Here is a 144179-nt window from a genome sequence, read left to right as displayed (position 1 = left end):
CTTTTTAATGACAACTGAAGCAAAATAGGTATTAGACACCTCAGCCTTGAATGTCATCTGTTATGAGCTCTCCTTCCCCACTACACAGAGGGCCTGCACTTTCTTTCATCTTTCTTGTGCTCTCACTGTATTCATAGAATCTCTTTGCATTTTGTGTTTTTTGCTAGGGGTAACTTATTTTGTACCTTAGCCTTTCCAATTTTGTCCTTACATGCTAGAGTTATTCTTTTGTACTCATTCTTAGCCATTTGTTCATGTTTCTGCTTTTTAATGACCTGGAAATCAAAAAGAAATCCTACTAAGAGGTCCTGATGAAGCCAAGTTGGCCTTTTGTGATTCTTCCTCTCTTTCCATCACATCAGGATAGTTTTCCGTTGAACCTTTAATATTGTCTCTGAGAAACTGCCACCCTCCTGAATTCAGAAATCAGCAATTGAAAATTATCTGAATTGTTAGAAAAGTAAAAGCCAAGGCTGTATTGATTGAATTTGACTCCTGTATTGATTACTGTTTGCCTGTGTGTGCTATATATGGCATACAAAGTTAATGCTACACAGCTCCCTTCTGTGGAAAGTACTTTGTGGTCCTTGGTAGTTCCTCAGCAAAGCTCACCACACTCCACATACTGATACTTATAACAGGCAGAAAGCATGACTATTGTTTGACCCACTATTTTACTGTGAGTTAACAGGATACTGTACAATAGTAATAGACAATTTTGCTATTACTGTCAGTATGGTAAATGTACTGTAGTTCTAGGCAATATAGGTAGAACTCACTGTGTCCTAATGATATTGCTAATTCAATTCATACAACACTAGCTAATATGAACTCATAGCTTCAAGTACTGGAATTAGAAAGAAAATTGCATAAACATTCTTTTCAAGTAGAGTACTCATCTTTCATGCATAGAACAACAGAGCATGCATGAATACTTGTAACTGTCCAGTTTAAACCTGGCCCAAATACAGGATACAATGTGTGACAAAAGCCACAAATGAAGGACACACAATAATTCATGCAGGAAACTAAAATGTCATAAAATTTTATAGATTGCTGAGTGCAGCAATGCCTATATACCTTTAAAACTACAGCCTTACATCCTACAGGGTCCACAGCTCTACAATGCCAAGGCTATATTGTTAGATTAGGGCTGAACTTTTCAGCCCAAGCCCTTTTAATTGTTACAAAATATAAAACATGACCTTAATCCTAGTGTTGAATAATCCACACAGCTAAAGGGAGCTCAGAAGAATGTTTTGAATAGGGTTACCTGCTATGATTGTGAATTACTCTATAAATGGAAACATTTAGCATGTTATGAAAAAGGTGGTTTTGTGTCTCAAATGTGGATGTGTTTCTTTTAGTTCCAATGGATTGTTTAATAGCAGCTGCTCCAGAGACTCTTTCTAGAACTATAATTGTTTGATTTGAAGATCAAATGAGGCAGCTGACCTGACCTCCATAGTAGCATCTGAGCTCTGATGTCAGCTCATCAGGGAACAAACTTATTGAAGAAAGGAGAGATGCAAAGACAGCAGAGAAAAATCACATTGTACTGAGTTTGAGGCTGGGAATGGTATTTGCAAATTCACATAAGTGAAAGGTTGCTCTTTATTTCATTCACACTAGTTGGGTATGCAATCCATCTTCTGCTTAAAGTTGGGAGAAGTATCTCTTTGAAGGTTAAAGCTAGACTGAATATATACAGTAGGGAAATTTTCTGCATTGTTTACATGAGAAGATAATTACCATGATCCACCTCTAAAGTCTATGATTCTTTGGTCTTAAGCTCCCATTTAGTCAAGCACTTACTCATGTGCTATGGGGTTCTGTTTCACTGTTTCCAATATAATAAACCTTTAGAACAGCAATTTTTCCAGAAAACTTGAAAATTTTTGACTATTGGTACCTATGTAGGAATTTTGATTTGGAACATGTGATGGATTAGAATGGCTGGAATTAAATTGGCTTGTTTATGGGACTCTTCTGATATTTAAAAATGTTGGATTTCAATGTTCAGTCCAGAGTGAGCAGGTGTAGATAAACTGGGAGCTGATGCTAGCCCATCCACTGAGTGACCAATATATTTGATAATAGTACCTAGCAGAAAAGTCGTCTCCAATGTGAGTTATAAAAATTAACTTATTTTTACAAACCCGTGTGGTATTATTTTTGTTTTTATATTGTCCGCCCATGCCCCATTTCCATGGTGGAAGCTGAGGCAGATAGATTAAATAAATTGCCTAAAGTCACAGAGTGTTGATATCAGAACTAGAATTAAAACTCCGGGGAACTAGTAGACTCTCAGATTCATCAGACAATTCTGTTTTCCAGGCTTCTGTCCATCATATTTTCTATACTTAAGTTTGTTCATAATTTAAGCAGTGTTTCACAGTAAACTTTTTAAATTTGTATTTTATTTAAAGTCTGGTACAAAGATTTGAGTGTCAGAAAGAATTTACACAGACGTTGAAGATGTAAGGTGCAATAGAAGGGCCATGGTTAATGATGAAATATTGCTTTTATATTATCTTTATGTAGTATGTGTTCAATATCCCTCTCTCCACGTAAATGGACACAAAGATGCAAATGGGTTGCCACCTCCCAGTACCCCTTGGTGGTCTCACTTAGCTCCTCAAACACCACACAGGCTTTTTTTGAGACTCCAAATACAACTCCAAGTCCCCAAGTGAAGTCCACACAAAGCAAGTTTCTCTTCCTACTCACAGACCATCCTACCTGGGCCCTTTCCTCCTTTGGCAGGCCCTATGGGTTCTGGAATCCTCTCAGTCCCAGCTGGTTGCTTACTCCAATCAGTCTCTGATCTTCATTTCATTTCCCCCCAGGTGCTCTTTGTAGGGAAATCACCTGATCATTACCCAGCTGTGGCTCTTTTGTAATCAGGGTTGGCTACAGTGGAGTTACACCAGAAATGAATCTGGCCTGGGCCCCTAATGTCTAACAAGTACTGTCATCTTTCTGTCTAATGGATTTAAAGAGGTTTCCATTATTTACGGGTCATGATGTTGTAATGTGATTTGGGTCCTTCATTTATCAGCATGAGTTGCCTGATGCAACAGCAGAAAAATTATTTAATTTACCAAAAGTTAACTGGTAGAGACTGATGATGGTAGCTCATTTCAGTAGTATTTGGTTTCCCTGAGATTAATTGAGGGCTACACAGTAAAAATAGCTAATGGATATGCTTGTGTAATGGGCTCTCTTTCCTCCCCTGAAGACTGCAAAAGGAGACATTAGCCCAGAAAACCTCTCAAGGCTAGTGCAGCACCTTCTGCTTAGTTGAGACTTGAGAGGATTTGAACTTCTAAAGTGGGTGAATTCCTTGTTAGTTATTAAATAAATGATTGGTCACAGACTTGGGGTGAACATTTCAGTGTATCTTTTTTTATATATAATTCACCCAGGTGCAGAGTGCCTGCCAAAGCCCCAGTCCAATGGAATTCCTGAAGGGTGTGTGTCTCTGGTGTATGCAAACAGAGTGGCCATGCAGGGAGACCTCATCATTGGCCCTGATTTGATTAGATTGCTGTGAAATGGACTTTAGATGATGACCTATGGGAGACACTGCCAGATCTGCACATAGATAGATCTCAAACTTCCAATTAAGAGGTCTGGGGGCCAGCAGCTGCATGGAACAGCACAGGATTTCATTTAAACTCTTCCTTTTTTTTCCCCTCCAGGTTTCAAGTAACCTTCTCCCATTTGATTGTTCAGAGTCAGGAGGGTTAGAGCATTTAGCCTTCTCTGGCCTAGGAATGAGTTGTTCACTACATGGTATTATAGAGTGAATCATTAAATAGGAATTTCTCTGTTAGACCCTCTCCAATAATTTAACTCAATCTTTATTTATTCAAAGGTCATTTACAGAACAGGGATAAACATTTGTATAAAGAAAAATTCTATGTGATAGAGGACTTGAGAGAGGATGCTGACTGAATATCCTAAAAGACATTTGCTGAGGGGAAAAATCTGTCCCTTTAGCTGAGAGTTCTAGGAGCAAATGCTTTGTTTGGTAAATATATTTGGTTTCTAAAATGAAAAAATGGTGTTAATCACTTTTCTAAAAGCAACATTGGTGAAATGGTGCCAAGTGCCTTTTCATAACCAACCAATTCTGACCCACAGATGGTATGACTGTAACGGACTCCATTGCTAATATCACAAGTGCCTTGCTGTGCCCAGCGGGAGTCCCATGTTTGATTACTAGTTCCTTGCTTCCAGATTGGCAGGAACTCAGACTGTTGTGCAGGCTTCAAACCTGACTTACAACAACACTGCTGTTCCAGCCCCGTGTTTCTCACTTGCAGAAACTGCCAGTTGTGCCAGATTCACACAGTGAATGAAATAACAAGCACCAGGCTACTGCTGGTCTTTAAACAGTAAAATAATTCTAATAATAGCCTGCATGAAAAATATCAGACCGCTCATTGGTAGAAACGTGCCAGCTTAGCTCACAAAAACATTTCAGACATTGCTGTGGTTTGCACTTAAAGATATACTTTTAAATCTTGTGTCCTGTCACGTTGCATAAGGTTCCAGGACAAGATACGAAATCAAGCTATTCAGCTGCAGGTGCAAACTAATTGTGTGGAGTAGCTCGCTGCTGTTGCCAGTTGATGAGCAGCCAGATAGTTCAATACATGTCTAATAAAAAGTCAGGGAACATCTATTCCAAATGTTACAGTACAAACAACTCTGTTAATTGAGTGAAGTTTCAAATACTTCATTGTATTTCAAAAAAAAAAAAAAAAGCTTTCAAGGAACACTGGCTGGTATCCAGTACTCTATCTAGGATAAGCTTCATTATTACATTTTAAATATATTACGGTTATAATTAGCGTGAACCTCTCTTGAAGTGGTACTTAAGAATAAGATTTTTATTCATATACTGTTACCAAAAGCACAGGATATATGCCACTGTTTCAGAAACATATTCATAATTAAATGGCAATTACAACAGTAAAATAATTAAATAGGCTCTGCTGTGTCATCAAATGCAGCTGTCAATTAAAATTATGCAAACTCAGTATTCTGCTTGGAGCATTTCCACCAAATAGACTCACAAAGAAAAGGGAATGCATCTCTTGATAAGAATCAGGTCAAAAAGGCTGAGAGTATCCTAGGAGGAAAAAAAGTGGAAATTTCAGTTAAAGAGAAAAAGTCATGGAAGAGCTGCCTCTGGAAGGTTTATTTCATATAAAACAGCAGTAGAAAACACAGCTTGGTTCAAACGTAACCCCGAGTTCTTTCATCACAACACGTAAAAAAAAAAAAAAAAAGTCACAGACACACAGTATTATTACAAATATAAGTTTATTTATTAAAAAACATGCTTGGTCATACTTAAAAATACAGAACTTACCCCCCTCTCTGAATACTTACCTCAGCTATCTGGAGGAAGACTATTAAGGAGAATTATGTAGATTATAATTGAGTAATTAAGAGAATAACAGCAACAAAAGATACTTTTTTCCTCCAGAAGAAGTGTAACTGTGACTAAATAACTGTTTTCAGATGCCTGGAAGAAAGATAGTCAGGCTGGAAAAATCAGATAGGATACACTGATTATTTATTTATTAATGGACTTCACTTACTCTTATCTTCCCTAGTAGACATTAGTGTAGACTCTTTGGAATCCTCGTATTGATTGCTGTTGGTATTTGTTAGTTTCTACTGGTTTCCTTGGGCTTCTGTTGGAAGGCCCATAGCCTTGGGAGCTACTAGTCCAAAATTTAGTTGTCATGTGGAGCAGTAGGAGTCAATTGAACATTTTCACCTGGAATTTACACTAGGACTGACTGCAGACAGCATCTTTGGGGCAGACCCTGTATTTTCCATACATTTGAATGGACAGCCTAGACCATGACTTCTCTTCTGCCTCTGCCTCCCTTGAAGCCTGAAAAATAGGCTTGTGTTTTGAGTTGGGATAGTTATTCAGTATCTTATTATAATAAATAACTATGATCCCTTCATGCAGAAGTAATAAATGGGCCAAACTCTGTTCTTAGTTATACCATTGTAAAGATGGAGCAACTCCAGTGACAAAGAAATTGCTCCAGAATATACCGGGGTAATTAAGAGCAGAAATTTGGCTCAATAAGCTTAAACTATGGGAACAAAAATATACAAAGTATTTAATCATTTGCATTAAGACTAATCACGAAAGCTAACAATCTAATCAGATTAAAATGATTTCATTATTTTTTTCTGCATTAGTTTAATTAGCCTTCAACAGTACCAGTATTGATAACCTACAGTGTTCAAGCAGGAAAAAGTTAAAAGTGAGTTGCCTTTCTCTCCATCTTGACTCTGAGACAGGTTAACAACTTCCTGCTTCTGTCGTCATGTCAAATGCTTTGCTTTGAAGTTGTTTTTAGCACAAACCCTAAAAGTTTGCCATATGAGAATTAATTAAAACCATGTGCTCATGTCATCACTAGTGTTAAATTATGGGGCAGAATGCTAGAATGATAAATAATCTATTTTTATACAGGAGGCTATGAAAATGAACGTCCCTGATTGGCAGACGAGGGACTATCTCAAACCTGGGTAACCAGGATACAATTTCATTGCCCTTGACTTCAATAGGGCCAGGATTTGGTTTTATAAGTGCCTGAAGAAAGAAAAGATACTCAGTGTGACCCAAAAGCATCCCTGTATTCACATGCTACCCACCATTGTAATAATCTTTGTACACATTATGTGAGGTGTCATTTGAAAGCCAACAATTTGCTGGTCAATAACACATGGTGAAATGTACGTAGCAGCATTATAGGTAAAGTTATGAATAGCCCCTGTATGATGTTATTAGCACATGTTTCAAAGCCAGACAGCCCTGCCTAGGCAAAAGTTGTTAAACAGGCCTATCCTAAACAAAGGAATGTGTGTTTACCTCAATGTACATATAAGTAGTAAACAGGGGCATGAAAACAGCAGGAGGAGGAGATGTCAGGAAACAGAACAATTTGCATTTGAGCAAACACAAGAGGGCAAGGGAGCGGAGAAAGAGCATGGAGACCTTCGCCACAAGATTCCATGTCATCTCCCTCGCTATCTGGATAAGCTTTTCTTTGAGGGGTAATCTTCAGAAGAATCCACTTCAAAGGTTCACTGGATTATAAAAGAAAGGGGCAGAAAACCTCAAGTTCTCTCTTTTACCTAAGAAGTCACAGGCACCAGCAGCTTTAGGCCTCTTGGAGAGATCCTGACCAGGGAAAGGGTCAGTCACCATCTTGCTGGAAGACTTGGGTGAAAGAGGACATCTTAAACAAAGCCTCGAACCAAAACTTGCTGGGTTAAATTTTAGCCTTTTAGATGCAAGTTTTCATTTTAATTTACTTATAACCATTTCTAACTTTGTTTTATACTTGAATTAATCTAAAAACCTATCTTCCTTTGTTAATAAACTTGTTTTGTTTTTAATCTAAACCAATCCAGTGCTGTGTTTTAAACTGAACTGTTTGGTAACTCTAGTTAAAGTAACAAAATGTTGAATATTGACTCCTTACAGGAGCAACGAACCTTAAGATCTGAACTGTTCAGGAGAGGCTGGGCATTTCAGAACACATTTTTGGGAAAATCCAGGCTTGGGAATGTGTTGGGGTCACCCTGCAAGTAGTAACCAAGGCGGGTGGAAGCCAGAGTGGGGCTGTAGTGCTGTAGGGATGCATAGCTCCCGAATCGCCAGCCCATGGGCGCGGCAAACTGCTCCCATGGCTACGAGGCAGGAGTGACCTTCAATCCAGCGTTTGTGTTTGGGAAACTTATTTGGCCGATTTGATTGTACCCTCGCAGCTGGTGTTCACGCGCTCAAGAGATGGTTCGTTATCTTATGTGCATGTATACTGCCTGGCTTTTCTATGCGCAGGAATGTAACCACTAAGAAGAGTTGTAAACAAAGTAAGGAGAGAAATAAAAACCCCAGGAAAAGTTTTCCTGGGAGGCTTTTTGCAGGAGGCTTGTAAAGCTCTCTGGCTACCAACAAACCTGGCGTTCTGTTTCCTGCGTCGTCACCACAGCTGGTGACCCCGACGTGATGCCCCTCTACTCACCGGCTGGATACGCCGAGCGCGCCCGCGGCTGTTTGCCGCCCCTTATTCGTGAGTATGGGGGGGAGACTTTCCAGTGCCCCGAAGGAGCACGCAAGAGAGTTACAAAAGATTATAAGGCAGCGATCATGTGTCGTTGTCTCGGTCGCTCATATTGAGGACCTTCTAAGGGAAATAGATCGCCAGTGCCCCTGGTATCCGAACTGCGGGTCATTACAGCTTTTTGATTGGATACGGATTGGGATCACCTTGTATAGTGAACCCCGTGCCCCAGTTCAGCACCTGCTGCTCTGGCAGCGTTGTAAGGAGGCGCTGGAGGGGTTCGGCCCCGACGGCCTTAAGCCGGTTTCCCCTTTGCCCCCAGGTGATGGGCCACCCCCCTCCTGCCCGCAGCTGACCCCCCCTGCGCCGCTGCCCGTGGCGGCGCCCCCCTGCCTACCGGTCGGGCAGGGGGGCGCTGTCACCGCGGCAGTGCGGCGAGTGCGCAAGGCCGGTCTCTTGACCAACAAGGAATCCAAGTGTGGGTTCGAGGCGTTCCCCGTCTCTAGGCGGGATAATGGAAACGGGGGGCGAGTAGTGGACTGGGAGGCTCTCCCCTACTCGGTTCTGCACGAGCTCCAGGGGATCTTGAAAGGTGTGTCAAACGGTTATCACTTGCTCCCCCAAGATTGGAAAGACATATGTCGCATGGTGCTGTCTCCCGCGCAATACGTTGTGTGGGACAGCGAGTACCAGCGAGAGGCGCTTGCGGCAGCAGCACAAGGTGGGGGGGCTTATCTTGCTGAGCAGTTATATGGCACAGGGCAGTTTTCGAGCATCCCCGAGCAGGCGGTGGGCACACCCCAGGTAGCTTTTCCCATCATTGGCCAGTGTGCCCGTCGCGCGTTTCGCAGGGTCCCCGCTGCGAGCGAGTCCTCTAAGTCCTTCGACCCTGGCGGAGTTGCCGCAGGCGTGTACTGATGTAGGCACTCAAACCCATCAGATGGCCCTGCTGACAGCTGCCCTGTACAAGGGGCAGAAGCCTCAGGGGAACTGCTTTAACTGCCACCATCCATATTGATGATTAGGCGTACGGCCCTCCCCCTTCCGTTGGCTCACTGATGAGCCCGTATGGGTTGCGCAGTGGCCGCTTTTCCCCAGAATATGTGCAGTGTATATTGTAGCAGAGGTAAAGGAAATGCAAACCTACCAATATAGGTTGTGTTGTCTTGTTCAGATCACTGTGTGTTTGAAAGCAGGAGTTAGAAGTAAAAGGCAATCAAAAGACTGGGAAAGTTAATTGTGTCCCTTTTAAGTAAAAATCTTTAAGCTGTAGATAGCTTTGGATTTGGAAGCAAGCCAGAAAGCATTTGTATTAATGCAAGTTTCTAACTAATAAGGTAGAAGCCACTGAAATCTAGGCTGCCTATGAACAAATACAAGGAAACATTTTAAGCAATGACTGACTGCCCAAAGGGGTAGACCTCTGTTCTTTTGTTTTTCAGATCATCAGAGAAAACGGATGCCAGCTGAACAGCATTCAATGTACCATGCATTTACTGGCACAATAGGGATTATTTTTGTGTTTGATGGCAAAAATTGTTGTTAAGAGTTGCATACCAACAGTCTTTGGAAGCAAAGACATGGAAGGTTAACCCACTCCCCATATTGCCCATGGGATCCTTCTGGCTACTTCAGATTTCTAGCCAGAGGGCTGGGGAGGGAGGAAAGCAATTAGACACCTGAGGTTGTACCGAGTGCACTCCTTAAAAGTGGGTGTGCTTGTCCCGGTTTGTTGCTCCAAAGCTCTGTAATAAAGTTATTTTACTGGAAGAGTGAAGGTTTCCTTTGAGGTTAAAAGAAGCTGAGAAAGGGAGAAGAGGAAAAAGCACAGAATGAGTTAACTGAGAGGAAAATACAGCTTGCAGGCTCATCCAAGGCCACAGCCAAAACTTGGCTGACCCCCAAGACAAGGGGGGGGGGGGCTTAAATGTGCCCGAGCAACTATGAGATCTGCAAAACACTGCCAGGCATTAATGAAATGTGTTAGGTTTCTTTTCTCACAGGTAGAAAAGTGCTACCCAAAGATCCTAGCACCCCTGCCATTTATTAAAACCAGGAGACTGAGTCTATGTAAAGTCCATCAATGAAAGACTGCTTTGGCTCCATGCTGGAAAGGCCCTTTCCAAGTCCTGTTAACCACCAACACCGCTGTGAAGTGCCAAGGACTGACTGCCTGGACCCATGCTTTTCACTGTAAAAAGACCCCTCCACCTCGGGAGGACCTTTTGACTAATGATAAGCCTATTTCTTCTTCTAGCCCTGCTGTGCCTTCTGGACAGCAGGAAAAAGGAAAAAAAGACAAGGTGAAGTGCTAGTAACCTCTCCCTTGTCCACTGACAGACCTACTGTTGCTCTGAATTTTTCCAGAAAAAGCAAAACCATTACAGGGTGATGTGCTAGTAACCTCTCCCCTGTATGATGCTAAACCACACTGTTTCAGGAAAAGAGAAGAAGGAACACTTGCTTCCATGAAACCACAAAGTCCAGGAATTCCTGACTACAAGAGACATTAAGAACTGACCCTGATGAAGAAACAAAGAATTATACACTAGCAGGAAGAAATTTGTGGAACCCATTCTTGGGAACGTGGTATTGATTGGATTTTGGGGTTTATTCTACAGGCTGCGCCCTGTGTTTTGGATAAGTCCTTCAGTATGTATTGCCTTCCCTAATTGGATTTTAAATGATAAGTACCAAAGGCACCTTGTTGCCATTGCCCCTGCTATCTTCTTTATTACACTATTACCCCTGTAACACATCCAAATACAGACAATGACCCAGAAGTTGCTGACAGAGATGGTATTGAATATCACTGAGGCTGGGAAGGCATTGCAGTGGGATCTAGCATGTTCAGGCTTGGCCCACTGCCCTTACAGACACATCAGGAGTACCATCTGATCTGTGGCCATGGAGACATACTTAGAGACTTTCTCGGTAAAAGTGCAAACGTTCTTAATGCTCCTTCCAAGCATATGGACCGGTAAAGGGGGTGTGGCCTTCCACATACCAAATCCTGCCGGGTCCATGGGGAGGATGCATGTGGGATTGAGTAATTCACCAAGACATCTGGGAAATTAGACTACCTGGTATGCCCAGTTAATTTTAGTTAGTGCTCCTGGGATTACACCTGACAGGACACTTACTTTTTCAAGTTAATGACAGCTGTGTGTATGTTAATGACACCACATTACAAGACATTTGGGTCCACCTGGCACAAGTATTGAATCAATCTGATTCCTACCTGGCCGTTGCCCCGAAAATGCAAGGTCTGTTAAGTACCTGCCTTGTTCCTGTCTGCAAACCACCCAGCAACATCTGGGGTGTGAGACAGTGAAAGAAATGTGTTGTTTTAAGCTTACTGATAATAGTAACCGCATGCAATAGCAAATTGATATGCTGAAATGTTATGCTTAAGCCATCCGCCAAGACGTTTTTCCTCCTTGGTGGGATTATATCTAGTCATAGCTACTCTTAGAGTGGATAAAGTCCCTCTTATAGTATGGGGTCTTAGTTTTAGTTTTTGATGTTTTACTTTGCTGCTTTGTTTAATGTGTACCCAATCTAGTGACATTGTGCATGCTACCCTGCGAAAGTGCTTTGTCTAAACACCGCATTTATATAATAAAACAGGGGGGGATGTAGGGATGCATAGCTCCCGAATCGCCAGCCCATGGGCGCGGCAAACTGCTCCCATGGCTACGAGGCAGGAGTGACCTTCAATCCAGCGTTTGTGTTTGGGAAACTTATTTGGCTGATTTGATTGTTTCCTCGCAGCTGGTGTTCACGCGCTCAAGAGATGGTTCGTTATCTTATGTGCATGTATACTGCCTGGCGTTTCTATGCGCAGGAATGTAACCACTAAGAAGAGTTGTAAACAAAGCCAGGAGAGAAATAAAAACCCCAGGAAAAGTTTTCCTGGGAGGCTTTTTGCAAGAGGCTTGTAAAGCTCTCTGGCTACCAACAAACCTGGCGTTCTGTTTCCTGCGTCGTCACCACATAGTGCTGCTGGAGTCAGGGCTGTCTAGCACACAGACACTCAGGGCGTTACCTGCATGCTGGCAGGCATGGGCAGTGCATCAACTGCCCTTGAGGGAGGCTAGCCCCACAACCCCTTCTGCCTCTTTTGCTCACCAGAACTCTAAGTCGTTTCTCCCCACCCCCTCACTGCAACCCTGGGCTGCACTGGCCGGCCTGCCCCAGCCACACCAGTTGGCCTGCCCTAGCTATGCCAGCTGGCCTGACCCCCAGTCCGGCGGCTGGCCTGACCCAGGCACACTGGCCAACCTAAACCGACCCCTGGTCCGAGCCGCCTCTGGCTGCCGGCTGAGCCCTAGCTCCAGGCTTCTGGCCAAGCTGAGCTGCTGCTGGCTTTGGGGTGGGGGTGGGTGCTCAGGCAAAATATGGGCAGGGCCATAGCTTGGCTTAGCCTCCCCTGGCCTTTGATACCCACCACCCATGCTCGAAGGCTGTTTGTGAGTGGCCCAGCTTGAGAGCTACAACAGCAAAGCATTGTGAGGCGACCCAACCCCCTCACTGATTCCGATTGCACTCCAGAATGAGACATTCGGTTTTCATGGATTCCAAGGCCACATTGTGATCATCTAGTCCAACCTCCTGTATAATACAGGCCACAGAACTTCCTCAAAATAATCCTCAGACCATATCTTTTTAGATAAAAACCCTATCTTGATTAAAAAAATTTCAGCAATAGAGAATCCACCACAAGCCTTGATAGGTTGTTGAAATGGTTAATTAATCTCACTCGTAAGAATTTATACCTTATTTCCAGTCTGAATTTGTCTAGGTTCAACTTCCAGCCATTGGATCATGTTATACCTTTATCTGCCCATTTTTAAATACTTGTTTCTCATGTAGATACTTACAGACCGTAATCAAGTCACCCCTTAACCTTCTCTTTGTTAAGATAAAGAGATATGGCATGTTTTCTAACCCTTTAGTCATTCTCATGGCTCTTCTCTGACCCCTCTCCAATTTTTCAACATCCTTCTTGAATTATGGCACCAGAAATGGACACAGTATTCTAGCAGCAGTTACACCAGTGCCAAATACAGATATAAAATAACTTCTCTACTCCTACTTGAGATTCCCCTGGTTATGCATCCAAGAATTGCAATAGCTCTTTTGGCTACAGCAGCACACCGGGAGTTCATGTTCCTCTTAGTATTCACCATGACCACCAAATCTTTGTCCGAGTCACTGCTTCCCAGGATAGAGTTACTCCATCCTGTAAGGATGGCCTACATTGTTTGTTCCTAGATGTATACATTTACATTTAGCCGTATTAAAATTAAGATTATTTGCTTGCTCCCAGTTTATCAAGTGATCCAGATCGCTCTGAATCAGTGACCTGTCTACTTCATTATTTGCCACTCTCCCAAGTTTTGTGTTATCTGCCAACTTTATCAGTGATTATTTTATCTTTTCTTTCAGGTCATTGATAAAAGAGTTAAATAGCATAGGGCCAATAATCAATCCCTGAAGAACCCCACTGGAAACACCCCCACTTGATGACGATTCTCCTTTTACAACTACATTTTGAGACCTATCCACCCGTTTTTAATCCGTGTTATGTGTGCCATGTTATCGTTATGTTATTCTAGTTATAGAAGCAAATTGTTCTGCGGTACTAAGTCAAATGCCTTAGAGAAATCTAAATATATTACAGGATCTATTTTCCATAAACCCATGTTGATTGTCATGAATTACATAATCTTCCTTTAGTTCTTTATTAATGGAGTCCCGTATCAGCTGCTCCATTATCTTACCCAGGATAGATGTCAGTTTTAACTATTTGTTTAATGTAAAATATTAATAACTAAATTACTATAATTCATATTTATCATTTCTTTAACTGCTCCTTTGAATATCTAAGTGCAGTTTACAAACATTATGGAAGTTTACAGATAATTTGCATACAGAAAAAGGGACTCCTCTTTATAAAGCTTAAATTATCCAGTCGGGGAACTGAAACAATACCATGTGATTTTGGTGACCAATCATGCATCATAAATAATGAATACCGATATTGACAAGCCTAAACCAGAGGCTAACATTTCTCCACACAATTTTTTTGTCGAACAATTACGAGTGATGAACAAATAGTAGAATCACATCTTATTTGTGGGTAGTTTGTCAACATAAGAATGGGCAATCTGCATAAGGTAAATCTTTCAGAATGAATAATATAATTCAACCAACTCTACTAATGGCCTGATGCTTTCAACATAATATGTAAGTATCTTTGCAGTTGTGAAATATTTGTATCAGTGAATGTATTTCCTATTCAAGACTGTTGTAAGTGATATCATCACCCCTTCTATTATTACACTACAATGGCTGCACTGCACAGCTGGCTGGCTGCCACATACCCCTGCAGAAGAGCTCTGTGTAAGCTTGTCTCTCTCACCAACCGAAGTTGGTCCAATGAAAGATATTACTGTACCTCCCCCACCTTGTTTCTCACACACCTCTCTTCACTGACTACCCTAATTCTTTCTCTGCTGTTTAGCACAACAATAAAGACTCTTTACAAAGGTTTGCAACCACTTTGGGGCTCTGCATGTGATAAAATGACATCAGAAAGGGGAACAAGAGGCGCTCAAAATCCTCTGCTCACCTCTCACTTTTCTTTTCTTTTTTAATCAAAATTATCTAATGTGTGTAAAGGAAATGCAAATAACCCTCTTCTCCCTGGTGTACATATGTTGGGAGAGACATGCCCAACTTTTGTAAATGAGTCTGGCCTTAGTTCATTTTAAAGGAAAATGTTATGTGGCCATTCAGCATTCTCAATAGAAAAAGCAAATCGTTTCTTGAAATGCTAAGAGCATTACTTTTGCTTCTGCTCTTATTATAACAAACATTCCTGTGATGATGTGACACATCTATTGATGTTAACATTGTAAGGTATGCTCATTTGCATGTCAAGTACCCAGTTAATTACAGTAAACATTACATCTATGACAGGTTTCAGAGTAGCAACCATGTTAGTCTGTATCTGCAAAAAGAACAGGAGTATTTGTGGCGCCTTAGAGACTAACAAATTTATTTGAGCATAAGCTTTTGTGGGCTACAGCCCACTTCATCGGATGCATAGAATGGAACACCCAGAAAGAAGATATTTATACATATAGGTGGGCTACTCCCACCTTTTCATGTTTTCTGTATGTATAAATATCTTCTTTCTGGGTGTTCCATTCTATGCATCCGATGAAGTGGGCTGTAGCCCACGAAAGCTTATGCTCAAATAAATTTGTTAGTCTCTAAGGTGCCACAAATACTCCTGTTCTTATTACATCTATGGTAGAACTTGAAAGAATTTACACAAAAAAGTAACAAAAAGTAGGGGATTGCAATGTCATACTGCAGCTGATTCATTCAGTTGGGTTGCTTGTTTCCCTTGGACTATGGCAGTCCATCATTTAGATTTCGTACTGCAGTAAAGTTATAGGAGTACAGACTTTTGTGAAACACTTGTTCATCTCTAGTCTATTTTATAAGATAATTTTGGCTAATGTCAATAATGGGAGGATCTCAAATTCTTCTGGACTATGAAGATTCAAGCTATTTAAAAAAAGCACTAGCACTAGTCTTGAGCTTTCATCAGTTGCTACCATCCTGTTTCTTCCTTTGTCGTGACTTACAAAAAAGTTTTAATTCCATGGTCAACATCCTTGTTGCTACTATGTTCTTCTAATGAGAATAATCTTCTTTCATTGTCCTTTAAATACTGTACTTTTGGCACTAGTAATATGCAAATGCTCAGCTGTGGATTATTACACTTCTCTTTTTGTTGGCAGTTTTCCGAGAAATGGATTCTATATATGGCCTTTGTTGCTACAGCCGTTTCCAATTTTTCTTTTCATGCATAGCAATTTGGGGAAGGCTGCCATACTCCTGTATGTGAAAGTAATCATGCCAGGCTTTTGTTTCAGCAAGAGACCCTGCCTGTGTCTCCTTTTTATTGCTTTGGATGATGAATCCTTGCGTTTGCTTGCCAACTGCTGCTGCAGCATTTTCATCAGTTATATAGATCTGTTGGTGGTGCTGTGCACAAGTAGTAAATTGAGAGGGAGCTAATGCCCCTCAAACATAAGGGGCTCATTCTCCCATCAGTATAAGGGCTTGCCTACACATGGAGGTATCCCTAATTAACTATCCCTGTTTTTCTCCATGCATTGACACTCTTACTCCAAACCCTGGGGTTAAACTAAAGCAGGAACAAAGAGCTGTTATTTCAGAATAAGAGTATCCACACATGGAATTAATCAGGGATAACTCCATGTGTAGTCCGGCCCTTATACTGATGTCCCATTCTTAAGGTTGGTGAGCCCAGCACAATCATCTTGGGTACTGGATGTTTCATAGAATCCTAGAATCATAGGACTGGAAGGGACCTCGAGAGGTCTTCTACTCCAGTCCCCTGCAGCTTCATGCTGCAATCTAGCCCTGTCAATTTTATCCTTACAGAAAGGGCAAAGGGTAATTAAAGACCTTTTAGAATTCTTACCAATGTTGGTAATAGTGATATTTAGCATTGATGTGTTGTTGTTGTTGTTGTTATTATTATTTATATCTTCAGATTTTATGAACATTAACTCATTAATCATCAGAACATTTCTATTACCACTTCTACACTTACCTCCGGGTTCGGCGGCAGGCAATCGATGTTCTGGGATCGATTCCGGAAGTGCTTGCCGTCGACGCCGGTACTCCAGCTCGGCGAGAGGAGTAGGCGGCATCGACGGGGGAGCCTCCCTGCCGTGTCTGGACCCGCGGTAAGTTCGGACTAAGGTACTTCGAATTCAGCTACGTTATTAACGTAGCTGAATTTGCGTACCTTAGTCCGAAGTGGGGGGTTAGTGTGGACCAGGCCTATGAAGCAGGTAATAAATAAGTGGCCACAAAGGGCTTCAGCATTGTTATAATTATGTCACTCAATTATGTATAATTATGTCACAAGCATATATTCCATGTCTGGGTGAGACTTCTATGTCTCTGCTTTAATTTCTGTATCCGATTGTCAAGCAGACAGTATTTTGTTTCTTTCCCTCTATCTTTTAGCTGAGTTTATATAAAATGTCACTGAGGGTTTGGAGATTTTTTTTTTTTTTTTAAGCGAGTGAGATCAAGATCCCATCTCATCTGACTCAAAATTCCTCTGGGAACCTCATGCTTAAAGGTTACTCTTTCTCTATTGTCACATTTTTGGACTGAGTAAAAGGCTCAAGGCCAAGTTCAACTCTCAGTGACAACAATGTAAATCTTGACTAACTTCACCAAAGTGTGGATTTATACTGTTGTAAATGAGATCAGAATTTGGCCTGGAAGCTTTGTGGTTAATGCCTGAAGTGGGAAGCTTCTTAACTTCAGGTTTGTTTAAGTAGCTACCCCAGAATTCTTTTCAGAAGGGCAGAAAAATCCAGTTCAAACATACTTGCTATTTATCTTTTAAATCACCAAATCTCCATTAAATTCTTGGAATGCATAGGGGCAACTTTTTTCCCCAGAAAGTGGAGGCAGTAACCTGGGGGACAGCCATTTTAGACTTGATTCTGACAAACAGAGAGGAATTGGTAATGAATCTGAAGGCAAGAGGCAATTTGGGTGACAGTGATCAAGAAATGATAGATTTTCTGATTCTAAGGAAAGTAAAGAGTGAGAGCAACAGAATAAGGATAATGGACTCCAAAAAAGAAGACTTTAACAAAGTCAGATTATCTTCCCATGGGACTTTACCTACCAGTTCTCTAAGGGAAAAAGGAGTTCAGGAAAGCTGGCAGTTCCTCAGGGAGACAATAATAGAGGCACAACTGCAAAATATTCTGATTCAAAGGAAGAATAGTAAGAGGGCAAAATGGCTCCATCAGGGGCTCTTTAATGACCTGAAAATCAGAAAGAATCCTCCAAAAAGTGGAAACATGGTCAGATTGATAAGGAAGAGTACAAAAGAACAGCACAAATATGTTGGGACAAAATCAGAAAGGTTAAGGCATAAAATAAGTTACACCTGGCTAGAGACATAAAAGGCAATAAGAAGAGGTTCTTTAAATACATTAGGAGCAAGAGAAAGATGAAGGAAAGTGTAGGTCCTCTACTTAGTGGGGAAGGAGAACTAATAACTGATGACATCAAGAAGGCTATTTGGTCTCAGTCTTCTCTAAAAGGGTTATTGATGATCATACGCAACACAATATTGACAATCAAGGGGAAGGAATGCTAGCCAAAATAGGGAAAGAACAGGTTAAAAAATATTTAGATAAGTTAGATGCATTCAAGTCAGCAGGGCCTGATAACATTCATCCAAGGGTACCTAAGGATTTATGTGAAGCAATCTTGGAGCTATTGGCAGTTATCTTTGAGAACTCCTGGAGGATGGGAGAGGTGCCAGAAGACTGGAGAAGGGCAAACATAGTACCTATCTTTAAAAACAGGAACAAGGAAGAATCAAGGAATTATAAGACCATTTCAATACCTGGAAAGAGACTGGAGCAAATTATTAAACAATTAATTTGTAAGCACCTGGAGGATAATAGGGTTATAAGGAATAGTCAGCATGGATTTTTCAAATACAAATCATACCAAACCTAACTTAATTTCCTTCTTTAATAGGATTACTGACCTAGTGGATATGGGGGAAGCAGTAGACATGATATACTTTGACTTGAATAATGGACAGTATGCTGATAAAAATTGCAGATGACACCAAGCTGGGAGGGGTTGCAAGCACTTTGGAGGACAGGTTTAATATTCAAAATGATCTTAAAAAATTGGAGAATTGGTCTGAATTCAACAAGATGAAATTCAATAAAGTGCAAAGTACTTTACTTAAGAAGGACAAATCAAATACACAGCTATAAAATTTATTTGGGGATAAGCTATTGTGGGCTAAAACCCACTTCATCAGATGCATGGAGTGGAACATACAGTAGGGAGGTATAAATATATAGTATATGAAAAGATGGGAGTTGCCTTACCAAGTGGGGGCTCAGTGCTAATGAGCCAATTCAATTAAGGTGGAAGTGGGCTATTCTCAACAGTTGACAAGAAGGGGTGGAAATCACTTTTGTAGTGCTAATGAAGCCAATGTAAACAAGGTGGCCCACTTCAAACAGTTGACAAGAAGGTGTGAGTATCAGCAGGGGGAAATTAGTTTTTCCCATCCACTCCCAGTCTTTATTCAGGCCTAATTTGATGGTGTCCAGTTTGCAAATTAATTCCACGAGCTGCTCAGGCTGTCTTTGTTATTATGTCTCACTTTGTGTAAAAGGAGGTTACCACATTCAATCGATAGTCCTATTGATTTTGGGAGGAAGTGCAAAAAATAATTAGGGTTAATGCTTTCAAAGAAGGCAGAGCCGGGATTTGAAGTTCTTTCTCCTCAAAACTCGCATCTCCCCAGCACACACTTCTCTCACACACTTAGCCCTCGTGCAGTCTCCATCACTTTCCACATATCACACCACATTGCTTTCTTCCTGAACACCTGTCAGGCCACTGGACCCGCATGAACACGTATGGGCCCATCTGCCCACCACCCACAGAGCTTCTGCTTCCTCATACACCCAATTTCTGTTCTCCAGAGAACCTGAGGGAGTTCCTGCACCTATGCCAGCTTCTACTCTATGCACTCCTCACCCGGCTTCTGCTCACTCTCCCTTGCTTAACCACTTAACCTCCCTGCTTCATCTGCTCCTGGGCCTGGTGAATGAGCTGCTCAGGCTGTCTTTGTGCAGGGCAGCAGGAGCTGTCTCCATTCTCCTGGAGAAGGTGACTAGAGGAGGAAGCAGTATCAACTGTTGCAGTTGTAGATCCCGGTGAGTGGGTACCTGCTGCCTCTGCCATGATCAGCTGCACCATTTGCACAGCCCAGGACTTGCTCTGGGTTAGACAGCAGTTAATGTGATCTCAGATTGCCACAACATCCAGGAGTATCAGTGTGTGTTTAGGGTGGAGCAGAAGTTAGTGAAGCCGGTGACAGGAAAGGAGATTCAGTCTTAATATTACACGTTTTATATGTGTAACAATTGCCTCAATGACATTTTCTTTTCATGATGGGTGCTGGCAACAACATTTAAACTGCAGTAAAGACAAAAGCATGCAGAGGAATGCAACAAATGTGCTGACGGATGCTATGTGTGACAGAGTCAGCACAAAGTGCACAGTGTATCGCATGTTTCAGGAGGGTGGAACTTTGTGCCATGGGCAACACAATGGAATGAGCTGAATGTGTAGATATTGTTTTCATTGTCATGGTTTGTAGATAATGAGAATAACTCTCAATCCTGTTTCTTTTGTGAAACCTTACAAACAGGAAGTATCCTGACTGACACTAGTGGCTCCACTCCTATTGCTGAACCTAAGATGGTATTTTGCATTTCCTATTCTCTCAGCATATAGGATTCCAATCCAGAATCTGTTCAGATGTTTTTCACAAACCCCTACACAAAACCCATTAGACCATTTCCTATATTTACAGATATTTTGGATAAATATTGAAACTCACCTGTTTCAGATGGTTTCATTTTCTCCTGTTATGGTTCAATCTCCAGATTCTAAAAAATGAAAATGTATTCACCCTTTTATCATAATATGTGAGCACTTGAGGGCCCTTTGTATTATTATGCAAGCCTGAGTTAACATCTGAGCTTCTTTCAGAACTCTCTTTACTATTGCAGTTGTATTCTGACACTCAGGAGTGCAGTGCAAATGGTTATGAATAGGGCCAGTGTTTTCCGGCAATGAAAACAGAGTAATTTCAGATTTTCAAAGCTGTATATTTCAGAATGTTCAGATATGCATTATTGCAATACAATATTATTGTATTATATACTCAGGTCTAAAGCCAGCTGTGTGTGAGGTGGGGGGACAGATGTTGGGCACTGAGGGCTGGAGCCAGCTGTGCAGGAGAGGTGGGGGACAGGCACTGCTAGGCACTGAGAGCCTACAGCCAGCTGTGTGCTGGGGAGAGGGGGCAGGAGCCAGCTGTGTACATAGGAGGTGAGTGGGGGAGAGGTGCTTGGGATACTGCCAAGAGCAGGTATGAGCACTGTCCGCTCTGTAGCATGGCAAGGGAGCCCAGCGCCCCAATGCCAAGTGCCCTGCCTGCCCAAGGGAAGAGCCGTGGCAGTTTTGCTGAGCCCAGGCCTCTGTGAGGAGGGGAGAAGTTGGCAGCGAGGCTCAACAGCAGCCAGCCCCCAGCCTATGCCGTGGGGATGAGTCAGGCAAGCAATGGCAGGTAAATAGTATAATGGCTAACAGGGGTCAGGCTGGAGACTCTTGCCTACATGCTCGGGGTCTTACTGATCGCCATATTTGGGGTCGGGAAGGAATTTTCCTCCAGGGTAGATTGGCTGAGGCCCTGGAGGTTTTTTGCCTTCCTCCGCAGCATGGGGCAGGGATCGCTAGCAGGAGGGTTCTCTGCCAATTGAAGTCACTAAAACACAGGATTTGGGGACTTCAACAGCAGAGTCAAGGGAAGAGGTAGGGACGGTTTTGTGGCCTGCAGAATGCAGGGGGTCAGACCAGATGATCATAATGGTCCCTTCGGACCTTAAAGTCTATGAGTCTATGAGTCTATGAGGTGGCTCTGAGCAGAAATCTGGGAGGGCGGAACCCTGTTTGCCCCACCCACCCTCTGATCAGCGATTCCGGAAATGAAAAAAATGTGACAATTTCCGAAAAACACTGGCCCTAGTTATGAAGGAGGCTAAGAGAAGCCTGAGAAGAAGTGGGACAATTTCAGAAAATGGACTCTCTTGGAAATGCACAGTCCCAAACCTGCTCACATGCAATGGGACAGACAGAGGTACGGTGTAATTGTCACTTGTGAAAAGTTTAATTGCAGCTAGCAAAGGTGTCATAGCCTCAGTGCATTATCAGCCAATGCGGTTGTGCTTAGCTGGGGACAAATTATTGGAATTAGCACTTTTCTGTTCGTGAAGTTTCAGGTAAATTCTGTTGAGTTAATCTTTTATCTTAAGAAATGTGGGCATCCATGTTTAACATAGAAGGGTCCCAGTCTTCCTTTTCTCCAGATAGTTAATACCTAGGGGTGTATGTTTAGCACAATATATAATAGACCAATTAAGTCCCAGTTCACTGTGTTGAAAATGTTCTCCCTCAATGCCATAGACCAGATCTTCAGGTGGTGTAAGTCAACAGAGCTCCACTGAAGTGGTTGCACCTATGTATTGATTCCTGGATCTTCCCTTAGATCCTATCTAAATTATGGGTGTTACCTTAGGCTGGGGCTACACTACCCACCTGAATCGGCGGGTAGAAATCGACCTCTCGGGGATCGATTTATCGCGTCCCGTTGGGACGCGACAATCGATCCCCGAATCGACACTCTTACTCCACCAGCGGAGGTGGGAGTAAGCGCCGTCGACGGGAAGCCGCAGAGGTCGATTTTGCCACCGTCCTCACAGCGGGGTAAGTCGGCTGCGATACGTCGAATTCAGCTACGCTATTCACGTAGCTGAATTTGCATATCTTAAATCGACCCCCCCCCCCGTAGTGTAGATGTAGCCTTAGATTCGTTCTGATCCACAAGTATCTCTCCTGTTCCCAAAAAATGTTAAAGTTTATCCAAATAAAACATCGCTTTTTCACATGCATCTTACACAGAAATTATTTCTGTCTGGCCTTAAAGTTTTAATCACTTCTGACATGAGCTTTATTTCATAAACCATCTCTTATTTCTCCTCTGAGAAATCTATGTTAGCTTTGGACATCTGTCCCCTGTTCACCATTGGGAACACAGAGAGAAATGTCAATGAATTTTTCAGCAGTCTCTGCATTGCAACTCCTGCCATCTGCGTCCCCCCTCCACCTAATTTATTATGTCAGTAAGCAGTTCTGTACCATATCCCAAATTTAGGGTTAAGTCATACCCTGGCTAGCACACCAGTGACACAGCCTGTGCATTTTCTGCCACAGGGATCTTGCTGCTCAGGATAGCGTTCCACAGGGAGCACCTTGCTGTGCTTAACACTTTGCTGCTCCTCTGAGAAGTCAGAATATGAACATCCTACCTCTGCTCACTAGCACTTGCTGTTGATAGCAACATTTGTGGGAAGGAGGCCAGATCCTAATCCTCAGATGGGGAAATAAGCCAGACCCATCTACTAGTACACATTTGTTTGCAAGGGGTGAGACGTACCCTACATCCCCTTCAGGACATAGCCCATTACTGTTGAATTTATTCTAATTACAGAAGGAATTGTGTGTTCCAGGGCTTGTCCAATTACTTGTAACAGCTCATTGTTACTAGCTCTTCTCATAAACTTTTTTATTTCCTTCATTATCTCTTATTTCTCATGGGAGAAATAAGTGTCCCTTGGGTGACAGCATTTAGATGTAATAGTGATAAATTCTCTATAAAACCTAAGACATACAAGGTGAATGTGATAGAAAAAGCGAGTCCTTAACCATTTGCAGTGATTAAAGATTCCATGGCACTTTTCACAAGAATCAGAATGTTAATTCCAGTTTTCTGGCCAAATGCTAAGCTGGTAAATTGTATTCTGCCAACTGTATTTTCATGTGGCTTCATATGCATGCAGTATTTTTTCCTCCATTTCCAGTCCTCTCGGAAAATGCATTTATAACAGTTGCTTGGCCGCATCCCAGAGATGGTTGAATGGAGGTGGTTTGTGTAAAGTGATCAACCTTCTATAAGTGTAATCTGTGATTGTGTAAAGCACCCTGATGTATGCAAAATTGACTACATGAATCAATTTTAAAAAACCTTAATTTCTATTATATTACCATTAGAGTCAGTATGCTAATAGACTTCTATTGTAAGAGACACAATACACAATGATCCACCAGGGAGATAAGTGTCTCCCACCTCCTGTCTGGAGAAGTTTGTCGCAAGACGCACTACCTTTGAGTAACCAGCCTTTAACTACAAGGTCTAGAGAACAATTTTCAGCATAGCTCCTCATATTTACTCTGCACACATTTCATAGTGATTATGATGACCAGTCTGACACATGCTTTCAGTTTGGTGACCCGAGGGGATCCCTGTGCCCCTAAGTAACCCTGTGCCATATGCCAATTGGCATCAAGAGGTCCTTGGATCACAATAACTCCTGTTGAGTTTAATGAGTATATATCTGAGGCAAGGATTTGGTCCATAGCCTAGACAAAAGTCAAAGAGAATCAGCAAAAATACGCAAGGGATATAAAGTAACAAAAGAAATTTACATGTGTGACGGGTTAGATCACAGAACCCCCCTTGGGTGCTGCCAACTGATGTGCCAAGACTACCTCTGCCCCTGCTTTTTCTGCCAGCTTGGGACCCCAGCACCCTGTCTTGCTGAGCCAGACACACCCCTCTGTTCCAACACAGACCCAGGGTCTGAATTACTTGCCCCAAAGCTGCAGACTTAACTAAAAGCAGCTTACAGAAGTGTTCTTGTCTTTAACACTGAGAAGTTTAACTTCCAATGGGGTCTAAACCCAAATAAATTAGTTTTACCCTGTATAAAGCTTATAAACTCATGAATTGTTCGCCGTCTATAACACTGATAGAGAGAGATGCACAGCTGTTTGCGCCCTCCCCCCCAGGTATTAATACATACTCTGGATTAATTAATAAATAAAAAGTTATTTTATTAAATATAGAAAGTAAGATTTAAGTGGTTCCAAGTAGTAACAGACAAAACAAAGTGAATTACCAAGTAAAATAAAATAAAACATGCACATCTAAGTCTAATACAGTAATACAATTGAGTACAGATAAAATCTCACCCTGAGAGATGTTTTAATAACTTTCTTTCACAGACTGGACGCCTTCCTAGTCTGGGCACAGTCCTTTCCCCTGGTACAGCTCTGGTACAGCTCAGGTGGTAGTTAGGGGATTGCTCATGATGGCTGCTCCCCTTCGTTCTGTTCCACCCATTTATATATTTTTTGCATAAGGCAGGAATTCTTTGTCCCTCTCTGGGTTCCCACCCTTTCCTTCTCAATGGAAAGACACCAGGTTAAAGATGGATTTCAGTTCAGGTGTCATGATCACGTGTCACTGTAAAACTTCATTACCCACTTGCCAGCACACACGTATACAGGGAGACTTACAGGTAAAACAGAGCCATCTGCAGTCAATTGTCCTGGTTAATGGGAGTCATTAAGATTTTAAACCACCATTAATGGCCTACACTTTGCAGAATTACAATAGGCCCTCAGAGTTATATTTCATATTTTTAGTTGTAGATGCAGGAGTGGTACATTTATACAAATAGGATGATCACACTCAGTAGATTATAAGCTTTGTAATGATACCTTACAAGAGAAGCATGAAGCATATTCCAGTTACATTAGCATATTTTCATAAAATCATATAGAGTGGAACGTCACAACATGTATGCAGATTCTTCTAGTAAAATAATATAAATGTTTCTGTATGATGATAATATGAAGAGGTGTGAGGTATATAGAATCATAGAATATCAGGGTTGGAAGGGACCACAGGAGGTCATCTAGTCCAACCCCCTGCTCAAAGCAGGACCAATTCCCAACTAAATCATCCCAGCCAGGGCTTCGTCAAGCCTGACCTTAAAAACCTCTAAGGAAGGAGATTCTACCACCTCCCTAGGTAACCCATTCCATATACATAACAATTTGACAGATTTGGATTTATAGAAAAAATATGTTTCCAGCATTACCTGCATGTTTTTGTTTACTGATACCTTCAAAATTTCTCTTCAGTTACCATTTTTTCATTGCTTTCTGGGGTTTGCCTTTTTCCCTGATGTTTATGTCATAAGAACATTCCTCCTGTTTTCTCTCCAGGCATTATCTGTTTCACTGCTTCAGATTATTTCCTCCCTGTTTACCCAGCTGGTTATTTTAGCTGCTTCTTCTTTCCATTCTGCTGTTTTTTTTTTTTTCTATAGACCTCCTACACGTCTTCCTCTGCCCTTCCTCCACAATTTTGTCTGTTCTCTAACATGAACATTGTTGCTCTGAGCCTAGATCCAATAAGATTTCTGAGAAAACTACCCTGAAGTCTAGTACTGCCTAATTCTTCATACCTTATGACATGAGTTTCAATGTCATCCAAGACCACTGGCAAATGCGTGCCTGGAGCTTGTGCCCTATGAAGGGATGTCTCCCATTCTGGCAGCAAACCATACAAGACTTGTAGACATAACTGTGCAAACATTATTCTCTCCACTTTTATACATAACTCACTGCCTATGATCTGCTGTTTTTTTTTTCTCTATACATTCTTCTCCCTCACTTATAATTACTGAGCATCATCCGTGTAAATCAGGAGCAACTCCAATGAAGTAAATTGAGAAAAATAAGTGTAGGTGAAACAGAATCAGAACCCTATGGATGTTTTTCTGAATATTCGCATTCTCCTAATTTTTATGCCACTTGACAAGTTAGATCTCCCCAAGGAAAAATCCTGCACATTTTAACAGGAAACGATGACTTCTCTATATCTTTGTTGTAAACATGTTATAGAATTTAACAAAGAATTTTATCCCTGCAATATAATTTTGTGGGATCTACAAAAAAGGAGACAATTCTCTTTCAATTCTATAGGTTTTACAATAATTTCTATAGAACCCTATCATTTTCCTTCCTGGAACTATACTATACTAAACTATACAAGATCCTGCCATAGATGTACAGTCAAGAAAGTTGTTTTCCTTTAAAAACAAAAACAAACAAGCAAAAAAATTAATTTTAAGAGACAGGGCCTGAGCAAAAACCCATTGCAGTCAATGGAAAGACTCCCATGAGCACAAGTGCAGAAACAACAGACAATTGCGAGCAAATAAAAATCACCCTTAAAAAAGCCAATGCCTATAAAGTACAACCTGGCTATAAGTATCAGTGTCCTAGCTTTAAAATGTGATACTGTTATTACATCCACAGCTTAGTGTCTAACTTCTTCTGCAACTATTATATACTGTGCTTCTGTATTCACAATAATGCCTAAAATGCAGCTGCATCTCAGTCGGTCCAAAGACATGATATTGGGCTCAAAGGAGCCTCAGACCACCTTGTATGCCAATAGGATTCTTCGCTTCTTTCAAAAAGAAAATTAAACTAAACAAGCTGTGTTCAAATAGCCATAAGGCTCAGCTATAAACACACCAAAGCAAGAAAAGTCTGAGTGGAAATGCCCTCTTTAATCCACTGTGTTTTGACTGGGTATTGTCAGCTAGTCATTTATCTTACAAATCAAGACACAACAGTAGGAATTAAGGAATTGGATGACTTAGGGGCCTGGTAATGGAGCCTGGCCCATGTTGGCAATGACAGTGAGTGAAAGTTGATGCTTGTGTGGTTTCCTATATGTAATGAGTTTTGTGGTCTCACTCCAATTCCCAAAGGACAGGCATTCACATTACAAAACCCACCCACATCATTGTCTCCTTTAGACTCCACAGAGAGGCTGAGGACTGAACGGCTCATAGACAGCAGACTACAAAGTGGTCCTTCCACATCAGGGCTGAGCTATTTTGGTTGAGGATTCAGAAGCTTCACTGCCACAATCCATTATTATAGCTGTTCTTTGGCTGCGTGCATGTAAGACTTCAGTCTCCAGGGCTGTCAATTAGGCACTTTTCCTAAGCCCTACAGTCACACAGAGTAGGTAGTGGCTGTGGTTGTTTTAAAGAATAGTTTAAGGATAGAGTTAGAGACTTTAATCTAATTTTCTGTCCTTCGTTGGTTTATATGAGACCCCACTGCATTATATTAATTTAAATGGTTTGTCTTAATATAGTTCAGTTTTATCATAAAAGAACTGGTATCTTTTCAGATTCAGCACTACAAAAATCCTTCTCAGGTGCTAGCCAGTGCTTTTCAAAAGGTGTGAGCTGCCTCTCCCCGAGGCTTCGATCAGCCCATTCATCTATGCCATCAGGATCAATATTTGCGGGATATGTTTGATATACTTGCCAAACTTCCTCTTTCCAGAAACTTTGATCCAGATATCTTAGAAATGATCCAGTACGAATCTGAAACTTTTAAAAAGCTTGATGCCTTGCCAGATAAATCACAGGCACTACACACTATAAGCAAGAGAAACATAGGAAAATGAGGACAATAAGAAACAAAACAATAAGAAATATTGTATCATCTGCTCCACAGCGGAGCAAGGGCCTAGTGGGATCAGAGAGGGGTAGACTATAATGCCTCAACTCATTCTGTAAGCTTGTGGTGGATACCCAGTGCAGATACTCCATAGGGAATGGACCTGAATCAGATTGGCTGGATTGGTGAAGAATTTAAAGGAGGTGCTCTTTAAAGGAGCAGAGAAAGAGGTTTGAGGCTCTTATGACTTCTACAGTGGAGACCAACCCCCGCTCCCCCGCTATGTGTTAGCTCCTCCCTAATCCTTATACAAGGGATGGGTGGCAGGTTCCCAGCAGTAGGTTGGATGGGATCAGTATGGGTAAGGGGGAGCGCTGACAGCAGCCCTCAAGTATATGGAAAGGATTATGGAATGACCTGCACTGTATAATTTTATCTACCCCCAGATATTTAAGAAAAAAGTTGCAGCCTAATTAAAACCACACCCAGTGCCTCTTGTACTTCTGCTGGCATAGCTGGACAATGGAAACAACAATAAGAATCAAAACAATTAATGAGGAATATCATAATGAACTTTCCTTACAGCTGGCATCTGAGGTCCCTAGTACTGCTTTTTAATAGGTAGCATTCCATTTCTAACAAATGACAGTCAGCCAAAACCACAGCTCTATAAAGGAAATGAAAAAAGAAGAAAGAGGCATTTAACTTTTTATGTTTCTGGGAAAAGTTTGCAAATGACATGAACTCTCTGATTCTGAAAAACTATTGAGTGTACAGTTATAGGCATGTGATTCTTCATAGGTCATGATTAATTCTTTCCACTTCAGGTCTGCAGTTGTTGTACTTTATAATAATTATAAACCTAGGAGTATCCATTTGTAACTTTTGGTTTGTGGAAAAATCAATTAGTAACTGCTCAATATTTTATTTTTAATTTTAATTAATATTCAACAGCTGAATGACCAAAAGTTTGACACACATTTTTTCAGGTATAAACTCTTATTTTTATGCAAAAACGACGAGGAGTCCTAGGGCTGGATGGTTGCCTATATGCAAATAATGATGAAGACAGGACATTTACCCAGAACAATCTGGAACAAGCAGATTGCAGTCAAACAACATATATTCCAACCAAAGGCTGGAAGCTGAAGCCAGATTCTTTTTTTTTTCTTTTACAAAGTATAATTGAAATGGTTATTGAAAAATTTTATTTACAAAAAAACTTGGGTTTGATAAATGAAATTACAGTGAGTGGGCATGGTCTCTCTCCCTGATGGAGGGGGAGAGAGCCATGACCGCCTCCTGGTGGGCAGATCTGGGACACCAGCGACCACCCCACCAGAATCAGAGGGGTGGGACAGGAACCAGAAATATAAAAGGCAGGCCCTCCAGCTCAGTTGGAGGAGAGTCAGGGCTGGCTCCAGTGTTTCTGCCGCTCCAAGAGGCGGAAAAAAAAAAAAAAGCCGCGATCGGCGGCACTTCGGCGGCAGCTCTACTGCGCCGCTTCATTCTTCGGTGGCAATTCAGCGGCAGGTCCTTCCCTCTGAGAGGGACTGAGGGACCCACCGTCACATTGCCACTGAAGAGCTGGACGGGCCGCCCCTTTCCATTGGCCGCCCCAAGCACCTGCTTGCTGCGCTGGTGCCTGGAGCCGGCCCTGAGGAGAGCTGCCAGAAGAGCAGGATGTCCCATCCCACCCCACTCTGCTGGAGCTCAGAACCGACGGAGGCTGTTACAGCACCAGAGACGCGGAGGGACTGCCAGAGCTGCCAGGCACTGGGAACACCGAGGAGCTGTTGGGGCTGCCACTAGCCGTTTACCTCAGTGAGAGGAACAACGACCCTGGAACCCAGGTACCTCCTGACTGGGAGTGTAGGCAGGAGCCCAGGGAAGCCAAATAGGGTTTGGCTGTGTTTATTGACTGCAAGTCTGCCAGGGTGTTGCAGCCAGATTTCCCTGCTGACTCAGTGGCAGACCACTCTACCACTGTTAGGGCCCTGGGCTGGGATACAGTGGAGTCAGGTGGGCCTGCATCCCCCTGCCATACCATCCCTGGGGGTGGCAGCCTCCCCAACTTTAGGCCAAGAGGCCTGCATTGGTCTGTCACCTGCCCGAGCTCAGACACCAGGCGGTTTTGCTGTCTTTCCCGCCAGAGAGCTGATTCCCCCTAGACTGCTGTTTTGCTCTGCCTGACTGCAAGCCAGAGCCATTAACTGTTCACAACCCCACCCTGATTGAGGGCCCTGGACTTATAGATGTGCTGCTGCTCTGCCTGACTACAGGCCAGAGCCATTAACTGTTGGCTAATTTCCCCCTGAACTGAGTCACTCCAGAAGCATTGTAGCAAGGAGGTGTGGTCTCCCTCCCTGATGGATAGGGAGAGATCCACGACCACCTTACAGAAATATTTTGGTAATCTTTTCAGTAATATTTTTGACAATTTAATTGTCAAACACACACTCACTTTTAGCAAAGAATGGAAAATTTTGACAGCATTGATAATCTTTTGTGACAATTTTCATTTTTGAAAAAATAAAGGATTTTTCAATTTAAAAAAATTAGTTATAAAAATTTCAGCTGTCTCTCATCTCTAATGACTCTACATGGGGAGCCTATCAGATATGAAAGGCTCTTTCATCTAACAGACAAAAGCATAACAAAATCTAATGGCTGGAAGTTGAAGGCTGACCAATTTAAAACTGGAAATAAGGTGCAATTTTTTAACTGCGAGGGTAACTAACTACTGGAACAATTTACCTGGGGATGTGGTGAATTTTATATCAGTTGACCTCTTTAAATCAAGGTTAGATATGATGTCGCTTGGCTCCAATTATTGGTGCAGAAATCACTGGGTAAAATGCAGAATTCACTATGTTAATGCAGTAGGTCAGAGTAGATGATCATAATGATCCTTCTAGCCTTAAAATATACATCACATTACTCCAGACGAGCTCCAGGAGGCACTGTACCTTAGGCGCATGTGTATAGACTATAAGAAGAGGAAGAATGTGAACACCTAAAGAAGTTTAGAAGCTAATAGAGGGGAAAAAAGTTGCCCAGGGTCTTGTTCTTAAAATAGATGGTAAAAAAAGTCCTCAGCACACATGAAACCTTACAGTCTACAGCTTCAATACCAGCAGAGAAATGAAATGACATGTCACTTAAATTCTCTGCATCAGTTTCCTCACTATGAAGTGGGAACAATAATTATAATTTCCCAGCTCATAAGGTATTGCATTAATTACTGCAACTGATTTCACATGGGCAGGCCCTTTGCAAGACAGGGTCTTAATGTTTGCAAAGAGTTTAGAAGAGGAGCAGTGCCAACTACTAACAGTTGGATTTCCCACACTAACTGCTTAATACTTTAAGTAGCAATAATTGTTTACCGTATGCCTTCTCCACAAGGAAAATTTAACAGACGCTAAGCTCATAAAGATGTAACAATGATCATAGATAGGGAAGACCTGTGGGTTAATGTGCAATATGTCAGCCAGATTTGCTTCCGGAATACTGTCTTTTTTATATGGCATGGCCTTTTAAGATTACCTACATCTGGTTAGCTGGGTAATTCAATTAGAAGACCCACTTTGACTACAGACCTCATTATATGAGATGGGGCAATAAATCACTGCTTTCTAAGCAACCATACAAGACAAGTGCCCAATCCTCCTTGCTGATTGATCAGTCCTACAGTGGGCTGCTTGTGTATGGTCTCAGTGATGTGTTGTTCCTTGTTTTTGCGGCAGTCTGATGCCAGAAGTGCATAGCACAGCCAAACAGATGAAGAACTGGAAACCACACTGAGCTTAAAAGAAAACTGCCATCATTTTGCTTAACATAGCAATTGGAAAAATACTTGTGGAGAGAAGCATTTCTCGCCACGTGTAGGCTGCAATTGTATTTTAATCACAATTCTTCTATCTCAGACTTACTTCTGGCTGCAGTTTTACTGCTAATATTAGAGCTCAGTTTTAAAAGATTATGGTACAAGCTTCCATCACTATTAATACTAGCTTAACAATTCAGAACTTAGTAATGTAAGTGTATAGATTCATAGGTCTTAAGGCCAGAAAGGACTGTTGTGATCATCTAGTCTGACCTTCTGTATAACACAGGCCAGAGAACTTCCCAGAATAATTCCCAGAGCAGATAATTTAGAAAAACATCCAATCTTGATTTAAAAATTGTCAGCAATGGAGAATCCACCACAACCCTTGGTAAGTTGTTTCAATGGTTAATTACTCTCACCATTAAAATGTACACCTTATTTCCAGTCTGAATTTGTCTAGCTTCCCTTCAACTTCCAGCCATTGGCTTGTGTTATAGTTTTCTCTGGTAGCCTGAATCCTTTGGGTCTAGATTTACACACAAAGCAGCACAGGTAGGTATGGTTTGTAAATCACCTGCACCATTGGGGCAGCTGCACTTGAGGGGGTTCCACAAGAGGAGGGCAGCTTTAATTTATGGTGTAGACCAGGGGTCGGCAACCTTCGGCATGTGGCCCATCCGGGTAATCCGCTGGTGGGCCGTGAGACATTTTGTTTATGTTGACCGTCCGCAGGCACGGCCCCCCGCAGCTCCCAGTGGCCGCGGTTCGCCGTTCCTGGCCAATGGGAGCTGTGGGAAGCAGCTCGGGCCACAGGGATGTGCTGGCTGCCGCTTCCTGCAGCTCTTATTGGATGTCTCACGACCCGCCAGCGGATTACCCTGATGGGCCGCATGCCAAAGGTTGCTGATCCCTGGTGTTGACTATCTGGGGGATAGCGTTACCTGCTTCTGGGTTTCAGGATAGGGCACAACTTGGCCCAATGTATCTTACAAAGCAGAGCTGACACAGACTCATTTATTGCTATGCCTCTGCTCTTCTGGAATTACCTCTTCTTTGGATGTGTACATCAAAGTGACCCTTATATATAGCAAAATGACTCCTAATGGCTCAGATTTAATATGGGCCAAAATCCATTTTTGCATAGCATCCATAGCCTCAAACAAATCATATTGGCATGGCTCTAAGGATCCCTTATGATTGTATTTGCTTAGAAAAACATCTCTAGAAGATGAAGTCCTCATGAATTTTAGATACAAATGTGTCTGCAACACATATTTATGTCTAAATGGCCTGCCTTGACAATTTGTCTAATGCTTAGAAATTGGTATGTCACTTAATCTTGATAAGGGCTGAGTGCAGATAATGGATTAATCAGCCTATCATAACATAATGAAAATGGTACCAGGAGAGCACAGATGTACAAAGAGAGAATGATCCGTGAGTTGGAATAGCCCACCAATAATTGAAAATACCTTGTTCTTTGATATGCACCTATTAATGCAAATGATACAGTGTATGATTTACAGTTTGGTCCCACTTATACTTATTCATATAGGTAAGTTATTATTTGAGGCACAGGGTAATTAAATAACCTTCCCTGGTGTTATGCAGTAGATGATTGGCTTAGTGTGCCTGAATTTAAACCACAGGTATGCTGTTGTAACCAAGTCTCACACCTTCTTCCCCATCCTGCCTAAATTAGACACAGCCTCCTATATGTGAAATAGATATAATTGGCAGCAGTCACCACTTAAAATAAACACACATTTCCCAATACTAAAAAATCAGTGCATTTATTTTCTATTTTAAGTAGCGAAAAGACTTGTGATATTTCAGTATCACTGTGTGGTAGCGTAGTAAATGCTGTTGTTTTCCCCCCACCCTTAAGGGCAATCACTGAGCTTCATGAAATGGTCAGAGACTGAGGAATTGAGTTGAATATACATACAGTGCATGAGGAAAAATAGGAGGAGAAACTGTGGTTTCATTAAACATCACTCAATATAAGCAACTGCATAGGGAAATTGAGTTTTTCCTGTTTTAGCTGTTTATGCATGAAGCAGCGTGAACATTCATGACTTAAAGCCTGGAGAGGGAACACTCCTGCTTTTGCACTGCTTTCTTTCTGTTTAACCGCCTTAGTTATTTTTGTCCACACCCTCTCATAAATCATAACAAGCTGAACAAGGAAGAAAAATAAATTCAGGCACCAGAAATAAAAGAAGAGAGCTCTTTTGTACTCCTTTTGACAGGCAAAATATACGCTGAGCCAAATTCTGAGCCTTGTTCAAGTCTGGAGATGGATGAATAATAATAAAAAAAGAATTATGAATAATTTATTTGCCAAAAAAATTCCCACATTGGTCAGATGAATTATTCACAATGAATAATTCAGCCAGCTCCATTAAAGTCTTTAAATAATTTCCAATTTATTGAATCCCCTGTGCCAGCCCACCCAGCCCACTTCTGAAATCCAGCAATAAAATAAAAGGACCATTTGCACTTGTAGTCATGATGTTTCAATGGTACCTCTAAATCCTTACTCCTGGTTGAGGAGCAGAATAGTGACTTTACTATGGGAGTGGGAGCTGGGAACTCCTGAGTTTTAGTGCTGGCACGGTTCTCTATTGGCTCACCAAGTGACCTTATATATGTTATTTAAGCTCTCTGGGACAAATTCACCCCTGATGTAACTCCATTGGATCCCAAGATGTTATATCAGGGCAAATTTGGCCCTCTGTGTCTCAGTTTGCCCTTTTGTAAAATGAGGCTGATATATTTCACTCACGGTGGTGCCTTCAAACATGCCTGCAGTTACTAGTATGAATCTGGACTAGATAGATAATGTGCAAACTTGATTACCATTTGACAGCTACTTAGTAGATTTGGTGAAATGTGTGGGCAATCTCAAGCCATCTCCTAGCAGACTGTAGTGCCTGGCATATTTGACGCTAATGGTCACCCTTGCTGCCATACTCAGAAGGGAGCCCAAAGATGAACGTGCATGGAAAATGGGACGACCCACTCACCTCCATGTGTGGCACTTCCAAGCCAAAAAAAAGGTGAAGCACATTCTCAAGGAACCATACGGAAGTTTCCAATGTCATTGCTCGTGCTGCCCTGTTCTGTGGCTAGAGTGTCAGGCTGCAGGGTTGTCAATCTCTAGTACCTGTCACCAGAACTCAGGTCACTTTAAAAACTGAATGAAAATATTTTTGATGATCTATTTTTTAACATTATCTAAGATTTATTTTAAAGTACAAGAATCGTTCTCTTGGAACAATCTCCCTCTTCCTGTGTACCTCTCTTTGGCTATTGCATCAAATCTCTTCTTAAAATATTCCGGCCCTGAGTCTTCATTGCCCTGCACCTTGTGAAGGTGTAAAATGTATCATTCTGGTGGGGTAGCATTTTTCACCCTCTTTTCACTAACTTTATACTGGTGTAGGGGAGTGTATATAGTACAGGGCAACAAAGAATTGGGTTTGCTTTCTCCACAAAGCCTTGCAACAATGACCTCTGCAAGATTGCTGCGCTGCCTTCAGCTTATAACACGATTATACCAGTCAAAATTGTGGCTGAGCTGTTTTGTTTGTATTTGACCAATACTGCAACTTCCTTCAAGCAGGTACCACCTCTCCTTATACCTCATGTTAACAGACCACCCATCACCTTCCCAGTGATACTCTGTTTCCTTTTCCTTTCTGGAGTATTGAAGCTGCAGACCATGACTGGCTAATTCTGATCCCGTTTTGCATAGCACTGATGATCTAAACAAATGTCAAGTAGTCCCCTACGTTAAATTTAACAGCAGTAGCTGCTTTGGTGAGATTTTGGTGGTGTGAACAGGGACCTCTTGATGCCAACTGACAGAGGGCACAGAGGTTTTACCCCTGGGTCTGGTACACGCATACTAATTCACCAAAGGGTGGCATCTAAGGTGTGTACCGAGAGCCACTGGCTTACTGGTCATCATAGTCACTGCAAAAGATATGTATGGATAATAGTTAAGCAGTTATGTATCTATACTGGAAATTATGTTCTTCAAACCTTGAAGTTAGAAGCAGGTCACCAGCAGGTGACAGGCCTCGGACAGATTCTGTTCTGGCAGGGGGTAGGAGGTACTTACCTCTCTCTGTCTTGTCAGGTGTGTATTGTGCAGTGTATGTATCAAAATGGAGGCCTATTTGCATTACTGAGCCTGAGGCTAATAGAGAGATTGTGAATTCACCTGAGAGAAGATCTGCAGGAAAAAACTGAAATAGCCAGTGCGGGTTTGGGAGGAGGAGGTGCATCATCCTGTTTATGAGTAATGACAATGGATCCAGGGCAGGGCCGGCGCTTCCACTAGGCGACCCTAGGCAGTCGCCTAGGGCGGCAGGATTTGGGGGGTGGCATTTTGCCACCTTCGGCAGTGGGGGTCCTTCTGCTCCGGGTCTTCGGCGGAAATTCGGCGGCGGGTCCTTCACTTGCTCTGGGACCCGCTGCCAAAGTGCCCTGAAGACACGGAGCGGAAGGACCCCCACCACCGAATGCTCAGAGGAGGAGCGCTGCCACCTAGGGCAGCAAAAACCCTGCCGCTGCTCCTGATCCAGGGGTAATAACTGAAGGTACTAAAATACACCCAGGACCCTTCACTGAGAAGACAAGCTGAGAGTGTGGCTTGTTTCATGAGAAATGGATCACAGCTTGCCTGGCTGAAAACGATGATGAGTAATACTATAAGACATGGCAGTGACTAGTTCAGTAAGACTAGCTTCTACAATGCACGTTATGATTGTATTTTACATGTAACCATTTGTTTTCAGTATATCTACTTGCTCTCATTTAATCTCTATTCTTTGTTAAATAAACTTGTTTTCACTATACCCATATCTAAGTGCTGTATGTTAAATGGAGAGGCAATCCTGAGGTGAAAAGGGTAAGCTAGTGTGTACTGCTTCTTTGGGAGCAGTAGATCGGCGAATTCTCTGAGTGGGCCTGGGGCTGGACACTCCAGGGGACACTCCGAGCGCTTGAGGGTTGGAGTATGCTTATCTCTAGCCTGTAGAGAGACAGCAAGCTAGGTGCAGGCCTTGAGTGCTTGTGTTGCCTCCAGGCAACACAGGTACTGAATTTTGGTTTTGCCGGTGGGTACCCAACACTGGCTCCACCCCTTCCCCTGGGGCCCCATTCCCACGCTATCTCTTCCCATCCCTGCTCCCTCAAAACTCCCTGCTCTGAACGCCTCCTGCCCTCTGCTGGCTCCTTTCTGCCCAATCCTGCCTTAAGGGCAGTGAGAGGGGAGGGGGCAGAGAAGAGTGAGTGGTGGGGCAGTCCCACTCAACAGCTGATCAGTGGTGCAGCCGCTGAAGAGCTGATGGGGACACAGGGCCAGCCGCTGAACAGCTGATTGGTGGCCAGCCCCAGGGATGCCAGAACAGCAACCCTGGCCAGCCTATTTTTTTTCCATGGGTGCTTGAACCCCTGAATCCACAGAGTCCGCGCCTATGCCAGGCAGGCACAGATAATGTTTCCTCATGCCGAGGGCAAGTGGTAGCAAGGTGCATCAAAACCCTGGGAAGCCTCACAGCTGGTGTCATTTTTTTCTCTTTCTGCAAACATTGGAGCAGCTGAACTATTCTGCAGTGATTGACATTCAGAAATCTTGGTGCCCAATTTAGAGACTATATGGTATTACAAAGCAGATATTCCAGCTGTTTAGCTACTTTTCAAAGCAAGTCCAGTCCGCAATAGTTTGCAAAGTCTGTTTAACCCATTCAGAACACACATTTTATTTAAAAAAGCTACAAGTTAGCTTTCCAAGCTGGCACCTTCGTCACATCTCTTGCGTGTAGTTTGAGGTATTACAGAACAATGCAACATACAAAAACAGTGGGGTGTACCTAGCAGATTAAAAATCCCCTTCATTCAGGGTCTGAACATGCTCCATTTCCATTGTTTTAAACCTGAGCAAAACTGGCCATTCCCAAGGGAAGGGCATTTAGGATTGTGTCCTAGAGCCAACTGAAGCCCTTTTAGGAGATGCTGAGGAACCCTGAGTTCAATGGGCATCGAGGGCCCTCAGTACTTTCCACGATGTGCTTGGCAGATGGCAGGCTCAGGCCCTTATTTGTCAGTGTTCCAACTAGCTCTTCTGCAACGCTCCGGGGGGGGGGGGGAGGGGGGAAACAAACATTACAGAATTGTACTTACAGGATAAATCCAAGCAATGACATTAGATTAGTTGAAGAGTTTCTATTTGCTGGCACAGAAATAGTTTAAAGCTTACTCAGCACTTTATATCAGCTGCTGATTGTCTGTGGTCACAATCTCAGCTTCCTGTTTATGTACTCCTAATTTTTTCAGTGAGTCAGCAGCTTGTCTGTAAAAATGTCTAGTTGTACAGGACACACTTTTCTTAGACATTGCACTTTTCATGAATGGCAGGGCATGAGTCATTTTTGCTCATCCTTGTTCTTCAATTCATGGCACTGATCATGTGTTTTTTCTCATGTTTCCTTCAGACTGGTTGCCTTTTCAAGCTTTCCCCCTTACTCAGGAGATCAGCATTGCTTCAGAAATATAGGAAATGAAAACAACACTGATCAGTTGTGAGATGCAAGAGCTTAATTTTTAGGACATTTTGCCTTCAGAAACCTGTAGTTTAACACCTTGTAAGGAAAGCTAGATGGTACTGTGGCATTACATATTTTGGTAAAATGGTGGCTTGTATAACAAATTAAAAGAAGTTATTTGTAAGTGGGAAGCCCAGGAGACAATATATTTTTCTCTACCTTATGTAGCTCAGCTCAACAACTTTGTTGGTGTATATTTCAAACATGAATAAATCTTTCCCCCTTTTTGGCCATAAACAGAGTCCCAGCCTGACTTTGTATAAAGAAATATGGCTCAGGTTTAACACACCATCAAAAAGTGGGTGTATTGTTTATTAGGGCATGTTTATTAGGGCAGTAAAATAGCTTGCAGCCACACTGGTGTTCTAATGATGTAGTGCCTAAGTCCCATTTTCAAAAGCAATTTAGGGACTTGGAGTAAGTCATACCTTCCAGGGCACTTGAGTCACTTTGACTCTAGTCACTTTTGAAAATTGGAGTTAGGCTCCTCAGTCACTTAGGTACTTTTGAAAATATTACCTGTAGGGTTTAATGTTTCATCAGCTGAGTGTGTTGAAGTCAGAATCCTCTTAAAGGTGGAGTTCTTGAGAAAGCTTAGAGAAGAGATCAAATCCAGAGTTTACCATGACAATCTTCATATTCGTAACCTTTATTGTTTCCACACTCTGTACCTTAAAATTGCTTAACCTGCTGGGCTGTGAACCAGTTGATCTGTTGAACAGTGCATGCTGCCTAGAACATATTACCTTGATGCTTTGCTGTCTTCACTGGCTGGCTCCCCACTGAATACTGAGAGTATGTCTACACTGAACCTCTCCCACCCACCTCAGCCCCCCAAAGGCAGTGAGTCTCATAGCCCAGGTCAGCTGACTTGGGCTCACACTATAGCAGTGTAGACATTCCCACAGCACTGGGGCTGGAACCCAGGTTCTGAGGCCCAACCTCCTTGCCTGGTTTCAGAATCAGATTTTAGCCCCATAGCACTAGCCCAAGTCAGTTGATCTATACTCTGAGACTCACTGCTATGGGGTTTTGTTTTGCAGAGTAGATGTCATATTCAAGGTTTCAGTCCTCAATCTGCAAAGTTCTCCATAAAAATGACTCAAGTTACTTGAGGAACCACCTCACTCCCTGTGATCATAACCGCCCAGAGTAACCACATTACACTGGAACAATGGAATTGTTAACTTTCCAGGAAACATCTTTCTTGGCAACTGACCCATGATTATGGAACTCATTTCTGGAAGAGATCGGAGAGACAACGTGCTTTGGGGACCTTGGAAAAAATTTAAAATTCATTTCTGAGATTGCAGGATGGAGAGAGAACAAAGGATAAAATAGTCAACAAAGACCTGCTTCTGCTGCCATTGAAGTCAATGGGAGTTTTGTTACGGATAGAAGCAGGAGCTGCATTTGATTGTATATAGCTGAATTTCATCACTTTTAATAAAAGTTGTTCTTTTCCATTTTGCTGCTCAGCCGTTTAAAAAGGGAGTGGAATTTAGGCATTATTTCTTTAGCAACTGCATCACTCATATAAATTAATAGGGTTAGAAATAGATAAATAGTTTAAAAAAGCATTAAATAAGGATGAGTTGTCTTGTTCCTAATATACTTGGAAAAGGCCTTATTTATCTTAACCTCTTGTGCAATCTTCTGCTCATTTTCTATTCTTTTTCTTTATTTTTTTTATTTGCTACTCCCTTCCCTTCAATCCCTTTTCAAATGTATCTTCATCATACCATACAAAAACAACAGTTAGATGCCAGGGGAATAAAAGAAAGAAATTTTAAAAATGGAGCATCTCCTCTGTAATTTATAGCAAGCTGTAACATAATAGTTTCAAACACACTGGAAGAGGTCAAATTGCACAATTATGCATGTCTGACTGAAAGAGACATCCAGGACTACTGCAATCAGGAAATGTTTACAAAATTGAGTTGCTAATGAAGGACGCGTGAACATTAGTCACTCTGCATATTGCATGTATTACAGGACAGATTCTACGGACTTTACTCACTCCAACGATCTTCACTATGTTTTTTTGGTGTGTGTGTGAACAGAGTCTGTAAAATGAGCTCCTGATATTTTTTTCTAGTGCATAAATTGATACTATGTATGCCATGACTTCAGTGAAAAGGGGCTTTTCAGTTGTTAGTGCAGTGTTAGCTTGTGAATTGGGATTGGGTTTATTGTAAGGAACAATGTATTGTAGCAAATTGCCATGGGCAAGGATTCAAAGACCTAACAGCAGGGCCGGTGCAACCATTTAGGCAAACTAGGCGGCTGCCTAGGGCGCCTAGTGATTGGGGACGCCTAAAAGCCCGCTCAGGCGAGGAGGTGGAGTGGAGGTGAGCTGGGGCGCGGGGGGGGGGGGGCATGGGGAGGGCTGCCCGCAGTAACGGGGGGGCACACAGGGGAACCGCTTCCCGCCCCAGATCATCTCCACTCTGCCTCCTCCGCTGAGCACACAGCCCCCGCTCTAAGTCTCCTCCAATCGGCGCCACAAGCCTGGGAAGGGAGGAGAATTAGAGCGGCGCTGGTGTGCTCAGCGGAGGAGGCGGAGCCGAGGTGAGCTGGGGCAGGCTGCTGCTGCGGCGGGGGTCTCCCCAGGTGGGGTTAGCTGCCGTGGGGGGGGGGGAGTCTCCCCGGGTGGGGTTAGCTGCTGCGGGTGGAGGGGTCCCCCCGGGCGGGGTTAGCTTCCACGGGGGGGGGGGAAGTCTCCCCAGGTGGGGTTAGCTGCTGCGGCGGGGGTCTCCCCAGGCGGGGTTAGCTTCCGCGGGAGGGGGGGAGTCTCCCCGGGTGGAGTTAGCTGCTGCGGGTGGAGGGGTCCCTGGGCAGGGTTAGCTTCCGCATGGCGGGGAGTCTCCCCAGGCAGGGTTAGCTGCTGCAGTGGGGGTCTCGCCGGGTGGGGTTAGCTTTCGCGGGGGGGGTGTCTCCCCGGGAGGGGTTAGCTGCCGCGGAGCGGGGGGTTGCTGCTGCAGGGGGGTAGGGGTGGCAGGCTCCCCGGGTGGGGGGCTGGGTTAGCTGCTGTGTAGGGGGCAGGGTTAGGTGGGTGGGTGAGGGGCGCAAGGTGGAAGTTTCACCTAGGGTGCGAAACTTCCTTGCACCGGCCCTGCCTAACAGGTATTTTCTGTCTCTAATTTCTATAATTATTAGAATTCTAATAGAATGTAAAAAGATCCTGAAGCAAGACTAAGGCGGAGCGGCTGGGAAAGGTTGAGGAAATGGTTCACCACAAGAACTCTGTGTTCCAGGATTTTTTTTTTATTTTTATTTTAAAAAAATACAAACAACAAATTTAACATGTCTTTCCACAAGGTCCATTAACCCAACAGCTCCACTCAGACATTACTTGAAGGAAGAGTAGGGGGGGCACAGCAGATTGGATCAGGGATTGGGATTTGGGTATATGGGAAGGCTCAGAGGCAAGAACAGGCAGAAGATAGGAATGGGGCCGTTAGTTGTACTACTTGGGTAAAACAAAGAGGAGAATGAAAAGCGATAAGAGCAGAGAGGTAGATTTTGTAGAGATTTGGTGATGGGAAGCCATGACTTTGGGGAATAGTCCTATTGATCCCAACTGAGTTATCTACATGCTTAAAGTTAAGCAGGTGCTTATGTGCTTCTCTGGATCAGAGCCAGAGTACTCAGCATGTAGGAGGATCAAGCCCCTGATGAGGGCTGGGTGTGGTCAGACTGGCCCTTAACCTCAGATATGCTGAAGCACAGATGTTTGTAGCCTATGCATCTACTTCCACTACTGTTGCCAGACCTCCCTGAGGGAGCTTTTTTTTTTTTCAGACAGTAGTTTTTTATTTCCATCCATATGTCCCTCTGTTAATGGCAATTTATTTCCTATGGTCTGACTCCTTCCCACCAAAAGACATAATACTATGTAAATTCCACTGCACTTTTCATCCAAAGATCTCAAAAGCCCTTTAAAAACGTGAATAAATAAAGCTTTGTTACAATGGAGGGAAAATATTATCTGTAGATGGGGAAGATGAGTCCAGAAAAGTAAAGTTTTCTAGTAACCACTGTTTTTTGATGACTTAAGTTTTTGTGACCCAACTTTGGCCTGATTTCAAGAAGTGCTGCGCCTCAAAACTCCAATTGAAGGCAAGGGAGTTGTAGGTCCAGCGAACCTGTGAAAAGTGGCCCCACCATATCTCAGTTTGGGCCACCTTTCAAAAATTTAGCCTAAATAATTTACCCCAAGTCACACAGTAAATCAGTTGCAGTTGTGATTAGAACCTAGGACTGCTAACTTCCTGAGCCCTGCTTTAATGTAACAGCCTCTTTCTAGATGCCCCTTGCTTGTATGCTCAGGGTCACACTGCTTAGTAGATTGGGGGTCAAGAAGGAATTTCCATAACCCCATCAGATTGGCAAGGACCTTATGGGGGAGGGAAGAGGGATTGCCTTCCTCAGCAGTGTATATGGATCACCTGTGTATATCTCACGTAATCAATTCTCTACCATTACAGGACCTCCAGTACTGGTGGCTTGGCTGCTCCTGTTCTTAGGGTGACCAGACAGCAAGTGTGAAAAATCGGGACAGGAGGTGGGGGGTAATAGGAGCCTACATAAGAAAAAGACCCAAAAATCAGGACTGTCCCTATAAAATCGGGACATCTGGTCACCCTACCTGTTCTCTGCTTGTGGCATGCTGTCTAGCTGCCTGAGAACTGAAACGCATTGGTCTAACTAAAGTCTTTGGGCTCAGTATAGGCAGGGCCGGCTCCAGGTACCAGGCAACCAAGCACATACTTGGGGTGGCACCTGGTAAGGGGCGGCGGGGGGGGCGGTCTCAGCGGCGCGGCGCTCGGTGGGGGGGGTGGCGCGGGGCATGGCGGCTGGGGGGGGTTCCGGCGGCGCTCGGCGGGGGGCGGCGCGGGGCGCGGCGGCTGGGGGGGGTTCCGGCAGCGCTCGGCGGGGGGGCGGCGCGGGGCACGGCGCTCGGGGGGCGGCACTTTTTTTTGCTGCTTGGGGCAGCAAAAAAGTTAGAGCCGGCCCTGAGTATAGGGGTAACTGGGTGAAATGTAGTGGCTTCTGATATACAGGAGGTCAGGCTAGGTGAGCTAATGGTCGCTTCTGGCCTTAAACTCTATGAAAGGAACTACTTCACAGCATGCATTTATCCCTTATTAGAGTGAGTGTTTGCAGAAAAACTGAAGGTGTTAACTTTTTACACATGAACACTGTTGCTAAAAGAACACGATTTATGGATTTCATTTTGTATTGGCAAGTTACAAAGATATGTATACACTACACCTGTGCCTTTCACCTTCAAAACCTGCACAGAGTTAAGCTGCTCTGAAAGAGTTGATGGCTTGAATCACAAACTCATGCTAGTGAGCCTAGTAATGATGCATGCTTCCTTTCTCTTGTGAAAGAGATAATTAACATTACCATCACAACATCATATTCTGTTGAAGGAAATACTGAACTAGAGCTGATGTTTTCCTGTAAAAGCCACTGACCATCTGCTATGTCAGAATTCTGGGTAGTGACTGGTGTCAGTTTCACAACTGAGAGTCCTCAGTCTTGCAAGAAGTACCACAATACGCCTTTATTTCTTGAGCAATTGTGGGGAAGAACTCATCTATCTTTGACATTTGTAAGTAAAGGTCAGATCAGAAGTGTTTTCCAATTCACTAGTAAACTTAAACATTTTATATCTGCTAGAAAATACAAGTATAGAATGTATACTGGTAAAAATATTACATTAAAATACATAGTGCTTGCATTAGTGATGTATATAAAATGTTTCTTTCAGGAGAAGTACTCAATATGGAATTGATTTTCTCTCTAATTTCTGGGTTTCTGGAGGGACTGGTGCACCAACTAAAGTATCTGAGAGATGTAAAAATAACGTATTGCTGAATCTGCTTTAAATAACACTCAAATAAACAGATGGAAAAACACTATCAATCTATTCTTGCTAAAATTAAGAGCTCACTGTTAATTTGGGGATTTATGATGCTGAAAAGATTTTTAAATAATGACTATTTATTTTACTAATATTTTTGCTAAGTTAGCATATATTTTTATTCTTAGTGAAGGATCAACCTCCTTAGCTATAACTCATAAGCTTCATTTCATTGTAACATATATCTTCATCATCAACATCATTGCTCCAACCTTTTAAGAAATTATCTGATTAAAAGTAGAAAGGTTGAAGGACAATTGGGGATAGTCTGTATATCTAATTTTTTTTTAAATGAGCAATTAAGACATAAATAGTCATTACCTTGACTTCATTTGTATTTTGTCCCCTTTACCTTATGCTTTGCCATTTGGTTGACTTTCCACATTCTCATCTCTTCAGGGCAGGTACTGAGCCTTCATTTATGTTTTTACAGCAATTGGCATTATGGACACACTCAGATATAAAATAAAATAAATAATATAATAAAGTAATAAATATAACAACATGATTTTCGGGACGCTTCTCAAGGTATTTTTTTGCCACTCTGCTCCATAATTAACCAACCCTTAAAGACAATAAATGAGCCTGCCATCCCTGAACTCTGGTGGTTGTGGGAGGATATTTTAGTCTTCGTGACCCATTCAAGATCGGGCTTCTTTGCCAATTATTTTGATAATTTTTCATGATATGGACACATGTCCTCCTGTCAGTCAGACCACCAAACTTACTTCATTTAGGCCTCTACAGTGTAGTCAGATAGTAAATTTTTATTATTAATAGCCTGTGTGGAATTGAACCTGAAACTGAAAGGTAAAAGGATTGTCAATTCCTTGAGCCATCCAGTCTCCCCGCTTTATTTCTTTTCTGGATTTTTTCCAACAGCATAACTGTATCAAGGACCCTTTGTTTTCAGATTTTACCAATTTTTACCTAAAATTTCCCAAGTTTTACAAAAACTATTTTTTAAATAATTTTCACCCAAGTTTTGGACCACTCACATACATGAAAATACTGATCACGTTAAGAAAATGCAATACATTACATTAGGGAGATGTGCTTATGTTAATCATAAATTAGTCAACGTGTAAATGCAAGGGTGTCTGTTAAAGAAAGGCAGTGTAGTGGAAGATACACAGGGTACATCTACATTCCAAACCAAAACCAAAACCAAAAAACCCTGCCGCACCAAGTCTCTGAGCCCGGGTCGACTGACTCAGGCTCCTGGGGCTTGCACTATGGGGCCAAGAATAGCAGCATAAACATTCCAGTTTGGGCTGGAGCCTGGGGTCTGAAACATGGTGAGGGGGGAGAGTTTCAGAGCCTGGTCTCCTGCCCAAGAAGGAATGTCTACATTGCTATTTTTGGCCCTGTAACACAAGCTCGAGTCAGTTGAGCCAGGCTCTGAGACTTGCTGCTGTGGATTGGTTTTTTTTGCAGTGTGAATACATCCTCCCACCCACCCACCCATACTGTTAGTGGTGAAATAAACCACAGAATTAAACTGCTTTTAATTTCGATATGCTTAGTTGTCTCAATTTGTTGCTTTTCATCTGTTCTCCCATCCCCCAACATTAACCCCAAAAAACTGTTACGCTAATTTTTTGCACCAATTTTTATTTTTTGTAAGGAACACTGATCAAATTCCAGGAATTTTAAAACAAAATACAATCCAAAAATGAAGAGCCTTGACTATATTACAGTATGAAAATGTAATAAAAAATGTCTATCATATTTTTCTTTTTAAAGAAGATGTACTCATTTCACCCAATTAAAAAAAACACCAGTATCTGTTCCTTTTTAAAATGAAAACTAATTTCTTCTGTTTAGAAATGGTAAATCCCCCTGAAGGTTCCACGTAGGGGGTTGAGAGAATGTCAGTTCTTTCAAAGCATTGCACTGTGATTGACTAGAATCCACCTGACTTAGGCAGCAAGAGCCAACCAGAAATTTATTTGGCTGTTTTAGATTAAAAATTTCAGCTAACAAAGTCAAAACTAGTGTCAGACAAAGAGAGCACTTCCAGAGTCTGCTCATTTCCCTGGCATAATTCCTTAGTGAACACTTTTTACCTGTATTAATCCCATGTCAGAACCTTACAAAACTCTGAGGGAGAAACTCTGGGCTGTATTGCATAGGAGCAAAGGAGGCTCTTCTAGGGCAAGATTTACAAATCTGGATTGCCTACATTTAGGCTACTATATCCATATTTAAACACGTTAATAGTGGCCTGATTTTCAAAGCTACTGAGCATACAGCAGCTCTATTGACATTTTTGGAGTATAACTTTAGTGCACCTCACTCTTAATAAGGTAGAATCTGCCTCATTTTTTAGGTCATAGATTTTAAGGCCTGAAGGGACTGTTATGAACATCTGGACCAGGGGTTTTCAAACTTTCTTTCTGGGGACCCAGTTGAAGGAAATTGTTGATGCCCGCAACCCAACGGAGCTGGGGATGAGGGGTTTGGGCTGTGAAAGGGGCTCAGGGCTGGGGCAAAGGGTTGAGGTGCGGGGGTGAGGACTGTGGGGTGGGGCTGGGAATGAGGGGTTCAGGGTGTGGAAGGGGGCTCTGGGATGGGGGGTTTGGCATGCAGGAGGGGCTCCAGGTTTGGGGGGAACTCAGTGCTAGGGGAGGGAATTGGGGCACGGGCACGGACTTACCTCCAGCAGCTCAGCAGTCCAGCTGGGGTGCACCCCGGACTGCGCTGCACCCCGGAAGCGGCCAGCAACAGGTCTGGCTCCTAGGCAGAGGCATGCAAGTGGCTCCGCATGACTCTCGCCTGCAGGCACCGCCCCCCCCCCAAGTTCGGAGTGCAGAGCCGGTGCTCGGGGCGGGGGCAGTGTACGGAGCTCCGTGGCCCCCCTGCCTAGAAGCCAGACCCCTGCTGGCTGCTTCTGGAGCGCAGCACGGTGTCGGAACACTAGCCTGCCTTAGCTGGGCAGCACCGCCGACGGTACTTTTAACGGTGCTGACCAGAGCAAGGCAACCCAGCGCCTTACATGCTGCGACCCAACCCACAGAAAAACACTGATCTAGACCAACCTCCTGCATAATAGGCCATAGACCCGGACTGAGTCAAGACCATAACTGCTGCGTATCTTTTAGAAAGACATCTGGTCTTGAGTTAAAGATTTCAAGTGATAGAGAATCTATCATGTTCCAAGGTAAGTTGTTCCAATGGTTAAGTACCTTCACTCCTAAAAATGTGCACCTAGTCTGAATTTGTCTAGCTTCAGCTTCCAACTATTTGATCTTATTATACCTTTGTCTGCTGGATTAAATCTATTCCCCCTGTAGATACTTGTAGACCATGATCAAGTCACCTCTGACCCTTCTCTTCCATAAACTAAATATAACCAGTTTCTTAACTCTCTCAATATAACACATTTTCCTCAAATGTCTCACCATAAGGCAAGTCTCAGTCCCAATGTCTCACTATAAGGCATGTTCTCAATTATTTCCTTGAATGTTTCACCTCTAATCATCCAGAACCCTTTCCAGTTTTCCAGCATCCTTTTATAAGTGTTCTAGTAATGGTCTCCTTTATGCCATATACAGAGGTACTGCCACTTTCTTAGTCCTACTTGATATTCCTCTGCTTATACATCTGTAGACTGTGTACACCTCCTACTACAGCATTACACTGAGAGCTCATGTTCCATTGATTATCTGCTGTTGCTCTGAGTCCTTTTCAGTTTTTTTGCATTCCAGGGTAAATTTCCCCATCTTGTAAGTATGACATTATTTTTTATACCTGGGTGTACCTGTGTCTAGTTGTGACCTTAACTGAAGATTTTCACAGCATTGTCTTTCACCTCCCTTAGTATGAGGCAATGTTTTCTGTCATGAGGCCCTCTTCCAATAGTTAAATCAGCAGTTGTGATAGCATAACCTTACTTTAATACCTCTGCAGCAATTAGTTCTCAGCCATAGGAGTCTTCACTTTTATGGACACTTCCAGACCATAGGCTCAAAATGCCACAAAATGACAGCAAAGGAAAAGAGGACAAAAAAGAGAGATTTCAGAGAAAAGAGAATGATGAGAAAAAGTATGTGTTGGGTAAACAGGAAATGCCTTCAGTCCATCCTCTTAACTATGGCTGGCTCAGATGCATGGTAACGAAGTTTATCTATGGCTTTCACCGAACATAATTTTAAAAATCTCCCTTTCTACTGATGTATCTACAAAACATACTATGCCACTTCAGATAAATGTAGTTGTTATTTGAGTCCTTCTAAGATATGTTCCATTGAAAAGTCCTTTTGAAACAGTTTTAATTTCTCTCTCTCTCTCTTTTAATATTAACATTCTTTTTCAAATATGTTTGTCTACCTTTTCATGAAGCAGTGTCTAACCAGGCTTTCAGAAAACAAGAAAAGAACCAAAGGTGACTATGGGTACATTGTCAGAGATTTTCGGTTTATCAAATCACCAATGGTTTTTAGTGAGATGTTATATAATAAGGAAAAACAGCACTGTGAGGAGATGAAGAAACCAGGAAAGCATCTCATTAAACTCAAACCATTGAAGAGGTGACAGCATCAGATTAATATTCCTCTTTGTACCATCTTATTCCAATACACATTTTCTCCACTACCAGACAATGGTGCTAATGCAACGTATGTGCAATAAAAGATGTGCTGAATGTATGTGAAATGCTTGGCCTGACTATAAAGATTCTTAGCTGTTCCTATTAAATTGCAAACTCATTACATGGTTGTACTTATATGATCTGGGCTGTTATTTACTCTGCACTTAGCCAGACTGAGCCTAATATTCATCTCATTCATATGCATAAAGCACTTGCACGTGCCATCTCAAGATTAATACACTACCTGCTTGTAGAATTCTCTGACTTAAGGATAATAATGTCAAATCTGTAGATGTTTTAAATCAAAATTATCTCAGCCTGATGTTTCTAGTTTTAGGTTCATAAAACCAGCATTTCTGATTATCTTGATAGGAAACTAACTGAAACACTGTTATGTAAAAGCTCAGTTCTGGATTTTTAAGCAGGAGCCCACAATACTTATAAGTAGGTTGGACTGGAAAAAAGTTCAAGGGGGGGAGGTCTTGAATTCAGCCTACCCAATTCCAAAATGCTGAGGAATGAAGACTCTATGCACCAGTAAATTTGATTTTGTATTTTATATTGTACACCGCTGATGAAAGCACAGTACCTTCAACTCCGCAGCCAACTTAACGGTATTAGAAAAACCCTAAGTGGATCAGGAAAACAACTTGTTCAAGATCTGAGCAGACACAGCACAGTGCAACTCATTAATGCTTTAAGTCAAAGCAAGCACTGTCACAGAAGCAATGAGATAACACCACTGTCCAGCACCTATAGGATTAGTGAAATATTTGACAATAATTTGTAGGCAAAATTGCTTTGATCAATGTAAAGATGCGAGATTCCAGTGCTGCTTATTGGCAAGAAGAGCATGTAAATAGCAATGATAAAGAATCCAGGCTATCCTCTAAGTGTAGGATGCTTGAGGAAGGACATTCAGAAGGGTTTGGTTATTGAGAATCTGAGTTCTTACAACACCTCAGACTGGGAGAAATGGCTACAGGAGAAAACATTTCTCTTTACAGCAGTAATGCAACCTCATGCTCTAGATTTTATACTTCATGTTAAATCTTATTGCAAAGATGCATTCTCTCATCACTACACATCTCATGTGTACACAAAGCTCTTTGGTCTAGGTGGTAAAAACTGCCACAGGCAAGTCGAATCCAACCAAAGGATATAGCTGCTCTAAAGAGTCATTTGAAGTTCTTCATTATCCGCCCCCTCCCCGCAAAAGCGAGTGAAATGAAACCAGGCAATTTCCTGTGTTTATAGTTTTTTTAGGGGACCTTCAAAGATAGGTTGTAGACACTGAGTCAGGCGTCCACTTTGGTCTTAATCATATATTCCTGTGGAAGATATTAGTCGCTTGCATCTCTCTCTTTCTGTAATGGGTTAGAGGTTGAGGTCAGTGACGTACTGTAAAGAATCTTTGTGAGATACTTTACTCATCTTTGGCACTTTGAAACATGTGCTTTAACTTTATCTGACAATATGACTCTTACACTGTACCCAAAGCATGTTTCAGTCATAGCCGCCTGGCATTTTTAAGGAAAAGGATTTTTCATGTTAGAAGGCGGCCCTGCAAACAATACAAGCAAAGGGCTTAATTCTTTTTCACACCCATTTCACACAGGAGATAAAAGATAATTAGGAAACTGATTTACGTATCATATAGTCAGAAGACTGTGAAGCAATATCACAGAAAAACAGAAATGTATCTTGCTTATTATCTTTAACACATTAATTTGAACGGATTTTATTGGAAACCAGACTACATGATGCAGGTTTACCTCAGCATAGTCAATACTGGAGATCTTGCCAAAAAAGTAGATATCCTGTCTCTCATGATTTTTATAAGATCATTGGAACAATGATTACAGAATCCTGTTCCAAAAATCTGTGTAGTGGATTGCTAGGTAAATTAAATCTTCCAGTTAACACCATGAAATAGGTACTCATGATTTTGTTAATAATAAAACATGTAATAATCAGATAACAGAACTCTAACACAACTCCAGTGCATTCCAAATAGTTGAAACAATATCAAAGCTTTAATGGAGAAAATTTAACTTTACATGGGTGACAAAATAGGGGAAAATACACTATTGAGGTCATGATGTAACATGTCTTTCATGTACGATGGCATTACGAAAATCAACATTTTATAGATGACGGGCCAGATCCACAACTAGTATAGATCAGTGTGGTCCACTGACTTCAACAGAGGTACACCAGTTTAAACGAGCTAAAGATCTAACCCAAATATGTAGTTTATATATACTGACGTCAAGATTTTGTGATGGGCCATTCCTGTGATAAAAAAAAATTACAAAGAAACAGAAGTTAAAGTGGTAGCTGTGTACGTATCTTCCCAAGGAGCTGGGATCTGGCCACAGCTGTAAATCTGAGAATTTCCCATTTCTCAGATGGTGTGAACCTGGCAGAATCAGCTCCTACACCAGTCCCTCAGTGTGCGGGATATATGACATGCGGAGAAACAGAGTACAGCTCCCTCCACTAATTCACAGCTTCCAACAGTCCCCATCTCCTCTTGGCTCTGAGCAGATCAAAACACAGGAAATACTATGCCCCCCCATTGTCTGAAGCTGTGCAATGCTTCCTAATGCACTGAGGACCTGGCCCTTAATCTATAAAAGGGGCCTATCTGTATTAGGAAAAGACTAGCTCATAACTTCACCCAGACTACAGCAAGTTTAAAATTATGACCTGGTTTACACTTGCAGTTGTACTGTGTATCTAAAGGGAACAAACTGATGAGTTCCCATTAAGTAACAACAATAAATTGTGTGTAATGAACCTTCTGACTAAAGAACCTTATAGAAGATTTGGATATCTCGGGCTTTAGTAATGAGCCAGAAATTTTCTATTGCATTTTTTGCTTTCAGGGCAGTAGGTGGCTGGTTTGAATCCAGGTCAGTAGTGACAAAATTATTACCATCTGGTGGCTTTGGAGTGGTCTGTGTAAGATAAATTGGTGTTTAGTCCAGTTCCCATGGGGACAAAATCCCACCAGCACAATGGGTACCAATTGGCAAATTCAGCAGAGCCTGAGAAAGGAATAGGCATAGACACTAGTCTAAGCCTTACAACTGATTTCCCCCAAGCCAGGAATGAAATGTTGTGGTAGGACAGTATTTGTCACACTGGTGTTTGTATATGAATCAATAGGACTGCCGACTTCAGGGCCATCAATCCAATGCATAGATAAGTATTAAATTGGTGCCATTTGAACAAATGAGATGTTTGTCTTTACAGGTGACTTATGTGTTTCCAGGGAGTTAGGCCAGACCACAAATAAACTATTAAAAATGGTATGATTTTTATCTCTCTCTCCATCAGAGTATATATAATCAAACGGCATCCAGATCTGATCTTGGGATCTAGGTCCCTGAGCCCTGTAAAAGTCCATCTTCTAGAGACTCTGATAGGGGTGATAGCCCTGCTGCAACTTTAAAAATTATAGAGAATTTCATTTTTCATGGATTGTAGTTGTCAACAGGTGTATGATGGGATGGAAGTTCTTCACACAACTACTCTCATGATTTCATGTGTATACCTAAACTTTGTAGCACCACCACCTCTTCACTTACTTTTGTGAAGTGCTGCACAACTCACACAGACTAGCACCCTTTTTATCTTATGTATCAATTTCTAGTTGGACATCTTAATTATCCACATAGACGTACAGATACCAGTTTTTAGATACAGGAATAGAGCATGGCATTTTAGGCCAGAATCTGGTCCCTGCTCTACTTTGGGTTGATCCAAAAGGGTCATAACCTGGTCACCTCTGCACTCTGGCTCTCCTTAGTCTCTGGAACAGCCCTTTGGGGTTGTTGTGAGAAGCAAGGGGTAAATTAAAGCAGTCTTCAGGGATTTGTACTACTCCCCATACTGCGCCACAATGAGCAGATGCAGCTCAGAATTAGGGCCTCTAGAGCCAAATTATAAATGCCTTTTAATGTTTGCAAATAAACATGAATTTTTAAATATGAAAACCTTTCAAATTCTGTTTTGCAGAGGGAGTTAAAACTCCATACAAAATCACATTAAACCTTTCCTTACTATACTACTGGAGACATTTACAAGATTTATTTTTATTTATTTTAAAAGCAATAAACTAACAATTTTTTTTATTCATTAAAGAATGTTGTTGCAACATCTGGATCACACTATACGATACTCAGCTGAGTCAGACTGGACAAGTGTTAATCTGAAAATGAATCAGTAATTCCTACCTATAAGTTAAGATTTCAGTGACTCACACATCAAGGAGTCCCCTGAAATGGGGTTTGTGACAGTGCCAGCTACTCATGTAAATGGAGAAAACATTCAAAATGGATGTCTTATAGCCAAATGAATCTTCCTTTTCAATCTCCTGCAACAGGCATAGAGTTACATAGAGATAAGCACCTTTTAACTACAGCATCTCACCAGCCACTCAATCAAGAAAAACTCCTTCCTTTCACCTTGATTCTTTTCTGCAACTCCATTTTCTGTGGCACATGACCAATTCTCAAGGCCCAGTATATGTGGAATACTACTACCTGCTTCTTGGACATACATAGAAGCACTGCTGCTTCACCTCTGCTATCCAAACTCTACTGGCTCGTCATTGATTTCAGGATCCAGTTCAAAATTGCTCTCCTTGTTCTTAAATCCTTCTAGGCACTGAATCCAGCCAAGTCCAGCCTACCTCATAGAACTTGCCTCTCCCTTGCCCTCCTCATTCCCTCTGCTTGTCTACAATTGGCCTCTCTCTCTTCTACAGGGCTCACTTGTTGATGTAGAATCCTCTTCTGCATTTTTTGTTGGCTGGAAAAATCTCTCTGCCTTCCTGACTCTCCATCTCATTCCAGTTATTAGCTGAAATATCTCATCTCAATTTCTCTCTCCCCCGAATTATTTTTAAATGATCTCTGTTATTGTGTTACTTCACTCAGTGAAGTATTTTCTGGCACCAGACATAAAAGATGCTATGCAAAATAAAGTACATTAAATGCAGTATATGGACTTTATCATCAATCATATGCTATGCATTTAATGAAGATCTAATTTTTCGTTTCCTGTCCAAACAGTTCTGAGATATTCAATACAGCACGATTTCAACACTTAATCTGCTCAGTCTCTACTTTTCCAGCCTGTCTATGAGATCTAATGCCTCTCTCACTATGAGGTTAAGAAAATGTTACTCTGCTAAAACCTCAGCCTGCAAACAAACAACTTAATCAGTGGGTAGTGGTTTCAGCAGGTACATAGCAGTACCAAGAAACACAGAAGCAAGTCTAGAAATGGGGAAAATGAGCATGTTGAAGAAAAGGCTTAATTACAGAGTCTTTCTATGAACAGCTTTCAAGCTAGGGATTTCACAAATCACAAACACTTTCTGCTGGGATTGAATTTCAGATATGCAGCTCTGGCAGGAATTGAACATTTAATTTTACTTTGAATCAAGTTAAGATCAATTAATAGAGTTTCCATTGCATTTGCCAGGACAATTATTTTCAGCATGTTTAAAAATATTCATTGACTATACTTCAAACAATAACAGGATATATTTGAAAAGATGCTGGGTGTGGGGAGGCAGCTTGCATTTTAGGGCACTGCACCAGTCTCACTGTTGGGTTTGGCCGTAGCAAGAGAAGCTATACCATCTTTAACTTGCTGCAGAAATGAGTGACTAGTTTCATGTTGCTTCTATTAATTTTACCAGGATGGAAGAAGCAAAAGCTTTATAAGTACAGGGAGCAAAAAACATGAAGAAACACATTTTTTAGCACAACATCCTTACATTCTTAGATGCTTAATGAAGAACAAGAGTATGTGCATGTGAAAAGGGGAGAACTGAATGCTGTTACTGATATTGATGTCCTGATTTTGGGCCCAATACTGCAAGGTGCTGAGTAGAGCTGGGCAGGAAATGGTTTTCTTTCCCATTCAAATTTTTGAGACTTAATTTTTTTTTCCTGTACTCAATCGGGACAAAAAGTGGAAATCACACATACAGGGAGACCTTGGACTTACGATGCCCGACTTACGTCGGACGCCATTTAAGTCGTTTTTCAATTGACTGCCCGTTTTGCCCCTACAATGCTTGTTTCACCCTTACGACGCTCAATTTGCATAAAGTTTGCTTGAAATCACTTCCTGGTTGCGTTTTACTGGTATGGAGCTGGAAGGGGTTGCTTCTAACTGGCTTTGAGGCAGCAGTGGAGCTTGTTGCCGGGTAGGGTTGCTGCTTGTTTTTGATTGGCTCCCAGCCCCAGCCAATCAGAAAGCTTGAACAGTGATTGGTTGAGGCTCAGCATCTAAGCCGTTCTCCCTGGCTTTCTGAACCTGTGTTGCCAGCATTCTGAGCAGCATATGTGAATTTATGTTTACTTGAATGCTGTTTACAAAATAGTGTACAGTAAATACATTGATGTTGCAACATTAGTCATCTATAATTCCTTTAATACAAAAAACTGGGTTATTGTGGTGAAAATAGTGCATCAAGCCTTGGTTCAGGAACCATTCATCCCTTCATACCATTGATTGCTATGGGAAAAGCGGTTTCAACTTACAACACAATTCTGAGGAACGAATTGTGTCATAAGTCCGAGGACTCCCTGTATTGAAAAGTGGAAATCATGACCTGAAAATCTGAGGGAGAAAAATCAGATTGGGTCAATCGAAACCTTTCACTTCAATAATTCTGGAACCTTTCTTGTCCTTCCACGGGGGCGCTGACACCGGGCACTACCCAGGGACAACACCTGGAGTCTCCGCATAGTACACTCCGGTGTATGCGGGATCCATCGTTTCTGCTTGTCTCTCCACCTCAATGTCCAGGCAATAGTTCCAGTCCTTGTCCTAGCCCTTGTCCTTTGTATCAGGGGCTGACCATATGTGCCTGCATTCTCCACCATATGTAAGCAGGTGAGAATCATCCCTGTGGCACCTCCTGCAGATTGTCTGTGAGAATTAGCTCGTCCCAGCTCTGGAGCGCCCTCTGCAGGCCGGTGATCCGCCTTACCCCACTCTGGCCCCGTGTCCCTCCCAGGACCCGGTGCCCCTTCACTGGGTTTCTGCCCCCCTTGCAGAACCCCTCAGTCCTGGGTCTCCTCCCAGGGGAACCCCCACCCACTATCCCCACTTTGCCTCAGTCTTGGCTACTGCCCAGTCTCCATCTAGCCCCCGTTCACTGGGGCAGACTGCAGTATAAGCCACTCATCATAGGCAAAAGGGTTTGGACCTGCTGCCTCTGCCTACCCGTGGGCTGCCCCTTCGCAACCCCAGTACCCAGTTGGCCTTACCTTAGGCCTGCAGCCTGGGAGGTTTCCAGGCCGGAGCTCCCCAGCTCCTCTTGCCTTCCCCCAGCCCTACTCTACCTTAGGTACCCAGGTACGCTCCCTAGCAGCCAGGCCCTTCTCCCTCTAAAGGCAGAGAGAGAGTGTTTGCTCCTGGCTTCCCTGGCCTTTATAGGGCCAGCTGGGTCTGTTTGGGGCGTGGCCACAGCTGAGGCTGTTTTCCCCCAATCAGCCCAGCTTTTCCCCTGCCATAGCCCTCTCAAACGGCTGTTTTAAGCCCTTGCAGGCAGGAGCGGGTGACCACCCCGCTACAGACCCTGATTCTTGTTTGGTCTCTAGACACTGTCATAATACAAATACAAAAATACAGCCCAACAATGCAGCTTCACAGTTTCAAATGGCTGAATGGTAGCTGGATAGAGGTTTATTGTACTTGCATTTCACACAATAGCCTTTTAACTCTGGTGGTAGATTTACCTCCTATTGCTTAATGTAACACATAGCTTGTCAGCATGCTGTCAAGTAACTAGTGTAAGACATCCCTAGCAAACTAAATGAAGTAACTTTCAGATATGTCTTCCAGGCTACTAAACACAAAATGATTTACACTTTAAAAGATCAGACATGATAGATCAAAGGATGCGAGACATATTTTCTAAATAACAAAATACATCTAGAAAAAAAATGCATTAAGAGTCAAGATCAAAAATTCCAAATATCTTCTTCCCAGTTTATGGAGCAACTGGATGTGGAAAAACTTGTTGAAATCAATCAAATGCAGTACTTTGTGAGCTTGTGCAAACTACTATATATAGCTTTTTGCGGATACAGACTAACACGGCTGCTACTCTGAAACCTATATATAGCTCGATATTACATTGTTCTGAACAGGTAGGTGCACGGTGGAATAAATTCCCATTTGTCTTTGTAGCATCAAGTTCCAACCACTGTTAGAAGCAGAATACCAGATATGATGCACCAGTGATCTGATTTTGTGTGGAAAAGCCTATTTATATTCCAATGAAATATACATCATTAAAAAAAAAAAACCACTAGGAAACTGGGAAACAAGATTTTATTTGTAGCAGGATAAAGTGATGTATTTCTGCTCTATAACTCAACTTTTTATAGCTTTTTAAAAAACAACATGTTGCAATGTATAAAACTGAATTCTTTGTTGTTCTTACAAATCTTTTCATCACAATCTTATGTTGCAATTTTGAAATCTATTTGGTAATGAAAGTGTGACAGGTTCAGTCTCCACCGTGATGGGTTCGGTCACAGAGACCTTTTCCAGTTACATCATATTTACACTCATAAGCATATTTCCATAAAACATATGGAGTGCAACATCACACCCTCCTCCTGAATTTACTGCCATGACACTGTCCATGGTGGAGGCAGTACGTCTAAAATTCCTCTTTTCTGGACAGGGCATCTGCTACCCAGTTCTCTTTCCTTCTCCTCCTGGGCAGCTTTCTGTGCTTCAATCTCTTTGTCTTTTAAGTCCAGTGCTTGCTGATTTGCAGCCCTTTGTCTGGCTGCTTCTGCCTTCATGGCAGCCTTTTCCCAGGCAAATTGCACATCAATTTCCATTTGTCTTTCCTTGAGACTGTCACTCAATGAGCTGGGATACCACTGAGAACAACCCTCCTGCCAGAACAGGTGCCGCTCCACTCCTATCTTGCTGAGTTAGACATTTCAGTCAGCTTCAGCACAGACCCAGAGGTTGGGCCACACCTCTCTGCAGTTCACTGAAACTGAGATCCACTCAGCTCAGGGGCTTCTTAGTTAACACGGACTTTCCCAGCGCCCAGTGTTCAGCCTTTTGGGGCAATCTGCAATCTGTGCAGTTCTAGCTTCTTCTGAGCTTCACTCTTACTTATTTTGCTTACTTTTCTGTCCCTATTTCCCTAACCCGAAATAACAAACAGAAAATAACAAACCAGTAACCACTTTGTCTGTTCTCCAGCCACCACACTTAAAACTCACTTAAAATCACTAGCAGTGTCTCAAAGCAATCAGCTGTGCACATATCCTATTCGACTACGCCACTGTGATGGGTTCAGTCACAGAGACCTTTTGCATAAAGCATATTCCAGTTACTTTGTACTCATAAGCACATTTCCATAAAACATATGGAGTGCAACGTCACAAAAGGATCCTTTTAAAAAATCCCACTTTTACAAAACAAAAATACATTTATAAGATGAAGTAAAAACAATACATCGGACATTGACTGTAAAATGTTAGTTTCTGAAATCACAACAATAGTCCACCAGTGACCAGTGTTTAATTCTGTAATTCTTATTCAGGATCCACTCACATTATCCTTATGGACTCAGTGGAAGTTGTGCTTGTACAAGGACTGCAGGGTTGGGCCCTAAGTCATCAAACATTTTAATTTGGGAATACTTGACCTATGGACCAGATCATTAGCTGGTCTGAACTGACGTAGCTCCACTGACTTCACCAGCTGAGGATTTGGCCCTGAGTGTTTATATACCCTTGTGGGGCTTTCCAGTAGAAATGGACCCTCTGGAATCCCTATACCGTATGACATATCATAAAGCATCTTAATTACAGCTGTCCATGGCTGGGAGAGGTGAGGGATTAGGAAAGCTTCCTGTGCCTTTCCCTTCCCCAGCACTCCTGTGCTTAAGCATCCATAATTTGGCCCTCAGGGCATAGTGGTAACCAAGGTCTTGGCAAGGCCCCCTGCACTGGGATGAAATTCACCTAAATGGAATAAATAAATGGGGGAATACCGTTTATGGTTAAACAGTTCCTTATGCTGCAAAGGAAATGGCAATGAGAACGTTTATACAGCTACAGTCCTGGATGTTAAAGTAAGAATGGTAGTATTTGGATGTCAAATTACAATGATATTTTAGTACGAGCTCTGTAAAGCATTGTGGTGAGTCCACACCAGGTATGTGATCATAAAAGCTAGTTTAGAAGCTGGGAAATGGTCTTTCCAAATAAAATTTTTAAAATAGATCAGGCGATAAATAATGAGACCAGTTAAGATCTCAGCAATCTTCTATTAAGGTCCAGTTCTGCTCTCTGAAGTCAATGGAAGTTTTGCCATTGTCTTCACTGAAGGCAGGATTGGACCTTAAAACTGGATTGTAGATCACTGTTTAGCAAGGACTTTCATACAAATAAAAATATTCCCTTTAAAGAGAAATTATTGCACATTTTATCAATGTAGCTAAATTGGAGTAAGTAATTTATTTCATAGTGTTTAAGGCACAAATGGTTAAAGTTCCTTGATAACAATAAGTTATGAAACTCTTCCATAGTATATTCATTTTCTCAACTTCACGCAGATTTATTTTTCTCAGTCGTTTAACAACAAATTCTATTGTACAGTAGTAGAGGACTAAATTCTGCTGTCTCACAGGTTGGACTCACTGACTTCAAATACAGCAGAACTTGTGTTACTGAGGACAGAATTCAGCCTTTAGACAGCAGTAGGACATTCGATATGTTTCTGTAGACAAAACCCAGAGCTTAAAGATAATGCTGTAGACAGGCTGGCTGATAGTTTTTTGCCATGTGGATTAGAGGTCAGACATGCATTCTGACATTCAGCAGACCTTGGAGGCTAGAGTTTAAAAATAAATGACAAAAAGAACAAACAAAAGCTCCTAGTAATAAGTGTTTTACCAGAATCATGCATCTATTATCACTGTTGTAGTATCCTTGGAGAAGAATCCTAGGCTTCCAGCCCAAGGATCTTGATGAATACTTGTCAAAATAATCACAGCTTTGTTGCTTTAGCACTGGTCTTTGAACAGCATTCAGGTTTAACTGACGTGCCTGAGATTAGCATTTTGGCAATTATTTATTAAAACAGTTGCGTTTTCTTTAAAGTAAGCTGGTTCAGACAAGATACAAATTATTTGTATCAAATTTGAGTCTTTAAAAAGTAATCGTGTATAAAAATATACAGTAAATGACACCATGTTTATGCTGCCTTATCCCTTTCAAGGGTAATAACAAATACTGCACATAATGAGTTAATTTAAAATACACAAGGATAGAGAAGGCACTGAAGTCAGTGGGTATTTTGTCTATATAATAACTAAGAGTCTGATCCAAAGCCCACTGAAGTCAATAGGAGTCAGTGCATTGCCTTCACTGAGGTTTGGATCATGCTCAAAGTAAAGAGAGCAGAATTTGACCCATAATAAATAAGTATAATAAAGAATGATCAAATGTCAACATTATATATATATATTTTTTTTAAACGATATTAATCCACATGATCCAAAATGGCCACACTCTACACCCAATACTGATTGTGTTTCAAAGTTGGGTTTGTTTTTCGACAGTGCTGGAGCATTTCAGGATCAAGGTTTAACCAGCTGTTTTGTAGAGAATTTTTTTCAGCCGAAGCAACTGGTGTGGGAAGGAGCTGTTTACATCTGACTGCCACAAATGGGGTGGCTGTGCTGTTTTCAGTCCCTTTTGGAAGAGGCGTCACTGTGACCATGGGTACGGTCAGGCTCCGTTCTGGACTGAGACCTGGAGTGCTGGGAACTGTCTGTGTTCGATTTTTGATGAGAGATTTTGCCTTTTCTGTCTTATGACACATTCGAAAAAAACACACGGAAATAACAGCGACAATGAGTAAAAGAGCCACTGATGCAAGTGGGATAATGATGGACAAAGGGTTGCTGCTTTCACGTGGCTTCACTCTGGGACTTTTGGCATTTGCTTTAACAGTGGTCTCAGTCCTTGCAGATCTGCTCTCGACTTGTTCCTCATTAAGCAATGACTCTTCCTCATTTTGATTTCCCCAGCGATTTCGGTTTTGCCACCTGATCTGTACAGTCTTTCCCAGTGCTTCCGTATGTTCCTCATCCTTTTGGGAAACTGGTGGCTCATCCTTGGAAGTAGTATGAATTTTTAAAGTATCAGTGTGGGTTAAGAAAGGCATTTGACTTGTAAAACTCTGCACAAGTAAAGGATCATATGGCATTATGACATATTGAAAATAGCCTACAGCAGGCTGCACATCATCAGCCCTGAGTATGAATGTGAACGAGTCATTTAACATATCAATACCTGTCATATTAGCATCTACATCAACCAGCACAACACCTCTGTCAATGTCATTTTGTGTGAACAAATTAATTCCTACAAACATAGCATCATTTATCAACCTTCTTCTTACAATTCTTCCATGAGCTGGGGCCACTATCACTTCAAATTTGGGATTGCTATTTGTCAGATTAGCTAATTCTGTAGCATCCAGGTCCTTGATCCTTAATTGATAAGCCATCCTGTTTGGAATTTTCAGGTCAGATGCAGCTTTCACCAAAGGCTCTGCTATGATATTGAGTACCTGTCCTGTAAGATTACTTTCTGAGGTGAACAACATAAACTCCAATATATCCCGGGATGCACTGAGATTTGTCATAAGATAAGACAGTCTTTCTGAGTATAAGTCTGCCTGCTCAAACTTAGTAACCTGCTCATTTCCAATCAGTAAATGGCCAAATTTGAAGGGCACTGTTATTTCATAACTAATGTCAGTACTTTTTCCATTTGTTGTAGCCGATAGCTGTACATTAGTAATAGTGACAGAGGTCTGACCCTGTGGAAGTATCACATCAGTAAGGTTGACTAGGGTGAGAGAAACTGGTGTGACTTCAAGGTTGAAAAGTTTGTATAATGGGCGATGTTTGCCATCAGTCACACTAAAGTAAAAAACCCCAGAGGATGAACTTCCATCTTGTACAAACCAAACTCTGCCACTATCAACATCAGTTTGCGTGAAATCTTGTATGGATGTACTGAGATTGTTCATCATTGCTAAATAGCCATTGGTAGGATTGCTAATGATGGTGTATTTGATCTCTCCTGGACTGTTATCTAAGTCTTCGACTTTCAGATTTTCTGGTCCTAGCACAGATGTATCTCCTTGCATAACTTTCAAACGCAGTCCTTTAGTCTTCAACTCTGGAACTTGGTCATTCACTGGAACAATGGTGATATGAAATATCTCTTCCAAAACATCAGTATCAGGCTTTCTTGCAGACTTACTCTTCAGGTTTAACCAAACAGCAAAAGTGAAATGATCAGCAAGTGATTCAGAGTTATCATGCATGTAAACGATTCCAAATTTGTTAAGTATGTACTGTGAGAAGTTAGGTTTTTCTTTGGTAATATTTCTTTCTCCAACCACAATTATGCCATGCTGAGGTAAAGATATAACTTGATACCAGACTTCATATATAGAACGTTGCACCTCGGGTAACTTAACTAATAGATTTGAAGCATCTAAATTTGTTTTGTTGATTAGGACTTTACCTCCTTCCTGAACAATAGCACCTTGCAGAAAGAAAAAGAGCAATTTAAAAACTATTACTTGGTCATTGCAACATTTCAGAAATAAGATGCACATGTGCAGTAGCAATACTAATGGAGCTCAGGGAAGACGGATGTGGAGTCAATGTTTCAAATGCTCTCCTGGTATAGTTATATCCCACATTACCGTCTGTCACAGCTAGAAATTTATTACCACATTTTTTTTAAAAGTAGAGATTTAAAAGTCAGGGGATAAATTCCTATATTGATGGATGGGTGTTGGATTAAAGATGTAGCAATACCTTACAGCTACAGAAGACACTGTATTATTTTCCCTAGAAATTACTACCACATCATTACAGCAAAAAAGGAGAATTGTAACCACAACATTAAAGAGGAACAAATAAATATATTGAATTTCTAAAGTGTTTTAATATTTTAAGGTCTCTTTAAAAAAAAAAAAGGTTTAGTGAACTTTAGTTTCCCAGGCTAGTCTTCTGGCCAGGCATCAGAAAGAGGCATATAAAAGAAATAATTCACAAAAACCTTTCTATTAATAATAAACTCAAAAACCTTTCTGTTTTTGCAAAACATACAGTTTGGACTTAAACTACATTTTGACCAGTGTCCCTTTAAATGTTTACTAAAACAACTGGAAATCATTTGCAAAATATTACCTACACTGCAATCTATGCTATAAATATTTTGGTCACTTGTTATTGAGGAAAAGTTTGCCCTGCAGTTTTTCTAACTTGCTCATTGGATCCCACATGTGATCATAAACATTAGGAGTCTCAAAGAGCACAGTAACCTTACCTGTATTTGCAAGCAGGCGACTACTGTGATCATGTCTGTTAATTTCATATGAAATGGCAACGTGAAACACCTGGAGATCCAGAACTGCTGGTGGGGAGGAGACTGTAAATGTAAAGGAATCTTCTGCACTCCAGCCTACAGCCTCATTATGTGTGTGCTCATAGATGATCAAGCCTTCATCCACCTGTTCAAAGTAGAGGGAGTCAGTCACTTGAATATAGAGGTACAACTGGAGAATAATCATAGGCACAACAGTCTGAAGCAGAACAAAAGTGTCCATGACAATGCTTAATGATTGTATACATAATGTATGTGGGGAAATTACCTTGTAGTTCTACTGCCTTGAATATATAATCTGTGCAATCTTCAAGTCATTAGCGCCAGACTGGCAGAACTTCCCAAGCTCTTAAATTCTAAACTTCCTTTAGAAGTAGAAGTGACATAGAAATAAGTGAGCAGGCCCTCAAAAGGGTGAGACAGTAAAAAATACCTAGGAGCTGGGAGCTGGAGGAGCTGGTTCAATGACTGTTAAGTCATGCTCTCTATAGGGCAGCTCCTTCACCAACTATGGTCCATAAAGAGCTGACTGGAGTCCATGCCGGGCAGCTTGTATACTCAGCAGGGAATGGCACACAACAGCCAGTAAGGAATCTACCTCACACTCTATCCTGCTATTGCTGCCTTTGAGGATCAATAAACTTAAGAGTTAATAGAGTTCTGCCAGTCTCATGACAAGGAGTTAAGACTCAGGAGTGAGAGTCCAGTAGGATATCTTCAGAGAAATAAACATATCTACATACAACACTTTGCCTGCCACTTTTCACATCAACACTTTTTTTGTACAACTGATACAAAGTATACATATATACACAAACACATACACACCACTTCTCCCACCACTGAAGTGTATCTGTCCCTGGGAATGCATATCTATTCAACAGCACATAGCAAGACCACTAAGCATCAGTCAGGGCAAGAAATGAAGAATACATTTTCAATTGAATTTCTAGTCTACAAAAAGCAATTACCTGCACTGGAATTTGGTCAGAATCTCAGGGTTAATACCCATAATCTTATGAAAGTGCCGTGGTATCTCTAGTAAGCACAAGAGGTCAGGACTTTGTTTTCAAGTCTCATCCAACAGATTTATCCTCATGCTGAAGCACTGGTTCACTGACTCAGAGAGAAGAGTGTTACATACCGAATCCTTGGAGAACTCTCATTGAACTAGCTGACCTGGCTTAACCTGTGTTAGTTTGTGATTGCCAATGAGATCGCTGTTGAGATGGTATTTTTTCTAAATTTATAACCCATAAATACTTCTTTACACAGCTTGAGGTCATCTCATGGACTTCTCTAGCACGGGTTTCCATGACATATTTTTGAATGGACTAATTCTATCTATCTAAAGCATTTCTAGTGTTTCTAAAGCATTTAGCACTATGGAATCTAAGCTCCAACTATGAATGGGACCAACCCTGCTCCCACTGAAATCAATGGAAAAGTTTCCACTGACATTAATGGGAGAACTGAGCCCTGGGGGCCAAACTTCCAAAACAACGTCCAAAATAACATAATGTGTGTTGCCCCAAAAATATAGTTATTGCTAAACTTTGCCCTTTGTGACTGGTGTTTGCAAGAATCCCCCAAAATGATGCAAAAAGGTCATATGTCCATGTAGATACAGGGACAGGATCACTCTCATAAGCGTAGCTCCAAGCTGGACAAAGCTGGACAAAGTAAATTTATGATTTTTACTATTTCTTTAAAATCTATCTAGGGTATTTTTACTGCACGCACATAGGAGTCTCTGGGCTAAGGAGAGGATGCCACTGGCATGGATTTTTTTGGTTCATTTATGCAACTGTTTCAAATAGGATTAAAAATTAGAAGATAATTGAATGAGTTGTATTCAGTTTAATTAAATAAACACATTTGGATTTAGTCTGGGGAGGAAGCAAGTGGCTAGTTGAATGAGCAAAAAGATTGTTGAGATATCATGAAAAGATTGCCAAGAAAACAATCCACTGTATTCAAAATTAATCTAACAGGCCTGGAAAATAAGATGCACAAATTAGTTTTTTATGTTGGCTGCAAAACAGCTGGCCTTGGACAAGTTCAATGGAAAGCGGCTGATAATTATGGCTTTTTTGAGGCAGTGAAACACAGACATAAGGAAGGAGATTAGCTCACTTCTTCTTTAGTTAAGATAAATGAGTTTCACTTGCAGTGAGAAGTATATATTTCTGAACACTGACTATAAGACCAAAGAAATTGAAAAAACTAAATTGAACCAAAATGCTTTCCAGTTCAAACCTGATTCACAAGAATTTTATTAACAAACAGAACCTGAATTTCTTATTCTTCATGGACTTTACTATTTTTTATCTCAAATTCCTACTGAATATTTGCACAATTGTAAGCTCCAAATATACATTATCAACCATATTTGCTACCTTTTTCATTGCTGTTTAGCTTGCTCCTATATGGCTAAAACACACTGAGCTAAGCCAGGTGAGAATTTTTCCCAACATAAAATTTTCCTTCTCTTTTCCCATTTCCCTCATAAGGTTAGAGGACAACAGTTAAAACACCTGAGCCTTATCTACAATACAGTTACCACTAATGAAGCTGCACTTGTTGGAGACTATGAGTCCAAAAACTCCCAAGGACAGAGTTGTACCAGAGTTTGTAAGAGATAAGGTTATAGAAAGGAGCTGCAGGGCATTTTGAAGTATTATTTTATAAATAACATTTAGAGACTGTACCATATCCACAAGAGAACAGAGTAAAAATTACATTACAACCTAAGCTATGGCATTTCCTGACGTGAGTACATAACTGTGTAAACCTTATGTTCATAAATTCAGAGATTTTAAGACCAGAAGGGACCATTATGGCCATCTGAGCGGACTTCCTGCATAACACAAACCATAGAATTTCACCCAGTAATTCCTGCATCAAGCCCAATAACTGTGGTTGAACTACAGCATATGTTTTAGAGAAACATCTACTCTCGATCTAAAGATTTCAAGTGATGGAGAATCTACCACATTCCTTGGTAAGTTGTTGGTAACTGCGGTTAAAAATTTTCCCCTTATTTCCAGTTTTATATTGGTCAAGCTTCAACTTCCAGCCACAGGACCTTGTTATGACCTTGTTTGCAGATTAAGTAGCTGTCTACTATCAGATATCTCTTTTCTATGTAAGTACTTCTAGATCATGACCAAGTCACTTCTTAACTTTCTGTTCTATAAGCTACATAGATTGAGCTCCTTAAGTCTCGCTGTAAGGAATGTTCTCTGAGAGTAATTTGTTTTGTGGAACACACAATTATATCCAGATGCTTTACACAAAGGCTCAGTAATTCTCTTTTAGTAGCAGCCACCCCCATAACGTTCTTCATGGAAGGTAAATGAAGTTCCCTCTTTTTAACCCTTCAAATTCAAGGTCCTGCATCCTGGTTAAGATTCTTCTATCCAAGCATTTCCTTCAGGGGGATGCTCTTTAAGAGCCTAATCTAATGTTCACTGAAGTTAACAGAAAGACTCCTACTGACTTCAGGGGGACTGGGTCCAGCCTAAGTGATCATGACATTTGGTGTTAAACACCCCAAGGGACTTCTTTGATGACTTCTTCACCCAGGACCAATGACTTCCAACCTGTGCACTAGTGAGGAGTGAGAAATCAGGAAGGGAAACTGGATCAACCGACTAGCACTGGACATTGGAAAAGTCCACCTTAGTTAAATAAATACTATTATAACCAAAACAAGAGAGTGAAAATTATTCAGACTTCACCAATTTCCAATAGGGAGAGCAGGGGCTTCTCATCTAGTGGTCACAGCAAATTGCCAGATATTGAATGACACAGCTACATTGGGCAATGATTGCGATGGGACACATGGCTGGCACTAAAACAAATGTAAAAGGCCTGGGCAAAGAATGAATAACTAGGATTCACTTTACAATAACAGTCTGCCACTGGACTTTCTGTAACGTGAATGCTTACCATGGATTGAGTAAAAGTGGAAATATCCTGTGTGGTGTTGTCTGTGTCCATTCTGATCAGTCTTCCAAGTTTTGGGGCTCTGACAATTGTAAAAGCGATAGTTCTGTTTCCTGTGTTGGCCACATCGTTGGTTACAGCTTTCAGATCATGAGCTGAAATAAGTTTCCTAGACCCTAAATAATAATTAAATATAATACAAGTTTACAACAATGTAAATATTTCACCACAGGAAAACTTTCATATGTACCACACAGCCCATAATCTAAGTATACTTTCATTTATATAGCACTTAATAAAATTAGTTGTTTGACTATCTCCCTAATTCTCATATCTCAATACTCAAAGAATAAGGGTGTCCCCCAACAAATGCAGATCTTTGTCATTAGGCAAGTTCACATACAGTAGCTTTTATTTACACTGTAGTGAAGTGGTGTAGCCTCCCTCTGAGCCAGAGGGGGAGGAACCACGCTCTCTGCCCAAGTGGGCGGAGTCAGGCCGGGCTTGGCCCTCCCACCGGAAGTTGAGGGGCGAGGCAAGAAGTACAAAAGATGGAGCCCCTAGCTCAGTTGGAACAAAGCCAGGGAAGGAGACAGACGTGTCCTTCTTGCTGCTGCCTGCTGATCCATCTGCAAAGCCAGGCAGCACCATGGACCTGGAGAGGACCAAGGCCGGGGAAAGTGCTGGTGGGACTGCCGGCGGCTGAGTACCCTGATGAAACAGAGGAGCCTGACACCACGTAGCCTGATCCAGAACTCTGGTAGGAAGTAGCCCAGGGAAACCAGACTTTAGTTTGTTGGTATTGCAGTTTAACAGCTAGTCAGCATGTTGCGGGAGGATCCCCGCTGATCCAGTGGCAGGACACTTTGCCACTGTTAGGGTCCTGGGCTGGGATGCAGTGGAGTTGAGTGGGCATGCATCCCCCTTCCCCTTCAACCCCACCTCTGGGGTGGCAGCCTCCCCACCATAAACCACGAAGCTTGTGTCTGTCTGTCGCCTGCCAGAGCCAGGGTGCTAGACTGTTGGCCAGCGCTCCCCTGCCTAAGGGCTAGCGCTCTAGACTGTTGGCCAGCATTCCCCTGCCTAAGGGCTAGCACTCTAGACTGTTGGCCAGCATTCCCCTGCCTAAGGGCTAGCACTCTAGATTGTTGGCCAGCACTCCCCTGCCTAAGGGTTAGAGCTATTGACCGCTCATGAGCTCCGCCTTGCCTAAGGACTAAAGCTTAGAGACTGCTTATTTGTTCCGCCCGCTAGAACGGTTGGGACACTAACCACTGATTCTCCCAATACTAGGCCATGAGCCCAGTAATGCAGTGAGGTGGTGTGGCCTCCCTCCGACCCAGAGGTTTTGCAGCCCAGAGGACTCAGACAAAGTGGCAGAAGGTATTTTTGTAGTAGCCTGTACTGCACTTCATTCATACCAATGATAGTAGAGCATTGAAGTTAAATCAAATCAAATCAATTGAAAAAGTAAAAAACCCCCAAAAAGCACTACACAATCACCACACTGGTGTGAAATAGAAAATGTATCTTCATAATGATTTATTTCACTAATATTAAAACATATGCATAGATATAGAGGAGGCCAAAAATCCTTTGCATACATAGTACTATAATAACCAATGCCCACTGGATTAGGGGCTACCAAAAGGCACCCTGGAATGTAGCCAAACCAAGACAATGTATTCAATAGTTGTGACAACAGAACAAAGCTAGTGACTCCCTAAAAGAGTGAACGTAACACTAAAAAGTACATCATCTTCAAATGCCATGCATGCAGCATTATCCACTGAACATTACCATGCAATGTTAGACATTTTATTCTACTTTAGAATAAATACTTCTGAAATAACTAATCTATTCATTAAAACTTCCTTATAATGTTTTCTTTTTGACAAAACCTCTTTTCGCAAATTATTTTCAGTAAATTTAAGAATATTAACACTTCAGCTTGCTAGAAAGGAAATGTTTTGTTTTTTTTCTTAAAACCTACAGTGCAATAGTCTACCATAAATTACAATAAAGAATGGTCTCATGAATTTCCCACATCTCCTTCCCCTCCAGGTTTAGCTTGCCCTTGAACAACAAGCATTTATGAGCGTACATAGATCATTTTGGACATTAGTAATATATATCCTTGGAGCCTGAATCATCAACCAGTCTCCAGTAAAACATAATCTTTGCAAATGAGTAATTCAGAATAATATATGAAGAATGGGAATGTTTTAATCAGATGGTACTTTAAGCGTTCTCCTTATTTACAAGGCAATAGCTGTATCTTGGCTTAAACTATATATACTCTGAAACTGAGTTATTGTTATGCTGAAATGAGATCTTCCTGTTCTGTCCTCTTTCGTCCTTCTCCCTCCTATCACCTCTGTGCCTCTTAAGAGCCACACTGCTTAGGAAACATTAGCCAGGCCCCCATAGATAGGGTGCTTTAAATTATGTGTATTTTAAATGTTCCCCCCTTCTTCATTCCCCCACTCCCTAGCCAATTTAAACAGTAGGGATTTGCGGACCAGAAAATGGCTATAGAGTTGTGGATGATCCAATCCACCACTGACTGGCTCAGGTAATTCTCTTTCTGTATAACTAATATTAAACTTGTTTTCATCTCATAGAGTAACTCAGGCTCACTCAATTATTCAGGACATTGCTTCTCCTAAATATTTATTTTTGAGAGGAAACCCTCCTAATTCCAGATATTTCTGTGCAGACACTTTTCTGTGGCTTGAAATTTCTCCCTCTGCAGCAACCCTCTTCCCGGAGCTAGTAGATATGTACCATACATCATAAATAAGGCTAAGATTTTGTCATGGTTATTTTTAGTAAAAGTCATGGACAGGTCACAGGCAATAAACAAAAATTCATGGAAGCCATGACCTGTCTGTGACTTTTGCTGCTGGGGCTCCATGCTTTCCCCCACCACTGTGAATTCCCCCTCCGTCCACGGTGGCTGGGAGCTGCAGGATGACCATATTTCCCAAAGAGAAAATGGGACACCCCAGCCACTTGCCCAAGGCATCTTCCTCTGCCCGCACAAGGCTGTCACCTGTCACTGGAACCCCGAGGAGGGCTCCCTCAGGAGTCTGTCACCTGTCGCTGGAACTTTGCAGGGGGGCCCCTGTCACTTGTTGCTGGAACCCTGCCAGGGCCCCACTGGCTGTCAGCTCCAGAGTCCTGCAACCCCTGGGACTGAAGCAGAGAATGTCACAGAGGTCTCTGGAAGTCATGGATTCCGGGACTTCCATGACCTCCGTGACATAAACATAGCTTTAGTCATAAAACATGGGTAGAGTAGCTTATGCCCAACTTCGAAGACCAGACACATGCTCTACAATGTGTCCAGGCTTCACCTGCCCATAGAGCAAAATTCCTGAGGTTGCTTCAACATTGAGGCTTCCTTCAATCCCATAAAATGTAACCAGACTGTGACTATTATATATTTGTGGGTAGGAGGCTACTGAAAAAGAAGAAAAAACATTGCCGTTACCATAGGCACAACCCCTTCAGGATAGTCAAAGTGCCGCAGTTCAGAAAAGCTGAATCAAACAAGTTTAATGTACATCGCTACACAGACAATCTCAATGTTTAGGAGCAAGCTTTTTCATTTTTATAGAACAAGTGGCAAAAAAAGAGAGAGAGGGAGAATGAGGAAAAAATGAAGAGTTCAGGTTAACCAAAATATGAAAAAACTTAGCACAATTTCTCTCTCTCCATATATATACTTACTAACTCAAAGTAAAATAACAGCTCAGCAAAGACCATATACCAAGCTGAGCAGGTGGTGAAGGAAATATATTTTCCATGCTGGAAGGCTGTCAGAAAGTCTAGAGACTCTTCTTACAAAAATGTGTCAGGAATTTTTTTTTATAATTATCTTTGGCTTACAGTAGAAATTCCTGTAAACCCTGTGCCTGAGGCAACCTTACAAACCAAAAAACACCAGACAGGCGTGGTACAGATTAATAAGGCTTGTAAGTGGATTTATTTTAATCACATTTATACTGACTGAATTACAAGACCATGCTGCAATAACCTATTTTTTTGTTTCTTTAAGTGGCTTGTATTATGAGGCTTTATTTATGAGAATTCTGTTTTAATAGGTAAAGAAACTTAAATATTTCTCTCATGCTAGCTTAACACAACATATATAGATGAAGAGCTGCAGTGCAAACTTCCCCAACACTGAATCCCTCCCTGTGTTGTTGGATAACCTTCTCTGAAAGACAAAGGTAGTTCAGGCAACATACTATCTGTATGAAAGATGTAACACGCAGAAGTGCTGGTAAGAGACAAATCTTTATTTCTTAGGCCCCAGTAACAAGATGTGAGTCAGTTATAAAAGTTAAACCTGGGACCTTTCCAGAAGTCAGTGTCTCGTGTTATGCTACTGGCTCATTCAGGAATCACTTCTGGGCAGAACTGTGCTACAGCAGAGCTTGAAACTTGTCTACTTGCCGGTGATGAGTACAAAACATCTCTGATGCGTGTGGCTCCTAATCCATCAACTCCTTCAGGACTTAGGCTTTCATTTAAAAAGTTAAGATGTTGGCTCTTATGGTTGAAAGCATAAACTTTCAAATGTGAACCAAAGGAATTCTGTCGTCCCAAGTCATCAAAAAGACAATTGAAGGTCTCTGCTGCTTTTCATAACTGTCTCAAGGAGCAACTAAGTGAATCAGCCCACTGGTTAGTATCAATGTTGCTATTCAGAATCCTGAGGGCATTAAACTTTACTCCGTTCCTATAACTTATGAGGAGTTGAGACAGGCTCAATATTCTAAAACGTACTTTACGCCACTAGCTTCTATGAACTTAAAGAAGAATTTTGGAATTAATTCAGTTTAGTAATCTCCTGTGTTTAGAAGTAGCAACAGTACAAGTCATACTAATGTGCATATATATCAATACCCAGATCAATAAATTAAACATTTGACAAATGAATTCAATTGTGGTTTTAAAAATTACAAATTTGGATATGTGAGAAACAAAGTGGGTAAGCTAATATCTTTTACTGAACCAACTTCTGTTGGTGAGAGCAACAAGCTTTCGCTCTACATAGAGCTCTTTTTTGGGTCTCTGGCCTGGTCTACACTGGGGGAGGGGGAGGGGCTCGATCTAAGTTACGTACTTCAGCTACATCAATAACATAGCTGAAGTCGACATACTTAGATCTATTCACCGCGGGGTGTCTTCTCTGCGGTGTGTCAACTGCTGCCGCTGCCCCTGCCCCGTCGATTCTGCCTGCCGGCAGTGGAATACAGGAGTCAACGGGAGAGTGCTCGGGGGTCGATTTATCGCGTCTAGACTCGTCTAGACTAGATGTAATAAATCGACCCTCGCTGGATCGATCGTTGCCCGCCGATCCGGCGGGTAGTATAGACATACCCTCAGTGTAAACTCAAAAGCTTGTCTCTCTCATCAACAGAAGTTGGTCCAATAAAAGATATTACCTTACCCACCATTTCTTTCTAATATCCTAGGACCAACATGACTACAACATGGCATACAACAAATATAGACGTGTATCCATCTACAGCTGTTTTATAGCCTGGCAGATATCTATCATATAATTGTACACATTATTTCCTATGCAATTATTTCAAGTAAACTGAATCAAAATAATTTTATAGCCGAAGCCATACCTGGAAACACTCCCAGTCCTTTGTTAATTTCTAGGCTGATAACTAGAGTGCGAGCTGTGATACTAAAAATTTGTCGAGGTGAAAAGTTCAAACCATCTGTAACCTGAAAGTTGAAGCCTCCAGACATTGCTCCTAAAGAAAACAAAAATAATCACTTTCTTGTAAATTCAAAAAATCCCTTGTTATTTATACAGAATATGGTGGGAATACACATTGGGACAAATTCTGTTCTCACTTACACCACAGTAAAACCAAAGTAATACCACTGAAGTCACTTCCAATTTGTACTTTTGCACCTGAACATCCAAGAGTTAAATTAAAGCATAATGCAGAAGAGATTATAAACAATAAAAACTACTGAGTTCTGTTTGCATTTTTAAGGCCAGATCCTCCATTGGGTTAATCAGCAGAGTCCATATGACTTCAATGGAACTACACCAGTTTACACTAAAGGGATATCTGGTGCTTAACCTCTTTATTCTTCCCTTCTTTTTATCTTAGCAGTGGCACCATCATTGAAGTAGCAATCTGGCCCAGATGCAGTTTTTGCAGCAAAACAACTATAATGGCATTACTCTGGAATATGTTTGTAGAGATAAATCGGCTCTGAGTTTAAGCAATTAAAAATATTCTGCAGCAATTAAAAATATTTCACTTCAAGATAGCTTCACTAAGAGGACCTGCAGCCTCAGACTAAACTATTACACAGCCAGTATGTGCTAGAAAGAAAGAAATTTCTTCTTTAAAATCTCCGAGCCTGGATTTACTCTGGCTTGACTGTCAGCAAAATATGTCCCAATGACTGCACGGGGATTGGAATATTGTAAAATTATACTGCCACACTCTACCATTCCAAGGCTCACAGCACCGCCAGTAAACTCCTGAACAACTGATTAGTAGGGGGCGCTAAGATTATTTTTTAAGAAGAGGGTCAATGAAAAATTAAAAATGTTAATTGCTGTCACTAGCTATTAACATTTATAAGTATCTGCCTGTTATACTTAATTTAATTTCTTTATGTTGTTATATGAATGTATATCCTGTAAGCAGAAGAGATCACTACACACTTTCATGTAATGATCAGCACTTTTTGACAAGTTATAAATTAACATATCAGAAGAATTAATGTTGGTCTGAGACCACAGTTAATGACTTCCCCAAGGAGTACCGTCAAAACCAGCTAAACAGAATATAAGCTCTAGAAGCTTAAGCTGCATCATATTTATTTTTAAAGCTTTAACTTTTCCAATGTTTTCTCTTGATAAAAATGCATAGCTAGTTGCTGATTTAAAGGGTTGACAGGATGTGCCTCAGGTGAGGAGAAAAAGGCTTATTTAGCTTCACTTGCTTTCTGGTTAATGTGGATCAAGTGCCTGATAGAAGTAAACAGAAGTTTACTGTGGGAGCAGAAGTAGGCCATAAAGAGCTGACTGGATAGCCAGCTCCTATTCACTGACTAACATTATTAGGCCTGGTCTACACTGGGGGGGGGGTCGATGTAAGATACGCAACTTCAGCTACGGGAATACCGTAGCTGAAGTTGACGTATCTTATTCCGACATACCTCCGTCCTCACGGCGCAGGATTGATGGCCGCGGCTCCCCCGTCAACTCCGCTACCGCCGCTCGCTCCAGTGGAGTTCCGGAGTCGAAGGGGAGTGCGTTCGGGGATCAATATATCGCGTCTTGATAAATCGTTCGCTACCCGTCTGGACGTACCCTTTTAGTATTGTGTTATTTCTATCATAACTGATTTTAAAGGGGCCATTAAATAGTTTGATCAGAAGGAAGAAAAGGTGAAGTGAAAAGAAAGGAGGCCAGAGAGAAGAAGGTTGTAATTGTTGCAGTAAGAGATGATGAGGCCCTGGGAAAGGGTTGGGCTGGGAGAATGGAAAGGAACAACCTGATTTCAGTGATGCTGGAGAGGAAAAATGTGAGGATTTAGTGGCAGATTCTGTGGAGGGAAAGGAAGAAAGAAATGACACAGATTGCAAGCCTGGGTAGGGCGAATGGTGGAATGCTGCTCCTGACAGAGAAGAGAGGGCTAAGATGGATATGGAAAGAAGGAGAATTTCAGTTTTAACTATGCTGAATTTGAGCTGGTGACAGGACAACCAGGATGAGATGTGGAAGAGACAGATAATGATGCAACATTGAAGGGAGAGGGAAAAGGTGAGGATGAAGAAGTAGCTAACAACTCACAACATAAGAGTTCATAGAATCATAGGGTTGGAAGAGAACTCAGGAGGTCATATAGTCCAACCCCCTGCTCAAAGCAGGACTTAATGCCCAACTAAATCATCCCAGCCAGGACTTTGTCAAGCCTAACCTTAAAAACCTCTAAGGAAAGAGATTCCACCACCTCCCTAGGTAACCCATTCCAGTGCTCGAAGAGTTATTAATCAAAGCTGTGTGATATCAAAGGGAAAAGGGAAAAGCATACAGGGCCAAGGGCATAGCCCTGGAGGACATCAAGAGAGCCAGAGGGAGGATAAGCCACTGAAAGAGTGGTCAGAGAAACTAACCAAGAGCCAGAACAACAAAAGTCACTGGTGCCTAGGGATGCATGAACTTCCAGGAGGATGGAATGATCAACGGTATAAAAAATGACATAATGGATGGAAGAGAATAAGAAGGGTATCCTTGGCCAGGAAAAGGTCATTGGTCACCTTTGGTAAGAGAGGCTCCAGGGAATGGAGGAAGCAGAAGACAGATTGCAGGGGCTGGTTAGTGGAGAGGAAGTCAAAGAAGCAGTGGTAGATGACTGGAAATGAGGAACAGAGAGAAGTTAAGTGACACCTGGCAAGACAAGCATAGCCAAGAAAGGGGCTCTGAAGACTGGGACAAGAATAGAATATCTGAAGGCAAAGGGAAGGGAGGAAGATGAAAGCGGTGAGAGAGATATTGAGGGAAGGTCAAGTGTAAACAGGCTCCAGGGTCAGACTGTGAGGTTAGAGTTTGAAAATAGGAGGAACACCTCCAAGTCATAGGCCACAGTGAAGGAGGGAAAAATGCAGGCGGAAGGGGAACCAAAGTGGGAGAAAGCAGAAAGGGTGAAATATTTGCCAGATAGGACTCTTTTTTCTCTTTGAGGTAACTGGTGTGATTCTGAGCTGAGAGGAAGACTCAAGAGGAGAGTTGTGCAGCATTACGGATCAGACAGAGAGTAGGTTCCACACCACTGATCACTGGAAAGTGAACTGTTACAGACTGAGTTTCACAGCCTAAATGGGTGCAAATATCTTTATCTATGTTAATTTCCTATGGCTGCAGATGTGCATCTCAGACCCAAGTGATGAAGGATTCAGTGCCTCAAACCTAGGACATCACCCTTCTACCTCAATTGCAAGGATTTAACAAAAGGTCAAAATCTTCCCAGTGTCACTATTGTTAAAATTACTAACTCATTTTTGCTGCATCCTGGATAATCTCTAAGACACAGTTCTTTACTCTGTATTCTTCCTAGTACCCCTCCTTTCTGCTACTGAGGTAATATGGGAATGGAGGAGGATGAGAAGAGAGGTGGTAATAGCTTTATTAAAGCCCACCCTACTTTTATGGGTGAAGTTAGCTATGGGATACTTTCATTCTTGTAACTTTCTCACCACAGCCACCTGGGGAGCTGTGACCGACCCCTACTCCTTTTTCATTGCACATGCATTCTCTTTGCAGTAACAGGAATGAGCAAGCAGAGAAAATGACCCCATCTCTGGCTTTATCCAGTATCAGGAACAAGCCGAGTGGTGAAGTGAATGTCCTCCACTGCCTCATGGGAAGCCCGACGTCACCCATGGGAAGCATGGGGTAGAATATCATTGATCTGTTCTTCGCTAAACTGCATTCCTAGAAATCTGCTTTTAAGATGGGGTTTGTGGTTAAGCAGCACACAAATTAGGAACTACATATAGCACCTTCATCAGAGAGGAACCCACACACTTAACATACTGTGGTAACTAAGGCCCCAGAATGATGAGTTTTTTCTATTTAAGAATTGCCCAGGCATGAAGGACTGCTAGTAAAGTTAGAACAGAGTGTTGAGAGAATAAAAACCCAAGGTCTAACGGTTAAATTTCTTCAACAGTTTGAGGAAACTCAGAGCTGTTGCAGCCTTTCACAGAAGTGTTCTGCTGGTGCAGCTAAAGAAACTTCCCCCTTTTCCCTGTCTATGAATGAATTAAAAATCATATTACATTAACATCAAACTGTGATGCAGGCAGACTAGTTGCCAGCTCATGCCAAGGCCTCTGGGTCTCAACTGACAATAAATGCATAGCTGAAAGCAGTCTGGCTCACCTGTGTGTTGGTACTGTTAAAACAGGTATTAGAGTTATAAGAATGTGTTTAGACTTTATGAAATGCTTGTCAGTTGCTGCATGTATTAACTCACTTATAATATCTGTATCCCATGTTATAAGGTAATATTTAAGTGTTTGCTCTGTAACTGTAAATCACCAGACAGGAGAGACGCGTTAATGAGTGTGAAAGAACTAATTTCCAACAGGATGTGTTGTCTCCCGCCCAACAAAGAAGGCCCAGCAACATCAGATGAACTATTGTGGAACATTAGGGGACAAAAGATTTTCTTGATTGCTACCACCACCATCACCCCAACGAAAAGGAGACATTCAAGTGAATTCTTCCCAACAGCTGAATTGGCAATGTGAAGCAGAAGGGAATGGAATAAAAAGCCCTTAAAAAGAAGAACTGTATCTTTTATGCGGCTTGAACTCTGAGGGGCAAGGATTACTAAGCAAAAGCAAAAGATCCCCAGTGCTTGGCCTGAGTTATTATAGAAGCTTCTATTACTTTTTGAAACTTAGGATTGGAACTCATTTGTGTATACATGTTTCCCTGCTTTAACCTTCTAAATACCCCTCTTATTTCCTTCTCCTAGTTAATAAATCTTTAGATAGTTTATTACAGGATTGGCTACAAGTGTTGTTTTTGGTTTGTTAAGATGCATTTGACCTGGGCTAAGTGACTGGTTCTTTGGACTGGAAATACACTAAAAATCACAGCAATATTCAGGTTAAGAGATCATCTATCACAAAAGTAAGCTTAACTGGGTGGCAAGGTAGATCCGAGTACCCAAGGGCACTGTCTATGACTTAATGGCAAGGCTGTTACAGTGTTTGAGGAGTTTACACTTGATAATTGCTGGTGAGTATAGAACTCAACCAACTTGGGGTTTGAGCCCTGGTTCTTAGCAGTCTTCCCTGAAGTTGCTACTCACACTTGAGCTTTGCAGGACAGTTTGACACAAACATGGATATGATACGATGTGCCAGATATAGTAGCAAAATGGGGAACTTCCTGGGTTCAATCCTTGAGGGGGGCCACTTAGGGATCTGGGGCAAAATCAGTACTTGGTCCTGCTAGTGAAGGCAGGGGGCTGGACTTGATGACCTTTCAGGGTCCCTTCCAGTTCTATGAGATAAGTATATCTCCATATATTATTAAATAAAATGTGTACAAAAGGGAAGCCAACTATAAGTAATACAGCTTTGATCAAAATATTATAAACTTTAGTGACAGAGTTCACTTCATGGGTTATTCTGTTAGAAAAGAAAGAGGTTGCATTCATGTTGGTTTATTTTAGTTTAAGTGATAAAGAGAAGAAGTAAGGCTAATGTTTGCAATCAAACATGCTTATGCTGTCAAGTTAGTTAAATACATCTCTGCTGAAAGAGGCAGTAAAAAAAAAGGAACTGAAACCAAATACTGTGTTTATAAAGATACTTGTCCCAGAGTAGAATAATCAGAAATGTAACTGTTTGAGTAATAATGCACAGACTCAGATGAGCCCTACAGACTACCACTGTTGTTAAAAGAAGAACCAAAATGGAAGATTTATAAAGCTATTCTGATTGGCTGGAGAACAACAATTCCTAAATTGACTTTGCCTTGTATAATGGACTATTACATTTAAAGAGCATAAAAGAATATGGAGAGACTTTGTATAAACTACATGAATTTTAAACTGGACATTTCAGCAGCTAGACAAGTGTGGATGGAGAAACTGCAACTTGAGCAAGCATAACTGCAATGCTGGCCAAGGGATGCACCGAAAGGGCCCCATGGAAAGCAACATGCAGAGGTAAGTTGCTGACTGGAGCAAACCAGTCAGTGTTCAAGGTATGGCCCAAGATGACTGCAACAGTTATGGCCTAACTTTTCTTACACAAGCTGGTGCAATAAGGTGTGTTACACAAAGAGACTGCAAAATTCCAGTCCCAGTTACAAGAACTCTAAAGCTAATGTCTTGTCCCTGACTGAGGGGATGATTCTCATTTTGATTGGACAATTCAAATCTTTGGAAGGAGATGGGTCACGATCTGATTGGTCAACGCCACCATTTCCAAGAAGAGAAATCAAGTTGGACCACACAGCAGATATAGAATAAAATGGCCTGTCTTCTTCAATACATTGCTTCCCAAAAGCCAAAGACACCTGGAAAGGAGAAGACTGAGGTCCTGGACCAGCCACCTGGGAGTCTTCCTGGTGAAAAGAACCTATCTTAGATAGGCATCTTTAACTGTCTTTTACTAATTTCCAGCAAGTTGGGTTGCCTGGTAGCATATTAGGAAAAGACTACAGTCATGTGCATCCTTTGCTCCACCAGCATTTGCATGTCAACTCCTGCTGTGAACAATAACTGAGCTGAAAGCTGATGGCTGAGCATCAATCCGGTGATAACTTCCATACAGAATTTCTCTTGGATAATGACTCAAATCAGTCAATTGACCACTTCCTGAAACTGGGCATCTAATTAATAAGTAAGTGTACATGCTTGTGTATGTGTTTTAAAGATTGTCAGAGTTATATTGTGTCTCTTTATTTTGGAACAGGTTCCAACCAAAATTTTTGTAAAGTAGCTTTACTGAGCTTGTAACTGAGCAAGTTACAATTAGTAACTAAGATTGTAGAACTGTACATGTGTCTATCATAGCTAATAGTTTCATACCGTCTTTTAAATTCTAGGTGTATACAGACATAAGATGAGACCAGATGAGTGAGCTTCTTGTACTGCACTCAGTCTATACAATCTGTCATAAATGCAGGAGTTTATTTTAGGTAGATAGGACAGTTAGTCAGCCCCATGAGCCTGGGGCTAATATTCATTTATTGGGAAATAGCTTAAAAGGGTTGACTACTATGATTTATTGGGAAGGAGACCTTGGCGAATTGGCATGTATAATAATTGACCAAACAGTTTTGTGAACTCCTTGCCAGAGGATGTTGTGAAGGCCAAGACCATAACAGGGTTCAAAAAAGAACTAGATAAATTCATGGAGGACAGGTCCATCAATGGCTATTAGCTGGGATGAGCAGGAATGGTGGCCCTAGCCTCTATTTGCCAGAAGCTGGGAATGAGCAACAGGGGGTGGATCACTTGATGATTACCTGTTCTGCTCATTCCCTCTGGGGCACCTGGCACTGGCCACTGTCCGAAGACAGGATACTGGGCTAGATGGACCTTCGGTCTGACCCAGTAGGGCCATTCTTATGTTCTTATGATTCAGTTTTGGATTGTTTTTCCTCTGTTGTCTTAGCAACACTGGAGTTGATAGGCAGTTGGCACAAGTGAGGCCCTATCCTGAAGGAATCAGTCAAAAATCTAAACAAACTCTCCTTCACAATAGAGTAACTGTGTGTAAGTATTATTTTGTGTTGTGGTTGTGTAATTTGATTTTGAAAACCTAAATGTCAACAAATTTTCTGATTTATGTAGCCAAATCACAGTCCAATATCATTTTTGTCTTCTTATGCAGGTAATCAGTTGCTTAACAAAGGTTTGTTTTATACCCTTTCTTATAATACACACTGAAATATGAAAAATACAGAAAAATCATTTCACCCACTACAGAAATGCAGCCACCTCTGGGTGAAATGCAACAACTGACAAACAGCACACAGCAACCATACACAAGAGTTTAGAAGAGGCATTAAGGATCACTATATTATACTAAAGAATGCTATATCCAGTTGAAACTGCAGAGGAAATTAAGGTAGGTAAATACAGAGGCTGACATCTAGCTGAAACCCTAGAGTTAAGAACCCTTCCCTTACAAAAAGTCCCTTGAGATCCTTAACAAGAAGTTGTCAGAAACTCAGTTTTACATCTCATTCAAAAGATGGCCTCTTCAGCATCACAGTGTTCCCTAACACAATACGTGGGCATCAGTTCACTACTGACACAGAAGGAAAAGTACCATGTACTATGATACAGCCTTTCCTATCCCTCCACACAGCTAAAACTCTCATCAGGCTTCCATCTCACATCTCAATTACTGCAACATCCTTTTCTGTGGCCTTGACAAATGAAATCTTGTCCCGCTCATATCCGTTCAGAATACTGCTATGAGATCATTTTCCTAGCCTGTCACTTTGATCATGTTACTCCTCTCCTTGCACACTGGCTCTTCTCTTCTCTATCAAACTTGACTTCACTTTCAGGGCTCTTCACAACCTATCTCCACCTGACATATCTCTTATTCACTATTGAGATGTCAACTTCCACCTCCAATCAGCCCATGATGTCAGCCTGCATTGGTCACTTGTTAAATTTTCAAACAGGCATCTTCATGTTTTCACCCATGCCACCTTTCACATCTGGAAGAAGCTTCCTAAAATCCTCAAAACTAGCTCATTATGCACCTTCAAAACCCTCCCTTGCTGTGAGGCCTACAGAAAGCTTGACAGTGGCTTGGCTGCTGCTGTGCTGAGACCAATGCCTATCGTGCTGACCAATACTGTGTCACTGTTTCCTTGTATCCCCAACAGTCTGCTGGTATCCAGCTGTTGTCTTATACTTAAATTTGTAAGCTGTTTGGAGACAGGACTGGTTTTTGTTCTGTGTTTGTACAGCATGTAGCACAATGAGGTCCTGATCCATGACTGAGGCTGCTAGGTGCTATGGTAATACAAATCAATCAATCAGTACATCTACTGAATTACCAATACTACTTCCTACAACACCTAGGTGTTTGCTGGAAGTTACCTACTCAGGTAACGACCTGAAACCTTCCATTTTGCTTGTGAGATCATACATCACTTAATTAGTGCTTCTAAAATTACATCATGTTACAAGACTATCTCCATGGGATTACATTTCTGAATATCCCCATAGGATTACATAACAGAATATTCCCACATGGTAGTTTTAGAACTACCTACCATTGTGTACAAACACCAGCTGTCCTTCCATTATATGAGCCTGGGTAAAATTAAGGATGCTTTTGTTTGGAGAAGACTTAAGAGCCAAGTGGCCATTGCTAGGTGGAGTAATAGAATATACTAGCTCTGATGCTGAGGAGTCTTTATCTTCTGCACAAAGGTCATCAACTGTTATTTCCGTAACTGAGCCCACCCAAACCTTAAAAAACAAAAACAAAAAACAGACGAAGAAAAAATTACATGGATTGGATTGATTCACTGTATCTCATGTTGCTAAAACAGGTAATCCTGTAATCCAATATGGTTTCTGATCATTGACTGTAGTGTTTAACATTCTGAAATTATTTAAAACTTCAAGGTATCAAGCAACACCAACAAACAACCTAACTAGTTTTAAGATGGAGCTTGATACGTTATATAATCCCGTTTATGAACGGGATTACATAATGTGGTTACCTGCGACAGCAGGGAACTGGACTTGATGACCCAGGAAGATCCCTCCAGACCTGTGTCCATCAACCACCTCCTGCATAAATCAGTATTTCAGAGGAAATTCAAATGTCTGACAGTGTCTGTACTCTGTCTCTGACAAATGCAGCAGTTTATTTCACGGAGTGTTAGTGCCATGTCCTTTACTGTGGGCAAAACATTCAGTGCCCTCAACTTCCACTGCAATAAATGGCACTGGAGATGTCACAGATTTGGGCCATAAGAAAGACAACAGATTAAATACAATACAACTACTAATAAAAAGGCAACACTTTTTTAAACTAAATATTTTCTTTCAACTCCCACCTGCTCACATTATGCACCAAGGGCTCAATCCTGTAAAGGACTGAATAGCTCTTGGAGGTACTGACTGCACGGGAGATGAAGGCACTCAACATTTCCGACAGTTGCTCAGCACTTTGAATCAAGGCTTAAACTGAGACAAAAAACTAGCGTTTGTCAACACAGCATAAAACCCACTACTTTAATTTTAGCAATTCTAGTGCAAACATGACACGTCTCTCTCTCTGGCAATGATAATGCTCTGGGTTTACCCAGGTTTGGGGGCAGACAAAAGCACTATAAATACTCATGTCCCAGGATGGGAGCATTGTGTGGGCTTCATTTAATTTTGGGTGGTTATTTTCTGGTTTGAAAGTAAAGAGCAACTGTTGGCTTTACTTTTGATCTGTTTGCATTTTTAATTATGGGTTAAGGTGCCTAGAGCTCAGGATAGGACATACACCTCTACCCCAATATAACGTGACCCGATATAACGCGAATTCGGATATAACGCGGTAAAGCAGTGCTCCGCGGGGGCGGGGCTGCGCAGTCCGGCGGATCAAAGCAAGTTCGATATAACGTGGTTTCACCTAAAACGCGGTAAGATTTTTTGGCTCCCAAGGACAGCGTGATAATTGGGTAGAGGTGTATCTATTATAAGCTGAAATCAAGTCCATAGATATTCAACACATGCACACCAGCTCATCCCATGAAGAGTTTATTTATAATGTAAAATCTTTGATAATCAACAGTTCTAGTTAAAGTGCAGAACAGATATCATAATGTACCTCTCTGACTTTTAGTGTATTAATAATATCATATTACATTTGATTCCATTGGCTTTTCTTGCCTCTGCCCAATTCCTGCTCTAATATTCATTATCAATAGCTATTTGATGGTAAGGTTATGTTAGTAGTTTAATGGGGGGGAAAATATCCTTGACAAAAGTTATTTCACTTCTCCTAAAAAATGACCACTATGTAAAGGTTTTATTGCCACTTGTTTGATGATCTGTAGCTACCCCAAACTCATGCCAATAATACTTTTATATCGCATCATCCTGTATATAGAAAAATATAATATAATGCATATAAATGGTAAAACACTAGGGAGAATATTTACAAAGGAGTATGCAAATGTGTACCCATGTGTAACTCCAATGCTAAACCCCTGCATGACTTACAAATTTTCCTCATTCAAACTTAAGAAATAATAGGGCTTTTTAGCTATAAAGATATTGTTTATTCCATGCCTCCCCAGCACGCTTACACACAATGCCTTTTTGTGTGCACACTATGTGTTAAGATTCTCTGTGTGCTGTATAATTGATACATGAGGAATGAAAGGAGATCCATGAGCTGAAATGGATGGTAAGGAGGCAAACACTTGAAATACTGCAAATACTTTACAAGTACAAGTGACTTATTTCCCACATCCATTTGCATCACATAAGGTGGAGATCAAGGTTTTCTTAAGAACAGAACGAAAAAAGTATGCAGAACTTCCGAGATGTCAGTTTTGCATTAATATTCTGCATTTGCCTAAAATATTCCACTACTACAGTATGCAGGAACGTTCACGACCTTTCTTGCTGAGAAATGAAAAATACCCCGTTGATAGAGATACCCTGTTAAGCATAATTAATTAACAAGAAGTATAATAATTGTTAGATTTTTTTAAAGAAAAATTCCACACATATATGAAAATATAGCCACCTTGTGGCTACACTGAGGTACAACCAGACCTTACTACTACTAAATCTTACTTAAATGCATAGATAAACGGGACCAGCAGAGTCAGGATTTTTATTTTCTCCAACCTGAATCCCCCTGATTTTTTCAAAAATGCTACTTAAAAAATGCTTAACTTTAAAAGCTTCTGTTTAAGACACAATGAAGTAAATGGGTTTCAAATATGTGCCTAATGTTTATCATGTACTCAAGAGCTGTCATGAATAGGGACAAACTTAAGCCCATATTTGTGAGCTTTTCTGAATCAGAGCTCTCTTCTGTTAGCTATTCTCTGACAAGGTTTCTCATTTTGATTGTTCAACTGGACTAAAAGTCCTAGCAATTCCCTTGTAATTGTTTAGAATACTGGTTTTAAGTTACAGAGTGAAATTAAAGACTAATTTTTCTCATATTAATAAAACTTTTCAAATCTGTGATGTTCATCCAAATATTGCAGAATGATACAGAAGTTCAAAAAAAGGAAAATCCAATAGCCTTCATCCCTTTAAAAACAAAACAGCGCCTACACACAAACACTGAGGGGGGAAAAAACCTGCTCACCACCTTGATACCAATCATAAACACTGTGATTTAAAGAAAGAATGTTGAGGAGGCCTCAGAAATGAGGGAATTGGAGTCAAAGGAATCGCTTTACATTTGAGTGGGTAAGTGTGACAGTTTGTTGTGTTTGGCAAAAAGTCCCATTACAAGACTAAAAATTTAACTTCAGTATCCATCTGGAGACCCCCAAGAGTATAATACTTACTTCCATAGGGGCCCTCTGTTGCTAATAAAGGGATCTGATACTTTTAACATTTTTGTTCTGCTTTGTTACTGACTTAGCTGTTCTTTTAAGAGCTTTGTTACACCCCAATCCTGCAAGCTTGCTCATGTGCTTCGCTTTATGCACTGTGAGGAGTCCTACTGAGGTAAACAGTGTGTACAGTTATAACATGAACAAGTGTTTGCAGGATCAGGACCATATTCTGTAGCAGGCAACATGACCAAATCTATTACTTGAAATGCAAAAGTATCTTCCAAGAAAGGTTATCCTCTAGACAAGGTCTTGCAACAAGGTCAACAAAGTGGTTTTCAGGGAATTTTCATTCAACTTTGTACATTTACTTCTTATCTCTAAAAAGGTATAAATTAAGCCAGGGCTATTGTATTTAAAAATACATGGATTACTACAAGCAGGTTAAAATTCAACAGCTAGCAATAAAAGATTCCTGGATGAGCAAGGACAGCCTGACTGGAACCTGGAATTTAGCAAGTTTCACCCTAGGTAAGCACTGCCTTGGAACTCCCAGCTGATGAGGATAATAGTCAGTACTGAGAAAAAACTTTATAATCCATTTTTACCCATCTATTTTAGGCATTCAGCTTGGTTTAAAGTGATTGTTTGGAATAAATCAGATTCTCCAGCTTTGTATAGTGTGCACATAACTATCAGAAAGTAGTAGTTCTGTATTTCAATACCCTGCTGGTGCACAAGAACAGAGTATGTAAGCACAGTAACGGGTCAAGTGTGACAAGCAAAACCACAGTCATGAATACAAGAACCATGGGTTTGGTGTAGGCAGGCTGCCCAGTTGAGTGGATAGCATTTTATCTATGTTCTGGATGACTGACATAATTCAGGATTAGATTGAAAAGTTGTGTCATTTTTTTATGTTTTACAATAAAGGTAAGTTTTGGGTCTGCCAATCAACTTCATGTGTTCCTGTGAAGCCTGGTCTTAACAATCGTTTTAAAAAAATCAATGTGCTGTGCTGCTGGGTCTCAACTCTGTCAAAGGATAATTCTGCAAAGCAATAATACGCAAGGAAAGAGAAATCAGGAAGTAGTCTTGGTGGACATCTTTCCCCTGTGTGTATTACTAGATTACAGTTAATACCCACTGTGTTGACGCCTGAAGAACCCCACCGGTGGATAATTATCCTCCCCTGCGGGAGTTTATTGTGTAATACTTGACTCCTTCTTTGAGAAAGCTGCCAAATTGTCAGGACTCAGCATGGTGTAAAAGCCTAATATCTATGGTGCACTGCAGTGTGGATGGATGCCTGGAGTGGGTAAATGCCATCACTGTGAAGCACAACACTGCTAAAACTGATTATATCCTTTCTCTTTTTTTCTTCTGTGAAAATGTTTATGGATGATGCTAAAATGTGGTAATCTCTACAGTACTCAATCTGGCTACACAATACTCAAATACCATTCATACTCAGGATTAAATGCAAACATGTTTTAAATGATGTAATTTGTAAATTGCTCTGTGCTATACTAGGGCTGATGCACTATGTAAATATCTAACATTATCTTCCTTCAAATCCCTCCTTTAAAAAACTCTTCTCTGGTGTCATGCCTACAATAAACTTGCAGCTCATTTACTGTTAGACAGCTGATAGGCCGTGACCACCATTTTATTATCTGTTCTCCCACCCCTCACCCTTTATGTTTGTTTTAGTCACCAGTCATCTAGTCTTCAGGGCAGGACTGTCTCCTATGTTTTTACAGTGCCTAGGACAAGAAGGTTCCAGCCTCCAGGCACTGTTGTAATATAGATAATAATCCTCTCACATTTATGTAAATCTGGAATTATACCACTGAAGCTAATGGAGCCACACCAATATGAAATAGGGATGAGAAGAAACCATCCTTTATTCCTTACAAGATAGAATGGTTGGTTAAATGCTATCTATGGTTACCAGGAGAAAAAAATAGACCAAATCTACAATCTTCAATTCCATAAGTTCTTTGGGAACTATACAAAGAAAGCAGGCTTTGGGTGTTTCAGAATATTATCTTTCATTCATATTTAACAACCACAACCCAACAAACCTACAGTAACAGACAGCAGTAGCTCCAGTCTCTCTAGTAATACTGTGAGGAGTGGTTCTATTTTGGACTCTCATTGTATAATACAATATTATTATTTTTTTATTAGGACTTTTTAAAAAATCTGCATACATTTTCTGAGAGAAACTTTCATATCTCTTATTAGAAATATCAGATACTTAGTCAATTCCCTAAACCATAGTATGTGGGTGAAATTCTGTTCTCTTACACCTATGCTATCTCCACTGACTTCAGCGGGGGCTGCAGAGATACGACAAAGAGCAGAATTAATCTCAATGGACCTGATCCTCAGCAATAGTTCAGAGGTGCTAGGCGCAGAATCCGAGGGATGGTGCAAAAATAATCTGAAGCCGCCTTATGGTCCCTCAATCCTGAAGCCTGCCAAAGGCCAATGCCTCAGGACTGCTCAGATTTATGCTGGCTAGTAACTGCATCCAAGTTGCCATTACTCCTGCTAGGGAATGTCAAAAGACAGCAGTGCTCCACCCATACGCCTTTCACCCCCATGTGTCCCATGTCAAGGCCAAGAGGAGGTAGTGGCACAGATCCAGCTATAAGTCCCTAGGCCACTCAGGGATTCCTTTTAGACAAAAAGAATCATCAGCCAGCCTCTTAGGTGAGCTTAAGTTCTGCTTTGCACCACCAGGACAGCACAACACAAACTTAGTAAGAGCCAGGATCTGATTCCATATGTACAAACAATTGTCATCGTATCCAATCTATCTACAGAGCCTATCACCATGGTATCTAAGCACCACAACTGGCTTCTAGTACATAGCATATATTTCCAGGTTTACACATATCTATCTCTATTCTCTGTGTTATTATAGTCCTATAAAATAATGTCAGGTTAAAAATGAAGATTTTAAAATTATAAAGACGAAAGTATGAAGAACTTACCCTAAGTATTTTGTTTGTACTTATAACAGGAGCTTCATCGTTTACCGACGTAACAGTCACAAATATAGTTTGGGGCAAACTTTGTTTCCACAGTTCTGTGTTATTTGCTATGACAGTAAAATTGTCACTCACCCCCTCACTGTCATCATGAATATAGTAGATTAATTCTTGCTCTACCTGAAAAATAAATGGACTGAAAATTAAAGAAATTAAAACAAAAACTGTTTTGAAATTTTAAACAAAAAGCATTCAACCATTCCAGCTCTGCAATAATTCTCTTTCAGCCTTCATGACCCCATTCTTCTCCCTTTGATGCACACTCTTCTATCTCTAGCATATCAGATTGCATATGGGCATTTGGTTATTCTGAAATAACCTCAGATATAGTGAGGTACATACAGACAAACCAATAAATCCCAAAGAACGCATATAAAAATAGCTAAAGCACAGATAACTGATTTTCAAAAGTGAACCCTCTTAAGTGTTTAATTTTTATATAGAAGAGGCAAAATGACTTAAGACATCACTATCTGCAGCTGAAAGTCAAATTTCTGGGTTTGGGCCATAAAAGTTAAAAAATCCATATTCATTAACATTTTTCAAAGGTTAACACATTTCAGTTTATGCACTTTGAAACATGTTAAATATTGAAACTTTCAAATTAGAGAGTTTTCATTCAGATGTAAAATGACCCTCAATTACGTTGGCAATGTAAGATACCTGTCAGGCTTCTACTCATTTTGAATTGTTGGCTTATTACATCCCATGCCATTTAAGACAATTTACTATATTCAGGAGTCTGAAAAGCAGTATAAAATCAGACATATTCATGTTTGGGCAGGAGTTATCCCACTGGAATATGTCATATCAAAATAATGCATAATGTGGATCTTTACTTTCAAGTAAGCATATTAAGAAATATATATGTTTTTATATGCATCTAACACCCATAACTCTGTTGTAGATTTTTGAAAGGGGAAAATACTTTGCAAACCATCAGTACTTTATTTTGCAGTATCAAACCATTATTATTTGAAACTAGTGAATCACAAAACATCTTGCCATAACTCCTGCTCATGCCCCAGGCCAACGGATGGGGTGGATTCTCCATCACTTGAAGTCTTTAAATAAAGATTGGATGTCTTTCTTAAAAACATGCTCTAGCACAACCACAAATATGGGCTTGATGTAGGAATTACTTGGTGAAATAATGTGCCCACTGTTATGCAGGAGACCAGACTAGAACATTATAATGGTCTGTTCTGGCCTTAAAAATAGATGATTTTGAGACCCTCAACTGGCTTTCTCACCTTTTTCATAGCCTTTTAAGGCTACACAAAACTTATTTGCACTTGTATCTTATCATGGAATCTCCACTTTCTCTGCTCCACCAACAATGCCGATATTTGTCCACTTCCCCACTAAGCACATCCAAGGTCTGTTCCTTGCCACTAGTTTGACATTCACTCAGAACTAGACTGAAAAACAATGTCCTCCCCCTCAACCCTGCTACTTCTACCATGACTTCTGCAGGAAAATGCCAACTCCCATTTCATCTTGTCTTAGACAGTAATCTCCTCAGGTAAAGGACTGTCCTTTATTGAGCTTGTATAGTGCCTAGCACAAAGGAACCCTGACTTGCAGGTGTGACTACAATACAAATAATAATCAGCATTTAAAAAAAACACAAACAAAAAAGGGACTGACATTTAGATCAAGCTTACCATAGTCACATTACCTGTTTTTTGGTAAATTTGGTTAACTTTACTCCAGGAAAGCGAAAGTTTCCAACATGCCCATTCTTTGGTGGCTCAACTAAAATAAATTCACAATTGAGTCCAGTGAAATGCTGATTAGAAATTTTTAGATAGTCTTCCACCAGAGCTTTAGAACCACCTTCTATTACTGTAAAGTTCTGCACTTCTAATGGAATCAGCTTAGGGATGATGTCTACAGAGATTTCTATTCCATTGACCACTCGAATGCCATTGGTCACATCCAACGAAAAATGGTCTTGTAGCTGGTCAGAAACTGTCTGCACATACTGAACGTTGCCATCATCAATATCTTGCTGAGTAAAGGTCAAAACTGGCTTTTGTTCTGCACCAAGGTAACCTTCTTCTGTTGCAAACTTCCGAATGTATCCATGCACTGGAAGAGCCCTTAATGTGAACACTATCTCTGATGGAGAACTGTTTTCATGTACAACCTTAAATTTACAACACACAAAAAGTCATTAAAGTAAAAACAAGCCAATTTCTTCTTTAATTCTATTCTGAATTTCTCACTTTTAATCCTGGGACAGTAAATCATGGATTATTTATCCACCCATTTCGCTGGAATTCTCTATTCATAAACATTTATAAACATCTGCAAATGCCTAGCACAATGCATTTCCAGTATTATGTTAAGTAGATGCATGTTAGGTAATACTGCATGAGAAAGTGTTTCAAAACCCAGAACATCTCCCATAAGATCTCTCAACTGAAAAAACAAAAACATAAAACATCAGGAGTTAATTATCTAAGAACTGTGGAATGCTGCTTGGAATGTGATTTCAAAATCAGCATAATAATGTGCAACATGAGCCTCCTTGTGGTAGTTACTTTAATGATGAAAATGATTCCAGTAGGTGCAGAGAAAAATATTAATCAGAATAAGCCAAAGCTAATGCTTCTGAACTGATGCTTTTAAAACTCCAAGCCATATCCTCAGCTTGTGTATACTGGTATAGCTCCAATCAGACCCTTTGTATTTAAGCAAATACTTTGGATACAGTTTAAGTTTTCCCCCAATATTTGTTATTGGTTCACCTACCATGAAATGTGAACTGCAAATACACTGATAAATGTATTTAAAACTGTCTGGTTTTCTTGTAGTGTTGATAAATACAGTGTCTCTGCAGCTTAATTTTTTCAAGTATCAGTACTCAGGGAATCAAAGCCAATGGTCTCTGTCTTATTTTAACAGATAGATTTTTTTTTTCTTTCTAGTGATGGAGGAATGCTGTGTCAGAGTGCGGGGCTACCTGAAGTCTATAGCCCTTTCTGCACTGATGCCAGCAGATTCTCAAGTGCGGATACCATAATTGGAGTGACTCTCCAAAATTAATATCTAACAATAATTCAAGTTAGTTATGTTAAAGATGACAGTTTTGTGGAACTGAGACATTAAAAGGGCTTGCTATGCCTGGGAAACAGGAATAAAGAAGAAAATCCATTACAGATAGAAGATTAAAGCTAAATTTTAACTCACCTGCAATTTCCCCTTACTGATTTTAACTGGTTTTCCTTCTTCAACTAAGAGGTTGTTATTGTGTACAATCTTTGGTGGACGTTGATGGCTTTCCAAGTACATACGAACATGCATTCCAGCATCCTGGTGGATATCCTTAGCATAAACTGTAAAGTTAAATGTGTCAACCAGGTTGTTACTGTCATCATGCCTATAAATCACATGTCCCCTTTTTAGATCAAGTTGGGTAAAGGAATCTGTTGCTAGATTATTTACATAGATTCTTCCATGTTTTGGAGATAAGAATATCTCATAAGTAATCTCATGATCCCTTCTAATGTCTTGATTTGTGATGGCACTAAGGTTAGTTGTTGTAATAGTACTCTCTTTTCCTTTTTGGACCAATAAGCCTGTATTGTTTGCTAGTCTAACATAGGGATCTGAAGCACTCACTTCTAGAAGGGAAGACGTGTAGTGTTTGCCATCAGTTACAAATAACACAAAGCGCCCATAATCTGCACCACTATGTGTAAATAGGACTCGCTTTTGCTCCAGGTCTTTTTGTTTGAATTGATAGAGTCTATGAGTGTTATCATTCACTAGAGTCAAGTCTCCATTAGGAATGCCACGCCTAGTGTACAGCAACTGCCCATCATCAAAATCAGAATCAGGATCATGGTAGCATAGATCTGCCAAGGTCAATAAGCGCTGCCCATTCTTAATTACATGAAATACCTTATCAACCACACGTATTGGTTTCTCGTCATTCTTCAGCTCAACAGAAATATTAAATCTTATCTCTGCTGATAAAGGTTCTGTTCCAACAGCAGAGCTCCCCCATTCTCCTGATTCTGTGGTGGATGCTATGACAAGAAATTCATCATACATGGTCTCAGTGTCATCATGGACATACATAAGGCGTTCACCCATTATATCTTGGTTACTGAAAGCGGTGAGGTTATCATTACTCTCTGGTGAATCTGAAAAATTAATGAGTTTTAATTTCCCATGTTGAGGACTCTTTGTAACTTTATATTGAAAGGCCTTATTATCCGGGGTTTGTGCAAACAATCTGCTTTTTGTTATTAGCGCTCCTTCACCTTCAGTTACGGTCAAGCCATTGTTTGTCAAAATAATGCTTGTGAGATCTGCTTTAATATTGATTTTGAAATCATAGACATTTGACTCCAAATACTTTGTAAAAATTAGGAATCTAAATGAATCCTGAGTGTTCTCAGGGGGTCTGTTGATTAATTCATATTCTACTTCACGGTCTATAATGTTTTTTTGGCTAAAAGTTGAATTTTTTTTCAAGGCGTGGTTGTTAAGGAGCACTTTCCCTTTCTTGGGTAAGGACAACAACTTATAATTAAGCTCATTTTCAGGTATTTCTATATCCACCATCACAGCAAAAAGATTATCTGAATTCAGACATTTCTTTTTTGTTTTTTCAATTTCTAGAGGAACATGGTTCAATAAATTATACCTCAACCATTTCACTGTTATTGGAAACATAAGCTCATCACTGATTTTGTTTCCAATGTGAACCTTAAACTTAAAGTGTTCTGTAACATTTTCCAGCTGCAATGCTTTGAAAATACTATAGTACCTCACACGGCTGCGCTCAATGGAGCGCTGAGAAAAAGTGTTTACTTGCTTCCACTCTCTGCTAGAATGCTGCCTTTGAATTTCACCAAATTGGGGTGATTCTGTGATCTCATATCGTATCTCCATCTCTTGCTGGATGGCATTTGTTTCAACTGCCAAGTGGCTGAGTGTGATCAAAGCTGCATTGCCTTGTAGCAGTTTTATTCCTGTGTTATTGACCACTTTATAATCCAAAGGAACAGCCATGACACGCAACACAACTGTGTTGCTCATTTTCTCTCCATCACTTGCTCGCAGCACAATCCTTGAGTTCTTGACCCCAGTGTGGACAAAGAAAATGTTGCCTTCTTTTAAGTCCTCATTAGAAAAAGTAATAATGGCTCTTCCGGGATTCTTGGAATTTTCTAAAAATCCTGCATCTGTATTCAGATTTCCAAGTACTGAAAGACTGAGATTGGCAGAGTCTGTGTCTTGATCTGAAACCTTTATTAGGTCAGCAGTCAAGCGTTTCTTTGAGTTCTCTAACAAAAGAAATAAGTTTCCCTCAGGGAGCGTAAGTTCAGGAACATCATTTGTCGGGGTGATGGTAATCCTAAAAACATGCTGCTCATATCCTTGCAGATATGGAGGTATGTCCTTTTTACTACTGGCAGAAATGGAAAAAGTAAAATTATCGTAAGTGTCCTCAGAACCATCATGGACATATAGAACTCTTCCTTGCCACAGGTCTAACATTGTAAATGTGCCCTTCTCCTGCTCTGGTTCAACACCTAACCTCAAGTAACCATGAGAGGGCTGCTCCTTTATTTTAAAAAAGATCTGTGACTGACGAACCCCTAATTTCTTAAACTCTAAATTTACTTTAATATGTTTAGATTCAAGTGGAGCTTGTCCACCCTCTGGGACAATCAAGTTATTTAGAACCAAGAAATGGCCACTATCCTCTTTGCCTTGGGGTTTGGAGATGTCAGGAAAATTGACAGAAGTGGAGGCTGCTGTTACAAGAGAAGTCTTTTCTGTTGTCACTACAGAAAAATTTGTCTTAAAAGAATTCTCTGTTTTGCATCCAGCTGAAACATCTTTTGTAACCAGAACATTCTTTAATGATCTCTTTTCTGAATTGGCTTTCAGGTCTCTTAAGCAACCTTTGAAGGATCCTCCTCTGGCATATTTTCCAGAAACTGAGGTTAGCTCTAACTTTATCACTTCTACCCGTGTACTGTCATCTACACCACCTACAAAGAGTGGCCCTTTAAAAAGGGGTATCTTGCTGTGGGAAGGCAGTGATGTTTTCACTGTTTCTCCATCTATCATCAGCTGCAAATATTGTGCAGTAAATTTTAACTCAATGGAGTGCCACTTATTATCACTGACTGACTTAAGAGAAGAAAGCTGCATTCTACTTTTACTCTTTCCAATATGGGCCTTAATTAGTCCATTCTCAATTTCCATTGCAATGAAATCTCCTGCTCGTCCAGAATGATAAAGCAGCAAGCCTCGCTGAGCTGAGGTCTGTATTGCACACTCCAAGCATCCTTCACCCTGGACGTTCCACAGCTGGAAAGAAACATAGGATTTGGAACTAAAGAAACTGATAGGCTCATCTTCACTTGCAAAGAATTCATCACTGCATCCCAGTGACACTTCATTAACATTTCTGAACCCAGGATAAGGTCTCAGGGATGTTAGGATCTCATGCTGGTTGAATAACACGTCATCGATACAGCCTCGGAAATTGGTTAGTGCTCTATCAAGGTAAGGAACATCCAGGGTACCGCTCCCACCAACGTAGAGTCCATGTTCAATGTTTAATTGATATAGAATCCCAGGCATTTTTGTACTAGTCCTATAATGTTTATCAATTACCAGTGTGACATTATCATTTTCATGATGTAATTCAACCAGGTGCCAGGCTAAATCATTTAGCTGGGAGCTTCGTTGAGAACGCAGCACTCGTTCCCCTGCTCCAAAGTTCATTCTCAACTGTAAGAGACAAAATTTTAATGATGAAAATCAGTGAGTGCATGGATGACAATTAAATTAATTGTGTGTGTCTCAAAGAAACAAGTAATACTTAATGCTTTGACAGCTGCTCAACTTAAGTTTCAATTGTTGCATTTTCAAACTATGAGCACAAATGTATTTATTATTGTTATGGATTTGCTAACACCACAACATCAAATCCAAACCCATTATACATTTTGGGAAGGCTTACCTGACAACACAATTTTCGACTTGGTCAGATGGAAAACCAGGAAGCGACTATTTCCAGTTCTGCTATGACCAAAATTTACAAGAGCCCAAGGTGAGCATAAAGTGCAAGGTCATGCATGAATTCCTGCTATAAGTTGGGAGCTCAACAGTTGAAAGTGAAAGAGGAGGAGAGACACACAAGTATATAAATCGATCACAGGATGACTATGAGCTACTAATGTGATACGTCTGTGGAAAAGACAAATGCAGTCTTAGCACATGTTAGGCGAGATATTTCCAGTAGCAATAAGACAAGGCACTGGTAAGATCTCATTTTGAATACTGTGTACAATTGTGTTCACCCAAATTGAAGAAAGATGAATTCAGACTCGAACAGGTGCAGAGAAAGGCTACTAGGATGATCAGAGGAATGACAACATATCTTATAACAGGAGACTAAAAGAGCCTGGCTTGTTTAGCCTACCAAAAAGAAGGCTGAGAAGGGATTTAATTGCTCTCTATAAATTTATTAGGGAGATAAACATCAGGGATAGAGAAGAGCTATTAAAGCTAAAGAACAATGTTGGCCTGGCATAAGAATAAATGGGTAATAACTGGCCATGAATAAATTTAGGCTGGAACTTAGACGAAGGTTGCTAACCATCTGAAGAGTGAGATTCTGGGAGTAGTGGGGGCAAACAACGCAATCAGTTTTAAGATAGTTCTTGATAAAAGTATGTATGGGACTGTATAACCAGGTTGCCTTTGACAGTTCTGGGGGTCCCTTTATGTCTTATGTTCCTAAAATCTTATGCTTCAGCTAGACACCTGCGGGGCAGGAAGGGAATTTTCACCTCAATATATTCTGGGAGGGGGGGAAGGGATTGTCTCCTTCCTCTCAAGCATCAGAGATGGCAGTAGCTGGAGACAGGACACTAGATAGGCAGGATCAGGGCTCTGAGGTGGCACCTAGCATTTTCTCTCATAGATGCTTGTCTTACTGGTTCCCGTTCACATGGTTAGGGTCTAAGTGACTGCCATAGGCACGGTTGGGAAGGAATTTCCCCCCGGTCAGACCTTACAGGATTTTTGCCTTCCTCTGCAGCATGGATGTTGTTCACTTGCCAGGATTATCTGGGTACAGTAGAACCTCAGAGTTACGAACACCTCAGGAATAGAGGCTGTTCGTAACTCTATAATGTTTGTAACTCTGAACAAAATGTTACGGTTCTTTCAAAAGTTTACAGCTGAACATTGACTTAATACAGCTTTGACATTTTACTACGTAGAAGAAAAATGCTGCTTTTAATCATCTTAATTTAAATGAAACAAGCACAGAAACAATTTCCTTACCTTGTCAAATTTTTTTTAAACTTTCCCTCTATTTTTTTAGTAGTTCACATTTAACACAGAACTGTACAGTATTTGTTTTTTGTTTTTGTTTTTTGTCTCTGCTGCCTGATTGCATATTTTCGGTTCCAAATCAGGTGTGTGATTGACTGGTCAGTTCATAACTGTGGTGTTCGTAACTCTGAGGTTTTACTGTATATCAGGCATTGGTACACCTTGGTCCCTCCTCTTCTCTGCTTGCAGCACACAATGGTTTAGTCTCCTGAGAGCTGTAGTGCTTTAGTCTAATTCTGATTGTTGGAAGTGGCTGCGTGGAGTTTAGTGGCCTGTGATGTACAGAAGGTCAGACTAGATGACTTGGTGGTCCCTCTATGACTCCAAAGACAAACACTATGCAAACCAGTACCTGTGCTCTCTATTTTTCATAATTAAAAATCACACCTGTAAATATCCCGAGTGCAGTTCCACCAAACAATGATCCTCGTTTCCAGCTGCAAGAAAAAGCAATCCATGGGGCTTGCTGGTTCGAAATCGTAACTGCAGTGATGTTCGAGTGGATGATTCTGCAATGTTCAACTCCACGTAGCTATCACCATAAAATGATACTAAAAGAAAAAAAAAGAGACTTACAATATATGTACTTTTGCAAAATGCCTCCTCGTCCTTACCATACACATACACACACTGGGTATCTACTATATCCGAAAATGAATAGTAAGAATTAAATTTCCATTTTTGCATGCTAGAATACACCAATACAGACAGCTGGTGCAGTGCACAATAGAACCCTATGTAGTACATACTATATCCGAGAAATAATGCTACTGAGAACCTTGTGGCCAAAAGCTAAACACACTGCTGGCCCTACATCTAATGTTTAGAGAAGCAGTGGAAAGACTTTTATATCATCACTGTACTTAGTTCTACAGCAAAAGCAGACAACACCGAAGAGGGCATAAACCTAGGGTTATGGTTCTCAATCTATGGTTCAAAAATCTCCAGAAAAGAGAGAAGATTCTAGTAGTAAGGAGGGAGTTCAGGAAGTTATGTGGTCCACTAAAGCAGAGGTTCTCAACCTTTTTCTTTCTGAGGCCTCCCCCAACATGCTCTAAAAACGCTACAGCCACCTGTGCCGCAATAACTGGTTTTCTGCATATAAAAGCCAGAGCCAGCAATTAGGGGGTAGCAAGCAGGGCAATTGCCTGGGGGCCAATGCCACAGGGGCCCCCACAAAGCTATGTTGTTCAGACTTCAGCTTCAGCCCCAGGTGGCAGGGCTCAGGAACTTGGGCTTCAGCCCCATGAGGTGGGGCTTCAGCTTTCTGCCCTGGGCCCCAGCGAGTCTAATGCTGGCCCTGCTTGGAGGCCCCCTTGAAACCTGCTCGAGGCCTGCAGGGGGCCCCAGACCACTGGTTGAGAATACTGCACTAAAGGATCTCTCTCTCTAATGAAATAATCTGCAGAATAAAAGAGCTGAAAAACAATTGATCTAGTCAAATAAGTTTTGGAGTTGAATGGACAAGAGTTCCTCTTCCCATGAACATGCTGGTGACAGGAAGCAAGTAAATGGACAATAGACCTCAGATGCCGTAGACTAGAGTCTCTCATACAACATGTGCCTGAAAAATCAATAGCAGTTTTCCTGACCTTTTTGTTGTTGTTGTTCTCTATAGATAAAATATTATTGCTCTAATAACAGAGGAATGTAAGCATCTCCCTTTTTCAAAGGAAATATTGGGTCAAGAGAATTGGATGGATGAAGGAATTGTTCTTAATCACTATAATAGTAGTAGTTGTTGTAGTGTGGTAGTGTGTAGAGGTACCAACCAAGGCCAGGAACACTTTGTGCTATACACTGTACAAACACATTGTAAAACACGGCCCTTCCCCTGAAGAGTCTATTACCTAACTGACAAGAGAGCTGGAGAAAAGAGGTACTATCACCCGCACTATACAGATGGCAATCTGTTGCACAGAGAAATTAAGTGTCTTGCCCAAACTCATGGGAAGTCTATGCCACAGATAGAAAATGAACTTAGATTATTTCAAGTCCCCTCCCATGTCTTAATCACCCCTTCCACTATGGCCACACTAGATTTTAGGAAAAGCAGTATAATATCATGGGCCGCGAGAAGTTCAATTGGAGGAATGCAGAGGCTTTCGATCCCTGTATTAAGAGTCTGAGGAGTTATATTTCTATTGCTACGTTAGATCCTACAACCCCTAGTGAATAGGAGCAATGGTATGGGATCTGACTAGAGTCCTACCAATGAACTCCCTTAGGAAATCTATAGTTGAAGTTTGAACCTTTCACAAATTTTAAGGTCAGAAGGGGACTATTATGATCATCTAGTCTGACCTGATGCATAACACAGGCAATAGAATTTCACCCAGTGGTTCCTGCACCAAGCCTGATACTCTGTGGCAGAACTACAACATATATTTTAGAGAGACATCCAATCTTGATTAAAGATTCCAAGTCTTGGAGAACCCACCACATCCCTTGGGGTAAGTTTTATTGTGCACAGAGCTATACCTTTATCTAGAACTTCCTGGATGAACTAGAGAACAACTAGGATAGAGGTAGCAGAGGCTCAAAGATGCCTCACAGTGAAGCACTGGGGGGGAAATATCTGAGTGGAAATGACAGAAGAATTGACAAAAAAAATCCTTGGGATTATAAATTTTGCCTTTTACAAGCCAACACTTCGACTCCATAGTTGTGGGTGGGGCAGCTAACTCGGCAAACAGATCTATCAACCTTGGCATTTATCCATGGCTAAATCACTACTCGAGCCAGGACCACCTACAGTGTCCTAGCATTGTCTGTGTTTGGGTTCTTCACCTGTGAAAGAAGCATGTTATTATAGTGTAGCAGTCAGGTTCCTCTAGAGGAACCTCTTCGGTATGGTTTTTGGCTAAAACCACATTAGAGGTTATCTTCTGAATGTCTCTGGGACCATATCTTTTGAGGAGAAATTGTTTTTGCTCTGGTTACATCAAGCTGCCAATCATATCATCATGGAATATGAACGGAGTCGAGACAGTAACATTAGAATGTCTCTTGCTGTTAGAACATGTGAATTTAGCACATCATTTAAGGAACTTGTTTTTTATATTCTCTCTGGGACTGGGCAGTACATTCCATAATACTGAACTGAGCCCCAAGAAAGAGGGGAAAGGTCCTGAGACAAAGTCAGAGCATCTTTCTTCAAAATGACTACAACAAACCAGTGTAGTTGTAGCCGTGTCAGTCCCAGGATATTAGAGAAACATGGTGAGTGAAGTAATATATTTTATTGGACCAACTTCTGTTGGTGAGAGAGACAAACTTTTGAGCCACACAGAGCTTTTCTAGAGATCTGAAAAGAGCTCTATGTGTCTCGAAAGCTGTCTCTCACACCAACAGAAGTTGGTCCAATAAAAGATATTACCTCACCCACCTTGTCTCTGTAACAAACAAGAGCAGATATGGAGAAAGAGCTCAGAATATAGAAGAGGGCTTTTTTCAGTCAATCATTTAGATATAGTAGGGGGTGGGTATTTTGTCCCATTAACTCAGACACCGCCTATAACTTCTTCTTCTGTAAAAGCTCAATCCACTTAAGCAATGAGAATTTTCTATTTTCTTAAATATGTCTTGGGAAGTTTGTATATTAGTATGTAAGTATGTGACATTAAAATTCACTTACTCTATGGTTACTGCTACTAGCTGTCTCTATATTTCCATAGATGCAAAAAACTGAATGAGTGAGTTCTCATTTTAAATCTTCTGCATATCATGTAATTAGCTGGTTGCTTTAGTTCTAGGGCAGCCTGGCAACTCTTGCTCTTTTGGGGGACTCTGTATGCAGAACATAATCATACTGGCTTTCACTGTCACCATATAACAAAAATCACATTTAAATTGTTGTCCACTTTCAGCCCTAGTTCACTGCTATTCAAGCATCTCCAGTCCCACTGAAAACTGCTTTTCAAATGATTTTTCCTTGTCCTTTTCTACCTGAAATACAGTAAAATAAATAACTTCTTTCTTCCCTAATTTTAAAAAGCAACACCCAAAACATGTAACTACCAACCACAAGAAGCCTAATTCTGCACCCAAATCCACTTGTGCAGTTACCAGGAGCTGTGCATGCATCTCGGAGAACAAAATTGGGATCAAAGACTTTACTTAAAATTAGCAACACAATTTGTTCTATCAAAATTGTTCACTCTGGGCTAGATTAAGCCCTGCAAAAGGAGTGGCATCTAGCTTCACTGCCGCAGGAGGAACCCTGGGAGGGAATGGTGAACTCACAGTCACAACTCCTTCCTTGCTCCTCCCTTTCTCTTGGGGGGGAAATAACTTAATGCAGGTCTTTACAGGGCGTATCTTACACCATCCATCAAGTCCTCTCAGTTCCAGTGCACTGGGGAGGGAGAAGCCAAGGCTCTGTCCATTCCATACCTTTGTGTGTCTCCAACTCACTCCCAAGGGGGAATAGCAGCCACATGAAGCCTGTTCTCCCTACTATGCCTGGATTTGTAATTCAGGAGAGTCCCTCACATCCATGCAAGGTACAAGAGAATGAGACTTTACTAAATTCCCTCACCCCCCCGAGTTTAATATTGGTAGTCTTTTTATATGAAAATATTGAACTACACCATTCCATCTCTTAAAGCAATAAATGTGCATCCCACTCCTCCACACAATGCAAGACTCAGCTCCCACATGGCAGAACAGCTGCAGAACATTTCTGGTCTTCAAAGTGTTTAACAGATATTGGCATCAGTGCTTCTCTTTAAAGATAAAATAATGTTTTGGCTGTAGGCAGGCAAAAACAACGTAGCTAACACTGAAAGTACTTCCAGAAACGCTGAACCCTTCTGATGTGGAAACGAAAATATGCTAACTAAGCTATTGATTTTCTTTTTTGGCACTAAAAAAGAAATGTCAGAATTAGGTCACAGGACAACTGTTGCTCAGATTAATTGCACTAATGTAGCCTGGTAACATTCCACGCAATTAGAGAACACAACCAGATATAACCTTTGTGTTATTATAGTGTGAAATGTCATGCAATCTACTAAATTATCTAGTTATTAAAGGTCAAAACATAAAAGGCAGAGGATTTGTCAAACAGTTTCTAATCTTTTTTAATTGTTATAGTATCTAAATTTCATGATTGCTACTTCAGGAGGTGACACATTGGCTGTCCCTAGCAGGGATAGGAAGGAGTCACTTCTTGAAAGTTAGGAACATAGGGATTGCCATATTGGATTAGCCAGCAGTTCTCAAACTGTGGGTCAGGACCCTGAAGTGGGTTGTGACTCTGTTTTAATGGGGTCATCGAGGCTGGAGTTATACTTACTGGGGCCCACGGCTGAAACCTGATCCCACCGCTGGGGCTGAAGCCCAAGCCCAAGGGCTTCAGCCCTGGATGGCAGAGCACAGGTTAGAGGCCCCCCACCCGGGGCTGAAGTCCTTGGGCTTTGGCTCCCGCCCACCCCCCGCCCTGTGCGGTGGGGCTCAGGCGGGGCTCGGGCAGGCTCAGGCTCCTGGGGTCCTGTAGTAATTTTTGTTGTCATAACGGGGTCTCAGTTCAGTGAAGTTTGAGAACCCCTGGATCAGACCCATGGTCTATATAGCCAGTATGATGCCTCAGAGAAGGGTGCAAAAACCCCACAGTAGTCAGTTATAGGATAATCTGCCCCCCATAAAGGTCTGGTCCTAATCCCTCAGAGTTAGAGACTGCCTTAAACCCTGAATTATTATCCCATCCAAAATTCTTTGTTTGTATTAATTCTTATAACTCTGGATATTCTTGTTCTCTATACATGTCCAACGCCTCTTGAATGTTACTAAATTCTTGGCCTCAATGATATCCGGTGGCAGTGAGTTCTACAGTCTAATTATGTACTGACTATTTCCCTTTATCAGTTTTGAAGTTGCTACCTCTCAATGCTAATTATTGTTATTACAGTAGCGCCCAGGACCCCATTGTGCTAGGTGCTGTACCAACGCAGAACAAAAATACAGTCCCTGTCCCAAAAAGCTTACAATCTTGCATATACGCTCAAGAAAGGAAGTTCTGTTTCTCCGTTTCCAAGAGATTTCTCAGGATAATAGTGGGTGATTGCATAAGAGCGTTCTTCTGTCCTGATGGCTAAGTGCCCTGAGCACTAGCTGAGTGATTTATACAGTGTCTGGCTAAGACTGGCGCTTTGAGGAAGGCTCACCACCAAAGGCTCATTCCAGAAAAAAAATAGCTAATGGGAACAGATTGGGGAATCAATCACAATAAATAATGGAGATTACTATTGACCCCACAGAATGAGAGTGTGTGCCTACCACTTATTACTCATGTTGGCAGTTTGGAGTTCGTTTTAGACTACAATACCCACCTGCAGAAGTGAAAAAACAGATTGACAGAGCCAGACGAGTACCCAGAAGTCACCTCCTACAAGACAGGCCCAACAAAGAAAATAACAGAACACCACTAGCTGTCACCTTCAGCCCCCAACTAAAACCTCTCCAGCACATCATCAAAGATCTACAACCTATCCTGAAAGATGATCCCTCACTCTCACAGATCTTGGGAGACAGACCTGTCCTCACTTACAGACAACCCCCCAACCTAAAGCAAATACTCACCAGCAACCACACATCACTGAACAAAAACACTGACCCAGGAACCTATTCTTGTAACAAAGCCCGAAGCCAACTCTGTCCACATATCTATTCAAGTAACATCATCATAGGACCTAATCACATCAGCCATACCATCAGGGGCTCGTTCACCTGCACATCTAACAATGTGATATATGCCATCATGTCCCAGCAATGCCCCTCTGCCATGTACATTGGCCAACCCGGACAGTCTCTACGCAAAAGAATTAATGGACACAAATTTGACATCAGGAATCATAATACTCAAAAACCAGTGGGAGAACACTTTAACCTGTCTGGCCATTCAATGACAGACCTGCGGGTGGCTATTTTACAACAGAAAAACTTCAAAAACAGACTCCAATGAGAGACTGCTGAGCTGAAATTGATATGCAAACTAGATACAATCATTTAGGATTGAATAAGGATGGGGAATGTCTGAGCCATTACAAACATTGAATCTATCTACCCTTGTAAGTATTCTCACACTTCTTATCAAACTGTCTGTACTGGGCTAGCTTGATTATCACTTCAAAAGTTTTTTTTTCTTCTCTTACTTAATTGGCCTCTCAGAGTTGGTAAGACAACTCCCACCTGTTCATGCTCTCTGTATGTGTGTATATAAATCTCCTCAATATATGTTCCACTCTATATGCATCCGAAGAAGTGGGCTGTGGCCCACGAAAGCTTATGCTCTAATAAATTTGTTAGTCTCTAAGGTGCCACAAGTACTCCTGTTCTTTTTTTAGATTCTCCACTGCTCATGAATGCTGAGCTAGCAGCGGTGCAGGAGCACCAGGAGCAGTTTTTTCCCCATCTGCACTTGTTGAAAAGGGAGCAACCTCTGCTTCTGAATGCAGATGTCACTGCAATTTATCCCCACCTTCTCCATGTTGGGATTAGATTGCTGCAATATGCTCTGTGTGGGACTACAATTTGAAACCATCCAGAAATTGAAGTGAAAGAATTTGTCCTGCGTGCCAACAAACTTTTTTTTCTTTCAGCTGTGGAACAGTCAAGTGCTTTTTGTTTTGGCACTGCTGGCATTGGCATTTGTCCTATAATGTCTTTTTACAGGTGGATTGGTGGTAGATAAAGATGTTATGGGATCTGTATGGCACAACTGTAGGTGCCCAACTTTTGAAAGTGCTTAGTGAATAATAGAGAAGCCCCATCAGGGCCATATTGTGACTGGACTGTGCAAACACAGTAAAAGACAGCTCCAACCCCAAAGAGCTTACACTCCAACTAAGACAAGATATAACTAGTGGGTGGAAAACCATCAAAAGGAACTGAGGCAGAAGAATAATATAATAATATATGGAGATATACCTATCTCATAGAACTGGAAGGACCCCCAAAGGTCATTGAGTCCAGCCCCCTGCCTTCACTAGCAGGACCAAGTACTGATTTTGCCCCAGATCCCTAAGTGGCTCCCTTAAGGATTGAATGGCCCCCTCAAGGATTGAAGAATGAAGGAAAAGGTACTAAGAACATGTATTTACATAGGCCAGATGTGTGCATGACTAGATGGTTTTAAGATGTTTATTTTTTATCTTGAGGTTCATAAAAAAATTAATCAAGTATGAGAAGTATCAGAAGTTTCTAACAGCAAACTACATAGATCCAAACTACCTGTGTGCTCTCAGTCTTCATAATATAAGACCTTTCAGTAAAAGGTAATGTAAATCTTCCTTAGTCTAGGATTTTAGTAAGGGAAATAAATGTTCATTTTCTAATCATAAAGATGTTTTTCCTTTTCATGCAACTAGTTCTTGAGGGTGTTGATTGTTTGTTTCGATACATTAAAAACTTTTAAAAGCCTGGTTCTTTTACACTCATTTCATGACTGTCCAACATTTGTGGTGTCAGCTCGGGAAGAGGGAAAAAGTAGGAGACAAATGGTTCCACTTCTATTTGTCAAGCTCAAGATGCTCATAACAGCACTACATCAAAAAGTGTAAGAATTCAATTATAAATTCATAAGCATCCCAGACTCTCACTACATGTCCTATAAGCACTTGTTGAAAAGCAGCCCATAAAGCACAATGAAAAACTCCACGTTCCTACAAAACCCCAATAAATAAGTTTATTTCTATAACCTAGAGTAACTCAGTTCACTGCTAATAAACACATTCTCACAGTAAACTCCTAGGACCTCTTTTATATCCTCATCCCTATCAGGGATGGACCCTGGGCCACCAACAGGTGCATCCCATATAATAGGGCAGCAAACAGCCTTTCTTTTCTTAGGGAAATGATCAGATAATTATCTGCAGGTGAAGTGCTTTTCTTTAGAGAAAATGTGTCTTCAGATAGAATGCTCTGTTGGAAAACTCCCAGAACTATTCATCAGAACTCAACCAAAGTGATTCTTTTAGATTAGTTTATAACAAAATGTTATGACCTACAGATTTATTTACAAATGTTGTTGTTTGTTCTCTGAAACAGTAATTCAGACTGTAACAGGAGTGTCTCTAAATCTAACCCTAGCAACTCCAGAGTACATACAGAATGCTTGAGGTAATCTGAAAAGATAAATATTAGCCCTAAATCTACTACACAAGTGTCAGCCTGGTGGTAGTGACTAACTTGTACTAAAACCTCTAAAATAAAGTTCTCCAATTCTGCATAAGAGGCTATGGCAGTATCCTTATTAATATAGAAAACCTATTTGTTAGAAGCTGTCATCTATGGAAATAAACTTGGGTTTTTATGCAATATTCATGTGCAGCTGTTAACTTTTTTTGCTGATGCTTTTGTAAAGGTTTGTGTATGCTGAACAGTGCTAGATATTAAGATTACCAGTCACAGAAACAAGAATTTGAGTAACCCAAATACACTTAAGTATATGTACAATGGCGGGAAAAACAATTCTGGAAAGTAAAGAGATTGCCCTTTAAAAATTCAAAGGGGTCATAGTAAACTGTGAGAACATGGGGGGGAGGGAATCCTTGATTAGGTTGTTTTACAATGCTGATTAATACTAATTTGAGATATGCTTCCACTTTTATATGGAAAGCAACAAATGGGTCAGATCTCTTTTGGAGAATGTGATGCAATCTTTTTAATATGAAATACTGTGGAATTCAGCTTTATTGCTCATTCTACTACTGGTAAACCCCAGATTTTATGAAGGTCTCCAAAACCCTTGTAATATAGTTTTGAACAAACTAATGTTGATGCTGCAAGACTTTAGAAGTGAGGGAATAAATTTCAGGTAACTTGAGTTTTGAATCAGCGTTTGGAAAAATTGGGATTTAGTTGTAATTACTTTCTAAAGGTAACCTTGTATTTGCCTCTTGCTTAAAATGGAGATAATGATACTGACCTCCTTTGTAAAGTGCTTTGAGACCTATTGTGAGGTCTGAGGCCTTTTTCTGCAGCCACATTAGGACAGCAGCAGCCATGAGCTAAAAAGCAGAAAGTCACATCCTCACATTCCATCTAAATTACATTATAACAATGAAATATCAGCCTGCGAAGAAGGCACTCCTGTTCTAATAGTACCCACCATCACCAGATTTAAAAAAACAGATATTAAGATGTTTAAAGAAAACTTTCTTTGACAGCATTCTGTCTGGCAAGGAATCACTTACCAACAGTTGTGATTGTGAAATCTATACTATTTTATTGTTTTGACTTTATGGTCCCTGCTTCTCTATTGTTTATCTGTATAGTCTCTGTCTGGTTCTTTGATTGTTTCTGTCTGTTGCATAACTAATTATGCAAGATTTAAATCAACTGAGGTGGCAGGGTATGACTGGTTAAAGAATTGTTTTGCAATATATTAGGACTGGTCAAAGAATTATTTGTAATACTTTAATAAAATGATTGGTCAAGATGTAGCTAAGTGTAACGCCGACAGACCCCGGTCATTGTCGGACGGGATCGAACCGGTGACCTCTGGAGCTTGGTGCATGAGCCTCTACAGCATGAGCTAAAAACCAACTGGCTCTTAGCTAAGGCTGTAGAGCAGACTCATTTTATTTCCCTCTCTAAGCAGTCTCAGTGCCACTAGGTGGGACAGAACACCACACCCAGAAGGTGTATGAGTTACATTCTTCCCCTAGCTGAGGAAGCACATCCCAAACTTCAGAGACTTCCCAGCTGAAATCCTGGACGAGCCCCCACTTGTAACGCCAACAGACCCCAGTCGTCGGTGGACGGGATCAAACCTGGGACCTCTAGAGCTTACTGTATGAGCCTGTACTGCATGAGCTAAAAGCCAACTGGCAGTTAGCTAAAGCTGTAGAACAGACTCATTTTATATCTCTCACTCTAAATGGTCTCGGTGCCACATAAGCAGGACTCAAGTTTCACTATATAAACTGGGGTCCAAAAAGGAGAAAGAAAGGAAAAGAAAAAAAGAAGAAGAAGAAGGAAAGACCTGGAAGAACTCACCTCCAAGACACAGCCCAAGGTCAGAGCTGCTAAAATCGTATGCACGACCGTGACATACAGCAACTAGAACCCAGAAGAGACTGACCTTGCATGGCCAACAGGGAAAGTCCTCCTGTGTAATCGGGATTGGTGAGCATAGCATTGTATGCTTAGCATGTGTATTCTGCTTGGTGATTGTTAATAAATAGAGGTTGAGGATATTACTGTGTAAGGCTCTTTAACCAGGACAAGGCCCTGCAAATCCATAGAAGATTACGCCCTGAGCCCTAGGAATTGGGTAAGGGTAGGTGCCTTTTGCCCCAACCCCTAGAACCTGGGTAAGATGGGGGTGGCCTAAATTAACTGGGTTATGCCTTGAGCCCACAAAAGAGTAGAGGTTGGATGCCCTAGAGCAGTGGTGAGACGCATGCGGCCCACGAGACAGTTTTACATTGACCGTCCACAGGCACAGCTGCCCGCAGCTCCCAGTGGCTGCAGTTCCCAGTGGCGAACCACAGCCATGCCTGCGGACGGTCTATGTAAACTGTCTTGCGGCCCACGAGCAGATTACCCTGGCGGGATGTAGGTTGCCCACCACTTCCCTAGAGTTATGGTTAGGAAATGCTATACAAGAGTTGGGTAATAGTATTGTATTATACTGATCAGCAACCCCTGTAAGGATCAGATTAGAAATAACTTATTTTTCTAAAGTTTGTGAAGTAGGAAAGATTTTTGGATTGCAATTTGTTTGCAGATTAGTAAAAATTACAGTCTGGAAATTATAACTAGATTGCCATGACGTGGCTTTAAAGTGCTGAGCAGAACTTCACCATCCTTATAAACTTGAGACTTTGCCTCTGTGCATGTGTCAGATTGCTAAAACAAAGCAATTAATTTTCCATTAGAAGATGGGTATACCTAGATATTTGATGACAACAGTTACTGTATGGTTAAACTTAATACCATATCTTTTTTATAGAGGAAAATCCTGACGTTCCTTTGATCCTGATGCAGTAGTGTGAGACATGAAAGTGTTTTACACAATGAAACAGATACTGGAATTAAAGCAAGTCTTTGCTGTGATTTCAATATTGTGGTTATCTACATATACATTAATCAGGTAATTGCTGTTATAAAGTCAACATACTACATTATCACAGTGGTATCTGAAACATAACTGTTTCCTCCAAGTTTAGCGAAATACATGTACACATTGACAAATGTAAAAAGCGACAGAGTCCTGTGGCACCTTACAGACGTATTGGAGCATAAGCTTTCGTGGGTGAATATCCACTTCGTCAGACGCATGTAGTGGAAATTTCCAGAGGCAAGTATAAATGTGCAGGCAAGAATCAGTCTAGAGATAATGAGGTTAGTTCAATCAGGGAAGATGAGGCCCTCTTCTAGCAGTTGAGGTGTGAACACCAAGGGAGGAGAAACTGCTTTTGTAGTTAGCTAGTCATTCACAGTCTTTGTTTAATCCTGAGCTGATGGTGTCAAATTTGCAAATGAACTGAAGTTCAGCAGTTTCTCTTTGAAGTCTGGTCCTGAAGTTTTTTTGCTGCAGGATGGCTACCTTTAAATCTGCTATTGTGTGTCCAGGGAGGTTGAAGTGTTCTCCTACAGGTTTTTGTATATTGCCATTCCTAATATCTGACTTATGTCCATTTATCCTTTTACGTAGGGATTGTCCAGTTTGGCCGATGTACATAGCAGAGGGGCATTGCTGGCGTATATTACATTGGTGGACGTACAGGTGAATGAACCGGCCACAACATCACCGGTTCATTCACCTGCACATCCACCAATGTAATATAGGCCATCATGTGCCAGTCATTAGCCTGTGCTATTCTTTTATATTTATATATACACATGCACACCCAATACCACACATTTATATAACTGAACTGTTTATTTTCTAACCTGACTTCACCTTTTTTACATGGGAAATGTTTTGGTAGCTCTCACGTTTAGTTTCTGTAAGACAAACATAATCAGCAGTGATACCAATTGAAATAAAGGCCCAGATGGCTTCCACTCCCTGCCTCCCATAAGATTCATGGACAGTCCTCCCATGTAAGTCATAGCAGAAATAGGAGTGAGGGAGCTAGTGGGCTAATAACATTGTCCCCCACTTCCTGGAATCCTATGGAAGGCTCCGCAGGGAAGAGGGGTGAAAGCTGGATGGGCCATGAAATCATCATCCCTTCATAGAGATTCCTCAGAAAAAGGAGCACAACCTAGGACGGCATTATCTTGTCCTGAGCCCTCCTCTGTGCAGGGGTATCCCAGATGAAGAGGTGCCTGGGGCAGCTGCACCCAGGGAAGGCTCTGACAGCATGGCTACAATAGAACCATACTGCCAGGGAGCAGCACATGCCCCTGCAGGCTTTGGTGCTCATGAGAATTATTTATGGATAATTGCACGAGGGCTTTTCATAGATTTCTCCTCCTTCGCCCCCTTCTTCAGGTTCTTTTCTAGGGGAGTGCTCTCTAGGCCAAACATTTTAACATACTGCAAGGAAAAGATTCTGTTTTTGCTTGTCATAGTCACTGAATAAGCTACAAGAGCTATATTCCCTGAAAATAACAAATGCCTCAAGGGGAAAAGTCATTAATAATATTTTATGTACCATTACATTAAACAAAATAAGCTTCCATTCAAATCCAGATCTACATCCAGACAAAACAACTTCTTGTTCTTCTTTATTAAAAAAAGAGAAAACAGCAAAAACCCAAGATTTCCCCCCATATTTTAAATGATTTTAATGTGGTATGATCAGGTCTAACACTGAATTCAAAGCTAGATCTATGTACGGTGAGCAGGATTTGGGCCCAAGTGTGCTCCTGTAGAGATCCCCATGCTTCCTTTTATTTAATAAACAAATAAACCAACCAACCAAACAAACAAAAACTTGGTTTCTGGGACTCATTAATAGGATCCAGGGTCTCCATCTACTGCATAGGTAATGGACCTAATTTTGTTCTCACACTGGTGTAAATCAACAGCCAGTGGAGTTGTTCAGAGAAGACTCAGATATGATATGATATTTACAATGAGAAGTAAGACTACTCCAAATTCATGTTAAAAAAATTACAGGGAAAGTAAATTTGGGGGAATTTTTGTGGCCTATGTTATACAGGAGGTCAGACTAGATTATCACAATGGTCCCTTCTGGCCTTGGTATCTATGAAATGATTGACTTACATGATATAAAACTTTAATAGCGGAGTTCACATTAATGCAACAAAAATATAGAGGACACCTACTGAATTTCTTTTGCATAGACACATATCTGGTTGCTATAGTAGACGTACTAAAAGTAATATAGTATGATAATTAACAGTGATATTTCCAGTTTTCATAAACAGTGACCAAGCCTTCCTTTCAGTTGTATACCTTTTTTCTGGGAGGAATTTGGGATTTTTGGTTTAGGCATTAGATGAGGACTCAAAATTGAGACTACTTTCCCAGCTATCATAGAAATCTCTCTGACTCCAAGTCATAGAATCAAAGGACTGGAAGGGATCTCAAGAGGTCATCTAGTCCAGTCCCTTGCACTCATGGCAGAACTAAATATTATATAGATCATCCCTGACAGGTGTTCATCTATCCTGCTCTTAAAAATCTCCAATGATGGAGATTCCACTGTCCTCAATCTCTAAATCAAGGATAATGCTTCTCTACATCACAAAGGTGTTGTGAGGATAAATTCATTAACATTTGTGAGATGCTCCAAAACTACAGTTTAAAAAAAAACAAAAACAAAAAACTAACAGAATGTTAGGAACCATTAGGAAAGGGATAGATATATACAACAGAAAATAATGTCATTACATAATTCCATGATATGTCAACACCTTAAATACTGTGTGCAGTTCTGGTTGCCTCATTTCAAAAAAAGATATATTAGAAGTCGAAAAGGTGCAGAGAAGGGGAACAAAAATAATAAGCGGTATGGAACAGCTTCCATATGAGGAGAGATTAAAAAGACTGGGACTGTTCAGTTTAAAAAAAGAGACATCGATATGCTAGAGGTCTATAAAATCATGAATGGTATGGGGAAAATGAATAAGGAAATATTAGCTACCCCTTTATATAAGGCAAGAAGTAGGGGTCACCTGATGAAATTAATAGGCAGCAGGTTTAAAACAAACAAAAAGAAGTACTTCTCCACACAATGCACGATCAACCTGTGGAACTCATTGCCAGGGGATGTTGGGAACGCCAAAAGTATAACTGTTCAAAAAAAATTAGATAAGTTCCTGGAGGATAGGTCCATAAGTGGTTATTAGCCAAGATGGCCAGGGATGCAATTCCAGGCTCCAATTGTCCCTAGACAGCCAGAAGCTGTGATAGAACGACAGGATGTATCACTTGAAATTGCCCTGTTCTGCTTATTCATTCAGAAGCATCTGGCATTGGCCACTGTCAGAGACAGGATACTGGGCTAGATGGACCATTGGTCTGACCTCGTATGGCTGTTCTTATGTTCTTACAATGATGGGAGCTGTAAGTACCTAGATATTTCTTTACTCATCTTCAGCAGCTGCTTTTCCTAAATGCAATTTTATATAACAAATTTTTTTTTAAAGAGTGCAAGAAGTTTCAAAAAGCACTGGCAAGGTTGAAAAGCTAATATGGTGGGATGCTGAGTTAACAGGTCTCTGTTTTAGAAGGTCAGGTCCTTTGTGGCACTTTACAATTCCAAATTCCTCCTTGCACTGCTTTCTCCATCAACATTACTGTGCTTTGACTATGTGCACACAAGTCAAGAGTAAGGGTCTAAACTACGGCTCTTTGAAGCGTGGGCTTTTCACAACAGTGTGTTAGTAAATTATTCTTGACTGCTAGTACAAAGAGCAGAAGCAGAGCAATACAATGCTAAATTAGGAGCAGAGCCCTAAAATGAGGGAGCACATGAGTCTAGGGGAGAAGATAAGCTTTTGGAGGCAGGACTAGGAGAGAAGGAGGAGGAGAAAAAGAGATGGTAGAAACAATATTACGTGCCAAACTATTGCTAAATGACACGGACAGCGCAAAAGGTGGGAAGGAGTTTGCTACATTAGCCTTTGACATTTTAAAGCACATCTAACCTTTAATCCAAAGTAAATTTTCTGTTTATCCAATCTTTCCCCACTATAACACTTAGTTATTTTGTGTACAATGAAAAGCAAATACTAAATGAGTTTGCAAGCAAATAACCCTCACTAGCAGAGTGTACAGCATACATGAAATATGCTTTATCTGTAAATCCTTCACCTACTACAATTCAAGAAGAAAAGTGGCCTTGTGATTAAGATACTTGACTACCATTTAGTAGGGCCCAGTTCAAATCCTGGATCTACTACATATTCTTTGTGAGAATGTGGGCAAGTCATTTAACCACTCTGAATCTCAGTTACGCTTTTGGAGGCAGGAACTGTCTCTCAAGCCTAGACAACACTAGAAAAGCTTTTCTAGTATAGCTATACTGGCAAACTGTCTAAGTGTAGACACAGCTTATACCAGAACAAGAGTGCTTTAGCCGGTATAGCTTATACCAGCTCCTCAAGTGAATAAGCTATACTGGCAAAAGCATTTTTTTTTTGCTTGTATAACTGTGTCTATACTATGGCTTTTGCCAATATAGAAATGTTATAAAATAAACAAATAAACCCTAAGTGACATTGCTATACTGGCAAAAGTTTCTAGCACTGACCTGGCCTTGTCTCTTATTGTGTTGTTTGTAAACTGCCTAGCACAATGGAGCTGTAGTGAGTAGACCTCAATATTGATGTAAAAATAGTTACTAAAATATTTATTAAAATTTTTGCTTGTTATAATCATAAGAAACTCTTTATCAGACTCCGAAAGACAAGAGTCGCCTCTCTAAGGACTGGTAAAAGGAAAGACACTGCCATCTTTAATAACCATTATGTTTAGAGACTCTCTAAGAGTCATTTAAATTAAGCAGGCTATTTAACAGCAAAAGCATTTTATACCGGAAATAGAAGTGCTGGACTCATTTGAAACAGAATTTCAACTCTATTCAATCCTGAAGGGATTTGGGGACAGTGAGTATGTATTTTAATCATACAGAAGGCTATTTATTCAAACTATTGAGGTGAGATTAAAATTAATTGATCTTGATGAATGGAGAGTTTCACGCGTAATTCTTGCACACTGAGATGAGAACAAATAATCCATTAAAGATTAAATACTCTTAACATCAACATGCATTAGGGCAACACACTTGCCCTAAAGGTAGAGGGTGAAGAAAGGAAATCTGGTATTTTATCACTGGTAATGGCTGATAGCAAAAAAGTCAAAACTCCTTAATGATGTTTACAATGATGTGGGAACTTATGGATCTACATTAAAGAAGTGAGATCTTCTTCCGGGTATATTTCATAAATAAGTCAATAGACAAAAATCTAGCTAATTAAAAATGCAGCTTATTGGACTGTATATTTGTTTTCCAGGAAGTAAGACAATTAAAACACTCATCTATTATGACAGTTCAGAAGAAAGACCATGATCCGTACACGTATATCTTTACTCACGTAAAGTGGTCCATGGAAGTCACTGAAACTACTTGTGAGTGTAATTCCACATGTTTGTGTTTAGATTGGGTCCAAAATCATATTAAAACCTATATACATACACGACACTTCATTAACATAAAATGTTATTCAGAAAGAAAAAACGGTGACAAACCTGAGTCACAATCCTGCAACCTCAAAATATGTTGAATTCCGGTCAATGCCAGAGGTTTGCAGGACCTGGCTCATAAAGACAGTCCCATAGCAAAAATATCTTTTGAAGATAAGTCCATTTTGTGTGTGCTTCATTTTTAGTCATTAATATGACGATGAAAATACAATATAAATCAATTTCTGCTGCGATCTTACTAATATAAAATTTAATCCTTTGCAGCTAATACATATTTTTTTTTAAAACTAGCAAAGAATTTCCTAACACAGAAATCTGAAAACTTCTTAACTTTTAAATATAGTTTCAATGCTCTTTATAGACTTCTTACATCTATACTGTGTGTCTTAGTATAAAATATGTGTTTCACACCAGTGCTTTCTCTAAAGAACTCACTTTCAGAGAGAGGCTTCAAGACTCAAGGGATTTTCAAGCGTGCTCAGCATGGGCCCAACTCTACCACTATTGCAGTAAATGGCAAAACTCTCATAAACTTCCATAGGAGTTGGGCCAAAGTGAGCACTTCTGAAAATCACACCATAGAACTATACCTAAAAGTAACAACTACTCCCCAACTGTAACTGGGATTTCTTGTCATGAAAACCTGTGAGAACACCATCTGGAACTGCATACCACAGGTCAAGATACCATGTTGCAATACGAGCCCCATATATTTAATGCAGAATGCATTAAAATAGTTCAAGGGAACACTACCAAATATCTGAAGTACTGTACATTATTTTAAAATAAAATTGTATTGTCTTTACAAAGACCCACTAACTCTTAACTCTTAATCCCAGATAATACTGGTCTACAATTTTTGAGAAGTCGTCTGCTTCAGAGATAAAATGTGCTATTTATTATGTATTTTGATGTGCTGAATTCAAATATGACAATTAAAACAACTGATTGGCTACTGTTTCTAAGATATTTAAGTTTTTACATTTTATGTCTATGTATATTGTGTAGATAGTAGAGTTTTAATCATAAATTGTAAACCTAAGTCTTTTCATGTGTTTACGGTTGCTTTACATGATAATATTTCACCTGTCCTGTTTATGGAACACTTTAAAAATCAGCAAAAGGGTTATATAAATAAAATTTATTATGAAACAAAAGGCAAAAAACTATTATGTATATAGTTTAGTCCTATTCAGGGTCTACTCGGCGCTTCTTGGCTTGTCTCTTGTATTCATTAAATGGAGCATCTCTTGTCACTGTCCAGCAACAGTCTGCAAGCATTGATGGGCTCCATTTGCCCTGATAGCGTTTCTCTATTGTTGCAATGTCCTGGTGAAATCGCTCGCCGTGCTCGTCGCTCACTGCTCTGCAGTTCGGTGGAAAAAAATCTAGATGAGAGTGCAAAAAATGTATCTTTAGTGACATGTTGCAACCAAGGCTTTTGTATGCCTTGAGGAGGTTTTCCACCAACGACCTGTAGTTGTCTGCCTTGTTGTTTCCGAGAAAATTTATTGCCACTAACTGGAAGGCTTTCCATGCCGTCTTTTCCTTGCCACACAGTGCATGGTCAAATGCATCATCTCGAAGAAGTTCACGAATCTGAGGACCAACAAAGACACCTTCCTTTATCTTAGCTTCACTTAACCTTGGAAATTTTCCACGGAGGTACTTGAAAGCTGCTTGTGTTTTGTCAATGGCCTTGACAAAGTTCTTCATCAGACCCAGCTTGATGTGTAAGGGTGTAACAAAATCCTCCTTGATTCAACTAGTGGTGGATGCTGAACACTTTTCCTCCCAAGCTCCAATGACTGTCGGAGTGGCCAATCTTTCTTGATGTAGTGGGAATCTCTTGTACGACTATCCCATTCGCAGAGAAAACAGCAGTACTTTGTGTATCCACTCTGCAGACCAAGCAAGAGAGCAACAACCTTCAAATCACCACAAAGCTGCCACTGATGTTGGTCATAGTTTATGCACCTCAAAAGTTGTTTCATGTTGTCATAGGTTTCCTTCATATGGACTACATGACCAACTGGAATCGATGGCAAAACATTGCCATTATGCAGTAAAACAGCTTTAAGACTCGTCTTCGATGAATCAATGAACAGTCTCCACTCATCTGGATCGTGAACAATGTTGAGGGCTGCCATCACACCATCGATGTTGTTGCAGGCTACAAGATCACCTTCCATGAAGAAGAATGGGACAAGATCCTTTTGACGGTCACGGAACATGGAAACCCTAACATCACCTGCCAGGAGATTCCACTGCTGTAGTCTGGAGCCCAACAGCTCTGCCTTACTCTTGGGTACTTCCAAATCCCTGACAAGGTCATTCAGTTCACCTTGTGTTATGAGGTGTGGTTCGGAGGAGGAGGATGGGAGAAAAATGTGGGTCCTGTGACATTGATGGTTCATCCTCTTCCTCGTCTGACTCAAGTGAGAATGATTCTGGTGCATCCCAGGAACCGGCAGTCCTTCTCCGTGGGGTACTGGGCATGTAGCTGATGGAATGTTTGGATAATGCACAGTCCACTTTTTCTTCTTTGACACACCTTTCCCAATTGGAGGCACCATGCAGAAGTAACAATTGCTGGTATGATCTGTTGGCTCTCTCCAAATCATTAGCACTGCAAAAGGCATAGATTTCCTTTTCCTGTTCAAGCACTGGTGAAGATTTGTTGCACAAGTGTTGCAGCATATGTGTGGGGCCCACCTCTCGTCCTGCTCTCCAATTTTGCAGCCAAAATAAAGGTGATAGGCTTTCTTAACCATAGTGGTTATACTGCGCTTTTGTGATGCAAAAGTCACTTCACCACAAACATTGCAGAAGTTATCTGCACTTTTCACACAAGTACGAGGCATCTCTGCTCACTTTGGCTAAACAGAAATATGTCCCTTTGCAAAACCAAACACTGACAAATAAGACAGCACGACACTGTATGATTTCTAGAGCTGATATAGGGCAATTTGTTCAGCAGAGTGATGTAAGCTTTGTTATGATTGCATCATCCATGACTTCTAGGAATAACATGATGCAATTCATATCATGTATGACGCAATCCCAGCTTCAGATTGCATCATTCATTGTTTTGCCTAAAAAGCAAGTACTGTCCAAACCCAGTCATAGATTTATTCATGGATCCAGTCAAAGATGTATTTTAGTCATTTCTGGTTTAAATTGAGATCCCTTACCTTTATAACTCACTTATCCTCCGCCATTCCCAAGTCAAGGATCGTATATACTGACCCAATAGCATATCTTGAAAACTAGAGCCAATCAACAATTTTAAGCATTATTTTCGTTCTCAGTGACCCAGAATTAGTTAAGTTTGACTACATTTATTTCAGAAGCATTTTGGCTGTAGAGCAGTGTAATTAAGACATCTATATTACACTTATGGGGCTTCTGAAATGATGAGCACCCTCAACTTCCAAGGAGAATTCCACTGCAATTCACTCACGGGCTATGGGGATCCAGAAAGTTGTGGCTCTGCTACAATGCATACTTCTACAGCTACTTAATGTATCACTCTCTAAATGGCTATTTCAAACTGCCAAATTACATCCACTGTTAGAATATAGGTAGTAAGAAAAACTACAGTCGTTGATGCTGTTATTTATTATAAGGAGACGTAAAAGATTTGAGATTTTACTTACACTGTTACTTAGGCTGACCAGACAGCAAATGTGAAAAATCGGGACAGGGTAGGGGGTAATAGGAGCCTATATAAGAAAAAGACCCAAAAAGCGGGACTGTCCCTATAAAATCAGGACATCTGGGTCACCCTACTTATTTTTAATGATTGCATAAGAGCCCGGACAATAAAGTTCTTTGTCTAGAAGAGTTGCAGGTGCTCAGGCATGAGAGGTCTCAAATTTAACGTCTACTTCTGAACATTTTGATCACTACTTTACAAGTGAACTAAAAAGGGAGGGGGAAGTCTTGCTTGTGTCTTTTATTTATCTTCTGTAATTTAGGATGACCCTTTACAGTTTTTAAAAGGAGAGGGAAGTCTTTTTTCTAATTTTTTTTTATTACAGAGATGGGACATATCAGGTTTTCCAGGAGGGGCCTCCTGAGGACTGCAGACCTCAGTGGAATAGAGACATCACAATAGACTAAAACCTGAGCCGGACGTTTCTTTGCCCTCGGTTGAAAGGGAAGAGATGTTGACTCTTTCACAAAAAGCTTTTATCCTGTTTGTCAGGAGCTTAAGTTAAACCATTCTTAACAAAAAGTAGTAAAAAAAAAAAAAAAAATGGACTGAACACCAACTCCCCTTCTACTGAGGGACAGGGCAGCTGCAGCTCATATTTTCAGCTTTGCTCCTGCAAGCCCTTAGATATGTGCCTAATTCCTCACTCTTGGCACTACTCTCATGAATAAAGTTATGTGACTATGTAAAGGGTCTCTCTTGTGGTATCACTGTCCCACTAGCTCTCCAGACAGTCCTCCAACCAACAAAACAAAACCAAAACCAGAAATCAATGCCTAATATTTCAGGTGACCAAAAAAAAATAAAAAAATAAAAAAAACGAGCGGGAAAAAAAAATCTTTAAACAAAAAAGCTTTTAAGGTTTTTGTTATACACCATAAAGAAATAGAACAAACAATGTCGTCTGGTATACAACTTTAATGTGCTGATAAATCTTCAATCCACTATAAGCAAATAATAAACAAAGAAAAGGTCTAAAAGTTCAGCACTTATTTTAAGGCCTGACATTTCTGAAATCCCAATTCAGACCCCTGATCCTGCATTTCTCCTTCCAAAGAACGGAGGATTGGGCCACTAATTACGAACAAGACCACAAATCCCTTCCTGGTGGGCTAGCTCTGGCTTAAAACGGATACGAAGTGAGGGGAGTGCCTGTCAAATGAGTCTGACTTCGATTGCAGGTCTGCAGACAAACACCCAGGCCCGTAGGCAGTACAGCGCGCCCAGGGAATTGAGCCCCCGCGATCACTGTAGCTGGAAGCAGCGGAAAGCGCTCGCTCCGGCAGGGAGTTGTGGCCAGAAGTGCCTGGCGCTCGGGGCCTTTTCCCTTCTGCTACAGTGCAGCGACCGCCGGAGCCCAAACCCGCCACGCATGTGTCGGCTCCAGCTGTCGGGCTGCGAGTGGCACCAGCCCCGCGCGGCGGCCGGAGCCAGAGGGTCCCGCACGCCGGGCGGAGTAGAGCGCTGGCCAGGCCGGGCAGGTGTTCGCAGCCGCGGCGGCCGCGCAGGGGGTGGCAGGCCCCGCCGAGCCCACTGCGGAGCAGCCGGGGGGCCTCGCGCGCCCGGAGGGGGCAGCGTTTCTCCGGCGCCTGGCAGAAGCCCAGCCCAACCTGACGAGAAGTTTCCGGGAGGCCCGGCCCGGGGTCTCTCCAGCCCTACCTGCGAGAGCCCGTAGGCTGAGGGCGAGCAGCAGGAACAGGGCGCGGGGGAGGCCGCCGCCGGGACTCCTCCACCCCGGGGCCATGCCGCCTGCGCTCCCAGCTTCACCGCTCCGCGGGCCGCCCGCTCCAGGTCCGGCGAAGGAGGCGGCAGCGGCCCCGGGGCGCACGGCCGGCCGCAGCGCAGCCCCGCCCGAGCAGCAGCTGTCGCGCTGGCTCCGGTCGAGTTACACTTGGGGGGGCGCAGGCTGCTCCCGGGGCGGGGCTCCGGGGTGCCTGGCCCTGGGGAGAAGAGGCTACAAGGCAGCTCCCAGCCCCCATTCCCTACTACCTGCGCCCCTTGCTGGCCCCCCTAGCCGCTGCACTAGCCCCTCTTCCCCCATTCTCACCCACATGCTTGGTGGGCTGGTGCCTGGAGCCGGCCTTGGGTCTAACTGATTGCCATATTTGGGTCTGGGAAGGAATTTTCCCCCAGATCAGATTGGCAGAGACCCTGGGGATTGTAGCCCTTCCTTTGGGGCCTGGGTAACTTGCAGTTTAAATGTGTGAATGGTAGATTCTCTGTAACTTGTTAAACCATGATTTGAGGACTTCAGTAACTCAACCAGAAATTAGGGGTGTATTATAGTGTGACTCGAGGTGCCTGGAGTAGCCCTCACTGAAAATGCCAAGATCATGCAATGCAAAAGGGAGAGCAAATTCTCCCAAAGACTGGTGGTTAACACTGAAGTTAAACTCACCAACCAATCACAAACTGTGCTTCTGATCTCCCACACTGGTTATCAAGAAGAAAAGAAAGAAATCACACAGCCCCGTTTATTGCATTCCAGCTCTCCGGCTCCCAATCAGCACTTAGGTCCTGTACTGTGAGAAGTTATTCTAAAAAACTGCTTAGTAGACACAAAATGTTCTTCTGACCCCAAAGGGTCAGCCACGTTACCAGGTCAATATTAGTTTGAATCTTGCCCAAAATATCATGCTGCCAGCAAATCCTTTAGTATCTAAAACTAAAGGTATATTTTGAAAGAAAGAAAGAAAGAAAAGAACAAGAAGAGAGTTGTTAAATCGTAAAGCACTTCAATACAGAGACTTTAAAGTCCATATATCAGGTTCTTAGCAGTATTGGGGAGTTTGCTGGTTTGAAAGTCCCTCTGGAACACATCCACAGCTTGGATGGGTCATTCAGTCCTTTGTTCAGAGCTTCAGTTTGTAGAAAAGTTACTCCATAGGTAAGAAGCAGGAGCGAAGACAAAATGGAGATGATGCAGCTGCCTTTTATATTCTTTTCTTTCCATCTGGTTGGTACTTCCTTTGTCCCAAACACAAACTTCACAGTACATGGAATGGAAAACTCTTAGAGTTCTGTCCATAAGCATGCCCCTATATGTCTTGCTGACTCATTAAGGTGTTGTCCCTGGCTTTTCAATGGGTTCATTCTACAGCTGATGACCCTTTATGGGCCATCAAACAGGCTAGGGTGGCAGTGCTGATGTCAATCTGTCTGGAGGTGTCACCCAGAATCACAGCACAAGTTTGGAAATACAGATATACCCCATAATACAAAGGTGATACAAACAAGATTATCATACTTGGCAAATTATAACATTTGTATAGATACCTTACATGGCCTAGCTGGTCAGAACAGAGGAAAGATACGTGCTCCTCACCTAACTCACCTGTGGGACCTGATTGAGTATCAAATCAAACCCCATTCAAAATCATGATTGTGACCATGACCATATAACTTTAAACCCAGTGGTTAGAGCACTCATGTTGGAGACCATCTGCCTGGGGGTGAAAAAGGATTAGAACAGGGGTTTCCCACACTTCTCAGCTAAGTGTGCTAACCACTAATGTATGTGACATTCTGATGTGGGGCTTCCTTAATCTCTCCAGTTGAAGCTTTTCCACTGTGTACATATAATTAAAGACTCATGGGAGCAGGGGGACTGGACCCTGGGTCCTCTCAGATGGGTGCCCTAACTACCAGGCTACAGAATCATTCTCACTATTGCAGTCACTCGTTCTGGCCCAATGACTGTTTCAACAGTTAGCCAAAGTGGTGAGAGCACTTGCCGGAGATACTGGGGGAACACCTGTTCAAATCCCTTCTCCTCCTCAGGCAAAGAGGGGTTTGAACGTGGAGTTCCTACATCCTGGGTGAGTGCTCTAACCACTGAGATGTTATGAGGTGGGTAGCACCACCACCATTTTGTGTTGAGTAAGGCAGGTGCCTAACTCATTCTCACAAGAAACAACTTAGGTGCCTAAGTGACCTGACTCCAGGAGAGGGGTCCCCAGCTGTGGATCAGAAGCAGAGATAGGTACAAAAAAGTATTGAGCAATTTCCTCTCCTGCATGTTGCTCTACCAAAATCCTAGACCTGCTCAGAATTCCTGACTAATGCTCCTGTACCTATGGTACCATCTGCAGGAAAAACTCAACAACACCTTCAGAAATTATTGTGATTAACTGGTCATTTTATGTATAAATCCATAGCTGCGTCTTTCAGGCAGATTACATAATTATTCGTATCCCAGCAGCTCCCATAATGTGCTAGGCACATTCAGGAAAACAGCAGTTGAAATCCTGGTCCTATTGAAGTCAACGATAAAACTTCCATTGACTTCAGTGGGGCCAGGATCTCACCCATGGTCTCTGCCCTAGAAAAGATGGTAATCTAAGGGTATGTCTACACTTATCATGGATCGATGCTGCAGCGATTGATCCACTGGGGGTCGATTTAGCGGGTCTAGTGAAGACCCGCTAAATTGACCGCAAATCGCTTTCCCATTGACTCTGGTACTCCACAGGAACTGGAAGTGAAAGGTAAGTCAACAGGAGAACCCAGCGCAGTGTAGACACCGCAATATGTCGACCTAAGCTACATCAACTCCATCTACATTATTCACGTAGCTGGAGTTGCGTACCTTAGGTCAATTTAACCCCATAGTGGAAACCTTCCCTAAGAAAGAGCTCACAATCTAAATCTCTGATTTTGCAGGCTGCTCTGTGTGGGCAGACCCTTAGACCCATACAGAGCACAATTGAAGTCAATGGGACTTCTCACAAATAATGTTAAAAGAACTTGCATGGGACTACTCAATGTGCACGTGTATCTAAGTTCTGGTCCTAAGAAAATTCCATGGATTAAATGGAGTATCCCATTAAGTTAAAATGTCCACAATAACCAGCACAAACCGCTCCCCTTCTTGTCACTCCCTCCCTGACCAAATATACATAAGCCAGTAAACCTGTGATCATCTGAGTTTACATGGGTCTTAGAAGGTCAGGAAACTTGGGATCATGTTAACCACTCTGAAAACCCCCCACCCTAGGAGAGCACTTCTCTTGCTTTAATATGACCAATTTTAATCCTTTTTTGAATGTGGAATGATTCGGCCCAAGTAACTAGGAAACATATTTCCAGGCAGGAGGAGGGATTTTAAAAAGAAAGTTATAAGTAAAAAATCACATCTCGGCATTTTGCCAGGGTCTGCTAAGGTTTTCAGTAAACACTTCTGCCTTTGTGATGTTACTCCACATTGCAGATAGTCTTAGATTTGGGAGATCACCATTTAGGTATACCAAATCTTGCCAAGGTCCTTTAGCAAAGACTACGGAAATGGAGAAGTGATGTTTCTAACATTAAAAAAAAAGGTAGAAAAATATTTTTGAAAAAAGAAAACAGTAGCAACAAGTTGTCTATATCAGTAGTTTTCAACCAGGGGTATGTGTACCCTTGGGGTGTACTCAGAGGTCTTCCAGGGGATACATCAACTCATCTAGATATTTGCCTAGTTTTACAACAGGCTACATAAAAAGCACTAGTGAAGTCAGTACAAACTAAAATTTCATAGACAATGATTTGTTTATACTGCTCTGTATACTATACATTGAAATGTAAGTACAATATTTATATTCCATAGATTTATTTTATAATTTTATGGTAAAAATGAGAAAGTAAGCAATTTTTCAGTAATAGTGTGCTGTGAAACTTTTGTATTTTTATGTTTGATTTTGTAAGTTTTTAAGTGAGGTGAAATTTGGGGGTACACAAGACAAATCAGACTCTTGAAAGGGGTACAATAGTCTGGAAAGGTTGAGAGCTACTGGTCTATATCATAAAGAAACAGTAAAGGGAAACAACTGTTTTTCTTTTACTTTGCAATTATACTGTGGCCAATACTATTTAATAGTTTATAGCTGCAATTCTACACATGTATGAAAAGTCAAAAACAGTCTAAAATATGTCAATGATTTCTATATCAAATCTGTCTAATGTACTTATATGGCCCCATCTGAGCAATGCACAATGTTTAATATATTTATCCTCACAATACCCCTGTGAGGTAGGGAAGTAATTATACCCATTTTACAGATGGAGAACTGAGACAGAGAATAAGTGTAACATTTTCAAAAATGCTTATGTGATTTAGAAACCTAAATTCCATTTTCAAAAGCAAACTTTTCAAATGCACCTAAGTGATTTGCCCAAGATCACAGAGGATGTTTGGGATGGAACAGGAATCGAACACAGCTATATAGGCTAGTACTTTAGCCATGGGAACATCCTTTCTTTGAGCCCATGCTTTACAAATGTTTTCTGACTGCCAGCCCTGCCATGTCAGCCTGGGATCTGATAGTCAAGTTTGGTATTTTTCTAGTTGGATATCTTCACCGGTAAAAAAAGGTTCTGCAGGTTATACCATGCCATCAATTAAGCTGTGCCACTTCATTGCCTTCATATCATGCTCTCAGTGATACCTGTGCCAATCCTAGGCCAATTAATAAGTAATTTGTGGTCATTACCACACTGGGCTGAATTCACACAGGCTATCCAGGCTGGATTCACCTTGAGCAATCTAGTGTCACTTCAAAAATCCCTTAGGCTCTGATACTGTAACTGCAACCATGTGAGCTGACTCCTGTGGCCCATGTGGACTACCTCTGAATTCAGAGAGGCTCTGAAGGAGTGCAGGGGTCCACTTAGCTGAATGTTGTTAGAAGGCTCTGGGTTGAAACAGGGAATTACAGATCAAGAAGCCTTATTTCTGCCACGGAGCAAATTATGAGAAAATAAAGAGAAGTGTAGGAAATGATCAAGTTTCATCATGGCAAAAGTTTAACAGCAGGGTGCCTCAAGGTTCTGTATTGGGTCCAGTGTGCCTAATGTATATATTAATGGTCTGGAAAAGAGGATGAGCAATGAGGTGGCAACATTTGCAAATGGAACCACATTATTTAAGTTCCTCAGTGCCAGAGAAGGCTGTGAGGTGCTTCAGCAGGCCTTGACCAAGCTAGGTGAAAGGACTACATGATGGCAGACGTTGGTCAATGCTGATAAATGCAAAGCAATGTACTTTAGAGAGGAACATTTTAATTATTCTCACACTACCCCGGATTCTGAATCAACTCTATCAGTTGAGGAAAGGGATCTGGGTGTCATTGTGGACAGCTCAATGAGGAACTCTGCTCAATGTGCTGTTGTAGTCAAAAAAGCAAACAAGATTGCAAAACAGTGTTGTTATAAAGATGACAGAGATCAATTGTTTTCCATGTCCACCTCGGGGCGGACAAGAATTAATTGGCTTAGTTTGCAGCAAGGGAGGTTTAGGTTAGATATTTGGGGGGGGGGGAGGAAAGGTACTTGTTACATACAATAATGAGCAACAGCTGCATTTTGTTTATACATAGGTCATATGCATTGAAATCCCTTTCAAATCCCTGTCAGTTCTTGCACTACTTCCACATTACTAAGGAGAGTTAAGTACTGGAATAGGTTACCTAGGGACATTGTGGAATCTCCACCATTAGAGGTTTCCAAGAACAGGTTAGACAAACACCTGCCTCAGTGTTCAGGGATGGACTAGAGGACCTCTTGAGTTCCATTTCAGCCTTACATTTCTATGATTCTATAAGATTTTAGGATGCATAAGGAATGGGTTAGAGAATAATACAGAAAATATTATAATGCCATTATATAAACCAATGGTGCAGCCTCATCTGGAATACTGTGTGCAGTACTAGTCACTCCATCTCAAAAAGGATATTGCAGAATTAAAGAGGGTTCAGAGAAGAGTGATGAGAATGATTGGGGGCATGAAAAAAAAAGAGAGATTGAAAAGATCAGGACTGTTTATCTTAGAAAGGAAACAAATAAGAAGAGGAATGATAACAATATATAAAATAATAAGTGGTACAGAGAAAGTATATCAGGTAATTCAGTTTTCCCTGTCTCATAACTCAAGAACAAGGGGACATTCAGTGCAATTAAAAGGTGGCAAATTCAAAGTTGATACAGGGAAACACTTTTTCACACAATGCAAAATGTGGAATTTATAGTTTCAGGTTGTTGTTGGATCCAATAATTTAGCAAGATTTAAAAAAGGTTTGGACATTGGACTATAAGGTGAGTGCACAACTGGTTGAAAGACACTACTCAAAAAGTAGTGGTTATTTATGGTGTGCTGTCAAACTGGAAGGATTATCCAGTGGGGACCCACAGGGGTTAGTCCTGTGTTCTGGCACTATTCAATATTTTCATTGTCTTTGATAACAGAGCGGAGAATATGCTTATAAAATTTGTGGATGACACCAACCTGGGCAGGGTTGCAAGTACTTTGAACAACAGGATTAGAATTCAAAATAACCTTGAAAAATTGGAAAATTGGTATGAAATCAACAAGATGAAATTCAATAAACACAAGACAAAGTATTTCACTTAGGAAGGAAAGATCAAATGCACAACTATAAAATGGGGAATACCTGGCTAGGTAGTGTACTGCTGGAAAGGTTCTGGGAGTTATAGTGGATCACAAATTGAATATGAGTCAACAGTGTGATGTAGTTGAAAAAAAAGGCTAATTTTATTGATGGGTGTATTAATAGGAGTGCCATATGTTATTGTCCCACTCTACTTGGCACTGGGGAGGCCTCAGTTGGAGTACTGTGTCCAGCTCTGGCCACCACACTTTAGGAAAGGTGTGGACAAATTGGAGAGAGAGTCTAGAGGAGAGCAAGAAAAATTATAAAAGGTTTAGAAAACCTGAGCTATGAGGAATGGTTAAAATAACATGGGCATCTTTAGTCTTGAGAAAAGAAGACTGAGGAGGGACTTAATACATTAAGGGCTGTTATAGAGAGAACTGTTATCAGTTGTTCTCCATGTCTACTAGAGGTAGGCCAATAAGTAATGGGCTTAATCTGCAACAAGGGAGATTTACATTAGATATTAGGAAAAACTTTCTGACTATAAAGGCACTTAAGCTCTGGAATAGATTTCCATGGAAGGTTGTGGAATCCCTGTCATTGGAGGTTTTAAAGAAGTGCTTGAACAAACACCGGTCAGGGATGGTTTTAGGTTTATTTGGTCCTTATCCAAAGTTAGTGCCGTTAATACTAATACTACTAATAAAAAAGTTAAGGCAGGGATATAAAACCTCATATTTTGGGGTTTGAACTAATCTAACTTTTAGGGGTTGGGATAGGAGGAGACCTAATGTGAGGGGCAAATTATCCCACACCTGACTTCTGTGAGGTTTTACACCTTACTCTGAAGTATATGGTGACTGGTATGTGACTGATAACTATGATATCTGATAACATGGGTATATCTTATCTGCAATCAGGAAGTGTGACATACCCAAGCTAGCTTTCATCTAGTAGATCAAAACAAGCTCAAGTAACAATAGGAGGAAGCTGCAGCAGCATGGGCAGTGGTAACTGGAGCACATTCCTAGGGTCCTGGCTGTGCTGGACTAGCCATGCAGCCACCTGTACTGCTGCTGCTTCACTGCTATTGTTACTCAAGCTGGTTTTGATTTAGCTAGATCAGGTATGTGTACATTTGCTTCAATCATACCCCTCCTTGCAGTGTAGACATAACCCATGGGTCTGATATTTGGAGCAGTTCTGAGGGCAGTGTGTACTAAACAGGGATTTATCAAGTATTGCTATGGATCAGCTTAGTAATGGCCATGTGTTCTTGCATTTTACAAAAGGAAGTTTATTTTATTTCATCCAAAAATATTTCTTAAGGAAGTCTAACCAAAGAGTCACCAAGAAGAACCAAAAAGACAACATTCTAGATAAATACTAAATTAAAATATGGCAATAATATACAGCATGAAATTCTGTCTGAAGTTCAAACAATTCCTTTCCATTTTAATAATTACATTTGATTTCATTTTTAAATCAATGTTTAGATTCACTCTGTGTCCTGTAAAAGAAAACTACCAGTAAAACATATTAGACAAATCGATACAATAATTTTTTTTGGCATGACTGTATAGGGACTGCAGCAGTATTTATAGATACATATAAAGTCGTAATTTATTAAACTCTCTTTAATCCAAAAAGGCCCTTTTGTCTCTTAGCCTTATTTAGTAGGCTATTGTGCAGGACACAGCATAGCCCTCTGATTTTTTTAAAGTTGTGGGTGTTCCCTGAGACTTTTGTAAACTCTAGCTTGACCTGTATTCAGTTAAGGAGAACATAACAAAAAAGGGCATTTTAAACTTAGTGCCTGTGTTTTCTCTAGGGTGGGAAACATCAGTCTGACACTAAAATAAAGGTTTAAATTGGTCTTGATTGGTGGGAAAGAGGTGTATAAAAACTAGGGGAAATAACAGTAACCAATGGAATAGTCATAAACAGCTGAAAATAAGAAAAATTGTATCCACATGCTTTATCACATTATTATTGCTATTACTAGTAAACTATATGCTAGATACTCTACATACACATAACAAAAAGATAATGAAGTTAACATCCTATATACATGATGATAGGTGGATAAAACAGACAGGATGCACAAGGTAACAGTGAGATGATTATGGTTGGCACAGGCTCCAAGCCAGATCCAGAGGACGTTCCATACTTGTGATTGCTCATTCCTCGTGTCCATTGTTTCAAAGCTCTAAACAAGATTCAAATGTTAAACAGAACCCATTGGAACAAGTTGGCCACAGGGCCCAATATAGTCTTTTCAAAGGTACAAACATATGCTACTGTTACCTGCAAAATCTAAGGCACCCGCCTACACCCTGCTGAGGGCTCAAGGAGTGATCTGGTCAATTTAGGGTACCCCCACCCTTTCCCTTCCGAGGGCTCAGGGTGTAAGACACCTATCCTTACCCACACGACTCAGGAAGAAACCTAGTCAATTTAAGTACCTGCCCTTTCCCTCGGGGCTCAGGGCTCTACAGGTCTGTGGAAACTTTTCCCAGTGAAAGAGCCTTAAACAGTTGTGCTCTAAACATCTATTTATTAGCAACACACACAGAATACATATACCAAGCAAATCTCTTATGCTCACCACTCCCAATATAGACAAATTTCAACCAATGGCCAGTCAGGATCTTCTCATCTGGGGATTCCTGGTGATGCCTCTGCACATCACGGTTAGGCAGAGTGGTCAAGAACATTGTTTTTCATTTACATTATATAGGTAAAACTAGCTCCCTCCTTCAAATTTATTAAACCTATCACATTATACCACTCCTAAATAACAAAAAATTAACCAATTACTCATTGGCACTTATGTGTCCTCCTTCCTGCCCAAGTTTTTACATTTTATTTTTCATGCCTAAATTGTAATTTAGTTGTGACCTTCTTTGTTTATGCAGCTGGTCAGCATTAGAACACTGGTCAGAGCTTATCTTACCATTTATTGAGTCTCTTTTTGTATCCTCCTGAATTTCCCAGCCTCTTTACAACCTTGGTGGATATAACTCTCGTTTGGGATGTTCCTGAGATGGTTGCTTTATGAGCAGCAGAACATTTTTTTTTTTAATTTTAGTGGTGAACTCCCTGAGTTTCACCCAAGGCAGGTTTAATATGGGGGTGCGGGGTTCATCAGGTCTCAGGCCTACACTGCAAAGTTGCATACGACAATTGTGCTAAGAGTAGATTTGAAGTCATACAACATTAACTGATATTATCATCTGGCAAAGTGTATTTTAACATGTCCCAACAGCTTTGTTGCTGGTTATTTTTCTTACAGGTAGAACTGGAGCTTGGGTACTGAAATCAGACACGGACTAAGCAGAGCAAGTAGCCTCAATAAGGATCCAAAACTGTAGTCCCGTAAATCTGTTTTCTAGGTCATCTGTCTGGTTCCTTTTCTCCCTATGAGATTTCAAATCATCATTCAGACTGGATTTTCTTCAGCAACTTTTTAGCAGATTTTTTCCTTTTTATATGTTTTTAATAGCAGTGTATTGACTTGGGCAGAGAGTATTCGGTGGGAAATCACTGGGATTGGTGTTCACCCTGATATTACTTAACATCTTAATTAAAGATCTGGAAGGCGCGGACCAGGTAAACAGCATGTTAATTATATTTGCTGGTGACACTAAAGTGGGAGGTTTTGTGAAAGACAGCATGGACAGAGAAATGACACAAAGGGATCTCAAATGCGGACAGGAAATATCACAATGAAATTTTACCTGGAATAATGCAGGTTAATGCATCCGAGGCTAGAGCGTGGTGGAAAGGCACAGGAAGTGGCAAAGCAGATCTGCACAGTTCAGGAGAATCATAGGGAAAACTGTGCCTTGGGGAAGTGCATCCCTCCATTGCAAAGTGGGAGTTGTACAAGTTCATCCTCCACATCCCTACTTCTTCTCATTTTCAAAAATGGCTTAGGCACTTCAGATCCTATTAATTTTCAGTGTGACTTAGGCTCCTAAGTAACTGTTGAAAATGGACTCCTAAGACTCCTAGGGTCAGATTTACAAAAGGTATTTAGGTGCCTAGAGATGCAGATAGGCAGTTTATGGGATTTTCAAAGTCCCTAAGGTAGGTGCCTAACTCCTATTTAGTTTAGGCACATAAATATCTCTGAATATCTGTACTTGGGGCCATATCTACACATACAGCACTGCAGTGGCACAGCTGTACCGATGCAGCTGCGCTGCTGCAGCGCATCTGGTGAAGGCACTCTATGCCAACTGGAGAGATCTCTCCCATTGGCATAAAAAACCCCACTTCTGTGAGCGCTTATGCTGGTGTCACTTATGTCACTCAGGGGGTGATTTATTCATACCCCTGAGCTACATAAGTTATGCCAACATAGGCTGTAGTGTAGACATAGCCTTAGACACTTAAAAATGTTACCTTAGGCTGCTAAGTTCTTGAGGGCCAGTATTGTAAAGGTATTTAGGCACCTAAAGAGGCAGATAGGCATGTAGTAGAATTTTTATAAGCATCTAGGTATCTAACTCCTATTGAAATCATGATGCACCAAGGAGGGGGGAGACAGCAGTGCATTGTGGCAATGTAGACCAACCAGGGAGCCCAGCCCATAAAAGAGAATGGGAGCACGTCTGCTTACATCTTTAATTTCTGCTGTTGTATCCTAGAACAAATATTAATCATCTGAGGAATTAAATACTTTATGGAATATAATATGATTGCTAGTGTGGCTTTCTCCTGAAATGTCTGTTACTCCGACTGTCTCCTCTTGTCTGCATGATATAGGGTTAATGAGTGGGGGTTACTTTAAAACCTCAAAAGGTTCCAAGAATTCTGAACATCCAATAATCTAGAAACGGAGAGTGCCTATTTTATCAGCTTCGACCCAGAGATTCAATAGTATTTTTAAGTCTTTCTTAATCCATGTAGGGACAAGCCTTAGAACTCAAAATAAGCTTATCCATTAAAGAATCCTCATTGTCCTTTCTCTCCTGGTGGCACTCCAGAATCACATAAATATTTTTGGGAGTGTATCCAATTTTCCGGGCATCTCTGCCTGTGTTTCTGTGGCAATAAGGTTTGTGGCCACCATTTTGTGATTTTTGAGAAGCTGAGGACTGCACTGTGTAGTTAAAGTCACCCAGTGATCCAAATTCAGTAACTGAGCTGCCATGCTCTTCAGCCTGGTCTCTGCAGCTCTGAAGGTTTATAATTAGGGCTGTCAAGCAATTAAAAAAAATAACCACAATTAATCGGACAGTTAAACAATAATAGAATACCATTTATTTAAATATTTTGGATGTTTTCTATATTTTCAAATATATTGATTTCAGTTACAACACAGAATACAAAGTGTACAGTGCTCACTTTATATTTATTTTTGATTACAAATAGTTGCACTGTAAAAAAGAAACAAAAGAAACAGTATTTTTCAATTCACCTAATACAAGTACTGTAGTGCAATCTCTTTATCATGAAAGTTGAACTTGCAAATGTAGAATTATGTACAAAAAATAACTGCATTCAAAAATGAAACAATATAAAACTTTAGAGCATGCAAGTCCATTCAGTCCTACTTGTTCAGCCAATTGCTCAGAAAAACAAGTTTGTTTACATATATGGGAGATAATACTTCCTGCTTCATGTTTACCTCACCGGAAAGTGAGAACAGGCATTCACATGGCACTGTTGTAGCCGGTGTCACAAAATGTTTATGTAAATGTGGTAAAGATTTATATGTCCCTTCATGCTTCGCCCACCATTCCAGAGGACATGCGTCCATGCTGATGATGGATTCTGCTCGAGAATGATCCAAACCGGTAAGGACTGACGCACATTCATTTTCATCATCTGAATCAGATGCCGTCAACAGAAGGTTGATTTTCTTTTTTGTGGTTCGGGTTCTGTAGTTTCCACATCAGACTTCTGAAAGCATGCTCCACATTGAACAACATGTGCTTGGTCATGATCCGAGACTTCCATAACACGAAATATATGTCAGAATGCGGGTAAAATTTAATTAATGCATTATTTTTTTAACAAACATCATCCACACGGAATCATGTCCTCTGGAATGGTGGCTGAAGCATGAAGGGGCATACAAATGTTTAGCGTATCTGGCACATAAATACTTTGTAATGCTGACTACAACAATGCCATGCAAATGCCTGTTCTCACTTTCAGGTGACATTGTATATAAGAAGTGGGCAGCATTATCTCTTGTAAATGTAAACAAACTTGTTTCTCTTAGTGATTGGCTGAACAAGAAGTAGTCCTGAGTAGACTTGTAGGCTCTAAAGTTTTACATTGTTTTGTTTTCAAGTGCAGTTATGTAACAAAAAAAATCTACATTTGTAAGTTGCACTTTCATGATAAAAATAGGAATCAGGGTAGCAGCCGTGTTAGTCTGTATCCTCAAAAAGAACAGGAGTACTTGTGGCACCTTAGAGACTAACACATTTATTAGAGCATAAGCTTTCGTGGGCTACAACCCACTTCTTCAGATGCCGAAGAAGTGGGTTGTAGCCCACGAAAGCTTATGCTCTAATAAATGTGTTAGTCTCTAAGGTGCCACAAGTACTCCTGTTTTTTTTTTCATGATAAAGAGATTGCGCTACAGTACTTGCATAAGGTGAATTGAAAAATATTATTTCTTTTGTTTGTTATTTTTACAGTGCAAATACACCTCTACCCCTATATAACGCTGTCCTCGGGAGCCAAAAAATCTTACCACGTTATAGGTTAAACCGCGTTATATCAAACTTGCTTTGATCTGCCGGAGCACGCAGCCTCAACCCCCAGGAGTGCTGCTTTACCGCATTATATCCGAATTCGTGTTATATCGGGTCGTGTTATATCGGGGTAGAGGTGTATTTGTAATAAAAAATAATAATATAAAGTGATCACTGTACATTTTGTAGTCTGCGTTGTAATTGAAATCAATATATTTGAAAATGTAGAAAAACATCCAAAAATATTTAATAAATTTCAATTGGTATTTTATTATTTAACAGTGCAATTAAAACTGTGATTAATCGCGATTCAATTTTATTAATCGCGATTCAATTTTTTGAATCGCGATCAATTTTTTTGAGTTAATTGCTTGAGTTAACTGCAATTAATTGACAGGTCTATTTATAATTGGTCTCTTTTCATATTTAGTGCCCAAGTATCCCTCATGGTTTGAACTGGTGGCAGGACTTGTTTCTTCAAAGATTCCTGTTGTGTGGTCTGTGAGGCAGAAATCCAGAGTATAAAAGATTCTGGTTTTTGTTCTTGCTCGCCCTTTTAGGCATATTTCCATATGATGGGCTCAGAGACCAGCAATCGGCTCTCAACACACTACCTCTGTGAGCACTAATAAATTACCCATCTAATTAATGACAAAAATGAGTTACAAGTGATGTCAGATGCTACATTGCCCTGAGTCCCTCTGACAGGTTAGTGAGTTTACAACACCATATTACTATTAATTCAAACTTTTTCTGTCTGATAATGAGACTGAGAGTGCAGGGAGAACAGTGAAAATGACTGTTCTCTAAGTGCTATTAAATGTATAAAATAAACAAACACAGAGAGAAATACTTTAGAGCCAAGATACTATGTTTCATTACTGCAATTACAAAATAGACTAATATGTTTAAAAACAGAGTCTTTTAGTGCACTGATAATCTTAAAAGAAATATAGCAATGCAGATACGGTAGAAAGAGACTGATACAAATATGAAGAAAACATCTGAAATAGACTGTTTCTGAGTCCTGTTAAGTCTATGCATTCTGGAATAGATATCTGGAAATTATGAACATCTGATTTCTTCTTGCAGTATTCAGAATGCTGCAGATTCCAAAGGTAGCATTGACTTGCTTAATGAAATAAGGAATGACCTAATGATCAAGCTCATATCACATTTATCATAATCTTGCCATGCTGCCATGTTTATTCAGCAGACACTCAAAATTATGAGGAACATAATTGCTAGTCTTTATTTTAAAGGGGAAAAAACCATGCAAATATCACATAAATGACAATCCAAATTAGATATATGCTTTAACCCTACCTCTTAGTGTCCAAGGGTGTGCAAAGACAAGTGATAAAAAGGGAATTCAAAAAAGGAATATAGTATATCCATATTTCCAACACAGGTTCAAATACAGACTTCAAACTGTCTGTGTCACTTTGTCTCCTGTGCTACTGCAGGGAAGCTGTTTAGATGATGGTAAAGGCTGTTTTTCATTGACTTTGGAACAAAATCCCTGCAGGAAATTAGGACAGAAGGAAATGCAAAAATAAATCTTGACTGTTTCATTTATTTTTATTAGTATTATTATTGGATCAATTAACTGAAGAGGCTAGAGCAGATGGAAGCATTCCTGTAAGGTGGTGTCAAGTATCAGGGGGTAGCCGTGTTAGTCTGTATCTACAAAAACAACAAGGAGTCTGGTGGCACCTTAAAGACTAACAGATTTATTTGGGCATAAGCTTTCGTGGGTAAAAACCTCACTTCTTCAGATGCATAGAGTGAAAGTTACAGATGCAGGCATTATATACTGACACATGGCGAGCAGGGAATTACTTCGCAGGTGGAGAACCAGTGTTGACAGGGCCAATTCAATCAGGGTGGATGTAGTCTACTCCCAATAATGGATGAGGAGGTGTCAATTCCAGGAGAAGAAAAGCTGCTTCTGTAATGAGCCAGCCACTCCCAGTCCCTATTCAAGCCCAGATTAATGGTGTTAAATTTGCAAATGAATTTTAGTTCTGCTGTTTCTCTTTGAAGTCTGTTTCTGAAGTTTTTTTGTTCAATGATAGTGACTTTTAAATCTGTAATAGAATGACCAGGGAGATTGAAGTGTTCACTTACTGGCTTATGTATGTTACCATTCCTGATGTCCGATTTGTGTCCATTTATTCTTTTGCGGAGGGACTGTCCAGTTTGGCCAACGTACATGGAAGAGGAGCATTGCTGGCACATGATGGCATATATTACATTAGAGGATGTGCAGATGAATGAGCCCTTGATGGTGTGGCTGATGTGGTTGGGTCCTCTGATGGTGTCGCCAGAGTAGATATGGGGACAGAGTAGGCAACGAGGTTTGCTACAGGGATTGGTTCCTGGGTTGGTGTTTCTGTGGTGTGGTGTGTAGTTGCTGGTGAGTATTTGCTTCAGATTGGGTGGTTGTCTGTAAGCGAGGACTGGCCTGCCTCCCAAGGTCTGTGAGAGTGAAGGATCATTTTCCAGGATAGGTTGTAGATTGTGGATAATGAGCTGGAGAGGTTTTAGCTGGGGGCTGTATGTGATGGCCAGTGGTGTTCTGTTATTGTCCTTGTTGGGCCTGTCCTGTAGTAGGTGATTTCTGGGTACCCGTCTTGCTCTGTCAATCTGTTTCCTCACTTCCCCAGGTGGGTATTGTAGTTTTACGAATGCTTGATAAAGATCTTGTAGGTGTTTGTCTCTGTCTGAGGGGTTGGAGCAAATTCAGTTGTATCTTAGGGCTTGGCTGTAGACAATGGATTGTGTGATGTGTCTTGGATGGAAGCTGGAGGCATGTAGGTACATATAGCGGTCAGTAGGTTTCTGGTACAGGGTGGTGTTTATGTGACCATCACTTATTTGCACTGTAGTGTCCAGGAAGTGGATCTCTTGTGTGGACTGGTCCAGGCTGAGGTTAATGGTGGGGTGGAAATTGTTGAAGTCCAGGTGGAATTCTTCAAGGGCCTCCTTTCCGTGGGTCCATATGATGAAGATGTCATCAATGTAGCGCAAGTAGAGGAGGGGCACTAGGGGACGAGAGCTGAGGAAGCATTGTTCTAAGTCAGCCATAAAAATGTTGGCATACTGTGGGGCCATGCGGGTACCCATAGCAGTGCCACTGACTTGAAGGTATAAGTTGTCCCCAAATCTGAAGTGGTTGTGGGTGAGGACAAAGTCACAAAGCTCAGCCACCAGGTGTGCTGTGGCCTCATCAGGGATACTGTTCCTGACAGCTTGTAGTCCATCCTCATGTGGAATATTGATGTAAAGTGCTTCTATATCCATGGTGGCCAGGATGGTGTTTTCAGGAACCCCACCAATGCATTGTAGTCTCCTCAGGAAGTCGGCGGTGTCTTGAAGCTAGCTGGGAGTGCTGGTAGCGTAGGGTCTGAGGAGAGAGTCCAAATAGCCAGATAATCCTGCTGTTAGAGTGCCAATGCCTGAGATGATGGTGCGTCCAGGGTTTCCAGGTTTATGGATCTTGGGTAGCAGATAGAATACCCCTGGTCGGGGTTCTGGGGGTGTGTCCATGTAGATTTGTTCCCGTACTGTAGCTGGGAATTTCTTGAGCAGATGGTGTAGTTTCTTTTGGTATTCCTCAGTGGGATCAGAGGATAGTGGCCTGTAGAATGTGGTCTTGGAGAGTTGCCTGGCAGCCTCCTGTTCATAATCCGACCTGTTCATTATGACTACAGCACCTCCTTTGTCAGCTCCTTTGATGATAATGTCAGAGTTGTTTCTGAGGCTGTGGTGAAGACTCTAAGAGGTACTGAGTCCCAGATCCTCAAACTCCCACTGAAATTAATGGGAGTTAGGCTCCTAGATACTTTTGAAGATCTGCGCCTGAGTGCCTTCAACTCTCATTGGTACTCAGTAACTTGCAGGATGGGGCCAATAAGAGAGGCATGGGAAGCAGAAGAGAAGATGTCAGGGGCCAGAATAGCAGAGGAATATCAGAGATAGCTAGAAGAGCATCAAAGCAGGAAGGGTCTGATTTTAATAGGAATTAGGCACCTAAATACCTTTACAAAGCTGGCCCAAAGTCCTTAGAGTCCTGAGGGGGTGGGGGAGAATACTAAGCTGTGAGGTAAGTAAAATTAAGAATTATAATTTTGATTTCACCTTGACCAATACAGGAGCTATGGGGAGCTATGGGGATCATGATAGAACAGTCCATGTAATACTCTGTGTTTTCTGATCAAGGATTTAATTCACTCCAATACATCACTAGCTACCAACAGTCTTATCACTGCAATTTGTCACACATTTTGTGCAGTTGTACATAAAACTGACATTTCATTGCCTGAGCCTACTACCATAGATGAGTAGTTTAGGCAAAAACTGTCTTAAACATCGTGAAAACTCCTGGGGTTACTACTCCTGCTTATTTGGCAAATCAAAGCTTACTTAATGCTGTCACTGCTACTGTCTCTCTGTGACTGTTTTTTTGCTACCTCAAGAGCTACTATAGCACTACCGAGCAAAACGTCACCTATTTAAGAATTGCTGGGTGTTACATAAGGTGATCAGTGATGATACTATTAAGAAATTAAATTCCCTCTCCAGTGCACTAAACAAACTTATGCAAAGATATAAAGGTTTTAAGAATTTGCAGCAGCTCTCATGTGAATAAAGTCGCTGACTGATACAGTGCTGGTACCCATTCAGTTACATAGCTCCCATTCACTAGCAGCCCATGTTCAAGAATCTGATATTGGTATAGAGTGTGGGTAAAGTGATAATGCTGAATCAAGCATTGATCCCATGGGAGAGGAATTAGTGGACTCTTTTCCATAACTGTAGGAGATCTGCTTGTGGGTAGCTACCAAATATAACATCAGACACTTAAAGACTATTTAGAGTTAAATGTGTGCTATGACTGATCCATGTGCAACATCATATACTATGTGCCAATTTTGCCAAAGGCTCAGACCATGAACTGTGGAGTGTTTCCTGTTGATCCAGTGAGCTGCTTCAGTGATGATGCTCTCTATCTGTTTCCAAGCAGTGAGACTTCCTGGCAATTGCTTCTTGGACCAGGATCGTAGCTTATAGATCACCCCAAAGTCCAAAAACCTCTCTGCACCTTGTTCATCTGCTTCATGTCAGATTTTATTTGGTTCAGAATAAATGGTGATTAAATCTGCAGGCAACACCAGCACTGGAAATGTAGCAAACATACAGGTGGACAGACCCAACTACTACCAACTGACCAGGAAAGATTAAAGTAGTGATGGCTGCAAGCAATCAGGAAACATTCTATGCTAATAAATGCAAAATCCTACACTGGCAAGAGGAAATTAACAGCTCCACTACGAAATAGGGGATGTAAGAGCAACTGCACCTATTACATTTAAATGAGTTTTTCATCTTTACTACTTACTACTGCGTGGAATTAATTTCTTACTGCTCTTTTTTAATCTTCCTCCCTTCGTGTGGCTTCTGTTTTTCTTGTCCTTTAACAGCTTCGATACGATGTTACCTGTTTCTGCTATCAGATGGCAAGTGGTCCTATTCATGTTTTAGAGACAAGGTAGATGAGGTAATATCTTTTATTGGACCAACTTCTGTTGGTGAGAGAGACAAGCTTTTGAGCTATACAGAGCTCTTCTTCGGGTCTGGGAAAGGTACTCATATTTTGTGAATGAAGTGACAGGTAAAGTAACTCACCTATGACTGAGTCAATAATTCTGGAAACCTCTGGTACCAGCAACAGGCAGTTCTTCATATACAATCTATATTCTCACCAAAACAAATGTAAAAACTGTATTGGCCCAAACCAATCCTTAAAAAAAAAATTGGGCCCCAAGACCACTAGATGGAGCCATTAGGTTGCTGAATAGAAACAATCATGTAACATTTTCTTAAGTAAACAATTTCTTATCAAATAAAATCATGCTTATGTCCAGCTTCTGAGAAAATTGAAGGAAACAGTAAAGTAGTATTGTTCAGTTCAAGTGGGATCAACCAATATTTTATTCACAAGTTCTAAAGTCCCAGTTTAACAAAGATTCCATGAACAAGCCAAAGAAAATGAAAAAGGATACTGTGTTAATGGAAGCCTTGTCTATTTTTATAGTCAAGACAGTTGTTTAAAGCCAGCATTCAGGAATGAAGTAGAGAAAATCTTTTGTTGAGTTAAACTGGAATACTGCTAAGGGCCCGATCCTGCAAATTCTGTGCCTCTCCTGCAAAGATTTAGCATCCTCAACTCCCATTAAAAAAAATTAAAAGCTAATGCATTCCATCCAAAATTTTCAGACTTGGACAACTAAATTCATGTTGAAGTCAGAGGTGGCTGTGGGTGCTCAGCAGCTCTAACAATTAGGCTACTTATTGACATGGGATTTTAGACGTATCTAAGTGACTTAAGAGCACAAGTTCCATGGAAAGTCCATGGAATTTATGCTCCTAAATCAGGCACTTCTGAAAATCCCATCCTAGGTGCCTAAATATAGATTTAGGTGCCTGACATTAGGCACCCAAGTTTGACAATTGACCTAAATATCTTGGGATTCTACTGTGCCTTTTAAACACAGCCTTGCATAGGGGTGACCGTGCGGGCCCTGCCAAGCCACATTGTACCTTAGGATATACAATTTCTCCAAGAGCTTTGTGGAGCACAGGGCCTGTTTTTAATTAACAAAGGATGCACTCGACTCTGCTGCCTGGTGTAGAGCAAGGAGTAGGTGCATTGCCATGTCTCCCTCTCACTTTCCCTACACATTTTTAAGTGGCTAGTAGTATTAACCGTACTAATTTCACAGTGTCTTTGTGATCAGCTGAGCAATTGGTCCTATAGGGGCATAAGAAGGGGGAAAGGCGTCCTGCCCCCACCTCTTTGCCCACAGATGTAGGGGCCTGACACAATCTGGCTTTTCACATTTTTGACAAACTCTTCAACATACTTTGTGTTTAAAGCATGATAGAAGCAGAACACCCATGGACTCCCTAGCACCACAGGGACAGGTTCCACCCAGCATGCCTTATCCTGTTGAAGTAGATAATTGAGTGCCATGCAGTCTACTGTGTGACGCCTTTCAAATGAAACTACACTGGCTCCCTAGAGAGTATTGAGTCAAGTTCAAGGTCTCAGCCTTATCCTCAAGGTGCTTAATGGCCTGAGCTCAGCACATGTAAAAGATCATCTACAGCGCTGGAACGAAGACTGTGGTTGACAACTTCAGTCCTCTAGTACAATGGATCAGTCTACCATTAGGGTAAATCTCAGGAGACCGCGCTTTCTCAGAGGCTGGTCCAAGACTGTGGAATGAATGCACACAGGAAGTAAAGACCATAACAAACCTCTCCTCCTTTCACTTCATGTGCAAGTGCAACAATGTGCAACTGCGAGTGGGAGGAGGAAGAACGGAAAGGGAAAGTATTAGGTTAATCTATTAGTGGCCCATTTAGGAACAACACTTTTGGTGCCGAAGCAGATAGCCCAGAGCACTTTTATTCTAACATTTTAGAGTTCGGTGCCTATATTAAAATGGCTGAGTTTCAATGGTGTTAAGCCACCGTAGCTCCCATGAAGTCAGTACCTTTGAAAATCAGTCCTCTTGCTGAGGTGACTAAATATGATTTGGCAGCCTGGTTTTAGACAGCTAGATTTGAAAATGTGTGCTAAAAATCTATAGTTCACATGTTCAAATCATTACTTTCAAGAAGCTTTTCATTGTGCTGTTAAGGAGAATTTTACTGTAATTTATTTCAAAAGAGTAAATATTATACCATGCTTTCTCTGAGCTAATATTCCCAAATCATGTGGTAACCATGATCATCATTTTTTCTACATCTGTTGCTGCTTTCTACTTTGTGGGCTCTTAAATGTAAACTATAGTGGATATTTTTGTTTCATTTATGTCTTAAGGGGGCGGAAAAAATCAAAGCCAATAGTCGCTGTTTCCTGCCTCTAATTCAAATTATTCTATAACATTATAACAGACATATTTATTTGATCCTATTTCATGTACTTGCTGTCAAAATAAATCACATTTTTCACAGAAATGCACATAAATGCAGTTCAGCTGCCTAAGAAATCATATTATGTGGATTCTGCAAGTTTTCATAAAATTGATTTCTATGTATAATTTCATGTCCAATTTTTATCAGGAATAACGAAGCTGCTGGTCCCTGAACAGGTGAAAAAGGATGTTTCAGTCCTAGTTAATTAATCTTTTCATTAGAGAAAAATGCACAGTGTGTAGATAATTACAGTCTAATGTATCTTAAAACACAAACTTTAGTTTCATCCAGGGGTGGCTCTAACATGGGTTCCTGGGTTCAATTGCACCCACAGAAATCATGAAACAAAGGGTGTCAAATGTGAGTGGCCCTGCAACTCCACGCACCATGTCACAACATCCAGAGCACGGAGCCAGGCCTAGCCCCACAAGACAGGAGCCACCACCACCGCAGGCTGAGTGTGGGGTGGGCTTGCTCTCCACTGGGATGGAATTAGGATTGCAGTGCTGGGGCGGAGGGTGCTGTTGCAGGTGGTCAGTTCCCCGACTTGACTACGGCTCAAAATCATATCGAAGGGGAGTTTAGTGTAGTGCACACATTGAACTGGGAGGTTACATCCACCCCTGGATTTGTCTCATAATGTTTTATGGCTAATAGGAATTATTTGACAAGAGTATAATTGCCTTAGGGTCAGATTGCAATCTTTGCTACGGGCCTATTGCAATATATATAACAATATCCCAGACATACCTTACTGAGTGAGGTTTAATACCTTTGGGGTCCACTGAATTAAAAAATGCAGCTGGTGATGTGTTATTGTGAGATTGTATCTAAGGTCTCTAGGAGGGGAAGATATGCAAATATAATTCCTCTGGTTATCAACCCTTTGAAGCCACCACCTGCAGAGATGCATATATACCAGTTCAAATGGTTCTCCAGACAAAGAAAGAATTTTTGAATAAATAGCCTGGTTTTAAAGAGACTCAAGGCCTTCCTCGTGATCCTGCAAACAGACAGGACCTCTGGACAGGACTTGGCCTATTGACATGTGTGATAGTTTAGAACTGGGACTGTTATGAACTTGTGAGGACAAAAGAGACCCCTTTGGGGGTGTTGAAGGACTCACCTGCCAGAACCCATACTGGAGAGAGATGATGGAAACTCTGGTCAGCTTATTAGCATGTATATAGATTCTTCTATTGTTGTAATAGGTTTTCTGTGTATTTTTAAGAATAAAATAGGCCCGCATAGGAAATGCTGTGTGGTAACTTAATTGATGGTAATTACTCTGCTATTAGTCTGAAGAGAAAGCAAGCAGGCCTGTTTAGGCAGACTGTCTTTTGTTGGGAACAATACAGCAAAGGCAGGGAGCTGTGCAACCTGGAAATACCCTGGGCAGGAGGGAGTGAGACATGTGTCTCCTCCCACGATAGCTGACAGCCTGAGAGTGGGTGCCTTTGGTATACAGTATAAGAGAATATAGGTGCAGTTGCCTGAACTGACACCCACACTGGGAGTTACAGGGGTGTATATAGCCCCCATGCTCCCCTCCATCTGCTTCCCAAAGTGGGAAGAACAACCCCTGCAAGATGCAGGGGGTAGCCATGTTAGTCTGTATCTACAAAAACAACAAGGAGTCTGGTGGCACCTTAAAGACTAACAGATTTATTTGGGCATAAGCTTTCTTGGGTAAAAACCTCACTTCTTCAGACTCCTTGTTGTTTTTGTCCCTGCAAGATGGCTATTTCCATCCCACGCTTGTGAGCAGAGCCTTTTCTTCACCCCACTTCAACGCGCTGACGAGCGCAGCAGAGTCAGCATGGCACAGATTATTTCGCCCCCCCACACACCTAGAGCAAAAGGGAACCAGAGTCCAGATTGTGACTCTGTGGTCAAAATTTGGTTATTGGGCAGCTCCTGGGGCAATGCAACTATGCATTGACCCTTGCTCAGGGCTTGTGACAAAGCCAGGGCCGGCTCCAGGCACCAGGCAACCAAGCACATGCTTGGGGCGGCACCTGGTAAGGGGCGGCGGGGGGAGCGCAGCGCGGCATTCCACGGGGAGGGGGGGTGCTCCGGTGGCGCGGCGCTCAGTGGGGGGCGGCGCTGGGGGGGGTTTCGGCGGGTGTCGGGGGCGGGCTCCAGTGGCGCGGCGCTCAGTGGGGCGGCGGTGCGGAGCTCGGCACTGGGGGGGGTTTCCGGCGGCGCTCGGCGGGGGGGCAGCGCGGGGCACGGCGCTCGGGGGGGGTGCTCCGGCGGTGCTCGGGGGGGGGCGGGCTCCGGCGGCGCGGCGCTCGGCGGGGGGGCGGCATGGGGCACAGCGCTGGGGGAGGGGTGCGGCGCAGCGCTCGGCGGGGGGCGGCGCTTTTTTTTGCTGCTTGGGGCAGCAAAAAAGTTAGAGCCGGCCCTGGACAAAGCCACAATTTAGTCATAGTGATTCACACAGAAATCAATTTTAGTGCCCTAGAACATTATTAAAGCACACTTTTAAAACTATAGGCCAATGTTTTCAAAAATGGATGGCTAAATTAGGTTTCTAAATCCATATTCTGGCATCTATATCAAAGGAAAGTTTATGACAGCTGTTGGGTACAGCACACTTTTGACAA

General features: G+C 41.3%; 1 protein-coding gene and 1 long non-coding RNA gene across 3 annotated transcripts; one reads left to right on the top strand and one right to left on the bottom strand.

Annotated features, from left to right (window-relative positions):
• The first annotated feature begins 7687 nt into the window (after positions 1-7687).
• On the top strand, positions 7688-12079 carry LOC128839245 (uncharacterized). Its single transcript, XR_008445388.1, has 2 exons — positions 7688-8123; positions 10118-12079. It is a non-coding gene; the product is annotated as an uncharacterized LOC128839245 (long non-coding RNA).
• A 45448-nt stretch (positions 12080-57527) lies between these two features.
• On the bottom strand, positions 57528-120327 carry LOC128839313 (chondroitin sulfate proteoglycan 4-like). Of its 2 annotated transcripts, XM_054032201.1 has the most exons (10): positions 120153-120327; positions 97528-97691; positions 91957-95526; positions 90440-90910; positions 88702-88878; positions 82442-82640; positions 73266-73397; positions 67618-67790; positions 63607-63790; positions 57528-62814 (listed from the first exon to the last, which is right to left on the bottom strand). In XM_054032201.1, the coding sequence occupies exons 1-10, from the start codon at positions 120235-120237 to the stop codon at positions 60761-60763; spliced, it is 7209 nt and encodes a 2402-aa protein (XP_053888176.1). In that variant the 5' UTR covers positions 120238-120327; the 3' UTR covers positions 57528-60760. The 2 variants fall into 2 exon arrangements, with proteins under 2 accessions (XP_053888176.1, XP_053888177.1); XM_054032202.1 differs by lacking the exons at positions 97528-97691; positions 120153-120327 and adding an exon at positions 97090-97509.
• Positions 120328-144179: the final 23852 nt, after the last annotated feature.

This window comes from Malaclemys terrapin, chromosome 6 (genome assembly GCF_027887155.1).
Source record: "Malaclemys terrapin pileata isolate rMalTer1 chromosome 6, rMalTer1.hap1, whole genome shotgun sequence".
Taxonomy (NCBI): Eukaryota; Metazoa; Chordata; order Testudines; family Emydidae; genus Malaclemys; species Malaclemys terrapin.
Note: the sequence above shows the minus strand (reverse complement) of the source record. Positions and strands in the feature narration are given on the sequence as shown.

What these genes read in the sequence shown, in the direction of transcription:
- LOC128839313 (XM_054032201.1), bottom strand. Translation starts at nt 120,237, where the DNA reads ATGGCCCCGGGGTGGAGGAGTCCCGGCGGCGGCCTCCCCCGCGCCCTG. An exon ending in TGCACTCGGGATATTTACAG is followed by an intron (nt 95,527 to 97,527) that starts GTGTGATTTTTA and finishes TGTCTCTTACAG; the next exon opens with TTGAGAATGAACTTTGGAGC. An exon ending in TCAGTAAGGGGAAATTGCAG is followed by an intron (nt 90,911 to 91,956) that starts GTGAGTTAAAAT and finishes TGTAAATTTAAG; the next exon opens with GTTGTACATGAAAACAGTTC.